Source organism: Octopus sinensis, linkage group LG15, assembly GCF_006345805.1.
Source record: "Octopus sinensis linkage group LG15, ASM634580v1, whole genome shotgun sequence".
NCBI lineage: Eukaryota > Metazoa > Mollusca > Cephalopoda > Octopoda > Octopodidae > Octopus > Octopus sinensis.
Genome location: NC_043011.1, coordinates 42,220,461 through 42,364,639, shown reverse-complemented (window position 1 = coordinate 42,364,639; position 144,179 = coordinate 42,220,461). Strand labels below are relative to the sequence as shown.

Genomic DNA, 144,179 nt, shown 5'->3' with positions numbered 1-144,179 from the left:
CACTTTTTGTGAAAAAGATGGTCAAAAGTAAAATGTAAAGCTTTGTATAAGCTTTGTTGTGTTAAGTACTTGTTGTCACAAAACTATTAAAATACAAATATACTTTCTCTGATAATAATAATAAATTGTTAAAAACAGTTTACAAGGAAATATCTGAGAAAATATTCAACAAAAAGTATTAGGAGTTCAATGAAAGTCATGTTTGTTTGGTAGTATGTATGTATATATATATATATATATATATATACAGGTGATATATTTAAGAGTTTACAAAGAATTTGAGATCAACCAACTTGTTTTCCTAGCATTTTGACAAAACAAAAAATGCTAGGAAAACAGGTTGGTTCCTCTCAAATTCTTTGTAAACTCTTAAATATATCTCCTTCTGTATGTGTGTATATATATATATAAATTTACAGTAAAATGTAACACAAGATAATTGTGAAACAAAGCAGGGCATTGAACAGGATAAAATATGAATAAATGGAACACCAACTTGGGACTAAAATCTTAATAGCTTAAAAATTAATTAGAAATCTTCTGTGATTTAATTGTAAGAGGTCTGTAATATATTAACACCTGTGTGTGTGAAATGGTATACACCTCTCGGTATATAGAACTATGTGCACCTGTATGTGTAGAATAATTTACATCTCTCTGTAGGGGGACAATTTACTGATTTGTGTGTGTATGGCCGTTTATGCCTGTGTGCACACAGGTGGACGTAGGACAATTCTCTGCGTAGAATGGTAAACACTTCTCTAATACGACAGTTTGTACCTGTGGATGTAGAACTTATTCCTTCTCTCCCCGCTCTCTGACATTATACAAATGCTATGAGCATTCAATCATTTTCTTCTGACTAACAATGGTTATTCTGTCTCATCCAATTGTAACAATGTTGGTGGTTGATTGTTAATTAAACAGCATCCTGTTTCCCTTTTTTAGCTCTCAGTCAGCTCCAGTGGAGGGACTTGATTAAATGCTTTCTAGCTGGGACCATCCTGTCATTATTTCTGTTTTATTTAGACACAGCGTATCTTGGACATATGCAATGTAACACTTCCTTTAAGTCAGTAAGTAATGATAAAAAAGTGATTCGGCTACTGTTTTTAGAAACTCAAGTAACCACATAGAACAGGATTTCTTCACCAGGAATGCCCGTACACCTAGGAGTACTGACCACAATCTCTGGTATTGCTTTCTTTAAATATCAAAATCTTTGAGGTTTTCTCTCCTCTTCTATTATTACTGGTTATCCATTTATAAAGTAAAACAAAACCACTCAAAAAGATTGATAATGATTTTAATGCTATGGAAAACCAGATACGAGGACACATTAGGCAATGTTTTAAGGGCCTGGAATTGTAAAAGGAACAAGAACCCCTCATATAATAGCTCTCCTTGGTTTGTCCATTTCACTTTTGTTTTTGTTGTTTTTTTTCTTGCAGGTGTAGTATGTAAGTGCATTTCTAATGTGCATGTATTTAAACAGCCAAGTTGTTATTCTGTCATCTCATTGCAGGACAGTTCTTCAGGTTTTGCTGTCAACCAGCCGGAAATCCATAAAGTCTCCGACATAATCTTGTGGTTATTAAAAAACTTTGGCTACTCCAAAAAGGATTTCCCAGCATCCCGACTGACTCGCATTCATTTCCACTCCTTGACTTACCACATTGTAGGGGTCGTGCCTGACGCCTGGGAAAACAGCGAGTCAGCAGCAGCTGCTGGCACTCAAATAGCAGGGCGGCAAGCTTGTAATACAGAGCGGTTGGTATCTGAGGATGTGAAACTAAAGATTCCCAAAGCATTCCGCCTACATTCCAATGCCGAACCACGCTCTCTTGATGAGAAACGGCCAGTGATATCATGGGATTTGGAAGGGTATCACTTTGTCTTCAGCCCTGTTCTGGTCTGTCAACATCCCAAGAGGACTGTCGGTTTAGGTGATGCAATCTCGTCTACAGGACTGATGTACTCAACTTTCAAAACTAAATATCGATTTCAGTAGACTACAGGTTGCTGGAACTTCTTTAAAAAAAAAAAGCAAAAAAAAAAAAAAAAAAAAAGCAACTGTGATTATTTAAAGAAGAAATTTAATATTCTTGAAAAAAAAAACCCCTACCGTTTTGTAAATATGAATGTATATATTGTTGGACTAATGTTTGGGCTGAAGGAATATTTGTGGTATGACTTGGTGTGGTGTACAAATAACTTTTCTATGTTGGTTAAAAATTTTATAACAAATAGTATCATTGAGAAATATGTAAATTCAATGTTTAAAGAAGATTTATTCTCATTTAATTGTTAGGGATGGAAACAGGAATAGATTAGGAATAGAAGCAGTATTAATAGCAAATGGTAATCTTTGTATCCAGATTACCGGGGAAATCTTGTTGGAACATGGAACACTTATTAACCATGAGAGATCCTCTCACATAGGCAATTTTTATTGAATAGTGACACTTAGGAGTTTGTGTTTGTTGCTTTGCCATAAACATGTAGCTTTTGAGAGAACTAAGCTACATGAAACACTTAACCCTTTCGTTACCAATCCGGCTGAAACCGGCTCTAGCTCTGTAGTACGAATGTCTTCACCAAACCTTAGTCAAAATTTACGTTCCTAACACTAGCTGAATGATAACTAAGTTATTTTACTAATTTCAAGTTATATTTAAAGTAATTGAAAGAAACAGAGCATCTCAACAGAAATACAGTAACGAAAGGGTTGAACAGATCTCCAAAGAACCTTTGTCCCGTCCACTCTGTATACAAAGAAGTTCCATCTTAGCCTCCATGTGTTGATATATATTGTCTTGTCATATATTGAGCAGATTTAGTTGTGTCCCCAGAAAGTTGGGTGGAGTAACAGAAATGTCCAAGCACCACTTTACAATATTCAGTTTCAAACCTCTAGCTTCTAGTTTCAACTCTTCCTGTTATCCTTCCTAAGTTAATAAAAAACATACTTTGATCTTGTACCAGTTATATCCTAAGATCAACTAGATTCTACTCTACATATGAAATATGTACCAGTTATGTGCCAGGACCAACTAAAGTGTTCTCATTAAAATAATTAATGTGAGGGAATAATTATTAAATGCAGGAAGGTCATGGTTGAGGTTCCCAATTACAGATCTTTCATAGAATTTTAATTTTTCATTGATCTCAGTTTCAAAACCTTGACAGATATCTGCCTTGTGTTATTGCAGATCTAAGGTGGGGTGAGGTAGGTTAATAAGAGTACCAGTAACATGCGTGGGTAAATTGTGTTCATAAAGTTTCTTGATACAACTGCATCTGGTCATTTGACTTGGTTAAATTCTGTTCTCATTTTTTACCACTTCCTCCCTGTTTGTCTGGGTAAAATCTTCATTTTTTTTTTCTTTTTATGTATTCTTCTTGCAAGGGTAAATTGATTTCTAACACCTGGCTACTCTTCCTTTCACCTGTAGCTTGCAACCATACAGAAAGGGAATCTGTTTATAAGTCTGACAAACTAAGGTGAGGAGAGTGTAGTTACCTGTTTACAAACCAATACCTATAGTAGTAGTATCAGCAGCAGCAGTTGTCAGTGACTTGGGATCATAGGGTGAGTAGGTTCCCAGATGGTAGATCTAGGAATTATCTAAATGAGGTGAATATTCCACATTTACCTCTCTCAATAATAATTCTCTCTGACTTGGTGATCCATTGTTAGAAATCTTTAGACTTTTATCTGCAGTAGTTTACATGACTTGAGTTTATTGTTTTTGTGACTAGACCACATGACATGTGGGCAGCTTGCTTGACGTGTGGGCGGCTTGCTTGACGTGTGGGCGGCTTGCTTGACGTGTGGGCGGCGTGCTTGACGCGTGGGCGGCTTGCTTGATATGAAGCTGGATTTTTTTTTGTTTGTTTTTTTTTCTGCACTTAACATTTAACTGAGTTACTTTCCCCAGAAATGGTCAGTTGTCCAAGAACTTTACTCCAACTTTGCAGGCAGTGTGTGTTCATTATTCAAAATCAAAATAAATCCTTGTTTTGGAATGATCTCCAAAAAGACTAACATTCCATTATAATAATTCTACATTATATTTCCTCACTTATGTGGTTCTGTTATGTCTGGACAAATAATATTTTGTTGTAATTAGTTTAATTAGTAAAAGGTGGCAGTGCGAGGGGAATTGACTCGGTTGCCTTATTTGGTTTACTTTGTTTTGAAGTTTAAAACCTGCCAAGGTTGACTTTTCCTATCATCCTTCGGATGGTGATAAAATATCAGTCAAATGCCGTCTTTTTTTTTTTTTTTTTTTTGCGCACGTGTGCCTAGAAAGTGGAAGAAGGGTGGTGTCTGTGTGGCTGTCTTCAAGGCTCCAAGACAAGTAGGATGGGGTTATCTCCAGGCTGAAGGTTCAATCCTAGCACTTGCAAGAGAGTGTTCTCTGCTGAAGGGCCAGCTCATGGTGATGTTAACTTAAATCAACACCACCACCACTAGAACAGGATCAATCTCCTTGGTAGGCTTCCACACAGTTTCCTTCTACCAAATTGCACTCACACAGTTTTGGCTTAACCTGGGACTCTGGTAGAAGACACTTTTGTCTAATGGCCTTGCAGTGGGATTGAATCCACAACCATACGGTTAGGAAGTACCTACAGTCCTCAGTGTGTGGAAGTTGGACTCTTTTGCTCGTTGAAAGTTAATTAGCTCTAATTAATGTGAACTGTGTTTGTTTTTAGCAATGAAGTAATCTTTGGGTGGATACAGCTTATGACTATGAATTTGTAAGCCACAGACTGTAGAGCACGGGAATGGTCAGGTTATAATGACCACAAAGCGTGAATGACAATGCCTCAGATGGTAAATGGTAATGCTTCACAACCTAGTGGCTTCAGGTTCAGTCCTACTGTGCAGCACTTTAGGTGAGTGGTTTTTCTATTAAAACTTTCATGTTTCTTGTGGATGGAATCAGGATGTTAGAATCTGTTGAGAAGCTAGTCATGAGGTGTGTGTAGGGGGTGTTTATTTGCTGTGTCCCTTCAAGCCTCATACTCTTGAAGTGAAATAGGTTCTGGTGTTGATGAAGACTGTGCCCCAGCATGGCCACAGTCCATTGACTAAAACCAGTAAAAAAGTAAGGATGTAAATTATTACATTCCTCTTAAAATTAGTGAATTTCTGAGAAATCATGTAGGACAGTGAGGTGGGGGAAAGTGATAGTGTCTTGTGGTATTTGGTTTTGTTATATTTTCCAAAGTTCAAATCCTGCCAAAATTAGATGTTTTTTAATCCTTCAGGGAACAATAAAATTCATACTAGTTATGTATTGAGGGATAGGGAAGTGTTTTGATTTGTTTATTTACAGCCTATCTTTGCAACTTGATGGCCTTGTACACAAGGTAGACGCTGCCATTTCCATTGTTGATATTGGAAATTCACTTATTTAGGTTGGTGAGCTCCTGGTGAATTGTTTGACATGATTTCTTATCCCTGTTTTCTGTTGTTCTGCTTCACAAATTCGATCACCTACTGCACAGATGTTGTTAATTAACCATTTTTTTAAACATATCAATCATTAAAATTCTAATATAGTGTTGACATTTTTCTTTACACTCCATAAATCTTTGGTTATCTTCTGCTGTCAACCTCTCCCCTTTTTCTTTTTGTTTTTTTGTCTTTAAGAGAAAAAAATTGATTCTTGAAGTTAAGATTGAACTCATAAACTTGTTTGTTGAAATAATATTCAAATAACGCATTCAAATATAGGACAATTTTGTTAGCAATCTGAATATCTTTACAGTATTTATAATTCATTTGGTTTGCAAAATTTTTGATGTGAACTTGTGTGCTAAAGCATATTTTGTTGCCTCTTGTGGGGATCATGCCAATAGCAAACACACACTGGTTACATTTCAGTTCATTATTATTTGTCAATTGGGTTAACTATTTAACCAATTAACTGATAAAATAGTTAGTTGGTCAAATGATTAACCAATTGACTAATAAATATTAAAGAAGTGAAATAGAACCAGTGTGTTTATTATTAGCATAATGACCTTCCTAAGATACAACAAAATATGTAATTAAATTTCTTTAAATATATTTAACACTCTTGGTAAGGGCATGAATATCACTAAATCTCAATCTTCCCCATATTTTGTATTTGTTTACTAACAGATGATATTTGTTCCTGAAAATTAACAAACTACTTCAATAAAGAGGTATTCCAATCCAAAACAAGGCAGATTTGTGTATTTTTGTGTGTACATAGCCCTACAACCATTTTTTAGCCAGGGGAGTTAAAAGAAAGAAAGACTTGTAATAATTTCATGAAAAATTATCCAAAACAGATGAAATTTTGGAGTAAAGATTGTTAGCCAACATAACATGGCAGTCCTGGTTGAGGATGAATGTTGCTGTAATTTAGCCCCAGGAGACATCTTCTCCAGTTGGCTATACAACATGATCTGTGTCCTTACATTTTTCGAACAAGGGAATCTAGCACTCCCACTCAGCTCAAAACAATATCTGTGTATCACAATTTCTGGGTTATTTCCCTTCATCCAGAAATTGCAATACACAGATATTGCTTTGAGCTGAATGTGGGTGCTAGATTCTCTTGTTCGAAATTATAAGGACACAGATCGTGTCGTATAGCCAGCTGGAGACAATGTCTCTTGGAGCTAAATTACAGCAACATTCGTCCTAAACCAGGACTGCCATGTTGTGTTGGCAAACAATCTTTACTCCAAAGTAGCATTGCTGAATATCTCTCATAAGTATCCATAAGCTACATCTCTCTCTCTCTTTCAGAGATGAAGGAAACACTCTTGATGAGCTAGTAATGACCAAGTAAAACTAGCCAAGTTGTTCTTTAATCTGTTCTGAGGTGAAAGTCATGTGGTTTAAACACAAGTTCTATTATAGCTCAAGGTTAAATTTATATATTTGTATGTGTAAAGTAACAGTTTTAGAAAAAAACCATCGGTTTCATATCTAGCGTGAACTAGGCATATCTTCAGTTTCTGTAAACGATAACTGTTCTCTGCAAAGAATGTTTTTTAAAACCACAAGAACGCTGGTGATAGTTAAAAAAATATTCCTCTTAAAAAATTATGGCTGGGTAAGTTGTCTTCCTTCACTTGATAGCTAGGTTTTCCAATTTTGAAGTAAAAATTTCCAAAGATGTGGACAACTCCCCATGGCTTCCATCCTGAAGTTCAGGTAGCCTCCTGGCTCAAGTGAGTTCATAAGGATTATATGTCTTTCTGCCATACACAATTTACATAGTCCTGTTCCATTGCGATAGGGTCCACAAGTTTCTAGTAATTTCCATTTTATGTTAAAGGTCATATGATCATCCTTTAGGCACCATATGTATGCTGCAAGTGTTGTGTTGCATCTCTCCGGTACCCTGAAAGAAGATCTGTGGTTGTTCAGGCAAATTTTAAATTTGGATTCACAAGATCCGACATAAATTTTAATGTGTATCCCTATGTTGGCATTGATATTACTGATATTTGTGCTGCTCCTGTTTGAGGCTACTTTTGCTTGGTACACTGTAGTAGTCTTGGTGTTACATTGGCCGTCCACTGGGCATTCATTTCTAATCCTACATGAACAACCTGCCTCTGTCTGTGGTTTAGGAGTGCTAAGTAATTTTTTCTTAACATTGTGTGCACAACTGAAAGAGATATTTAAAAATTATGTCTGTTAAAGATCATTCTATATTTGTGTGATCGCGTGAAATGCTCATCAGTCAACCTATGAAAAAATCTTACCTACGCATATCCAGACGTTTAGGGAGAAACAGGGAGCAAACCATAAGGTCTTGCAGTGATGTTTCTTTTTATGGTTGCTCAATCCTGGCGTTTATACTATATGGTCCTTGAACCCTATCTGAAAGTTTTGGTTTTCTTCCTGAGTTTTGTTTCGACGAGGAGGTTTTTATCTTTTTCTCAAAGGCTGTCATTACTTCCAAGACAGTACTTCTTGATACACCAAACATTTCAGCTGTTTACGTTAACGCTAATGCCTGCCATACGAGCACCAACAATTTAACCTCTTTGAAACTCTGGTAGATCTGTCATTTTTAATGAATTTTAATTACCATTTTCTGATGATATCTGAAAAGAAACAGCAATTTTAGCAACACTAATAATAAATTTTTTAAAATGTGACCAACTCACCTTCCAGGTCCACGAAGATTGTATGTGTCTGCATGACCAGGCTTTTCCAGATCAAGACTGTGATCCTTCCTGGCTAGGAGAAATTATCTTCTCATAGTCGTTCAGGAGGTCTGAGAAGGCCTGCAGCTTGCCCAGCCTGGTTTCTGTAGCAACCATAACATCTATACTGTGTGACCTGAGGTCATTAGACCCCATCTAGATAGATATTTTTTGCTTTGTAAGCTACAGTTACTGGGTCTTTTTGTTGGGGGGGATATCTATGAGGATGGGATTGAAGGGGTTTTTCTTTTTTTTCTTTTCTACTGTTTCGGCTTTTGAAACTGTTTTGTGGGGGAATCCATTTTTTTGGAACGTTTCCGTGTGTATGTCTGGTATCCTGAATGTTGGTTTCCTCTGCACTTGTTGAGGCGGTCATCCCCTGGGTAACAGCCTCCTTGGCCGGGAGTGCTGCCCCTTTTGTAGATGCACTCCTGGGAGTGCACCTTCTTAGTTTCCTACCAAGGTTGTGCTCTGTGTAACAGCCTCCCTGGCCGCGGGTGCGGCCACTTTTTCCTGTGTGTTTTTTGACTTTTTGGTTTTAGAAGTCCCCTGCTGGGGGTCCACTTCCTTCGAGGGGATAATGACTGTTTGGTTTGCTTCTTTTTTATTATTCTTAGGACACTTCTCCTTTATGTGTTCTTTCTTCTCGCATTTGAAGCATCGAGGCCTTCTTCCCTCTATGTGTATGGGCAGACTTATATCTTCCATAACTATAACTTCTGGGAGTTCTTCTAGATCATTGGCCGTGACTTGGACCAAGATCTCAAGTGTCTGGTCCCGCCAATTTTGAGGTCCATCTTTTGCGATCTCGATTAATTGGATTTTGTCCTCACTTTTGCATAAAAGTGTGGCCAAAATCCAGCCTACCTCTTCTTCTGGGGAGACATTTTTAATCTTTATCCAGGACATCCTACATCCCAGATATAATGGTAGAAATAGAATATTGCCACTTTGCAAGGTTTGAGTCGAATAGTCCCTTGCACGTTCCATTGACTCGAACCTTGCCTCTATTGTGGCAAATTTACCGCCTCTGGTGTGGTATTTAATTTCTTGCATTGTCGCACCAAGACACTTCTCTATGGTGCTTTCTTCCAAGTGCTCGAATCTCTTTGTTTCCACATTGTATATTTTGTAGGCAATAGTCGTTTCTTTTATCTTGTTTTTTATTTCATTTGGAGGTGTTATTCTTGATTCACCATCTTTCTCAGTTATCAATCCAAAATAGGTTTGAATCTCTTCAATTTTTATCTTTGAGTTCACGGCTGCAGCGAAATTCATTTTTGAACTCTCTTCTATCAAAAACATTTTTAACGTAAACAGCGAAATATTATCAATTACCCAAAATTCTTCTTGCATGACGCTACCACATTGATGACAAAGGTCTGCTTCTTGTGATGTATCCAGAAGATTGTTGTCTTGTAAGAATGCAACTGCTGTTTCCTCTGTAAAAATTATACCATCATCATCATTTAACGTCCATTTTCCATGCTAGCATGGGTTGGACGGATCGACCGGGGTCTGGGAAGCCAGGAGGCTGCACCAGGCTCCAATCTGATCTGGTAGTGTTTCTACAGCTGGATGCCCTTCCTAATGCCAACCACTCTTTTTACATACCATTTGCACAGGGGCCAGAGGAGGCTGGCAATGGCCACAATTGGTTGGTGCTTTTTACATGTCACCAGCACGGAAGCCAGTCAAGGCAGCGCTGGCATCAACCGCGTTCAGAAGGTGCATTTTACGTGCCACGAGCACGGGTATCACAACTACAATTTTCATTTTGATGTTGATGTACTTGACTCAATAGGTCTCCTCAAGCACAGCAGGTCGAGATAATTGTAGCTGTGCTGTTCTGCTGGACTAGCCTAAGCTTAAGCATACGCTGACAACCTCTATGACTTTATCTACCCATTTCTCCACAAAGAGTATGCTTACACCCCCCACTCCATCCGTGTTACCTTGCCAGAAGATTTTGTACCTGAGAGGACCCTAGCTGAAGCTCCTCTCCATCTTACCTCTTGTATGCAGCATACATCAACATATCTCCTTTCAAGCATCTGTACAATCTCACTAGACCTATCTTTCAGTGTGCCTACATTGACTGTGCCAACTCTGAAAACTGGGAAAGGAATGTGGGGTGAGGCTTGGGGAGGAGAGATGTTATTGAGTACCTGAAAAGAAGAGGGAGATTGTCGTATTCGTTTTTTAGGCATGTTTCATCTGTTCTCACTTCCGACCTGACATCATTTCCAGCCTGTCAATAGAAATCCTTTAACAGCATTGTAATGGTTAAAATTAACTCGGGTTAAGAGGGTAAGAAAAGGTAGACAAACACTAAAAGTAATTTCACAGCATAGACAAGATACTGCAGTAGATCGCACGCTAAAGTAGCATCAATTATCATCATTGATAAATGATTAGAGACAATTTTAAATACTCGGTGCAGCCTTCAATTTTCAAAAATGTTTATAAAAATGACTTGCTTATCACTTTTTTTTTTTTTTCTTTGAATATCAGTGTTGTAATATTTAGCTGTGAAAACAAGTTGCTTGCAGGTAGAAATATCTTGTTTCATCTAAAATAGCAAAGAACTATGTTGGGTTTAGTTTTGATGGCAAATTATTCAAAACATGTGAACCAATCACATTAGAAACAGTGCTTATTTCTTTAGTTCTTGTGCATTTAATGTCTTTGGTAGTTTTTGAATCAGGACATACCTTATATAATGAAACTAGGCTGAAACACTAATGGCATGATTGTACCCAGCCATGAATCTACTCAATTTTAGCTCAGCTGATGCTATTTTTGTTGCGTCAAACAATGACCAGCTTTAACAAACTCAGTTGTTTTAGCCGATTGGTTTGTTTCTTAGACATTCCTTTGATGTTTTCTTTTTATTCATATCTTTCTTCAGCTACCACTTGCCTCTCAAATATACAGTTTAGCAATAGCTTCTTTTTTTTTTTTTTGTATTCTTTTTTTGTCATTTCCGACTATGACAAAAATTTTCCTTTCATAGGAAGTAGATTTCAATTTATTTTTCTGAGAATTGTCATTTTGTCCCTGTTTGAGTAATGTTCTGGTATAGAACAATGGCACAACTGAGATACACTGTGACACAGCTCCTTTCATTGAACAATGGCACTACTGAGATACACTGTGACTCACTGTGACACAGCTCCTTTCATTGAACAATGGCACTACTGAGATACACTGTGACACAGCTCCTTTCATTGAACAATGGCACAACTGAGATACACTGTGACTCACTGTGACACAGCTCCTTTCATTGAACAATGGCACTACTGAGATACACTGTGACACAGCTCCTTTCATTAAACAATGGCACTACTGAGATACACTGTGACTCACTGTGACACAGCTCCTTTCATTGAACAATGGCACAACTGAGATACACTGTGACTCACTGTGACACAGCTCCTTTCATTGAACAAAAGCAGTAATGAAATGACAATTCTTAAATGCAGTATTGAAGATGACTTGCATGCATCATGGCAGGACTGCTTCATTTTCTCTTTCATTGTATGATAAGAATCATGCCTGTAGTCTGCTGACATTATTCGTAGCTTAGCTTGATGTGTTTTTTACATACAAGCTGTATGGGACGAAATTTTCTCAAAGACAAAATCTGGCAGCAAATGCCTTTCACATTCTTGTGTTCAAGAACATATTAAAAAGCAATGTACCCGTCATTATTTTAATCCTCATTGTTTCGTGTGCTCCTACTAAATTAAATTCATATAGGCAAGTCTCTGCACTCATTAAGAAATATGGTATTTGCTATTTTCTATACAGGATCATAAATTCCAGCCTGGTTTCATCCAGCAAAGAAGCTCAAAACATACCCAAATAGTCTGTTTTGTAGTCATCTGATGTTTTCTGGAACTCAGTTTGATGTGTTTATTATACACAGTCTACAGGGAGAAATATTTGTCCATCACAAAATCCATCAGCAAATGCGTTTCCATGTTCCAGTGTACAAGAACATGTTGGAAATAACTGTAGACAGCTCTATTTGCTTCTGTTTTCATGGAAACATTTTTATCATTGTAAGTGGTAATGAACTGAGATTTTATAATTAAATGCATAACCTCCTTCTGTTCACATTCCACTATGATATTCTTGGTCATAATCCAATGTGATTTGGTAACAGAAGTAATACCCACCACTCGCCTCCTTTTTTTTATTATAATGGTGTAAAGGAGCTGCACGAATGGCATTTTGCTCTGATGTGTGGTTGTATACTCCAAATGGTAGCACAACCCTGACCACTGGTATTACTGGTACTTGCAATAAAATGGGTCCTGTTCTTACTCTTTTGGTCTTTTCTTCCTCTTGTTTCCTCCAGTTTGGTCTCCCAATATTTATTCTATCTTCTTGTATCACTCATGTTTTGTAAATAATAGTCTTTTTCCTTCATCTTATTTCAATTGGGGGTGTTATTTTACTTTTACCATTTTCTTCGGTGATCATACCATGGTATGCTTGAATATCTTCCATCTTCAAAGTAATTGTTTCAAGTCTGCAACAGCGGCAGCAAAATTCATTTTTCTTTGTGGTTCTTCTACAGAAGACATTCTTTTAATATTTCATTTATGCTCGTGTATCTTTTTTCAAGGTGATGGTTTCAAGTCCACTGACAGTGGCGGCAAAATTCATTTTTATTTTTGGTTCTTCGAATATACATTTTGCTTCCTCAATGCTGTTCGTGTTGAACCACATCTCTTCTGTATATAAATAATAATAATGAAATTATTGTATACAGTGCTCAGGTGCACTACAACTTGTCAAGTGTGTATAAAGCATATGCAGTAATGCATAAATGTCTGGAAAGTGAACAGTGTATGAGTCAGATACATGCTTGTGTGTGTGTATGGAGGGGAGAAAATCAGGTGTAGTGTTGGTGAATCTCAGGAAGCATGGAAGTTTTGAAGGATGCAGTGCTCCGACAACTAACAACTGATGCCGGCAGTTTGTTCCATACTTCAGCAACTCTCAGCGTGAAAAAATATTTCCAAAAGTCATGGGAGCTGTGCTGTTTTCTGACTTTTGTAAACAAGTCCACGGGTGTTAGACAGATGGAGTTTGAAAAGATGCTCAGAGTTATTGTTTGTAAGATGGTTAATAATTTTATGGGTGTCTGCCAAGTCAGTTGCCAGACGGAGTTTCAATGTATCCATGCCCAGAGAAGTAAGGCGTTCAGAATATGGCAAATGCCTGATTGAGGGTATTCTCTTGGTTGCACATCGTTGAACAGTTTCCAGATAATTAATATCCTGGGCAAGATAGGGGTTCCAGACTGGTGATGCAAATTCCAAGTGAGACCGCACCATAGCTGTATAAAGCCTCAGATAGATAGCTGGAGAGCAGCTCATAAAGGACTTTGTAAACATGTCCATGGGTGTCAGACAGATGGAGTTTGAAAAGGTGCTCAAAGTTATTGTTTGTAAGATAGTTAATAATTTTATGGGTGTCTGCCAAGTCAGTTGCCAGACGTCGGAGTTTCAATGTATCCATGTCCAGGGAAGTAAGGCATTCAGAATATGGCAAATGCCTGATGGAGGGTATACTCTTGGTTGCACATAGCTGAACGGCTTCCAGACTGGTGATGCAAATTCCAGGTGAGGTCGCACCATAGCTATAGATAGCCGGAGAGCGGCTCACAAAGGACTTGGTGAGTGATGCCAAGACACCCTCAGCCTTCTTGGCAATTTTAGCAATGTGTTTTGTCCAACGCAAATCGCTGTCGACAATAATGCCCAGGTCACGTTCACAAGAAGACTTTTTCAGATTAGTGTTGTGGAGGGAGTAAGTAGACACTGGGATTTTTCCTCTCAAAATGCATGGTGGTACATTTGTCCACAGACAGCTTGAGTTGCCAGTCCATGATCCACTGCTGCATTGTGTCCAGGTCTGATTGCAATAAAGATCTATAGTGTACAAGATCTGTCCTCTTTATTTCGAGGTACAGCTTGATGTCATCTGCATGTTTCAGCACTGTGGCATTCTTTAAGTTAGCATCTATGTCATTAATATATGCAACAAATAAAAGGGGGCCAAGAACAGATCCCTGTGGTACACCAGATGTCATCTCATAGGGTGAAGAGTGCTGTCCTAGAACTGTGACAACCTCTTTTCGGCCGATAATGAAGGACTTTAACCAGTTATAGAGATCATCTCTTACACCCATTGCAGAGAGTTTCACCATAAGTCTTTTGTGTGGCACAGAATTAAAAGCCTTAGCAAAGTCCAGGGAAACAACATCCACCCAAGAGTCACCATCAGTGATTCGAGTAATGTCCTCAAGAAACTCAATGAGTTGATTATAGCAGCTGGAGTTAGGAATAAATCCAAATTGTGACGGCTGGATGAGGCTGTGAGACTTCCAGAAGTTCCAGAGGGTTTCTGTGACACAGGATCCCTAGTTTGGCGATGCAGCTAGTAAGACTAACGGGGTGATAGTTGACAGGCGATGTGCGGTCACCTTTTTTGAACAGAGGGATAACACTGGCAGTTTTCCACTGCCCTGGAGTAACACCATTGTCAAGACAGAATTGAAAGAATAGTGAAAGTTGGTTTAGAAGAAAGTACCAACTGCATTTGAGAAGTAGGTATGTAACACTAGGAGAGGCAGAGTTATGTTTATTCTTAAGGTGGTGTTGTAGCATTGCTGGTGTAAATTTCATAGTAGTTATAGAGTCCGGTGTCAGAGGTGATAGAGATGGAACATTTTGATCTTCAACAGTAAAGATGCTTGCATAGCATCCAGCAATGATTTTTGCACATTCTTTGGGATTGTCAGTAATCTGGCCTGTGTGGGGATTGCGAAGGGGACCAACTGGAGAGTGAGGTCTCTGCTTTGAATGTACATACTTCCAGAACACTTTGCTGTCAGGGTTGGTTGCTATGCGCTGTTCGAATTCAAGCACTGCCTTTTTTGTCACCTGCTTGAGATGGTTGGCTGATCTATTGCACTTTTACCTGTTGATTTCTGATTTGTGCATTTTGTGTTCCTGTTCAGCATTACGGCGTTCTTTCCTGGCAAGTCGGACTGCTGCGGTCAGAATGTTCTGAAGCATAGTGTTCACATCTCCATAGACATAAAATTCAAGCCAGTTTGAGCGTCGCAACTCCAAGTGGAAGTGTTGACATGGTCATGTGTATATTGCAGAAAAATACTCCCTGTTGAGATTGGTTCAAATCATCACAAGGAATTGCCGATAGGTTTGAACGAATGTAGACCATCACACACCCACCACAGAGATTAATGTGGTCTTTGCGGAACAGGTTGTAGCCGGCTACGCTGAAAACTCCATCACAAAGTGCAGAATGTGCCCATGTTTCTGTGACTGATGAAATCTGGGTCAATATTTTTGACGTATATATATTAGTCTTATTAATGCAGCTGCCAAATGTGAAAGTAAAGGAACTGCTTGAATAGCATTTTGCTCTGATGTGGGGTTGTATACACAAAATTGATTGGCAAATGCGTTTCCATGTTCCAGCCTACAAGAACATGTTGGAAATACCTGTAGACAGCTCCATTTACTTCTATTTTCATGGAAACATTTTATCATTGTAGGTGGTAATGAACAGAGATTGTATTATTATGTGCATGGCCTCTCTCTCTCTCTGTATACATACATAAAATGCATTTGAATGTAATCATTTTGTTCATAATCCCATGTGACTTGGTAGCAAAAGAAGTAATCCTCCTTCTCCCTCACTGCTCACCTCCTTGTTTGTTATAACGGAGTAAAGGAACTGCATGAATGGTATCCCCCCTCATTCAGTCAATGCCTTCTCCCATTTTATCATTATTGACTCTTGGTTATACAAGAACAGATTAAAAAGAAAGGTAAACTGTTCTGTTTACTTCTATTTTCATGCAAACGTTTTATGAAATGCAGTAGGGTATTAAAATGCCATTTGCTATCACCTTAAAACCACAAATTATTCACTATTAAAACACACATGGAGAACGCAACAAGCATAACAGAAATAGGCTTCACCTTGTATGAACTACAGAAGCTCTTCAGCCAGATTTAACGCCAAGCATCTATTTCTGAAATATTCATCACATTATTCTGTGTATGTTCTTTCCTTTGAATGCCCCCCTTGACATTCAAAAGCAAACATAAAAATGAGCCAGTATCTATAGAATTAATTATGTATCATTACCATTATTAATAATAATAATGATGATGAGAATAAAGTGGCATGCAAATATATACCTTTAAAGGTATAAAATTGCTAGCCACTTTATTATTCTTTTCTACCATAGGCACAAGGCCCTGAATTTGTGGGGAGGGGGGGCCAGTCGATTAGATTGACCTAGTACACAAATGGTACTTAATTTCTTGACCCTGAAAGGATGAAAGTTATGGAAACATGCACACGCCAAAAAATACCGAGACATTATGACAATTAAATTGTTTTATTTAAGCCTCGCCACATGCAAAACTGGAATAGTACAGAGTTTAGAGCATCAAATTTATGAATTGATGCAGATTTAAATTTGCCAAGTTATTAAAGTAGGGGTCGTGAAATTTAAAAAGGGTTGGGGTATGTTGGCAGTTCTGTATAATCCAGAAAGGGTTTCTTAGTCATAAATCAGGAGTTACTGGGTACCTGGGTAGTTGACTCCATTTGGCGTCATTGCTGGTGCTTGCTAAATTGTTCCATGTTGCATTCATCAAAGTTGTTACCATGTGCGATACAGGCTTGTGCTAGTTGTGATAAGTCGTATCTACACGGGATGACGATTCTAATCTCCTGATGTGTTCAGTTCTGGCGTTGACAAGTTTTCTTTCCTTGGTAGGTAATAGTGTCTGCTTCAGTGACTGTATATCTGTAACTTCATTTGAGTTTATTGGGATGTTATATTTGGAAATATTCATTGCTTACAAATTTCTCTATATATGGTTTCCAAACCGTGAGCCACACGAGTTGTCTGAGATCCACTTTTCCCCATTTTAAATGTGTCGTTTTCATGTAGAACCTGTTCTACCTGGTCCACTCCATCTTGTCTCTCCACCTGCTCTGCTTGTTGCTTCTTCTGAGTGCACCATGTCTTCATGTGGCCCTTTTCTCCACATGAAAAACATATCGGCAGCCTGCCTTCCACTATAACTCTCAGTCTCACATCTTCTGGGAGCACAATCTCATCCACCACACTGTTCAAGTCCCCCTTGTTGCCTGAATTGTCAATTCTATGCTGTATCCCCAGTAGTTAACCTTCTGGGTCATTGTAACCTTCAAAATCTTCCCATCCTTCATGTTATTCGTTATGGCTGTCATTAGCCATGCTTCTTTCAGTTTGGATGGCACCTTACCCACTCGCACTTTGGCTACACATTTGCCACAGTATGAAAGCAAAAGCACCCATTTCTCTGACGTTATTGCCTCTGTGGATTGCTTTACTGCTTCCTCCTCTGTTGCGAAGCGCACCTCCACAGTGGCATATCTTCTCCCTCTTGTTGTGAATGTTGTAAATCTTTTGATGTCCTTGATGCATTCTTGTATTGCCTCTATAGAGGCAATCTCTATTTTTCTTGTAGCTGCCTTCATGGTTTTATACACCACTGTTCTCTTTGTCATATTGACCGATAACTCCTCCGGTAGCGTTAGCTTCAGTGTGTTTCCTTCCTTTGTTATCAATTTTTCACACTCTTTCATCTTTCAAAGTTCTATTTTTATCTCGCAGACCTCCAACTCTTGCACATCTACTCCCTTTCCAGTTGCGGCCGCATAACTTAGGCCTCCTTCTGGCGCCTTCTCCATCTTCCCACAATGGGAAGCAAAACAACAGTTAAATTATCAACAATGGTAACAATTTGAACAACAGTGGCAACAAGTCAATTAGCAATTCAATAAAAATTGCAGCATTAACTCACGTAAACAAAGTCTGGAACCGAAAGACATCGACTCGATGTTGAAGCTACCATCTTATACCATACTATCAGCTCACCAGAATATTCGGAAGAGACTGTCTCACGTGACCTTATCAGAAGGCTACAATTGGTTCGGTTGCACATTGGCGTGTAACAGCAACAGAAAAATGTGTGCCAATACCAACCAATCAGAGTAGTAGACGCAAAAGGGTAGCCGAAGGCTAGGTGTTATCTACTGCGTCCGTACTCATGTATATATGAGAGAGAGAGTTCGCTACAGAAGTAATATTCACTCTGAATGTGAATAGGGCCTCCAAACACCCATCCTATTTTGTAGCATTCTTCTGTCTTATGGTGGCTGGCTTGCACTGTTCACTTTCTCTGCAAAACTTCTTCTTATACACCTCTTCTTGTGGCCTTTTGCCATTGTTCAGTCACTTTATGCTCTCTGCCACTGCATCAATCTGTACTCTGAGTGATTGGTTATGACACCCTGTATCACTGCCCTCCACACCTAGTGGCCACTTGGAGAGTATGTGTCTCATTGTTCCAGCTTTTCCACATTTGCACAGACTGCTCTCCTTAACAAGGGAAAAGTTTGGGGTAGGGGCAGGAATGAAACCAAGTTTTTGTTGTTTTTTGAGGGTTTTTTTTCTTTCTAAGCAGTCATCTTCAGTGATGAGTTTCATAGATGGGAAGGAGAAAAGGGAAGTTTTTCTTTTTTTTTTTTTTAGTGAGAAAGAGAAAGAAAACATTTACGATAAGAATTCATGTTTTCTTTAGTAAATCTGCTTGCAGCTGCTGATACTGGTCGATACATTCATATTGTATTATCTACTACAAAAAATATGGAAGATTATCTTAAAACTGAATAAAGCCAATGATCAAGGGTGGGTAAAATTCAACACTTGACAATTTGTCCTCTGAATGGCATAAAATGTGTAAATACTGGTGTGTTTGCAAGGGTGATTGGAACAACTGAATGTTGAAATGAATTTTGTAAATCTTTCGCAACAACTAAACTCTGTAAAAACTTTGTGGAATAAAGCAGGAATTTTTAAGAAAATACTTTTTAAAAATTTTCCTGTTATATTCTTTAAAGAACTCTTGTGCAGATACATTTTATTTTGTGGACAATGTCAGTAGGATGGTCACAACAAACTGACATTGACAGTATGATACTTTGAGGTCCTGTTATGTGTTGTTAAATGGTTTTAAAATAAACTACAATAAAAAACTAAAAGTTTTGTTCTTGTTTTTTTTTTTTCTTTGATTTTCTTCATAGAAAGATGATTCAAAAGTCCATCAGAATTCGTCTTTTACTGTGCAGAACACTCCTTGTGAAACATTGTGGCCTCAAATTCATTTTTGACTCATGGAAAAGACCTCTCTCCCAAACAGTGACAATTAAACTAAGAATTAGTCACATGAATGCTTCCACATTATGGAGAGCCATCTGATATTTTTTTTTTTGTTGTTGCTCTACCTTGTATGTAATTTGATAAAGATATGTTTGAGGCAGAGATTGCTGTGCTGTCAGTGTTTGGCTTTGCCTTTTGTACAAAGGACCGCACAAACATTCAGGAGTAATTTTCAGGTCAACATCTGGATTCTATCAAAACTTCAACAACTTGCTGAATCTCTTTCTGATGTCAGATTAGCAAGAAAGAAAACCATTTGTGCAACATCACTGTAAATTTGGTAAACCATTTTCAGATATTTCCTAATAGTTGAAGACAACTTATCAATATGTGAAATATCAAGTATGGAATCTATTGATCAGCTGAAATGTCCAGCGTTCTTCATGTCTGCAAAAGTTGCATTGTTAACATTTTTGGTCAAGGGTTGATCAGTGTGATCATGCTGCCAACAAAGCACGCGGAATTCTGTTCTTGATTTGACAGTCATTCGGAATGCTCACAGCAGCCTATTCCTACCGCTCTATGTCACGCTGGTGAGATCCATATTGGAGTACGGGATTCAAGCCTCTTCTCCTTATCTCCTCAAAGACATACAGCATCTCGATGAAGTCCAGAAGCTGGCTACCCGCATGGTTCTTGGTCTCAAGAATTTGTCTTATGAAGAAAGGCTGAAGACGCTCGACCTTTATTCTCTAGAAAAACGACAACGCTGTGGAGGTCTCATTCTTGCTCACAACATCATAAGCGGAAAGTGTAACCTCTCGAAAGAGCTGTTCTTCACTCCTGCTCCAGAGCGTCAGCTGTGGGGTCATTCCGAAAAGCTCTATCTGCAACCATTTCATCTCAATCGAAGGAGAGGGGCTTTCTCTGTCTGGGTTGCGGATCTGTGGAATAAGCTGCCAGACGAGATGGTGAAGATGCCGATGACCGCTCAGTTCAAAGTCTCCCTTGACCTCAAGTGGCCTGAACTCTTTACATGAACACCACCCTGTACATAACTCCATGTCCCCCTACATGGCCTTGCTTTTTGCTTTTTGAGCCAAAAAATTAACTAACTAACAAACTATAATTTCCATATTGATTCTTATGAGCCAGAAAAAAAAAATCAATCAAATTTTGCTGCTAGTTTTAAAAGATTAAGCCATGTTCTTCAAGACTGCATATTCTAACAATAAGTCTCTTTATGAATGCCATCGCTGCCCCTGTTTTGTTTTTATAGGTTTCTCTAGCTTTGAAGTCAACATTTGCCCTCCCTCCTTTGTTAGCTTGCTCAACATGACATTCCTGTGTTTTCCTGAGTTTCCATGAATTTAGATAGGGCATAAATTTCAACTGTCATCAAAACCCTTCAGAATCTATAACTGAAGCAGAAGATGCAAAGTTAGGAAAGAATTTACAAACAAAACAATAAACCTACGCGATGAAGGGCAAATATGGAAATTCATCAAGTCTGGTGAGTCATGGATAAGGGATATCAGTTGGTCTGAGCAAACTGCACCCACAATAACTGGCAATGCAAAAATCATGGGTAACTAAACAAGAACAATCAACCATCTCCTGTATATCATTGCCATCTGAAATCCAGATACAAACTGTTGTCCTTGAATGCCCGTAGTTTATGAAAGAGAAATAAACAAACCATTTGTCTGTGTGGTTCCCCATTGAATTTTGTTGACTAATAGAGCTTTTATGCAAAACCTGGCATACTTTTCATGCATTCACTTGGAATTTAAAGATAAACCACAACAATGACAAACACAAGAGGGGGTTCTTCTCTATTCAATAAGGTACTTTATGATGTAATAATCCCATTGGCAAACTAACATCTGTTAAGGTAAGTCTGTATTTAGCATCGGCTGAGCTGTACAAGGAATACTTTGGACTTGGCCTATCATACCTATTGTGAAATGGAAATTCTGATGACCTATGATATCTTCTCATGGTTCTTTAAATCTCTCCACATCTGGTAAGTGACTTTTCAATTCTATATTTTCAGTTTGAGCCATCATGGTTGCCACTTCATAATCAGTTCATTGCTCTATCCGAATCGTGGCCGATGCCAGCGCCGCCTCGACTGGCTTCCGTGTTGGTGGCACGTAAAAAGCACCATCCGAATCGTGGCCGAAGCCAGTGCCGCCTCGACTGGCTTCCGTGCAGGTGGCACGTAAAATGCACCAATCCGACCGTGGCCGATGCCAGCCTCGCCTGGCACCAGTGCAGGTGGCACGTAAAAAGCACCCACTACACTCACGGAGTGGTTGGCGTTAGGAAGGGCATCCAGCTGTAGAAACATTGCCAGATAAGACCGGAGCCTGGTGCAGCCTTCTGGCTTCCCAGATCCCCGGTCGAACCGTCCAACCTATGCTAGCATGGAGAACGGACGTTAAACGATGATGATGATGATGATGATGTTCCACATCCTGTAATTCTGTTTCCGTTTCTGAGAGGTTGTTCTTCTGGTTGGAAACTAGTGGATGGCACTGGGTATCTCCACCAGACTGGCTTCCCTGTATTAGTATCAATGTCTCTGCTTCACTGCTGGCACTTGTTTCCGTCCATGGCTGATACAAGAAAACACAGATTCGTCTTGACTTTTCACCATTCTACAAGCACCATCTTAAAATCTTTTAATCTGACGATAATCAGAAAATAGATACAGTAATCTCCTGCTACTTGCACGGCTGTTTTTTCAAAATATTGATCTTACTGTTTTCCTAGAAGTGTAAGATCAATACAAAAATCAATGCTAGTGCCATTTTATTGGCTTAAATCAATATTATTCTGAAATGGAGGGCAGGGAAAATGTTTGGAGACTACAGTGTATTACGAGAGAATATGTAGGTGGGGACAGTGACATTGTGGACATTGATATACACCTTCGTTAGAGGCTTCTTAGATATTGTGACCTTCAGTTTCAGCCTGCCAAGTCTATCGAGAAACCAATCACTGTATGTACACGTATGTTTGTGTATGTATGTATCATCATCATTTAACATCCACTTTCCATGCTAGCATGGGTTGGACAGTTCTACTGGGGTCTGGGGAGCCATTAGGCTGCACCAGGCTCTAGTCAGATTTGGCAGTGTTTCTACAGCTTGATGCCCTTCCTAATGCCAACCACTCCGTGAGTGTAGTGGGTGTTTTTTTACGTGCCACCGGCACAGGGGCCAGAGCAGGCTGGCAAACGGCCACGATCGGTTGGTGCTTTTACGTGTCATCGACACAGACGCCAGTCAGGTGGCGCTTTCATTTGCCACGTTCGGACGGTGCTTTTTACATTGTCACCGACACAGGTGTCTTAACTACAATTTCCATTTGAATTTTTATTTTGATGTTGATGTACTTGACTCAATAGGTCTCCTCAAGAACAGCGGGTATATATATATAGTGTTCAGTCAAAAGTTTTGGTAACTTATTTGCTTTATTCATAAAGGCACAACAAAGGCAGCCAAGTGTTCAAAGTAGAGGCCATCTTGTTGCACTGTCTGAAGCCACTTTTCTGTCAGTTCTTTGATCCCATGGTGATGTATATGTACTTCATTTTCTATGTTTGCATGGGCCAAATGGAGTTTGTTGAGGCAAATTTTCTATGGTTGGGTGCCTTTCCTGTCACTCACCCTCACCTGCTGGAGATCTTTTTCATGGAAGACTAGAAACAAACAATATTTTGCATGTATGACTCATTAACAGGCATTATCTGATGCCAAAACAAAAAGAAAGCACACACACACATACACATGTGGGATGCTGAAAAGTTTCTGACTTTAAAGGTATCGTGAAAGGCCTAGCCGGAGGTCCAACCTTCTTTTACAGAGCTTAGAAAAACTGAAGACCTGCTGCAATAAGTGTGTGAATCTGAGAGGGGAATATGTTGAATAAAATCATAATTTACTGATCCTCCTGTATTTTCCTTTACTCAAACACCTCCCTTATATATATATATATATATATATATATATATATATATAGGCGCAGGAGTGGCTGTGTGGTAAGAATCTTGCTTCCCAACCACATGGTTCTAGGTTCAGTCCCACTGTGTGGCATCCTGGGTAAGTGCCTTCTACTGTAGCTTCGAGCCAACCAGAGCCTTGTGAGTGGATTTGGTAGACGGAAACTGAAAGAAGCCCGTCGTATATATGTATATATATTATGCGTGTGTCTCTGTTTGTCTCCTCCCACATCACTTGACAACCGATGTTGGCGTGTCTATGTCCCCGTAACTTAGCGGTTCGGCAAAAGACTCTGATAGAATAAGTACTAGGCTTACAAAGAATAAGTCCTGGGGTCGGCTTGTTCAAATAAAGGTGGTGCTACAGCATGGCCACAGTCAAATGACTGAAACAAGTTCAATGGACTTCTTTCAGTGCAATAATTATAATTATCTCTGTTGAATATTATCAAATAATATTCCACATACAATGAGGAAAGCGGAAACAGTTAACAACAATAACAACAAAAAATAAAACATATTATTTATCTCCCTAACAAGTGTGCTATATCTTCACATCCATTTTTTTTCTTCTTTTGCTTTGTTTACCTTTGTACTACGGTATGGATGGGTAGACAGAACAAAACTGCCACGGTATCATCCGTGGCTGAGCTGTGCAACAAAACTGGTCGCTGTCCGAAAATAGAGCGTTGCCCGGCAAATCACATCTGTCATCTATGCACAAAACTAGAAAATTCTTTCCGAAATAGATGGGTTGAATGCAGGAAATGTTGTGTTTCGATCTGCTTTCAATGTGCCACAAACTTTTAAAAGATCCCAGGCCCTATACAGAGAGGCATTTAGTAAGGTTAGGATTGGAAATGAGTATACTGAAGAATTCCGGGTAGAAGTAGGGGTCCACAGTTCCCTTTTATTCATCATAATCCTCCTGGCAATAACAGAGGAATTCAAGATGGGTTGCTCCTCTATGCTGATGACCTGGCCCTCATAGCAAAATCACTACCAGAACTAAAGAAATTTCAGGTGTGGAAGTAAGGTTTAGAATCGAGGGGCCTTAGGATCATGCTGCAAAGACCAAAATTCTAGTAAGTAGGAAGGTGAACACATCACACACCCACACAGGTAGGTGACCCTGCTCGATCAGTAGAAAAGGTGTAGGTAGAAACTCCATAATATGTACCCAGTGTACATTAACTGGGAAGATAGCTTTCGTGTGTAGCAGATGAACCAGGGCAATAAACACCACAGATGCTCAGAAAACATTCCATTACATTCCTGGGGAAGAAACTAGAAGTAGTTGATAGCTTCTGCTACCAAGGTGACCAAGTTAGTAGTGGAGGTGGATGCTCCAAGAGTGTTGCCACTAGAATAAGAATAGCCTGGGCAAAGTTTAGAAAGCTTCTACCCCTACTGGTGACAAAGGGCCTCTTGCTCAGAGTGAAAGGTAGATTGTACGATATGTGTGTGCGAACTGCTATGCTTCATGGCAGTGAAACATGGGCCGTGACTGCAGAGGACATGCATAGGCTCGAAAGAAATGAAGCTAGCATGATCTGCTGGATGTGTAATGTTAGTGTGCACACATGACAGAGTGTAAGCGCCCTGAGAGAAATGCTGGACATAAGAAGCATCAGATGTGTCATGGAAGAGAGACGTTTGTGCTGGTATTGCCATGTACAACAGATGGATGCCATTCCCAAACAGTTGCAGGAATCCAGGGTATAGGTAGACCCAGGAAGACATGGGATGGCCTTCGAACATTGGGCCTCACAGAGGCAATGACAAAAGACTGAGACCTCTGGAGATATGCTGTGACTGCAAAGACCCGGCAAATAAAGTGAGTTCACGGCTGTATCCTACACCAGTTTCGCATAACCAGCCCCAACCCATTCAAAAGGACCTTCGATTGCAAGGCAACCTGCTGTGCTTGAGGAGACCTATTGAATCAAGTACATCAACATCAAAGTGAAAATCAAATGGAAATTGTAGTTGTGATACCTGTGTCGGTGGTACGTAAAAAGCACCATCCGAAGGTGGCCGATGCCAGCACTGCCTTGACTGGCTTCCATGCTGATGGCTCGTAAAAAGCACCAACCGATAGTGGCCATTGCCAGCCCCCTCGGAGTGGTTGGCATTAGGAATTGCATCCAGCTGTAGAAATACTGCCAGATCAGATTTGAGCTAGTGCAGCCTCCTGGCTTCCCAGACCCCACTTGAACCGTCCATGGAAAACGGACGTTAAACGATGATAATGATATGTATGTATGTATATGTAGCAGCACCATAGTCAACTGCTACAAAGGTAAAGGTGACGCTTTAAATACAAATAATTACAGAGGTATCAAGTTGTTTGATCGGGTAATGAAGGTTGCGGAGAGGGTCATAGCCCAACTACTTAGGGAGAGAGTCAGTTTAGATGTGATGCAATTTGGGTTTGTGCCAGGGAAAAGCACCACTGATGCTATATTTCTGGTAAGACAGATGCAGGAAAAATATCGAGCCAAAGATAAACCTGTGTACCTGGCTTTTGTTGATATGGAGAAAGCCTTTGACAGGGTCCCCTGATCTCTTATCTGGTGGTCAATGAGGAAACTAAGGAAAGATAAATGGTTAGTGAGAACTGCGCAAGCCATGTACAGGTACGCTGTCAGTAAGGTGAGGGTTGGCAACGAGTACAGTGAAGAATTCCAGGTAGAGGTAGGGGTCCACCAAGGCTCAGTCCTCAGCCCCCTCCTATTTATCATAGTCCTCCAGGCAATAACAGAGGAATTCAAGACAGGATGCCCCTGGGAGCTCCTCTATGCTGACGACCTTACTCTAATTGCTAATTCACTCTCAAAACTAGAGAAGTTTCAAGTGTGGAAACAATGATTAGAATCAAAGGGCCTTAGAGTCAACCTAGCTAAAACCAAAGTCCTAATAAGTAGGAAGGCAGACAAACCACAAATGCATTCAGGTAGATGGCCCTGCTTGACCTGTAGAAAAGGCACAAGTAGAAACTCTATAAGATGTACCCAGTGGAAGCTATGGATACATAAGAGGTGTAGCAATATCTGGGAGGATAGTTTTTGTATGTGGCAGATGCTCAGGCGCAATAAGTACTGAAAATGTGCAGAGAACAACTTTTGCTACATTCCAGCTATCAACTAGAAGTAGTTGATAGCTTCTGTTACCTCGGTGACCAAGACAGTAGCGGGAGAGGGTGCACTGAAAGTGTAGCTGCTAGAATAAGAATAGCCTGGGCAAAGTTCAGAGAGCTCTTACCTCTGCTGGTAACAAAGGGCCTCTTGCTCAGAGTAAAAGGTAGACTGTATGATGCATGTGTACGAACAGCCATGCTACATGGCAGTGAAACATGGGCTGTGACTGCAGAAGACATGCGTAAGCTTGCAAGGAATGAAGCCAGTATGCTCCAATGGATGTGTAATGTCAGTGTGCATACTTGACAGATTGTAAGTACCTTGAGAGAAAAGTTGGACCTAAGAAGTATGAGATGTGGTGTGGAAGAGAGACAACTGCACTGGTATGGTCATGTGGTAAGAATAGATGAGGATAGCTGTGTGAAAAAGTGCCACACCCTAGTGGTTGAGGGAACCTGTGGGAAAGGTAGACCCAAGAAGACCTGGGATGATTGTTGAAGCACGACCTTTGAATATTAGGCCTTACCAAGGCAGTGACTAGTGACCAAGACCTTTGGAAATATGCTGTGCTTGATAAGACCCTGCAAGCCAAGTGAGACCATAACCCGTGGTTTATACCAGCAGTGTAACTAGCCCACTTATGCATACCTTTCCTTCATTGGACACTAAACTCTGCTTACGAAGACCTGTTGAGGCAAGTGAAATCAAAATCAAATTTTATGACTGACATCCGTGCTAGTGGAGATCTAAGAGCACCATCCGAGCGTGATCATTGCCAGAGCGGCAAACTGGCTTCTGTGCCAGTGACATGTAAAAAGCATGATTCAAGTGTGATCGTTACCTGCATCGCCTTACTGGCACTTGTGCTGGAGGTACGTGAAAAAAAGCATTCAAGCGAGGTCGTTACCAGTGCCGCTGGACTGGCTCCTGTGCAGGAGGCACATAAAAATCACCATTTGAGCACGACCGTTGCCAGTACCGCCTGGCTGGCCCTTGTACCGGTGGCATGTAAAAGCACCTACCACACTCTCAGAGTGTTTGGCATTAGGAAAGGCATCCAGCTGTAGAAACTCTGCCAGATCAGATTGGAGTCTGATGCAGCCATCTGGTTCGCCAGACCTCAGTCAAATCGTCCAACCCATGCTAGCATGGAAAGCAGACGTTAAATGAAGATGATGTGTGTGTGTGCATATATATATATATGTGTCTATATATATGTATATGTGTGTGTATATATATATGTGTGTATGTATGTATGTATATATATATGTGTGTGTGTGTGTGTGTATACATATATGTATGTGTATGTATATTTATGTATGCGTATATGTATATATGTGTGTGTATATATATGTATATATGTGCGTGTGTGTATACATGTGTATATGTATATATGTGTGTATGTATATATGTATGTATATTTATGAGTGTGTATATGTATATATGTGTGTGTGTATATATATGTGTATATATGTATGTTTATGTGCATACCTTCCTTCTTGTGACACTTGTGAAGACCTGTTGAGGCAAGTGAAAATCAAATCAAAACAAATCAAAATAGATGAACATCAATGGAATCTGTATCTTTGTGGTACCAGTGCCGGTGGCACACATGAGAACCATCCGAACGTGGCCGTAGCCAGTTCCGCATCGACCGGCCTCCGTGCTGTGGGCACGTAACAAACACCATCCGATCATGGCCGTTCGCCAGCCTCATCTGGCACCTGTGTCGGTGGCACATAAAAACACCTTCCGAAGACCCGGCAAGACTAGTCAGCCCACCTGTGCATACCTTCCTTCCTTCTTGTGACACTTGTGAAGACCGGTTGAGGCAAGTGAAAATCAAATCAAATCAAATCAAAATAGACAAAATAGATGAACATCAATGGAATTTGTATCTTGTGGTACCAGTGCCTGTGGCACACAAGAAATCCATCAGTGCCGTAGTCAGTGCGGTGGGCACATGACAAACACCATCCGATCGTGGCCGTTCACCAGCCTCATCTAGCACCTGTGTCGGTGACACATAAAAACACCATCCGAAGACCCGGCAAGACTAGTCAGGCCATAACCCATGGCCCCTACCTGGGACGTAGTCAGTCCACCTGTGCATACCTCCTTCTTGTGACACTTGTGAAGACCTGTTGAGGCAAGTGAAAATCAAATCAAAACAAATCAAAATAGATGAACATCAATGGAATTTGTATCTTTGTGGTACCAGTGCCGGTGGCACGTGGCACATAAGAAAACCATCCGAACGTGGCCGTAGCCAGTACCGCATTGACTGGCCTCCGTGCTGTGGGCACGTAACAAGCACCATCCGATCGTGGCCGTTTGCCAGCCTCATCTGGCACCTGTGTCGGTGGCACATAAAAACACCATCCGAGCGTGGCCGTCTGCCAGCCTCGTCTGGCACCTGTGTCGGTGGCACATAAAAACACCATCCGAGCGTGGCCGTCTGCCAGCCTCGTCTGGCACCTGTGTCGGTGGCACATAAAAAACACCATCCGAGCGTGGCCGTTTGTCAGCCTCGTCTGGCACCTGTGTCGGTGGCACATAAAATCACCCACTACACTCTCGGAGTGGTTGGCGTTAGGAAGGGCATCCAGCTGTAGAAACACTGCCAGATCTGACTGGACTGGTGCAGCTTTCGGGCTCCCCAGACCCCAGTTGAACCGTCCAACCCATGCTAGCATGGAAAGCGGACGTTAAATGATGATGATGATGATGATGATATGTGTGTGTATGTATATATGCATGTATATGTATATACGTGTGTGTGTGTATGTGTATATATGTATGTTTATATATATATATGTATATATATGCACATATATATGTGCATTTATATATATATGTGTATGTGTGTTTATATATATATGTGTGTGTGTGTGTGTTTATATATGTGTGTGTGTATATATATATATATATATATATATATATATATATATATGTATGTATGTATATGTTTGTATATGATGGCCGTCCACTCATGACCGAGAAAGGCTTTGAAGGACATTGTGCGCTCTAGGACTAACTTATATTTTGCATTTGCGGCTCCGTTGTTGGCTAATGAGCCTTGCTCTTGACAAGCATACACAACCACAAACATTGCAAACCAAGCTTTCTCCATTCACCATCCTAGTAGTGTGCTTTTGAGCAGCATGTTTAAGTTCTTCATGAAGAATACGTGCTCTTTCAAAGGTGGAGATCCCATCCTGAGCATGCTTCCTCCATCTGTGGCAGTGACAGGCATTGCTTTCCCAGTCAGTCTCCTGCATAAATATATATATAGATATATAGTTAATTCAAACATGAAAGCACAAAAAAACACAACAACGCGAGGACGTGGAACAAATATAGTATTATTGGATGCTCAGGAAAGAAGGAGGGTTTAACGTTTCGAGCAGAGCTCTTCGGCGGAAACATAGGAGAAGGAAAGATCCAGAGAAGGGAAGACAGAGGAAAAAAAAAATTGCCAATGGTACACACACAATGCATACATACAGTTGAGCACATAGGTACAAAACAAAGTGGAAAAAATAGTACTCAAATACCAAAAGTAGAGTAATATACTTTTTATTAAAGCTACAAAATTAGCACAGAATTATTACTTAGTTTCACATTCTTATTCGTCAGTTGTGATGAAAACTGAATTATATATATGCATGCATCTTTTATATTAGTGTGTTTGTATGTATGTTTATATGGTTTGCCTCATCTTCATTTTATTTTTCTTCCTTTCTAATGTTCGAAACTCCTCTGGTGGGGTGCCTCCCTAATGTATTTTAACCACATAATATTAATCACCTCAGTGGCAAGCTGGCAGAATCATTAGCACACCGGGCAAAATACTAAGCGGTATTTCATCTGCCCTTTACGTTCTGAGTTCAAATTCCGCCAAGGTTGACTTTGTCTTTCATCCTTTTCAGGTCAATTAAATAAGTACCAGTTTCTCACTGGAGTCCATGTAATTGACTTAATCCCTTTGTGTGTCTGTTTGTCCGTTCTATGTTTAGCCCATGGTGGGCAATAAAGAAATTAATATTAATCACCTCAGTCAAATCGTCCAACCCATGCTAGCATGGAAAGCGGGTGTTAAATGATGATGATGATGATGATGAGTGATCAAAACCAAGAGTTAAGTAAATCAATGAATTCAAAATGAATGAAATTAATTGTCAAATCAATGGCTGTTTAGTTTTGTTTTTGTAACGATGCAATAACATATCTGTGAAAATATCGACGAGTTATTACACATCACAGACTAAGGTAAAAAGAAATGCCATCAATATTTCCCTCCCCCACCCCTCCACTTCTCACAACATCTCTAATGTTGTTGACAAAGCCAGGAAAAGGAGGAGGAGGAGGAGGAGGAGTCTCATCAGTTAAAAAAACTGTGTGGTTTTGAATTCATTCTCACCTGAGGGTTTTGAACGTCCCAGTTCATTAAGGATTTGTCTCCTTCTCCTTGTCCTAAAAGGAGGCTGTGGGTGTGTCTGCAAACTCCACGCCCTCTGCTGGTTAATTAATGGCAAAATATAGCTTTTATAAACAAATGTCAACAGCTAGAGGAGAGTTTATCGGAAAATGATTAAAAATGCAAAAGTGTGTCAAGCGTTACACTAACATGTTTGTGTACATTAGGTGCAAATAAATTTATTTAGGTATGTTAAATAGACGCACATTTAGTCAGGAAATGTAACAGGATCTAGTGTGACTAAAATATGTTTACTCAATGTATGTAAATATATTTACAAGATCAACATGCACACACATGCATGTGTGCTTGAGTGTGTGTGTCATCATCGTCATCATTTTAACGTACATTTTCCATGCTGGCATGGGTTGGATGGCTCAACTGGGGTCTGGGAAGCAAGGAGGCTGCACCAGGCTCCACTCGGATCTGACAGTGTTTCTACAGCTGGATGCCCTTTCTAACGCCAACCACTCCGCGAGTGTAGTGGGTGCTTTTTACGTGCCACCGGCACAGGGATCACAACTGCAATTTCCATTTGATTTTGATGTACTTGACTCAATAGGTCTCCTCAAGTACAGTATATATATATATATATATATAAAATATTATTAGAGACAAAACCACTATTTTGCAAAACAAACAAGGAAAGACTTAATCAATACATAAAATTTTAATAAATAGTCAAAAAAACCGCCACTACAATCGTTATAACTACTATAGTTATATATATATATATATATATATATATATATATATATATATTCATTTTGTTTGTCATTTGAATGCGGCCATGCTGGAGCATCGCCTTTAGTCAAACAAGTTGACCCCAGGACTTATTCTTTGTAAACCTAGTACTTATCCTATTGGTCTCTTTTGCCAAACCGCTAAGTTATGCGGATGTAAACACACCAACATCGGTTGTTAAGCAATGGTGGGGGGACAAACACAGACGCACACATATATATGACAGGCTTCTTTCAGTTTCCGTCTATCAAATCCACTCACAAGGCTTTGGTCGGCCAGAGGCTATAGTAGAAAACACTTACCCAAGGTGACCTGTAGTGGGACTGAACCTGGAACCATGTGGTTGGGAAGCAAGCTACTTATCACACAGCCACGCCCACACACACACACACACTCACTCACTCTTAAGTATACGCACATACAGAGGAGTAGGTACAGCTAGTTAAGAAGTTTACATCCCAGTGAATTTGGTAGATGGAAACAGAATGATTAAAATTGTGAGTGAGTGTGCTTATATATATATATATTGTGTACATTTTATTGGCACCTGTGCCAGTGGAGTGCTAACAGCTCCATCCGAGCGGGATCACTGCCAGAGCAGCTGTTTGACTTGTGTGCCGGTGGCACGTAAAAAGCACCATTTGAGTATGATCGTTACCAGCATCGCCTTACTGGCACGTGAACAAAACATTCGAGCGAGGTCGTTGCCAGTGCTGCTGGACTGAATCCTGTGCAGGTGGCACGTAAAAAACACCATTTTGAGCATAGCCATTGCCAGTACCGCCAGACTGGCCCTCGTGCCAGTTGCATGTAAAAGCACCCACTACACTGTCGGAATGGTTGGGGTTAGGAAGCGCATCCAGTTGTAGAAACTCTGCCAGATCAGATTGCAGCCATCTGGTTCGCCAGTCCTCAGTCAAATTGTCCAACCCATGCTAGAATGGAAAGCGGATGTTAAATGATGATGATAATGATACATACATATATATATATATATACTAGCAGTATCGCCCGGCGTTGCTCGGGTTTGTAAGGGAAATAACTATAAAGCATTTTTAGAGAGTTATAGCCAAAAATAGCAAAAAAATGCATTAAAAATGGAAAAACAATTATAGTAATTTTTTTTTAAATCGTTGACTCATCGGAGACATTTTCAGAGAGTTACTTCCCTTATATAATAGCAAAAAATGCATTAAAATGGAAAAAAATGATGGTAAATTATTTTGAAAATCGTATACTCATCGTAGACGTGCGCTAATACCCAGAAGGGCTCGATATGAATCACGACTATAAGATACCCGGTTTTGGTTAAACTGCACCACAAAATGTGGGAGTAGTTAGGAATCTAAATTGTAGGAGACAGACACACAACTTCACTTTTATATATAAAGATTTGTGGAAAGTGTGACTGCGCATGCGCGAACGTGTCACTGCGCATGCGCGAAGGTACGACTGCGCATGCGCGAAGGTACGACTGCGCATGCGCGAACGAGTTCATGCGTGAACGTGTGACTGCGCATGCGCGAAAGTGTGACTGCGCATGCATGAATGTGTGATTGCGCATGCGCGAACGTGTGACTCCGCTTACGCGAAAGTTTAAATGCGCATGCTCGAACGTGTGACTGCGCATGCGCGAACGTTACTGCGCGTGCGCGAAAGTGTGACCTCACAAGCGCGAACGTGTGGCTACACGAAAGTGTAACTGCGCATGCACGAAAGTGTGAATGCGCATGCGCGGATATGTGACTGCGCATGCGCGAACGTTCGACTGCGGATGCGTGAAAGTGTGAATGCGCGAAAGTGATTGCGCATGCGCGAACGTTCGACTGCGCATGCGCGAAAATTTGACTGCGCATGCGCGAACAAGCGCATGCGCAGATATGTGACTGCGCATGCGCGAAAGTGTGACTACGCATGCGCGAATGTGTGACTGCGCATGCGCGAACGTGTAACTGCGCATGCGCAAAAGTGTGAATGTGCATGCGCGAAAGTATGAGTGCGCATGCGCGGATATGTGACTATGCATGCCCCAGTGTGACTACGTATATGCGAACGTGTGAATACGCATGCGCGAACGTGTGACTGCGCATGCGCGAATGTGTAACTGCGCATGCGCGAAGTGTGACTACGCATGCGCGAATGTGTGACTGCGCATGCGCGAAAGTGTGACTGCGTAGTCACACTTTACGAGGGAGGGAAGAAGGGGGAGAAGCAACACAGGTGCAGGTGTGAGCGTGGACGCCAACTCCGCCACCATCGACACACGAAAAATTTGGAAGAAATGGAAAAAAATGATGTTAAATTATTTTTTAAAATCGTAGAGTCATCGTAGACGCGCGCTAATACCCAGACGGTCTCGATATGAATCACGACTATAAGATACCCGAATTTGGTTAAACTGCACCGCAAAATGTGGGAGTAGTTAGGAATCTAAATCCTAGGAGACAGACACTCACACAACTTTACTTTTATATATATACTAGCAGTATCGCCCGGCGTTGCTCGGGTTTGTAACTATATAAGCATTTTTAGAGAGTTACTTCCCTTATAAATTCGGGCTTTCTTAGCCATTTTTGTTTTGGTGTCTTCAAGCCATGAAGTTGTTGTTCTAAAAGAACGCTGGTTTCCTTCACAACGCATTACGACGTTGATTTCTTTACACTCCCTTCCCCACAGCTTCACGAGGGAGGGAAGGGGGAGAAGCAAACAGGTGCAGCTGTGAGCGTGGACGCCAACTCCGCCGCCATCGACATACGATGCATTTTATGCATTAAAATGGAATAAAAAATGATGTTAAATTATTTTTAAAATCGTAGACTCATCGTTGACGCGCGCTAATAGTCAGACGGGCTCGATATGAATCACGACTATAAGATACCCGAATTTGGTTAAACTGCACTGCAAAATGTGGGAGGAGTTAGGAATCTAAATCGAAGGGGACAGACACTCACACAACTAGAGTTTTATATATATAGATATATATAGATATATATATATATATATATAAAGTCTGTTTTAAAGTTGAAAGGATTAAGGTTTAGAAAATATGCATTAAACACAATATCCAAACCTTGTTTCAGAGTAAGTTGTGTGTCCACCAGGTGTCATCAGTAATATTTTGCATTCATCGTTGGATCAACTTCCAGGAATTCCAGGGTGCACATAGAGTATATGTATTGAAGATTAATCCTTAATATATATATTATATAATAAAACAGAGTTTGTGTGTGTGTACGTTCCCTATGGAATGTACGCACACACACATTTTGGATGCATGTCTTTGAAGTTTCATATTGTTGTTGGATGCTCGAAATGAGTAGTAGACAGACAGCAGAAAGCTGATGAAGGGTCTTTACTCTCTGTTTATTTGCCCTGTTTTCCATTTTTTTGTTGTTTACATATCTAACTCGTTTCATTATCATCATCGTTTAACGTCCGTTTTCCGTGCTAGCATGGGTTGGATGGTTCAACTGGGGTCTGGGAAGCCAAGGGGCTGCACCAGGCTCCAGGCTGATCTGGCAGTGTTTCTACAGCTGGATGCCCCTCCTAATGCCAACCACTCCGTGAGTACAGTGGGTGCTTTTTATGTGCCACTGGCACAGGTATCACAACAACAATTTCTATTTGATATTTATTTTGATGTTGATGTACTTGACTCAATAGGTCTCCTCAAGCACAGCAGGTCATGTGCCACCGGCACAGAAGCCAGTCAAGGCGGCGCTGGCATCGGCCACGTTCGGATGGTGCTTTTTATGTGCCGCCAGCACAGGTATCGTAACTACAATTTCCATTTGATATTTATTTTGATATTGATGTACTTGACTCTGTAGGTCTCCTCAAGCACAGCAGGTCACCCTATGATCCAAGGTAAGCAAGGCAGGTCATTCTGCAATCCAAGGCACTTTGAATGGGCTGGGGCTATGCAAGACTGGTGCAGGAAGCAGCCCGGGTCTTTGCAGTCACAGCATATATCCTGAGATCTTGGTCTTTCGTCATTGCCTCTGTGAGGCCCAACGTTCGAAGGTCATGCTTGACTACCTCATCCCATGTCTTCCTGGGTCTACCTCTCCTCCTGATACCTTCAACTGTTTGGGAGTGGCACTTCTTCACACATCTCTCCTCATCCATCCACAGTACATGACCATACCAGCGCAAATGTCTCTCTTGCACACCACATCTGATGCTTCTTATGTCCAGCATTTCTCTCAGAGTGCTTACACTCTGTCGTGCGTGCACACTGACATTACACATCCAGCAGATCATGCTAGCTTCATTTCTTTCAAGTCTACGCATGTCCTCTGCTGTCACAGCCCATGTTTCACTACCGTGAAGCATGGCAGTTCGCACGCATGCATCGTACAATCTACCTTTCACTCTGAGCGAGAGACCCTTTGTCACCAGTAGGGGTAGGAACTTTCTAAACTTTTCCCAGGCTATTCGTATTCTAGTGGTGACACTCTCTGAGCATCCACCTCCACTACTAACTTGGTCACCTTGGTAGCGGAAACTATCAACTACTTCTGGCTTCTTCCCCTGGAGTGTGATGGAATCTGTTTTCTGAGAATCTGTGGTGTTTATTGCCCCTGTGCATCTGCTGCACATGAAAGCTATCTTCTCAGTTAATTTTCCTTTGATGTTGCTGCACCTCTTATGCATCCATATCTTACACTGGATACATCTTATAGAGTTTCTACCTACATCTTTTCTACAGATCGAGCAGGGCCACCTGCCCAAGTGTGATGAGTTCGCCTTTCTGCTTACTATAACTTTGGTCTTTGCTACATTTACTCTAAGGCCCTTCGATTCTAAACCTAGCTTCCACACCCGAAATTTCTTTTCTAGTTCCGGTAGTGATTCTGCTATGAGGGCCAGGTCATCAGCATAGAGGAGCTACCAGGAGCAACCCGTCTTGAATTCCTCTGTTATTGCTTGGAGGACTATGATGAATAGAAGGGGACTAAGGGCTGAACCTTGGTGGACCCCTACTTCTACCTGGAATTCTTCACTATACACGTTCTTCACTATACTCGTTGTTTACATATTTCATGTTATTTGTACTGTTGGTGACGTCCTATACCCGTATATGCATATATATATATATATGGGTATAGGACGTCACCAACAGTACAAATAATATGAAATACGTAAACAAACAAGTTAAATATATATATATATATATATAATCACATCATCATCCATCATTTTGAATTTGGGTTTTGTCCCTGTTAACGGGGGTGGCTGGATCTACTTCAATGCCATAGCAATCACCCTCCCACCATCTCCCCATCTTGCCTGGTTTTGGGCATCCTACCTTCTCAAGCCAACCCTCCCAACCTCCTCCTCCTCCACCTGTCCTCTCCAGATTTTCCACAGTTTACCTCACTTTCACTGTCCATTTACCTCAAACTCTAGCACACACACACACACACATGAGGTGTTGCTGAAAGGTTTCTGGCTTTGGATAAAACAAAATTCCAGAGAATCAGTTAATTATGATTTTATTCAACATTCTCCTCTCAGATTCACACAATTATTGCAGCGGTCCTTCAGTTTTTCTAAGCCCTGTAAAAGAACACAGAAGGTTGGGCCTCCAACCAGATCTTTCGTGATACCCCTAAAGCCAAGAATTTTTCAACACCTTGTATGTAAGTGTGTGTATATATATATACACACATCTGTTTGTTTTGTACACAACCTGTTTTCGTCTTTTGTTTTTTTTGTAAACTCTCCCTATATATATATATACATATATATATATATATATATGTATATATATAAATATATATATATATATATATAATCACATCATCATCCATCATTTTGAATTTGGGTTTTGTCCCTGTTAACGGGGGTGGCTGGATCTACTTCAATGCCATAGCAATCACCCTCCCACCATCTCCCCATCTTGCCTGGTTTTGGGCATCCTACCTTCTCAAGCCAACCCTCCCAACCTCCTCCTCCTCCACCTGTCCTCTCCAGATTTTCCACAGTTTACCTCACTTTCACTGTCCATTTACCTCAAACTCTAGCACACACACACACACACATGAGGTGTTGCTGAAAGGTTTCTGGCTTTGGATAAAACAAAATTCCAGAGAATCAGTTAATTATGATTTTATTCAACATTCTCCTCTCAGATTCACACAATTATTGCAGCGGTCCTTCAGTTTTTCTAAGCCCTGTAAAAGAACACAGAAGGTTGGGCCTCCAACCAGATCTTTCGTGATACCCCTAAAGCCAAGAATTTTTCAACACCTTGTATGTAAGTGTGTGTATATATATATACACACATCTGTTTGTTTTGTACACAACCTGTTTTCGTCTTTTGTTTTTTTTGTAAACTCTCCCTATATATATATATACATATATATATATATATATATGTATATATATATATATATATATATATATATATAATCACATCATCATCCATCATTTTGAATTTGGGTTTTGTCCCTGTTAACGGGGGTGGCTGGATCTACTTCAATGCCATAGCAATCACCCTCCCACCATCTCCCCATCTTGCCTGGTTTTGGGCATCCTACCTTCTCAAGCCAACCCTCCCAACCTCCTCCTCCTCCACCTGTCCTCTCCAGATTTTCCACAGTTTACCTCACTTTCACTGTCCATTTACCTCAAACTCTAGCACACACACACACACACATGAGGTGTTGCTGAAAGGTTTCTGGCTTTGGATAAAACAAAATTCCAGAGAATCAGTTAATTATGATTTTATTCAACATTCTCCTCTCAGATTCACACAATTATTGCAGCGGTCCTTCAGTTTTTCTAAGCCCTGTAAAAGAACACAGAAGGTTGGGCCTCCAACCAGATCTTTCGTGATACCCCTAAAGCCAAGAATTTTTCAACACCTTGTATGTAAGTGTGTGTATATATATATACACACATCTGTTTGTTTTGTACACAACCTGTTTTCGTCTTTTGTTTTTTTTGTAAACTCTCCCTATATATATATACATATATATATATATATGTATATATATATATATATATATATATATATATATATATATATATATGTGTATATATATATATATACATATATATATATATATATATATATATATGTATATATATATGTATATAGATGTACATGTATGTATATGTATATAGATGTACATGTATGTATATGTATATAGATGTACATGTATGTATATGTAATATATATACATGAGAGAGAGAGCTATACCAGCATAGAAGATTAGTATGTATGTGTGTGTGTGCATCCTCACACAGTGTAACACAATCCTCACAGGAAATAGTTTTGCTTGTTTTTCTGTGGTAACGGCACCATCATCATCATCATTACAACCACTGAAAACATCCCTGTCACCACCACCATCTCCATTCCCATCACTGCAAACACCACACGTGTGATCACTCTCGTTATCTCACCACCACAACCAACTCCATCATCGTCAATATTTTTGTATCAATAATGATTATCAATATCAATAATGATTATTGTAAATTCAATTGTTTCGACAGGTATCTTAAATAACTGGATTGTGCAAAGTTAGTTCCTTGTAAACATAACAAACCTGTCTTTTGATTACAAAATATCATTGTTTTTCTTGCTCTTTTTTTTTTCCTTTTACTTACTAACACTACTAATTATACTCCCACCATCACCACAAGGGCTTTGAGCCATCTGCACCTGTATTCAGGTGCATTCAACCAGAAAATAGATTCACTGTTAAATCTCTCTATTTTAGCTTTGTCTTAATTGGAAACTGGTATAAAGGTTAGTTAAATTACTCTCTCTGTCTGTCTGTCTGTCTCTCTCTCTATATACACACACACATATAAACATTTCATTTCAGCCTTGCAGTAATTTCTTTCCAGTCATCCAGTCAACTTGTTTAAAATCTCTTGGATGCTTTTCAGTCAAATTTCTGGTCAACTTCACATATTTCTTCTACAACCAAATGACGTCTCTGTTTTTTTTCCAGTTATTTCCACTCAACTTTTCACTAAGAATTAAGTCAGTTTTGATGCCAAGACTCTTCTCCACCATTCCCAGTGAAACTGCCAATTTATGTTCTTCTCACAGACAGACGTACTCCAAGAATGAAATGTCAACCCAACCTTCTCTCATGATGCCAACTTTCTTGTGAATATTTTCTGACCAGTTTATTTCTTCCTGATTTTATTAAAAATCTTTTAATCCAGTTTCCAAAACATTTCCAACAATTTGAAGTGGTCACATTCTAATTATTTTACCAATTTAAAGTGACAGGACCGGACAATATGATTTAATCACAAAAATATTTGGATACAATTAATATTAGTTACCATTATTTTGTTATCAGTATTGTTATTCATATTTTAAACCAAAAGGTATGGAAATATAATATTTAATATTATTTAATATGATTTAACTTTTTTTACTGCAGAAATCAGATAAAATCCACTTAAAATTTCATTACCTTTAACTACAGAAGCAGTTTTATATGTGAATCTATCTTTTCTTGAGGAATATTATGTTTGATAGTAATTTTTGTTGTGATATGTCCAGTTTATTGAGGGGTCATGACTTGCAGAAAATACCAATTCTATTTTTTGATGGATATTTAAGATCATTTCTGGAATAACATTGGAATTCAGTTTCACAGTTAAAGGGTTAACATTATGGTTTTTCTTGTTCTTCTTTCTCTTTTCTTTTTTTCCAATATTTAGTTCCATCCACTATGTTCAAGAAAAGTCCTGTGGCCTAGTGGTTAAGGTGTTGTACTCATGGCTCCCAGATCACAGTTTCAATTCCTGGACCAGGGTGTGTGTTGTGTTTTTGAGTAAAACATTTCGTGTTGGTCCAGTCCAATCAGTCATAAATGACTGACCCCACTACAAACCTGTGCCCCATTTACTTCTGCTCCATGGGAACTGGGTAACTGGCCCTATGGGTCCTCGGACTTGAGACAGAAATGTCCAGGAGTCGATAATGATGATTCTGTTCAGAGTTCAAATCCCTTGAAATTCATAGGTACCTGACATACACTGGGGCCAAACCAGTCAACTTTGTTACAGTCCACTAAAGACTGAAATCACCATCATCATCAGGGTTCGGGGGAAAATACTTTTATAGTATGTGTTCTGAGTTCAAATTCTGCCGAGGTTGACTTCACTTTTCATCCCTTTCTAAAATAAATACAAGTTGACCACTGGGGTCAATGTAATTGACTTTTTGTTTCCCTTGAAATTACTGGCCTTGTGCTTATCATAGTAATGGTTATTATTATTATTATGTTTCCTTTGCTCAGCTTCTAACAAAGGAGGAGGATGGGGTCACTGTCAGTGTTCATTATCAATGGACTGCGGTAACACCCCCTATTTTTCAAGTGCCCTCTGGTCAATGTACTTCTCAGATTCTACTTGCTCTGGTTCAATTCCATAAGAGGGGACAACAACCTGTTGTCAAGGATTTCACAGAGTCTCTTTTCAGGATACTTAACATCCAAGCACCAGTTCCAAAATCCTTGCTGTCCCCCAATAAAGCATTTTTCTGAGCATCTTCTACCTTCATCTCAATCCCAATTTCTCCAACAAATTTCTGAAACTTGGTTGTTTTTCATCATCATCATCTCTATCATTTAGCGTCTGTTTTCCATGCTAGCATGGGTTGGACGGTTCAACTGGGGTCTGTGAAGCTGGAAGGCTTCATCAGGCCCAGTCAGATCTGGCAGTGTTTCTACGGCTGGATGCCCTTCCTAACGCCAACCACTCCGTGAGTGTAGTGGGTGCTTTTTACGTGCCACCCGCACAGGTGCCAGACAGAGATCATCGTAATTCATCATCATCATCATCATCATCATCCTGAATTATTTATAAAATATGTTATTTACATCTTTTTCATGTTGACAGTTGTAAACTGAAAGCAGTGATGGATGTTTGCCTTTATCTTTCAGTAATGAAACTTCTAGAGAAACTCATACAAAGGGCTGACCATCTGTTGCGACTGTTGTTGTTTCTGCACGTTTTTTGCACCATTTGTCAACAGGCTGCAATTTCACAATCCAACATGGTTCGAAATGTAACTTACAGAAAGATTCCCACCAAGAATTTCAGACGTTCCTTTGGCATCAATGGAAGCCGTCATCGTCAAGAGAGGAGGGTGCGCAGTGTTATTGAGTGCAGCGTATTTTGCATGGAATCACCGAGTTGCACCTTTTTCACCTTTTGGAGGAAGAGGAAATGTGAGAGGTTCTCCGATTGGCAAATGATTACCACCTCGTCTTCATGGAAAGATGTTTCCTACATACAGACTTACGGTAAGGAAACTGATAAAATATTAGGGAGTAAATCCAAACTTACAGGGAAAAATTAGATTTAGGATTAAATCTAATTTTATAGTATAAATATATATTATATTAAATTAGAGATAAAACCACAATTAGGCAAATCAAATCAAATCAAACAGCCAATACATAGAAATAAAATTAAATAAAAAATATAAAAAATATAAAATATAAAAATCCAATTAAAATATTTAAATTAAAGTTAAAATTTTAAAAAATTATTTAAATTAATAAATTAAACTTATAAATTTTAAATATATATATATATATGTATTTTTATTATTTTATTTATTTATTTATTTATTTATATAAATAAATAAATAAAATAATAACAAATATATATATATATATATATGTAGGTCCCGGGTTGATTCGGGGTTAACCACAGTAAATAAGGTACTCAATACATAGTAGAGTAAAATTAATTTATTATATAGAAGGAGCTATATATATATATATATATATATATATATATATATATATATATATATGAGAGAGAGAGATGGGAATAGTGTGTCTCCTTGACTTGACATTGTGCATAATCATCATCATTTAACATCCGTTGTCCATGCTGGCATGAGCTGGACAGTTTGACCAGGGATGGCAAGCTGGAAGGCTGCACCAGACTCCAATCTGATCTCTGCAATGCTTGTAAAATGAGCATTACCAATGTAGAAGCAGTGTCCTTTATTTCCAATCTCCCTTAAAAAAAATATAACCACAATAGGAAAATATTACCTTGCTTGGTGACAGGTGAGCATTAGCAACAGGAAAGGTATCCAGCTGTAGGTAATCAGTATCAATGAATTCTGTCTGACCCATGCAAGCATGGAGAATAGAATGTTAAAACAATAATTACAATAATGTGTACACTAAGTAATCTCATCAATTGTATGCTTTTTGTTTTTTCTTTTATTTGTCTCCTTAGAATTTTTTTCTTTTCTCTTCAAGACTCTTCGTGGTATAAAGCCTTCTCATTCAACACCAATTCCATGTCTAGCCCTGCTGATGTATTCTTTGGCAAACATAATCGAAGTCGCCCTCATTCTGAATTCTACAGAAGTTCTATCCTTGATGTCTGGGATTCTCTTAATATTAATGAGGTAAACCTTTATGAAGTCCTCTTTCAAAAGGATTTTTTTTTTATTTCCCTCATCCTTCATCTGTTGTCTTTTTAGATTTTCCCTATTTTTTTTTTTTGTTTTTAGATATTTTGGTTGTGTGGATTAAGAAGCTTGCATTCAAATGCAACCCTGTGGTTTTGGGTTCGTTCCTCGTGTGTGGCACCTTGGGCATCTTCTACTATTACCCTGAGCCACCAAATGCCTTGTGATGAACTTGATAGACATAAACGATGTGGAAACCTATCGTATATTTGTATTTGTTTTTCCCATCACCACTTGACAGCTGGTGTTGGTTTGTTGTCATCCTTGTCATTTAGTGGTTCAGCAAAAGAGAATGATAGAATAAATACTACACTTGATAAAAAGCTTGTGAAGGCATGTGGCTTAGTGGTTAGGGCATTCGGCTCACAACTGTAGGGTTGTGAGTTCCATTCCAGGCGACACGTTGTGTCCTTGAGCAAGACACTTCATTTCACGTTGCTCCAGTCCACTCAGCTGGCAAAAATGAGTAGTACCTGGATTCAAAGGGCCGGCCTTGTCACACTGTGTCACACTGAATCTCCCTGAGAACTATGTTAGGGGTACACGTGTCTGTGGATTGCTCAGTCACTTGCATGTTAATTTCACGAGCAAACTGTTCCTTTGATCGTATCAGCTGGGACCCTCGTCGTCGTAACCGACGGAGTGCTCCATGATAAAAAGTAAATGTTGAAGTTGATTTGTTTCACTCAACTCTTAAAGGCAGTGCCCCAGCATGGCCACAGACCAATGATTTAACAAGTAAAAGCTGAAAGCTATATTTTGTGTTTGTTTTACATGAATTCAGAATTAATAACTATGGTTTCCAACTGTAAGGTTATTCAGTAAATTATTTGGGTGGAGGGTCTGTGTGTGCATGCATGTGTGTGTTAGGGAGTCAGGAGGAAACACATGGGATGGAGAGTCATTGAAGAGGTCACAGGGTGTGTGATGAAGGATTTCAGACGGACATTAAAATAATAATAATAATAATAATAATAAAAGTAAAGTGAATTCCAAGAATATAGTGTGTGTGTGTGGTTAACTGACAAAACAAATGTGACCATCCCCAACTATAACTAAACATTAATATTTTATTATTTTTTTGCCACCTTTAACCTGGGGGTTCTTAACTCACCTTATTCTCTTATAATCCATCCAGGCCATTTCAAAGCAACCCAAGTTAAAATGCATGTCACACATATTGTTCAGTCCTAGGGCAGCTTTTATTGAACAGACTTGTGATCAAAAGTGTTCCAGCCATGATCATCCCAACGTAACTGGTCTATATCGAGGCTACTAAGAAATAATTGATGCCTTACAATAAGTCCTTCCAATTTTAATACTGTAAGGAGGGATCTTACGGAGATTTGTATGCTATTTCTATCAAATTGAGTGATCCCCCCAAGGAAGGACACTATAGCGCCTATCGTGTTGAGTAACTCTGTGGAGGGATGCTACAGTACAGTTTCTAATATTGAAGGCCCTGTATGCATTTCAAAGCAACCCAAGTTAAAATGCATGTCACACATATTGTTCAGTCCTAGGGCAGCTTTTATTGAACAGACTTGTGATCAAAAGTGTTCCAGCCATGATCATCCCAACGTAACTGGTCTATATCGAGGCTACTAAGAAATAATTGATGCCTTACAATAAGTCCTTCCAATTTTAATACTGTAAGGAGGGATCTTACGGAGATTTGTATGCTATTTCTATCAAATTGAGTGATCCCCCCAAGGAAGGACACTATAGCGCCTATCGTGTTGAGTAACTCTGTGGAGGGATGCTGCAGTACAGTTTCTAATATTGAAGGCCCTGTATGCATTTCAAAGCAACCCAAGTTAAAATGCATGTCACACATATTGTTCAGTCCTAGGGCAGCTTTTATTGAACAGACTTGTGATCAAAAGTGTTCCAGCCATGATCATCCCAACGTAACTGGTCTATATCGAGGCTACTAAGAAATAATTGATGCCTTACAATAAGTCCTTCCAATTTTAATACTGTAAGGAGGGATCTTACGGAGATTTGTATGCTATTTCTATCAAATTGAGTGATCCCCCCAAGGAAGGACACTATAGCGCCTATCGTGTGAGTAACTCTGTGGAGGGATGCTACAGTACAGTTCTAATATTGAAGGCCCTGTATGCATTTCAAAGCAACCAAGTTAAAATGCATGTCACACATATTGTTCAGTCCTAGGGCAGCTTTTATTGAACAGACTTGTGATCAAAAGTGTTCCAGCCATGATCATCCCAACGTAACTGGTCTATATCGAGGCTACTAAGAAATAATTGATGCCTTACAATAAGTCCTTCCAATTTTAATACTGTAAGGAGGGATCTTACGGAGATTGTATGCTATTTCTATCAAATTGAGTGATCCCCCCAAGGAAGGACACTATAGCGCCTATCGTGTTGAGTAACTCTGTGGAGGGATGCTACAGTACAGTTTCTAATATTGAAGGCCCTGTATGCATTTCAAAGCAACCCAAGTTAAAATGCATGTCACACATATTGTTCAGTCCTAGGGCAGCTTTTATTGAACAGACTTGTGATCAAAAGTGTTCCAGCCATGATCATCCCAACGTAACTGGTCTATATCGAGGCTACTAAGAAATAATTGATGCCTTACAATAAGTCCTTCCAATTTTAATACTGTAAGGAGGGATCTTACGGAGATTTGTATGCTATTTCTATCAAATTGAGTGATCCCCCCAAGGAAGGACACTATAGCGCCTATCGTGTTGAGTAACTCTGTGGAGGGATGCTACAGTACAGTTTCTAATATTGAAGGCCCTGTATGCATTTCAAAGCAACCCAAGTTAAAATGCATGTCACACATATTGTTCAGTCCTAGGGCAGCTTTTATTGAACAGACTTGTGATCAAAAGTGTTCCAGCCATGATCATCCCAACGTAACTGGTCTATATTGAGGCTACTAAGAAATAATTGATGCCTTACAATAAGTCCTTCCAATTTTAATACTGTAAGGAGGGATCTTACGGAGATTTGTATGCTATTTCTATCAAATGAGTGATCCCCCCAAGGAAGGACACTATAGCGCCTATCGTGTTGAGTAACTCTGTGGAGGGATGCTACAGTACAGTTTCTAATATGAAGGCCCTGTATGCATTTCAAAGCAACCCAAGTTAAAATGCATGTCACACATATTGTTCAGTCCTAGGGCAGCTTTTATTGAACAGACTTGTGATCAAAAGTGTTCCAGCCATGATCATCCCAACGTAACTGGTCTATATCGAGGCTACTAAGAAATAATTGATGCCTTACAATAAGTCCTTCCAATTTTAATACTGTAAGGAGGGATCTTACGGAGATTTGTATGCTATTTCTATCAAATTGAGTGATCCCCCCAAGGAAGGACACTATAGCGCCTATCGTGTTGAGTAACTCTGTGGAGGGATGCTGCAGTACAGTTTCTAATATTGAAGGCCCTGTATGAGTTAATTTAATATCCAGGTTTTTGAGCCACTCATACCTCACTGTGGACTGAGCAGCATCAAGTGTCTGTAACGAGGTGGAAACGAACTAATGGGAAAGAATCTCTAAACTTGCCAGAAATAGTAGTCAAATCTCCCTCAACTCACTCACTACAATCAGATAAAAGGAGACTCTGGTTAAGGTCAACCATGTTTAGCACCTAAAAAGGGGCAGCTGAGCCACTTCTTATAATCAGTTTCTGGCAGAACCTTTTCGATAACAATAAGTGGCTGATAACATTAAGTTGGTGTTATAAGGATAACTTGAGCTTGTTTGAGACTAAATATGATAATAATAACTATTTGATAACTTAAGTGATTATAATAATAGAGTTCCCAGTGTGTATGTATAATATGGTTAAGCACTTTGCTTCCCAATCACATGGTTCTGAGTTCACTTCCACTCTGCAACACCATTTATTTTTATTAATTCTTCTTTCAAGGGTTTCGTTTTTCTTATTTCATTTCCTTCATCTTTCATTAGTTATCTTCACATCCTCACGTTGTTGTTTTTCTCTTGTCTTTTTTTTCTATTTTTTAAATGAATTAATTATATATCATCATCATCGTTTAATGTTCGTTTTCCATGCTGGCATGGGTTCGATGGTTTGACTGGGGACTGGCAAGCCAGGAAGGCGCACCAGGCTCCAATCTGATCTGGCAATGTTTCTACAGCTGGTTGCCCTTCCTAATACCAACCACTCCAAAAGTGTAGTGGGTGCTTTTACATGCCACCAGCATGGTAGCCAGTCAGGCGGTGCTGGCAACGACCCACGCATGCATATATATATGTATGTATGTATGTATGTATGTATACATACATACATTTAGCAAAGGTGCATGGTTCAGTGGTTCAGGTGTCAGGCTCACAATCACGAAACAGTGAGTTTGATTCCCAGACAGGGCTGTGTATTGTGTTCTTGAGCAAGACACTTTATTTCACGTTGCTCCAGTTCACTCCACTGCAGAAATGAGTTGCCTTTTGCCTTTCTCTTGGATGACATCATTTGTAGGGAGAGGGTAGGCTTGTATGCATGGGTGACTGCTAGTCTTCCATAAAAACAACTTTGCCCAGGCTTGTGCTTTGAAGAGTAACTTTCTAGGTGCAATCCCATGGTCATTCATGACCGAAGGGGGTCACTCTCTCATGTATACATTTGCATATATATAAATATGTATGTTTGTGTGTGTGTGTGTGTACACACACACACACACCACACACACACACACACACACACATATACAGATGTATAAAATATGTATCTATGTGTGTGAGTATGTATATATACATACATACATACATGTGTGTATATGTATGTGTGTGTATTTGTATTACACCCCACACCACTTGACAACCAGTGTTAGTTTGTTTACATCCTCATGGCTTAGAAGTTAGGAAACAAAGACTAATAAAATAAGGACCAGACTTTGAAAAAAAAAGCAGTCCTGGTATCAATTAGTTCGATTAAACCCTTGAATGCTGTGCCCCAGCATGGCCACAGTCCATTGACTGAAACAAATAAAAGAAGTGAATGATGTGTGTATAGGAATAAAGTATTGAGTAAGTAAATGACAGGTCTTGAGTTCAAATCTCTTAAAAGTGTGGCTGTGTGGGTAGGCACAGGCGTGACTGTGTGGTAAGTAGCTTGCTTACCAACCACATGGTTCTGGGTTCAGTCCCCCTATGTGACACATTGAGCAAGTGTCTTCTACTGTAGCCTAGGGCCAGCCAAAGCCTTGTGAGTGGATTTGGTAGACGGAAACTGAAAGAAGCCCGTTGTGTATATATATATATATATATATATATATATATATATATTGGGTTGACAACTAAATTCCCACCGTTTTATGGGGGAGGGTTGCAAGAAGGAAGAAAGAAATATAGACACAAGAAGGGATCAAGAAAAAATAGTATATATGGGGGGGGCATGGAGAGACTTAGGTGGAAAACCAGTCTGGTCCTTCTTCACCAGAATGTCCTCCCACTGGAATTCTCCCCTTGCCTTTGTTTCTTGCAGAGGTTAATATACAATGGCTCAAGAGGAACACTAATGGTGTCACTAATATGGGGAACCTGTGAAGGACCATGGGGTACTGACCCTTCCTTGTGAACCAGGGAGTAAAAGAAATAAATAAATAAAAACAAGAATAAGAGAGAAACACAAACAAACAAGGATAAGAAAAGAGAGTGGGGAGTGAAGAGATAGAGATACAGTAAAGAAAGAAAGCAAGCAAGAAGGAAATCTATTTTCGAATACTCTCCACCCTACCCCCTGCATCATGGGTCTCACCATAACTTTATCATCTCAATTTCTCTCTTTCTTCTCCAAGGTGAAAATAGTTCTGAGAAAAGCTGATAAAGATGTCCTCACCTTGAAGTTTGCAGCCACCAACACCAACATCAGCAACTGGTTTTCTGGTCCCAAACTAAAATTTGCTCCTTGGTCTGATCTACCACCAGACAATACAACATACAAGATGGATATTGTCTATAAGTGAGTTACAACTGGTTTTGAATCATAGCTTTATGCACGCACGCACACATGTACACACACATGGGCACAGGCATGGCTCCCCAACAACATACAGGAGGGTGCTGAAGAGATCTTGTTTTTTGGATAAAAGAAAATTCTAGAGGATCAGTTAATTATGATTTTATTCAACATGTTCCCCTCTCAGATTCACACACTCATTGCAATGGTCTGTCAATTCTTCTAAGCCCTGTAAAAGATCTTGGAAGTTTGAGCCTCCAACCAGGTCTTTTGTAATACTCTTAAAGTCAGGAATCTCCCTCGTAGTTTCAGGTTCAATCCCGCAGTGTGGCAAGTGTCTTCTATCATAGTTCCAGGCTAACCAAAACTCTGTGAATTTGGGAGATGCAAAATGGAAGAAGCTTGTCACATATATGTATATGTGTTTCTTTATTGCCTACAAGGGGCTAAACATAGAGGGGACAAACAAGGACAGACAAACGGATTAAGTCGATTACATCGACCCAGTGCGTAACTGGTACTTAATTTATCGACTCCGAAAGGATGAAAGGCAAAGTTGACCTCGGCGGAATTTGAACTCAGAACCTAACGGCAGATGAAATATGACTACGCATTTCGCCCGGCATGCTAACGATTCTGCCAGCTCGCTGCCTGTCACATATATGTATATGTGTGTGTGTGTTACTCTGCCTTGAATTTGCAAAACTGTAAACAAGTGCTACTATTATGAAAGCAGTGTCCTTCAATTCCAAGTTCCATAAAAATGTCTGGGAAAATATTACCTTATTTGGAAACAGATGGGGGTTGACAGTGGGAAAGGTATTCAACCACAGAAAATCTACCTCAACAAATTTTATCCCATCCATGCAAATGATGATTGTATATATGATGGCTCTCCTGTATGAGGCTCTGACAACCTACTCTTTCTTTGTCAGTCACAATGCTTATGTCGAACGTGACATTTAAATCCCACCAACTATTTGCAAAAACGGCCACAGATCCTGCAAGTATTAGGATTACAGGTCTGTGCAGGTGATATATTTGCAGCCACTTTTCTCCTTTGCTTTGCCCCCCAAAGTCTGTTAATGCTAGTTCCGGCAAAGTTTCTTATATCATTTTGACACAGTGGTCTCCATTCTATTCACTCAAAGGCATTGTGTGCTACTTTCACTGCTAAGAGGTTACTCTTCAGCTTGTCCTTATATCTGAGCCATGGTCGACCAGCGTTCCTGTGCCCACTCTTAAGCTGGTTGTACACAAGGATTTTAGGTATTCTTTCACCACTCATTCAGACAACATGGCCCACCCTTTCCATGGGTATGAGTAAGTATTTCATTTATGTCTTATGTATTTATCGCTGACGAGGAGAAAATTCTTATGAATTAACTCTGAAATTGGGACCAATACGGTAATAACGGAATTTTTTAGAAATTTCTGTCGGCTAGTTTCGAGACACATGTTAATAGTGATAAATTATAATGGTTATTGACAATTTGTCTATTTTCGGCATATTTGGCATTAGAATTTTTTTCTTTTGCCCTTGTTTTGTAAGTTATTTATAAATTTAACCTTTAAAGGTATTTTTTAATATGCTGGCCATTGATAAAATTTTTTTCGAAAAATTTTATCCTATCTTAGATGTATGTATATATATATATATATATATATATATATATAATACAAATACAGATTTTAAAAGTCATAGTATAAATTAATGAAATCCTAAGGATTACTTCTTACAGCTGTTTCAGCCTATGGTCAAAAGTAAATTTAATTTTCATTGCCTATAGATGTCAACATACTAAGGTTGTAGGCATTTAAAAAATATAATACTTATATATTAAAAAAAACATAGGCCTCGTCAGAGATTATAAAGAACTTTAAAAATATTAATATTAATATACTAAACATGATACACATATTACTTAATATATAAAAAATAAACAATAAACAAATTTTCAAGAATCATCCACTAAGGCATAATACATACCAGAGAAAACTGAAGGAAATTATCAGAACTCTTAAGAGTAAAGATGGTATCTTAACTCATTCGGATAAAACTAGTATTATATACAACATTGACACTCAAACTTACCATGAACTATTACTCAGAGAAATTACAAAAAAATATAAGGTTGTACCTTTTGATACACTTAGAAAATTGAATTTGGAAGCTAGAAATATTACGTATGATTATAATTTAGAAGATAAAACAGAACCTTTTACTCCAATTATACCACGGATAACGATTAAGGACCAAAAAGATAATTTCCTTAATACTACACAGTTTAGTATCTGTCCAAATAAATCGGACTTAGGCAAATTAAGTAAATTAATTCTGGATAAATATATACCTATTATTAGAAATATAATTAAGCTTAATTTATGGCAGAACACACAAGGTGCATTGGAATGGTTTTCCAGTATTAAGGTTGATAACGGTTATAACCATAAATTAATCCAATTTGATATCCAAAATTATTATTCATCAATTAACCCAATAATACTTAACAAAGCATGAAAATATACTAATATTAGCATGAAGGAAATTAAGGTAATTTTGACGGCAAGAAAAACTGTTATAGAATTTGATAATAAATTATGGGCTAGAAAGGATACGCCTGACTTATTTGACATTACAATGGGTTCGCCGGATTCAGCGGAAAACGACGTATTTGGTTGGGATTTATTTATTAGATAATTTAAGTAGAGAATTCCCTGAATTGAGACAACGCTTTATTTTTAGTTAGGAAACTATCAAATAGAAGACTAGAAATACTCAAGAAATGCTTGCATAAATTTTTAAAGAGTTTTGGCCTATCCATTACTATAGAAAATGAAAATTATTCTATTAATTATCTCGATGTTAATTGTAACCCTAATACTGGTCTCCATGAACCTTATGTGAAACAAAGTTCCAATTTAAGATATATAAATAGCTCTAGTAATCACCCTCCACAAATTAAAAAAGCACTACTACTACTAAGCATAAGTAAAAGGATTTCTAACCTTTCTTTGAATGAAGAGATATTTAATAGACATAGTGAAAAGTATAACTCCACATTACATAGGGCAGGTTATAGTGGTAAAATAAAATTTATCCCCAATAACAACCTTAATACTAGGAATAAATTAACAACTACTAATAAACACTGATTAGACATGCATAACAATAATCCAAATAAAAAGAATAATCACAAAAATGATATAAATATGAATAAAAATAATACTAGTAATAGTATAAATAGGATTAGAGATCATATATTAAATAATAATAATAATAATAATAATAGAAATAATAAAGTTAATAAGAGTTATTATAATAACAATAACTACAATAAAGCATTTAGTCAAAATTATAATAATAAAAATTCTATTGATTATAGAAATTATAGAAGAAATAATAAGAATAGGGAAATGATAGATAATATAGAAAAACCTTATAATCAAAATAATGTAATAGATACACTGTGGTTAATAATTCCTTATGCTATGCAAATAAAAAATAACATAGTAAAAAATATTTTCAATTTAATAAACAAGCAATTTGGAAAAGGAAAGAACAAATATTGGGAGATAATTAATAATAAAACTATAAGAATAGGATATAGTCTAACTCATAATCTGGCCACCATCATATCCTCAATTAACAATAAAAAAACTTAATTATTTCTATCTAAATAGAAAAAAATAATTTAGGTAACACAAATGTGTCTTACAATACCATAAGATATAATAATAATAATAATATCATCATCATCATCATCATCGTTTAACGTCCGCTTTCCATGCTAGCATGGGTTGGACGGTTCAACTGGGGTCTGGGAAGCCCGAAGGCTGCACCAGGCCAGTCAGATCTGGCAGTGTTTCTACAGCTGGATGCCCTTCCTAATGCCAACCACTCCGAGAGTGTAGTGGGTGATTTTATGTGCCACCGACACAGGTGCCAGACGAGGCTGGCGAATAAATAATATTAATCGAAATGACAATAATATTAATAGAAATACTATAACGAGTAATAATAACATGGACAATATTAATAGAATTAGTAATGATAACACTATAGGTAATAATAACATAAAATATAACAGAAATAAGAACAATAATACCAATAATAATCTGCCGGTGGATATGGGAATAGTAAGTAATAATGATAACAATATTAATCATTAAAATAATGATAATAATGCAGTAACAATTAACCATAATAAAGTAAAGCATCTACAACAAATTAATAGGTGCAATTATAGGATTAGAAAAAATTGTGTATTTAAGAATGACTGCAAGAGGAAGGAGGTAGTATATCAATGTATAGTAAATACACAATTTGATAAGAGAGTCTATATCGAGGCTACTAAGAATAATTTGAAACAGAGACTTAATTAGCACAGATATACTTTTAGAAATAGAAATAGGAGTAATTCTACAGGGTTAAGTGCATATATATGGGAACTTAAGGATAAAAAAATAAATTATAATTTACAATGGAAAATACTTATATCTGCACCAGAAAAATAGAAAACGCTCATTATGCATTAACGAGATTTTCTTTATAATTAGGAGTAATTTACCGATTATTAACAATTTTAAGGAACGTAATGCCTCATGTCTCCATAAAATTGGGTATACTTTCTCCAGATATAAATAGTACTTATAAAATACCCTTTGAAATAAATGCAACTAGTTATAATGAGCACTTTTACTTTATTATATTTAGGAGTACAGAAATTGTAATGGGTTATGGGCATATTGTTATTTGTATATGTATGTATATGTGTGTAATATATGTATATGTAAGTGCATATGTTTATATATATATAAATATATTCTATTTATATATATATATATTCTAGCAAAAACTATATATATATATATATATATAAGTGTTTATTTGTGTGTACATATTTGTATATTCTTTATGTACTTGTATTTGTTTGTAGATATATCCATATATTTATGTATATTGATATATATTTACACTTGTTATTTAGTATATAGTTATGTATAAAGTATGTGTGAATGTACTAACCCACTTGAGTACATTTATTTAACTAATAATCTGACCTCCTATTTTTTACAACAGATCAAGCGGATAAGTTCAAATGAATTAGCCAATTAGAAATAGCTTGATTTAAAATAACCGCCCCCTAACCCCTAATAATTTTGAAAATCTTTAATATACATATAATATAAGCATAAATATTGTGGATTAAATTCAGCTTTGACAAAAAGTTAGGAATTACTCTTTTGGATTTTACAATTGAATTTGTTTGCTTTATGTGGATGTATAAAATGATAACTATATTCTGATTTTGTTATATTTCGGAATGGTCATTTTGCCAGTTTAGCCAATAAAAACACACGCACTATATATTTGGTGTTACTTTGCTTCAGTGTTATTTATTTTTTACATTAATCTTAATCTTATTTCGGCCAGAGTTCTTTCATCACATTTCTGTGACCGCATCAGTGGTCCTTTGTTTTCTTCTCACTTATTTGTGTCTCTCCTTACTAACCGTCAGCCATTTTGTATTTCTATTGTATGTCTTCATTTGCGCATGCTTATATCTCTATGTGCGTTTATGTTTATTTAGTGTGTGTATGTGGGGTATGCCTGTAATATTTGTATCTTCTGTTTATATATGTTCATGTAATTTGTAATTTTATATGTTCATGTAATTTGTATTTTGTATTTTTTTTGTTTTTTTTGTTTGTTTTTTGTTTTGTTTTTGTTTATTCTTATTTTGTTCATGTGTTTACATCCACCCATTATTATCATTACATATGCTTGTATGTATGTATGTATGTATGTATAACAACAATACTAGTAATAATAATAATAAATTGAATTGAAAAAAAAAATATTCTGATTGTCTGGTTTATATGCTTATACACATGTATTTTTGTATGCATATATATATGTATGTATGCATACAAAAATACATGTGTATAAGCATATAAACCAGACAATCAGAATATTTTTTTTTTTCAATTCAATTTATTATTATTATTACTAGTATTGTTGTTATACATACATACATACATACAAGCATATGTAATGATAATAATGGGTGGATGTAAACACATGAACAAAATAAGAATAAACAAAAACAAAAACAAAAAACAAACAAAAAAAACAAAAAAAAATACAAAATACAAATTACATGAACATATAAAATTACAAATTACATGAACATATATAAACAGAAGATACAAATATTACAGGCATACCCCACATACACACACTAAATAAACATAAACGCACATAGAGATATAAGCATGCGCAAATGAAGACATACAATAGAAATACAAAATGGCTGACGGTTAGTAAGGAGAGACACAAATAAGTGAGAAGAAAACAAAGGACCACTGATGCGGTCATATGTATATATATATATATATATATATATATATATTGGCCTGCTCGCTTAGCCAGCGGGGTGGCATCATTTGAAGGCTAAAACAATGCAAAGCGCATTGTGACCAGCGATGTGTAACAAAATCTGATAGCCTGGTCGGTCACGGTGATCACGGTGATATATATATATTGAATCTTGTATCGTGAATTTTTGATTTGTTAGTAGACATTATTATAGTATGTAAGATCTGTTGAAGATTACTGTTAATACAATAATATTGTTGTTACTGATAAGCATAGACGTGTTTATATGTTCTAATGTATTTATATACGTATATGACATATGGTATATCCACTGGAATATATTGTTTAATTGTGTTCATTAATGTGTTTTGTGCATGTGAATAGTATATACGCTTTGCTTATGTATATGTGTGTATATATGTATTTGTATGTATATATATATATGTATATTTGGATATTTGTTTATTGTTTATTTTTTATATATTAAGTAATATGTGTATCATGTTCAGTATATTAATATTTTTAAAGTTCTGACGAGGCCTATGGTTTTTTTAATATATAAGTATTTTTTTTTTAAATGCCTACAACCTTAGTATGTTGACATCTATAGGCAATGAAAATTAAATTTACTTTTGACCATAGGCTGAAACAGCTGAAAGAAGTAATCTTTAGGATTTCATTAATTTATACTATGACTTTTAAAATCTGTATTTGTATTATTATCTATTTATTTATATAATATTTTTTGTATGCTTTTGATGTTCTCATTTGCAAAATGAATAAATAATCCAACATTATAATATCCGTAAGTTTATGAACAAACTAAATTTGTTTCTCCATTTTCTTATTTGTATTATATATATATATATGCTTGATGTATATAGAGCTATAACTATGAGCATTTCAATTTTGGGGGGAAAACCTTTAACAGGGGGGAAAAAGTTAACAGCCCAATAGTTAGTTACATAAGCAGCTGTTAACTAGATTAATAGTTGTGTGTGTGTGTGTGTGCATATGTATATATGCTGTCCAACTGAATCATCTCTTCCAATCATATGAAGTAAAACCTTCAACTTTTTTGTGTATTTTGACAAGATTCCAGTTAGCTTTTTCGTGAATCCGACTGTAAAATATTGTCCATGTGTGATGGGTGTTTTAGAAAATGACTTTTAAGCCAAGTATTGAGAAGAAAGATCCATCAAGCTGAGTGATGTTGTAGTCATGGCAGATACTGAGGTCATGCAAGTGGCACCCGTGCTGGTGGCACGTAAAAGCACCTATTACACTCTTGGAGCGGTTGGTGTTAGGAAGGGCATCAAGCCATAGAAGCCATGCCAAATTAGACTGGAGTTTGGTGCAGCCCTCCAGCCTGCCAGCCCTGGTTAAACCATCCAATCCATGCTAACACGGACATTAAATGATGATGATGACATTTATATATATATATAATATATATATATATATATGTCTGTGTGTGTGTGTGTGTATGTATAAATGTGTGTGTGTGTATAATATCACCATGTCTCTTTTATTCACTCTGTGAGTTACTTGGTGACTTCAGCAGTGCGTGCTGACGGCATGATGAAATGCACCTAGTGCACTCTGTTAAATGGTTGGCGAATTGAGCAGAGGATTCTTTAGTATTGCTGAAAGTAGGGCAACCTCTCCAGTGCTGGTGTCTAAAGAAACTGCCCCCACCCAGTTTTGCTCTGTAATGTGGTTGATGTTACAGAAGAGCCTTTCACCCCTGAAACTGCCAAAACTTTGTAAAGATGATCAGATGCAGCATGGACCTTCAGTTCACCTGAGAGGGCACCAAATGTCTTGGATTATAAAGAACTGCCCAACCCATTACCAGTATAGAAACTTGGTGGGAGGAGGGCAGATGATATGAGTGGATGACTAATGTATTGATTTGCTAAGACACAGGATGAGTGTCCAAGACAACTGTAGGCAAAACACTATATTCGACATGACCTTAATCACCTAAAGTGTTAACAATGATATTCTCCAGATGATTTGATGATAATGCCATTGGTAATCTGGGGATAATATTGATAATCTGTTATTCATTCTTGCTGCTTCAATACCATTGCAAAATTCACTTGAGTTTTTCCTCAAAATCATTGCTGATGTTTTGCCCCTCCCCCAAGGGAGATGTCTGAAGTCAATAGTGCCATCACAACCCCCCACAGTCTTGCTACCATCCCACTACAATCCCATCGCTGTCCCTGTCTGACCCAGCTTCAGTACAACAGTTGATCCACCAATACTTCCAGCCATCTGTCCTAGTGACACACTTTTAAATCTTCCTTTTAAACCCCAGTTTTCTCTCCACCAACCACCCCTCACTCAAAATGTTCCTTGTTTTCATATTGCAGCATAACAAGTGATGTTAATTCACATAACAACACTAACCAAGTTGACCATGGTAACCAAGGTAACAGTACTAACAACATTGACAACAGTAACCAAGGTAACAGCACTAACCAAGGTGACAACAATTATCAAGGCAACTCCAGTACCCTGTGTAAGAACATTACAGGGGCTGGCATTAATGGAGATAAACATAGTTTCCGGTTTTCCATATGGAGGAAGTTGTGCAACAAGCACCAGAATAGATATGATACGAATAAAGTCATGGAGAATGGTAAAGTTGAGGCTAAGAAGGTGCATGATGATGATAAGGATAAAGAAAAATGTAAGGGTGATGGGAAGGGTAAGGGCGATTGTAAGGATAAAGATGATAAGGACAAAGACAAGTGTAAGGGTGAAGGGAAGGGGAAGGGCGATTGTAAGGATAAAGATGATAAGGACAAAGACAAATGTAAGGGTGATCGGAAGGGTAAGGGCGATTGTAAGGATAAAGATGATAAGGACAAAGACAAGTGTAAGGGTGAAGGGAAGGGGAAGGGCGATTGTAAGGATAAAGATGATAAGGACAAAGACAAGTGTAAGGGTGAAGGGAAGGGGAAGGGCGATTGTAAGGATAAAGATGATAAGGACAAAGACAAGTGTAAGGGTGAAGGGAAGGGGAAGGGCGATTGTAAGGATAAAGATGATAAGGACAAAGACAAGTGTAAGGGTGAAGGGAAGGGTAAGGGCGACTGTAAGGGTAAAGATGATAAGGACAAAGACAAGTGTAAGGGTGAAGGAAGGGTAAGGGCGATTGTAAGGATAAGATGATAAGGACAAAGACAAGTGTAAGGGTGAAGGGAAGGGGAAGGGCGATTGTAAGGATAAAGATGATAAGGACAAAGACAAGTGTAAGGGTGAAGGGAAGGGGAAGGGCGATTGTAAGGATAAAGATGATAAGGACAAAGAGAAATGTAAGGGTGACGGGAAGGGGAAGGGCGATTGTAAGGATAAAGATGATAAGGACAAAGACAAATGTAAGGGTGATGGGAAGGGTAAGGGCGATTGTAAGGATAAAGATGATAAGGACAAAGACAAGTGTAAGGGTGAAGGGAAGGGTAAGGGCGACTGTAAGGATAAAGATGATAAGGACAAAGACAAATGTAAGGGTGAAGGGAAGGGTAAGGGCGACTGTAAGGATAAAGATGATAAGGACAAAGACAAATGTAAGGGTGAAGGGAAGAGTAAGGGCGACTGTAAGGGTAAAGATGATAAGGATAAAGAAAAATGTAAGGGTGATGGGAAGGATAAAGGTGATTGTAAGGATGAAAAGAAGGACAGTGATGATGGTAAAGATAAGTGCAAGAGCCAAGGAAAAGGCCAGAATCAGTGCAACAATACTAGTGAAGGCAACATCAGTGATGAAAGCCTCAACAGTAACCATGGCAATAACAGTAAGCAAGAAAACAACAGTAACAGCAGCAGCGACATCAATTCTGAAGTGAAACCCCTAAGTTTACATAAAAACAACCCAAGGTAATGATCAATGTTTTTGTTGTTATATTTTAGCCCTAGGTCTATAGATCTATGTGATCAATATATTGAGAGATTCACTGACAGCACGAAACTGGCTCAAATTCTAAATTTGGCCTTAACCATCAAATCTTTATACAATAGTGTTGTTAATTAAATTGCTGTTTTGTTTAGCCTCGTTGTCTTTTACATACGTAATCTTTTATCTGTTTCAGTTATTTGACTGTGGCCATGCTGGGGCAGCACTGCCTTGAAGTCCTTTTAGTTGAAGGAATTGACCCCAGGATTTTCTTTTCTTTAAAGCCTGGTTCTTATTTTATTGGATCTTTTACCAGACTGCTTAGTTACAGGGACATAAACATACCAACACTGGTTATCAAGCAGTGGTGGGGGACAAACACAGACACACACACTCATAGGTGTGTATATATATATATATATATATATATATATATATATATCATCATCATCATCATCATCGTTTAACGTCCGTTCTCCATGCTAGCATGGGTTGGACGGTTCGACCGGGGATCTGGGAAGCCAGAAGGCTGCACCAGGCTCCAGTCTTATCTGGCAATGTTTCTACAGCTGGATGCCCTTCCTAACGCCAACCACTCCGTGAGTGTAGTGGGTGCTTTTTACGTGCCACCTGCACAGGTGCCAGGCGAGGCTGGCAACGGTCACAGTCGGATTGGTGTATTTTACGTGCCACCGGCACGGAAGCCAGTCGAGGTGGCACTGGCATCGGCCACGAGTCGGATAGTGCTTTTTACGTACCACCAGACCAGGGATCCTGGCTGGTTCATTTCAATTTGATTTCGCTTGCCCCAACATGTCTTCGCAAGCAAAGGGGTATATATATATATATATGCACACACACACACACACACATGATGGGCTTCTTTCAGTTTCTGTTTAACAAATCCATTCACAAGGTGCTATGCAGTGGGACTGAACCCAGAACCATGTGGTTGGGAAGCAAACTTCTTACCACCCAGCCACACTTGCACCTAGGACATTCGAAGAGGCAACAAATGATTTTTAGAATTATAATCGTCCTCAGTAATGAACCTGTTCTGGACATTATGAGGGAGCTTTTTGTTACCAACACATATACACAATACCAGACTGCAACTGAACTAGGAACCTGCATTTCTAAGCTAAACGTAGAGACACTCTTATCAGTGAAATCACTGATGCATGTTCAATGAGTGGTGGATTATCAGAAAGGTGCCTGTGTTGGCCAAAATCCAGCGTGCTTACATTCTGGGTTCCAGTTTTGTCAATGTTGATTTTGGTTCAGAGGTGAAATCATGATTGTGTGGTTGAGAAGTTTGCTTTGCAACCATGTGGGTATTGAGTGCAAACCCTTGACCCAACACCTTGGGCAAACGTCTTCAATTAAAGCCGCATGCTGGCCAGTGCCTGGCGAGTGAATTTGGTTGAGAGAAACTGTGTGGAAGCCCATTGTATGTGTGTGTGTGTTTCAGTCTGTGTTTGTCCCCACCTCCCTGCCCCACCAGTTGACAACTGGTATTGGTCTGCCGCCATGTTCTGAGTTCAAATTCCGCCGAGGTCGACTTTGCCTTTCATCCTTTTGGGGTCGATTAAATAAGTACCAGTTACGCACTGGGGTCGATGTAATCGACTTAATCCGTTTGTCCCCTCTGTGTTTAGCCCCTTGTGGGTAGTAAAGAAATAGGTATTGGTTTGTTTACATCCCCATAACTTAGCAGTTCGACAAAAGATACCAATAGAATAAATACCAGACGTTAAAAAAATAAGCACCGGGGTCAATTTGATTAAAACCCTTTTAGGGGCCACTAGAATAAGTACCAGGTTTTAAAGTGAAAAAAGGTTCTGGGGTCAGTTCATTTGACTAAATTCTTTTGAGGCATTGCCCCAGCATGGCCACAGTCCAATGACTGAAACAAAAGATTAAACAAAGCCATACTATGTTGATGTCTGGGTCAGCTTTATTATTTAGTCTTCTACAACCCTAATATATTGATTATTCCTTCAATTTTCTACTATTATTTTCTCTTTTAATTATACAAATTACATTCCACGTTGATGTGCAATTTTTTTCTATTTTGGCACCATTTCTGTTTTGCCATTCCTGCTAGAATACCGTTTGTGCCTTCAATGTTCAGTTAGAAGTCTTTATCAATGTACGTCCTTGGATTTCAGAACAACCTGCTGTGCTTGAGGAGACCTATTGAGTCAAGTACATGAACATCGAAATAAATATCAATGGAAATAGTAGTTGTGATACCTGTGCCGGTGGCACGTAAAAAGCACCATCCGAACGTGGCCGATGCCAGCGCTGCCTTGACTGGCTTCTGTGCCGGTGGCACGTAAAAAGCACCAGCCAATCATGGCCGCTGCCAGACTCCCCTGACACCTGTGCTGGTGGCACGTAAAAAGCACCCACTACACTCACGGAGTGGTTGGCATTAGGAAGGGCATCCAGCTGTAGGAACACTGCCAAATCAGACTGGAGCCTGCTGCAGCCTCCTGGCTTCCCAGACCCTGATCGAACCGTCCAACCAGTGCTAGCACGGAAAACAGATGTTAAACGATGATGATGATGATGATGATGATGATCCATTCTCATCTTTTGCAGACTCCATGATTCTCCTTTATATAAACCCTTTTTACAAATATTTATGTTTTAACAATAACTTGTCTCCAACATATTTCGTCTAATATCCTAATGTGGTCATGATAGTGCAGCCAACAAGTTTATTTCTTAGTTTGGGGTTCAGTCCCAGTAATCGGCAACTCTTTAAGTTCTGAGCTGAAATCACACCAAGGTCACCTTTACCTTTCATCCTTTTGGAGGGTCAATAAAATAAATACCAGTCATACACTGGAGTCAATTCGATCAACTTCCCTCATTTCTTAAAATTAATGACCCTGTGCCAAAAATTAGGAAATATTATTATTATTAAGATGGTGAGCTGGCAGAACTGTTAGCACACTGGATGAAATGCTTAGCAGTATTTCGTCTGCCGCTGCATTCTGAGTTCAAATTCCGTCGGGGGTCAACTTTGCCTTTCTTCCTTTTGAGGTTGATGAAATAAGTACCTGTTATGCACCGGGGTCAAAGTAATTGACCCCTTCCCCAAATATTCAGGCCTTGTGCCTACAGTAGAAAGGATTATCATTATTATTATAATTCCTGAATTTCATTGTTGGTGTGTCATTCGATGGTATTGTCCCTTCCTCTTTAAATGGCTCTGTCAGATGTTTTGCTTGAAGATGCCCTCATCATGTTTTAAGCTAATTATTGTAATTAAGGCCAATATAATTAATGTAAGACTTTCTTTTCCTAGAGTACTGCACTTTTTATGCATATTAATGGGATTGTAGTATTTTTTCTGTTTTCACAGTGTCCTCCCAAACCACATGGTCCCAGGTTCAGTTTCACTGTACAGCACCTTAGGCAAGTGTCTTCTACTATAGCCCTGGGCTGACTAAAGTGGATTTGGATGACAAGAACTGAAATAAGCCCATTGTGTGTGTGTGTGTGTGTGTGTGTATATATATATATATATATATGTGTGTGTGTGTGCTGGTGCCACATAAACTGCACTCATGCCAATGCTGCATAAATGCACCCATGCCAGTGGCATGTAAAAAGCACCCAGCACACACACACCTTGCGAAGTGGTTGGTGTTAGAAAGGGCATCCAACTATAGAAACGATGCCAAAACAGGCAACTGGAGTCCGGACAGCTCCCTGGCTGGCCAACTGCTGTCAAACCGTCCAACACATGCCAGCATGCGAAGTGGACAGTAAATGATGATGATGGTTGGTCGGTCTACATTACTTTGTAAGGAGTACAGGACCACTTTCCCAGTTTCTCTGGCATATACCCGCCCCCAGAAGGGACACTGGTCTATCGCAGAGTTACTCCTTTTCACCAGCTGAGTGGACTGGAGCAATGTGAAGTTAAGTTAATTTTTTGGCTCAAAAAGCAAAAAAGCAAGGCCATGTAGGGGGACATGGAGTTATGTACAGGGTGGTGTTCATGCAAAGAGTTCAGGCCATTTCTGGTCAAGGGAGACTTTGAACCGAGCAGTCTTTGGCATCTTCACTATCTCGTCCGGCAGCCTATTCCACGGATCCGCAACCCGGAAGTGAAGTGTTTTGCTCAAGGAACCACCATCTTACAGTCATGAATCAAAGGCCCTAACCACTAAGCCATGTGCCTCCACACACACTCATGTGTATGTGTATCACCTTGTTTTGACATCTTGTGATAGTTGTAAATGAAGTCATTCAAATGGTGTTGTTTGTTTCCACTTTTCCATGAAAAATATGTCAGGCCACAGAATATTTGTCTCAACGAATTCTATCCAAACCATTCAAGCATAGAAAAGTGAACATTAAAGCAATTTTGATGACTTTTTGCCCCACTCACTTCTTCCTCACATCACCCATTTTGTATCTAATCCCAACTGCACCATGTCCCTCACTTATCCTTGCACTTGGTTCCGCAGGATGTCCATTTCTGGAACTGCCTCTATTCATGTCTTGATGAGAGCAACATTAATAGCATTGACATCTCACCAACCAGGAAGGGCCTGCAAAAAGCCAAGGGCTCTGCCCGTTCTTCCAGAACCAGCAAGTAAACAGAAAAAAACATTTTCGTTCTACAAATTCACTGAGGTCAATTCAGGGGTCAATGGAATAAAGCTTGTTGTGTTTGGGTTTCTCTTACAGAATGATACCCCCTCCTCTCAAAATTCAAAACCTTTTGCTCAATTCAGAAACCATTATTATTGTTGTTGTTAAAGCAGCAAGCTGGCAGAAGTATTAACATGTCAGACAAAGTGCTTGATTGATTGATTGATTCTAGTTTCAGCTTATGAGCTGTGGCCATGCTGGGGCACCGCCAATGCTTGGCAGCATTTCGTTCACCTTTACATCTTAAGTTCAAATTCCATAAAGGTTGACTTTGCCTTTCATCCTTTCAAGGTTGATAACATCAGTACCAGTTGTATACTAGAGTCAATGTAATCAATTAGTGTCTGCCCCCACCCCCAAATTACTGGCCTTGTGCTAAAATTTGGGACCATTAACATTGTTGTTATGAAAGCATTGAGCTGGCAGAACCATTAGCATGGCAGGCAAAGTGCTTATGTTTTGAGTTCAAATTTTGCTGAGGTCCGCTTTGCTTTTCATCTTCTTGGGGTCAATAAAATAAGCTCCAGTTGTGTTCTCAGAGCAATGTAATTGACTAGACCCTCCACACAAAATTTCATGCTTTGTTCCTATATAGAAAGCATTATTATGGCAGTGAGCTGACAGAATCATTAGCAGACTGGGTGAAATGCTCAGTGGTATTTCATCTGCCACTACATCCTGAGTTCAAATTCCGCCAAGGTCGACTTTGCATTTGTCCTTTTTTGGGGGGGTGGGGGTCAATAAATTAAGTACCAGTCAAATACTGGGGTCAATGTAATCAGCTATCCCCCTCCCCACAAATTCCAGGCCTTGTGCACATTGGACACAATGCTTCACAGCATTTCATTCACCTTTATGTTCTGAGTTCAAATTCCACTGAGGTCAGCTATGCCTTTCATTCTTTCAGGATCCATGAAATAAGTACCAGTCATGTACTGAGATCAACATAATCGACTAGCTCCCTCAACCAAAATTTCAGGCCTTGTGCCAACAGTAAAAGGGATTATCATGGTTGTAATTATTATTTCTCTTTACCAGGTGTGCTTTTTGTATTTTTGTGGATGATTTCCGTATTTGGTTGATGGTTTCAAACACAAAGCCAAGCAACTGGACCACACTTTCACATGACAACCATCACTCAATCTGGTATTTAGAAGAAGGCAAAAAAGCTGATGGCAATCCTGAAGGTAAGAACAAAGCTTTATGCACCTTAAAACTTTTATTTCCTACTAAATTGGCAATTAACCCCTTCAAAGTGTGTGTGTGTGTATTCATGTGTTTGTATGAGAATATATCAGTGTATTTAAATGTGTGTGTGTGTATATATATATATATAATATATATATATATATATATATATATTCAAATTTACTTATAATATAAGAATAAAATTTTTTTGAAAAATTTTTATCAGTGGGCAGCATATTAAAATACCTTTTAAGGTGAAAATTATAAACAATTATAAATAAGGGCAAAAGAAAAAAATTTTCTTTCTCATTATCCGTCCAACCCATGCTAGCATGGAAAGCGGACGCTAAACGATGATGATGATGATTATGCCATATTTATAGTGAAAAATATTGTTTGTGGTTAGACAGTCTAAAGTCTATTTTTCAGCATATTGGCACAAAAAAGTTTTCCTTTTGCCCTTATATATATATATATATATATATATATATATATATATATATATATATATATATATATATATATATATATATATATATATATATATATATATATATATATATATAAATATGTGAAGGCATGTGGCTTAGTGGTTAAGGCATTTGGCTTACAATTGTAAGGTCATGAGTTCAATCTCTGGCAACGCTTTGTGTCTTTGAGCAAGACACTTTATTTCCTGTTGCTCCAGTCGACTCAGCTGGCAAAAATGAGTGGTACCCGTATTTCAAAGGGCCAGCCTTGTCACACTCTGCGTCATGTTGAATATCCCTGAGAACTACTTTAAGGGTACATGTGTCTGTGGAGTGTTCAGCCATTTGCATGTTAATTTCACAAGCAAGTTGTTCTGTTGATCTTATCAGCTGGGACCCTTGTCGTCATAACTGACAGAGTGCTCGTATATATATATATATATATATATATATATATATATATATATATGAATAAAAAATGGAGTTAACGCAGGTGTAATCAAATATTTTTACTTTCGACACATGTTTCGAAAATTCCACTGATACTGTTCAAAAGAATAAATGGTATAAACAATGCAATCTTCTCAGGAAAGTGAAAAAAACGAAACTCGTCAATAAGACATTTTAGCAAAAAAAAAAAAAAAAAAGTCTTATTGACGAGTTTCGTTTTTTTCACTTTCCTGAGGAGAAGATTGCATTGTTTATACCATTCATTCTTTTGAATAGTATCAGTGGAATTTTCGAAACATGTGTCGAAAGTAAAAATATTTGATTACACCTGCGTTAACTCCATTTTTTATTCATATTATTCAAAATATTCAACGTAAACACGAAGTTTCTACCTTTATAAACAAGGAGTTACAACACCTTTACTTGTGAGATTTTGCTGCCCTGGTAACTATTTATTTTTTTTTTCCGTGTTAATTGTTAACAAGGTAAAAATACACTCATCTATTTATTATATATATATATATATATGTCTGTATTTGTTATATGCGATAGATGCCTTATCAGAGTAAAGCAGCCATCAATGTATCCTACGTAAATGGGTATATATCATCATCATACGTCCATTGTCCATGCTGGTTTGGGTTGGACGATTTGACCAGGGCTGGCAAGCTGGAAGGTTGCACCAGACTTCAGTCTGACTTGGCATGGCTTCTATGGCTGGATGCCCTTCCAAATGCCAACCATTCTGAAATTGTAATGAGTGTCTTTAAGTACAACTGGCACGGGTGCCATTTGCATGACATCAATATCTGCCATGACTGTGATTCTGCTCGGCTTGATGCGTTTTCTTCTCAAGCATGACATAATGCCAAAGGTCTGGGTCATTGCCTATGAGAGGCACAACACTCCAAAAGAACTCAGCCATTTTGCCTCTGTGAGGCCCAACACTAGGGAGGAATTCAGCCACTTTGCCTTCATGAGGCCCAATGCTTAAAAAGTGCTCTTTATGTGCCACTGTTATGGGTGCTAGTTACATGATACCAGCATCAGTCACAACTGTGATTTCATTTGGCTTGATGGCTCTTTTCAAGCACAGCATATCACTAAAGGTCTTGGTCACCAGTCATTGCCTCTGTGAGGTCCAAAATTTCTAAGATCATGCTTCACCACCTCATCCCATGTCTTCCTGGGTCTACCTCTTCCACAGGTTCCCTCTGCAGTTAGGGATCGGCTTCTCTTTACACAGCTGTCCTTGTCCATACGCATCACATCACCATACCAACGCAGTTGTCTCTCTTGCATACCACATCTGATGCCTCTTATGCCTAACTTTTCTTTCAAGATGCTTACACTCTGTCGTGTATACACACTGACATTGCACATCCAGCGAAGCATACTGGCTTAATTTCTTTCAAGCCTACACATGTTCTCAGCTGTCATAACCCATGTTTCACTGCCATGTAGCATAGCTGTTCGCATACAGGTATCATACAATCATGTATGCATGCATATAGACCTCTGTGTGTGGGCATGAGGTGTTTGTTTCTTTTTTACATAACATACATATAAATACAAATACGTATAACCATGTATGTACATGTATGTATAGGCATATACACGAAACACACAAAAAAACATGCCCACACACGTGCATACACATGCACAAATACAAATGCTAGATCATGCACACCAGCATACCCAAGCAAATGCATGCATGTTTGTGTGCACTGATTTGCATTTTACTGTGTGCACTTGTAATCACATCTTCCATCATATGTTTGCATGCACATGAGTTCACAGGCTTGTATGTGTTGTGCACCTTTGCATATTCTGCTGTGCACTTGAACGCATGTGCAAGTTTGCGTACACGTTCACGTGTGTGTGTGTGTGTGATATTAAAGCCAAGTGAAACTGTAATTGTGGCCAATGCTGGTGTTATGTAACTAGCACCTACACCGGTGGCATGTAAAGGACACCCACCACACTCTTGGAATGGTTGGCATTAGGAAGGTCATCCAGCTGTAGGAACCATGCCAAACCAGACTGGAGGCTGGTGCAGCTCTCTGGTCAAACCATCCGACCCATGCCAGCATGGAAAGAAGACACTAAATGATGAAAGGATATATATATAAAACACCAATTTGAGAGGAATAAAATGGCACAAGTTTTTGAATATATTTACCTGGTTTAAATAAAAAAAAAACCCAGTTTACTGCAATAATTGATAAAGGTTTTCATATAATCACTTAAGACACCTGGATTGTTTCCCCTTCAGAAGTGGGTCTGCTGCTCTTTTATGTCTAAAGATCAAATATTTGTGTTTCAGATTATTTGGTAAAAGCTGACAGCATGACTATCTATGTTCAACTTTAGTGAAATGGTACCTGCTGGAGCTGATGGAATGGCAAATGAAGAAGATATGGAGGCCTACCATTTCTGTCCCCCACCATTGAACATTCTCTTTCTCTCTCTCTCTCCATATACACACACACACACATATATATCTTTGCATACATGCATAAATGGGAAGATACAATCTCATGCATTTGTGTGTGTATGTACATTTGTATGTATGTATATGTGTGTGGCTTAGAAAGGTCTTTAGCCATTATTGACCCAAGCATCCATGTCTAAATGACAGCATATGAGTCATGTGTCAGGACTCAAACAAGGGGTCTGTTATTCACAAAGACTACCCCAAGTGTCAGTGGTTTGAGGTTGGATCTAAGAATAGATCCAGAACGATCACAATACGATATATACCATATTAGTCTGTAATAAACAAGGACATCTAACATATGTTTTGTTACAGTTTAGATTATTAAGATTCCGGAATGTATTTTATATGTCTGCAGCTGATATATGTCAATGGTAAGTTAATTCATGAAATAAAATCATTATATTCTGTGGTCAAATGCATAGAATTTTTTTTTCTGATGCAAGATAACTTCATGACTAAGAATACCTCAAGTGTCTTGTCCCCGTCTATGCATATCTTTGTGTGTACGTATGTAAATGATCAGTGGCAAGGTATATGTATGTATATATGTATGCATGTATATATATATATACATACATACATACATATATGTATATATACATATATGTATACATGTATACGTGTATATGCGTACACGTATATACGTGTATACATGTACACGTATACATGTATATGTGTACATGTATATATATCATTGTTTAAATATATTTATATGCATACATATACATATATATATACACACACATAAATACATATATATTTGTGTGTGTATATATATGTGTGTATGTGTATATATATATTTGTGTATATATATACACACATAAATATATATACATACACACACACATAATATATATATACACACACACACACACACACACACACACACACACATATACACAAGCACCACTAAACTACTTGTCCAAAGTCGCTGTTGAAATAGTGTCATGTCTAAACAAGCTGCCACCTGACTTATTGATCTCTCTATGTCAAGTGTTGAACTGCTAACAACATTATTAGCTTTCTTACGCGATACTAATTAACACACAAACATAAATCTTTTAACGTGTCTCAAACCAGCCAACCAATAAAACACGCTTTAGACCAAATCCTGTTTCACAAATGTCATTGAGTCATGTCAATATGTACTCAATATGCTTTACAGCGTGGCGAGCTAGCGGAATTGTTAGCTTGCCAGGCGAAATGCTTAGTGGTATTTCATTTTTCTATTATGTTCTGAGTTCAAATTCCTCCGAGGTCGACTTTGCCTTTCATCCTTTCGGGATTGATTAAATAAGTACCAGTTATGCACCGGGTTGATGTAATTGACTTAATCCCCTCTGTTTAGCTCACTGTCAGCAATAAAGAAATAAATATATTGTAGATGAGCTGGCAGAATTGATAGCATGCTGGGCGAAATGCTTAGCGATTTTTCATCTGCCATTATGTGCTGAGTTCAAATTCTGCCGAGGTCGATGTAGATGCGAAGCAAATTTTTTAACCTCACAGCCACCAATTTGTAAATCGTTAAACAACTACCGACACTGCATCCTAAAGGGTTTTGGCTTTTTCTTGTCTGCCAGAAAACAATTCCTGGCTTTCAACAAGGGTTCAATTCCTTCTCAGAGTATTTCTTTGTACAACTTTCCTGAAAGTGATAAAACATTTAAAATGAAAACTATAATCCTTTCTACTTATAAAGATCTCTTTTATATCCAGAATAAGCTATCTTTACACATATATATACACATACACACAAAGTGTTAGTCATCTATCAATAGGTATATACAAAATAACGCTCCAGAGAGAAAGGCATAAACGACTTCACAAGGTAAGCCTCTGGAGTGGCAACCGCTCTTGGTAGTGGTGGTCATTTCTTTACACTGCAACCAGCCCTGGGAGATGAATGAATGTCACACCCTCACATTCTTACATATAAATATGTTGCTTGTGTCAATGTTATGTACAATACGGTAAGGAAGGTAGACACTTTGTTTACAATCCATTGATGTGTTTACAGTAGAGGTCATGGGTGGAGTGGAATGAGAAGTAAAATAGTTGATGAGCAAGGTGTGAGAGAGTTCTAGAAGGTAACTTTTGTGTGAACTTTCTTAAAGGCTCGAGATATCCTCCATGCATTCGGTTCTTCATATTTGTTGTACAAGGGTTCAATCTTTTGTTGCTTCTTCTGTTTGCTTAGTTTAGTTGGGTCAGAGAACTTGAAAAACTTACAGGCAAACTCTACCAGCCACCGAGGATCAATAGTTGTCACTTCTCTCATATATTCCTTGGTAGTCAGCACCAATTCATGATAGACAACCCTGGTAACATACAAAAATACAGATTAGGTCACATATTACAATAATCATCATTGTCATTTAACATCTGATTTCCATGCTGGCATAGGTTGGATGGGTTGACTGAGGACTAGCAAGCTGCACCGGGCTCCAATCTGATGAGGCAAGGTTTCTATAGCTGGATGCCCTTTCCTAATGCCAATCACTCCAAGAGTGTAGTGGGTACTTTTTAAGTGCCAATGGCATGGGTGCCAGTCAGGTGGTACTGACATCAGTCATGCTTGAATGATGCTTTTTACATACTACCAGCATGGGAGCCAGTCAAGCGGCACTGGAAAGTGCCATGCTTGAATGGTGCTTTTTATGTACCACTGGCATGGGAGCCAGTCCAGAGGCACTAGCATTGATCACACTCATTATGTGCCAGTCAGGCAGCACTAGCACCAGTCACGCTTGAATGGAGCCTTTTACAGTCTTAAATCCCTGTGGTTCTTGAGTCCATTTTCTGTTACAAGCATGAAAAACTGGTCTCTGGATATCTCCTCCCTCCCTCCCACCAGTCTTGGAGACATTAAAAGGTGACTACCCTTCCCTTCCTGACTAAACTTTATAAAATCAAAGTAGAATAAAATATGACATTAATCAATGACTAATCAATGTTGCCATGAGTTGCTAATTAATGAATTATTCCAATTGAGGTACATTTACTTGTTGATATGAAAATTAGAATTGTTAATAAAAATTGATTCTGAATCATTGCACTCATAATTAACATTAGGTTGGTGTTAAGGACATTGAAAGGGTTTACTGAAACAAAGAAATCCAATATTTTAGCACTTGGTCCCTATGAAACATGTCAGGACCAACAACATTGTGTTGATCTCTCGTCCTTAAGATGACTTCATTACATTTCACCAACAATGATGTTTTGTCCTTGAAAACAATGGTTACATACCAAGCTGGAGCAAGATCTTGTAAAATAGAGGTTCAGTTTACAAACTGTTGCATCTGTTTTACTTTGCTTGTCTCAATATTTCCCTTCCTCTGCCTCATTATGATTAATAGAACCAATTACCCATTGAGAGATACTATTGATCATAAATAATCAATATAGTTGTAGGTCATTCATATATTACAAAGATCAATAAGGCCAAGACCCATCTCCAATTCCCATAGTTATTGTTTACCTTCAGGTCAGCTCTAACTCAGCAGGTAAACGCAAATCAAAAGCATTCCAACCATGACTATCCCACCATCTTGTACATCTAACTTCATTATACAATGTGTCCTAATAAAATGGGAGAGTGTTAGTGGAGGAAATTTGGCTGCTATTTCTAGCAGGGTGAGCAAACGTACAGAGGCTCTTTAATTGGTTCACCAATTTCTCTAGTGTTATACTAGAGGGCGCTGTAAAGTTCCTAGCTTTAAGGGTATCATGAAAGGTTTGGTCGGAGGCCCAACATGTCAAGTTCTTTTACAGAGCATAGGAAAACTAAAGGACCGCTGCAACAGGTGTGTGAATCTGAGAGGGGAATGTGTTGACTGAAATTATAATAAACTGATCCTCCTGTATTTTCTTTTAGCCAAAGCCAGGAACTTTTCAGCACCTCTTTGTATGGATGTGAGACAAACCTCTTGCAAGTAACTTTCTCAAGAAAATCAGATGTCTATTCTCGACAGTTAAACTAAGGCAAAAAAGAGTCCAGTGTCCAGTCAAGCAGACACTATGAAACTGCCTGCTGTAGATTAGAACTCATGACCCAGACAACTGCTAATCTTTTGTATTGGGTCATCCCATAAATAATGCGTTTTTTTTCAATTGCATGAACTAAAAGTCAGAAGGAGATGGGATAAACTACCGGCATCAACTTGCAGGTAGTAATTTTACCTTGTGCTTATTTCCTTATTCTTAGTGCAAATTTTGAAAAATCCAGTTCAATTTTAGCAGTTATTTTTTCAAAGCTATAATGGAAGTGACAAAGCATATTTGGCATATTTTGCTTTATGAGTTTAATAAAGGCAAAAATGCAATGGAAAGTGCGTGGAATATTAATGCAGTACATGGGGATCGGACAATAAGCGTAAGCCAGTGTCAATGGTGGTTCCAGAAATTTCAAGCTGGAAACTACAGCTTAGAAGCTGAGCCTCATCCTGGAAGATCTGTAGAGCTTGACAAGGACATCCTGCAAACCCTGGTCAAACAAAATCCCATCGTAACTGTTGAGGAACTATCAGAGAAGCTTGGATTTGGTCATTCAACCATTCATCAACACCTGTCAAAAGTCAGCAAATTGGGTCAATGGGTTCCTCACAAACTTTCTGAGTTTAATCACGTGCAGAGAGTGGCTGTGTGCTCTTCTTTGCTGCCATATACTCACAAACGAACCATTTTTTTTTTATCAAATAATGACTGGTGAAGAGAAATAGGTTCTCTATAAAAATGTCAAACACCGAAGGTAGGGAAAGGAGAGATACTAACACCCCAGGCTAAAGAAGGTCTTCACCCACGTAAGGTGTTGTTATGTTTGGTGGAATATGAAAGGTTTAGTCCACTTTGAACTTTTAAACCCAAACCAAACGCTAAAGATCTGCTGCGAGCAGCTTGAGCGGCTTAAGTCAAGGCTTGAAGAAAAACTATTGTGTTTGGTTTCAAGATGAAAGGTGTTCTTCCATCAGGATAATGCTTGGCCACATACAGTGAGGATGATATTCCAAAGGCTGGAGCAGTTTGAATGGGAAACAATGCCCCACCCACAATATTCACCGGAGATTGCCCCATCTGATTATCATTTATTCCACAGTCTTCAAAATCATTTGAAAAGGAAAAAATATGAATTCTGTAGACGGAGTCAGAACAGTACTAGAAGAGTGTTTGTCGTGGACAAGTGAATTTTGGAAGAGGAGCCTTGCAAGTCTACCAGATAGATGGAAGAGCATTGTAGAGAATGAAGGAAAGAATATTCTAGATCAAAAAAGAACTTTATCTTAATTTTGAAAAAATAAAAGAAGTATAAAAAAAGTACATTATTTATGGGATGACCCAATACATCATGAAGGAGTATTAATCTCCTCTAGTATGAAATAGCAGTCTCGTTTTAGATTATCACGCCCAGATCATCTGACAACCAACTTAAGCATTGTAGGATTAGAAGCTGTCTGAGCCAGGACGGGTGGCTACCATGTAGTTAAATTCAGTCTCAGAGATTCTATTACTGGCACCCTGTTGTCAAATATAGTGTTAGGGTTTAGGAAATGAAATATAAAGAAATTAGAAAACAAGTGTTAATGACATCAGAAGAGAATTGGTTAAGATTAGGATAAGAACGACTGTAGAATGCTACTTACCAGTCAGGTTGTCGGTTGAAAAGAGCACTGGACGGATGTATATAAACCATCTGACTGTCAACGAGTGTTCGATAGCCTTCTTGTGGGTCTTTTTTAGCTGCGTTGCGAAAGAAACCACTGCATATTGCTTTCTGTACATGCGCTGTGTGCTTACCACAACTGACGACATCCAATTTGTGTCTGAGGAAATGAGAGAGACAAACACAGACTCCCTTATTATAAGTTTTAATAAGAAATATCAGATATGAACTGAGGCACAGAACCCTACCCCCAAAAAATAGTTCAAATGACGAACCAATGACAAGCACAAAGGTCAACCCTGAACATGGGCAGAACATTAGATCTTTCAGCAAGGCCCGCCAGATTTATTTGATTAAATCTACCAAACTGGAAAATAGATGCAACTACAAGTAGGAAAATTATAGTATTTAAAAGAGTGAATGTTTGGGGAAGCCAGGCACTGCTATGGCTAAGTGGTTAAGAAATCCACTTGGAAAGCATGTAGTTTGGGGTTCAATCCCATTGCTCAACAATTTGGGTGACTTCTGCATCCCTGTATGTTAGCAATTCAGCAAAAAGAGACCAATAGAATAAGTCCTGGGGTTAATATGTTCAATTAAACCCTTCAAGGCAATGCCCCAGCATGGCCAGTCCAATACCCCAAACCAGTTAACAAATAAAAGAACAATTTCAAAATATTATGGAGATGTACTTGCATAGCAAGTGATTTGATCTGAGATCGTGTGCTGAAACGAAAACAATTGCAGCGTGGAAGGTGTTTGTAAGCCATTTAAGAAACACACAAAAGCCGTTCGATTCACTTCAACATTTAAATTTAAATTTGTCAAAATATTTTCGTTGCTTTAAGACCACGACCTGTTCACTGACAAAAATATTTTGACAAATTAAACTTAAATGTTGAAGTGAATCGAACGGCTTTTGTGTGTTTCTTAAATGGCTTATAAACACCTTCCATGCTGCAATTAATTTCAAAATAATCATTAATTTATTTACATATGTAAAATCATTAAACGTATTGAAAAAAAGACAATGAAAACATGGTAAAATTTTAAAAGGAAAAGTTTTAAAAGAGCAAACTGCCGGTACCTGTCCATTATGCCCAACATCTGTTTTCTGACATCTTGAGCTCTTTTTAATGTACGAATTTGGACAAAGTTTTCATAGCACCAAGGACTGGAAAATTTATTATTTCTCCAAGAATTGTAAACAGCCAACAGAGTTAAATGGTCACCTTCAGGCTGGTGGAATTTGGCCTTGCGTTGGTCTGCGAGTGCTTGTTTGTCCTGGAAAATAAGGTCAGTTTTAATGAACAATGGAATTACAACACTTTTAAAGTAGAAAGGTGTGTGTGTGTGTCTGTGTGTGAGGGTTTCCTTGTCTTGACATTTTATGATAGCTGTAAACGAGCATCACCATCATACAAGAGGTGTCTATTTCCAATCTTCCGTGAAAACATGTCTGGCCATGGAGGAATATTACTTTATTTGAAAATAAGTGAGGGTTGGTGACAGGAAGAGCCTCCAGCCAAAGAAAATCCACCTCAACAAATTCTGTCCAAGCCATGCGAGCATGGAATTGTGGAAACGTGGACGTCAGAACAATGATGACAATCCAATACATATTTCTATTTAAAAACCAATTGAGTGACAGAAGCATTCTTAATCCCCACTTAAAAGAGTATGTTGTGTTAGAACACATAATACTGCGTTATTTATCTAGAGAGAACCTCCCACATGGTCTTTTGGTGCATATAAGCACTCATGTTTTACCACTAATGTACCACAGTCTATGTTGAACATTAACAATAGTAACCTCACTGCAGTTGATTACAATAGTAACCATTCTGAAGACAAACAAGAATCACTCAAATATAATTGTAGAAATTCTTAACCCTTTTCCAGAGACTAGGAAAAGTAAATAGGTTTCATTTTTCCCTTTCTAAAATCTTTATTAGTTGAAGTAATATTTTACAGAGTATAAAGTCTGTGGTCGGTTAGTAATTCATATCTCACTGAACGATATTAACTTCTGTGTGTGTGTGGTGTGTGTGTACATGTTGAACTACACTTTCAGAGTGGTTGGCGTTAAGAAGGGCATACAGCTGTAGAAACTTTGCCAGATCAGATTGGAGCTTGGTGCAGCCTTCTGGTTTGCCGGCCCTCAGTCAATCCATCCGACCCATGCCAGCATGGAAAGTGGATGTTAAACGATGATGATGATATATAATGTATATATGTAACGGTGATGAATCCTTGATGGTGTGGAGGTGAAATGTGATTACAGGGTTCAACTTCAGAATAAAGGCTAACTCAAATATCTGACTGAGAAATGAACATTGAAATATAACTAATATAACTACAGGCACAGGAGTGGCTATGTGGTAAGTAGCTTGCTTACCAACCACATGGTTCCGGGTTCAGTCCCATTGCATGGCACCTTGGGCAAGTGTCTTCTACTATAGCCTCGGGCCGACCAAAGCCTTGTGAGTGGATTTGGTAGACGGAAACTGAAAGAAGCCCATCGCATATATATATATATATATGTGTGTGTGTGTGTGCGCGTGTGTCTTTGTGCCCACACCATTGCTTGACAACCGATGTTGGTGTGTTTATGTTTCCGTAACTTAGCAGTTTGGCAAAAGTGACCGATAGAATAAGTGCTAGGCTTACAAGGAATAAATCCCGGGGTTGATTTGTTCAACTAAAAAGGCAGTGCTCCAGCATGGTCACAGTCAAATGACTGAAACAAGTAAAAGAATAATATTCAGTTCATAAAAGATATGTGCGCGCACACACACCACACACAGATCATCATCATGGTTTCTATGGCTAGATGCCTTTCCTAATGCCAACCACTCAACAGTGTGCTGGGTGCTTTTTACATGCCACTGGCATATATATATATATATATGACAAAATATGTATATAAAGGCGTGTGTGCACGCGTATAACTAACCTTTGGTCGATAGAACACATTCTGAACAGACAACATTGATACAATTGTTAAAATTTCATCACTGCAGGATAAATGAACTGACATTATCAACATCTTGGACAACATGGGTTCCAGAGGGAATTCAGCCATCTGTAAATAGAGAAATCACAACTGTATATATACAAAAGATGGGGGTCCTGTTTATAAATGGAGAAATCACATGAGTACACAACTGAGATGAGGTATCTTCTGTGACCAGGTTTCTAACAATCAAGGTATTGGAAGAGTTTAGTAAAAAGGGCTGACAGTATGTTCCAAACACAGACCTAACAATGATAAGGGGAAGACTGGATTCTTCTCCGTTCAGCAACTGGTTCTCTCAGAGTGAGATAAAAAGAAAACCATTTTTGTGTTTGTTAATAAAAAGAAGCATCCAGATCAAGATTAAGACGAAATATCATCTCCACTTTTACACAAATTTTTCCAAAGAAATACAAACAAGACCTTCCACTTTCTCAGTCTTAAATCATTGGCATGGCTCTGGCCTGTGTATCTATCCTCGCATCATCTTTCCAGATCTTTCTTTGTCCTACCTATTTCTTTATTACCCACAAGGGGCTAAACATAGAGGGGTCAAACAAGGACAGACATAGGTATTAAGTCAATTACATCAACCCCAGTGCGTAACTGGTACTTAATTTATTGACCCCGAAAGGATGAAAGGCAAAATCGACCTCGGCGGAATTTGAACTCACAACGTAATGACAGACAAAATACCGCTAAGCATTTCGCCCGATGTGCTAACGATTCTGCCAGTTCGCCGCCTTTGTCCTACCTCCCCTATGAATTTCTTCTCTCTATCGACTCAACAACCCACATCCAAACCAATGCATACACTTGCCACAGTCTATGGCCCTAGTGTCATCTCTCTGTTTTATTCACTCATTTGTTTAACAGTGTACAACTCTCAGAGCATGTTCACCTTATTCCTCTTCCAATCACTTCACAACTCTACCACCACAATACCTCACTTCTCAGCTATACCCATGCTTCATACAGTCTTCTCCTCATAAACGTTTTATCAGTTTAACACATTAGTCACCACATGTACTCCTGGTGGCTCATCACAAACTTCACACAACTACTAGATGCATCACGAGTGGTACGTTTTCATAATTTGAGAAAATATTTCATTTTGTATCTTTGACATGGTTTCGAGGATATCTAAATAACACGAGTGCTAAATATTAAAGTTTAATTATGAAATATTGTAAAAATGCAAAAAAAAAAAAAAATTACATTTCCTTGTAATTAAAGTGTATGCAATGTGACTGCACAAAATACGTGGCATCACTGGTGTGTCCCAGTGACATGTTGTGGTGGTTAATGTGTTAAAATAATAACATCTCTGACAGGATGAGAGATGAGAGAAGCAACTTACCCTGCGGCCAAGTCTTGTCAGTAAACCTTCGTCATCCAGTGCACTCAAGGCATGAAGTTGTTCCATGGCTGAGATCAAAGTCTGCATGGGAGGCGCGTCCATGAAATCGAAGGAAAGAAGATCATTGATCCCCATGGCCTTTAGGGACAACACAGTGCTGGCCAAATTTGTGCGCTGGATCTCAGGGACATTTGTGGGTAACATCTCATCTCGATAAGCCCGTTCAGTGTAGAGTCGATAGCACTTTCCTGGACCTGTACGACCGGCACGTCCAGCCCGCTGTTTGGCTTGAGCCTGTGAAACATATAACAGACAATGTGAAATAGTGACGGGCAACCCTAATCTAACTTCACACAATGAAACACTAGAAAGGAGATTGCACTTACCTGAGATATGGGTGTCACAATAAGTTGGTCCATTCCAGTTTTAGAGTTGTATACCTTCTGTTTTACAAATCCTGGATCCACAACATAATAGATCCCATTGATGGTCAGAGAGGTTTCAGCAATGTTTGTAGCTATGACAACCTGACAAAATTGAAAAAAAAAATTACTAATTTAGCTTTATACATACATTACATAATATATAACAGGCAAATCATTTCTGTGTGTATCTTATTTTTTCACCGCTACAAAGTTCTAGTTAACATTCTACAAGTCAATCTATAAATAAATATATATATATATATATACACACACTATATAGCTTTGGGAGACAGAAATAGAAAGAAAGTAATTGTGTGTGTGTACAGAGGTTGTTTTCTTTCTACTCACAAGGCTTTGGCCAGCCTGGAGCTAAAGTAGAGGCAGTTGCTCAAGATGCCTTGTAGTGGGATTGAACTGGAAACCATGTGGTTGCAAAGTGACCTTCTTAACCACATAGCCATGCCTGGAGCATGTTTAATAATAAAAGTAACCATCATCATTGTTGTCTAACGTCTGCTTTCCATGCTGGCATGGCTTGGACGGTTTGACTGAGGACTGGCAAGCCAGAAGGCCATACCTGAGGCCATACAAGAGCCAGTCAGGCGATACTAGCACTGACTAGCAAGGCGGTGAGCTAGCAGAAACGTTAGCATGCCGGGCGAAATGCATAGCCGTATTTCGTCTGCCGCTACGTTCTGAGTTCAAATTCTGCCAAGGTCGACTTTGCCTCTCATCCTTTCGGAGGTCGATAAATTAAGTACCAGTTACGCACTGGGGTCGATGTAATCGACTTAATCCGTTTGTCTATCCTTCTTTGTCCCCTCTATGTTTAGCCCTTTGTGGGTAATAAAGAAACAGATACTAGCACTGACCACACTTGAATGGTGCCTTTTACGTGCCACCGGTATGGGAGCCAGTCAGGTGTCACTAATAAATATGAGTCTTTTCAAGCATTTTTGTTGCTTTACCAACCAATCTGTTACAACAGTAAGCAGGTAAGGAAAATACTGGATCAATCACTATTATGATAAGAGTAAATGTCTGCTGAAGAGCTTCAATAAAAATGAAACATGTCTATAGTTGTCTCCCATACTAGTTCAAGTAAAAATAATATCAGTTACTACCAACTAGCATTTTTCTTTCACTGTATATCATCGCCTATGATTTAAATTCATTCATATCCTCATCATTAAATATATTTTTATTGAACTTGACCAGTGACTTACTTTTCTTGATCCTGGTGGTGCTGGTTCAAAAATACGGGTTTGCATTTCACTGGGAAGGGCACTGTACACAGGTAAGATGATCAACTCAGGTACTTCAGGTCCCAAAGCCTTCATACGTTCGTATAAGATTTCACAGGCTGTGTCAATTTCTTCTTGACCAGTAAGGAAAAGTAATATGTCTCCTACAAGAAAGACAAACAAACATTTATTTAATCACACAGAAATTACTAGAATACCAGTTACCATAGAAACTACTACAACACTTAATGAATTTAGTAAACAGATACACATTCAGTTTTATCATATCAGCAGATTTTAGTCACCACTTCCACCAAGTCCTGATGTCTCTTAATACCACCCCTGGTTCTATGATATAAATTTTGTTTTTAAGTGATTTAATCCTTTAACATTTAAAGCGACCTAATCTGGCCAAAATATTCTACTTGTTTAATGCTCAAATTGACCATATCTGGTCTCTTGCACCTACCCAACAGTGTCATTCTAAAAATAAACAACCGCATCATTGAAATCTCAAAGCTCTCTCCTGAAGACTCACTATTAAGCATCTTCCACAGACAGACATTAAACACACACACACACACACAACTACTGACCTGGTGGCTCCATCAAGTGGATCTGCATCACAGTTATCATTGCAGCATCTAAATAATCAGTTTCAGCTTCTTTGGTGTAAAGGATCTCAACAGGATAGGCCCTGCCAGGGATTGTGAAAATGGGCTGAAAATTAATGGAAATACAAGTTTCATTTACTATTGTCGTTCATAGCAGATGAGGAGTGTAGGGCTATCTAGGAATCAAGGACTGTGTTTTGTGGCATCGCACATACAGTACAGAATCGACGGTGGTGTCAGATATGACCAGCAATTCTATGAAGATATTCCAACCATGACCATCCTGTCTTTTCCGTTTTGTTGGGAACCCAAGACTACATTATTCAATGTGGATTGTTCTAAAACAGTGAGGTGTGATTTGAGAGAGATATGGCTGCTATCTCTAGCAAGTCAAGTGACTATGTTACTTTAACATACCATGATGTGTTGTACATGTGGCAGTTTACAGATATACATGTAACATTATACCAATATGTATAATGATGTACCATACATGTGGCACTTTACAGATACATGGAATGGTTTGTTGTACATGTAGGATTGTAATGATAGGGACCTAAATTATACAAGTGGCATTCTACAGATATTTATATATATAATAGTGTTATCATACATGTGACACCTGGTAGATATACATGAAACATAGGGTTGTGTTGTACATGTAGCACTGAACAGATATACATGTGCACTTGACAGATATACATAATGGTATGTTGTACATGTGGCACCAAATAAATATATATGGTGGTGAGTTGTACATGTAAGAGTGAACAGACACAAACAGCAATGTGTGATATTTGTAAAGACCCATACATGTGGAAACTGTAGAGGAATATACAGTTCTAAGCCATACAATGCTGTCGTATGACATCAAACAACCAAATACCTAACAAAATAACTGATAATTCTAAACCATGAAATTTTATCAAAGAATAAAGCAGAAAATAAATTTTAAGATATTAAAATATAACCAACCCACCTGGTTTACAAATGCCCATGAACTATAAGTTATTATGTAATGGTTTCAAAAACCTTGTAGAAGGTATATATATAGGGAGAGTTTATGAAAAAAACAACAAAAGACGAAGACAGGTGGTGTACAAAACAAACAGATATATTAGTATAATGCTCAGGAATAGAAAAAGTCTTTTACGTTTCGAGCCTACGCTCTTCTACAGAAAGGGACACAGAAAAAACAAGGAGAGAAAAATAATGTATGTAGTGGCTAACTATCTATCATGGCGACTGCCATGATATTACAAGGTGTATAATGACCACAACAAATATAAGTGGTCAACTAAATACATGAAAAATATATGCTTGACGAAATATGTGAAATACGTAACTGAGAAATCAATGAGAATACTTACAGCTTCAAAGAAGTATTGAGAAAATTTCACTGAGTCCAGAGTAGCTGAGGTGACAATTAATTTCAATTCTTTCCGTTTCTTGACCGCCTGAGAAGATAGGACAACAAATCAGAGAATATTTACTATTTTAGATCCACTACTACTACTACTGCTGCTGTTGCTGCTACTACTACTACTATACTCACATGCCTGTAAGCTCAATACAGAGTGGGCATGGTTCACACATTTCACATCCACCATATAAACGCAAACATACATGTGTGTACTTGTGTATACACGCACACATTGTATATGTACATCTTTGATGATTAATTAGTATCAAATCTTGATGTTACACAATTATACACGAGTGGACAAAAGAAAGTGACACTCAGCACATTTGGTAAGAGTTACATATGTTATTTAACAACCGTTATTAATTAATATAAAGTGAAACTAACTCTAGAAAATTACTATTTATAAATCTCATAACGAGAAATATTCAGCAACAGTACATTGGAGTAAAGATTATTTGCGAACATAACCAGGACTGCCATGTTATGTTGGCAAATAATCTTTACTCCAAAGTACTGTCGCTGAATATCTCTCATTGTGAGATTTACAAATAGTAATTTTCTAATCTATAAATGAGCGACTAGTTGTCACTTTGAAAACTATTTATTTCAAATGGGAATTTGGCAGCACCAACACTAGCCAAACAATTATTCTGTGCTGATGAAGGGAAATAACTTGGTAATCACGATACACACATTGCTTTGAGCTGAGTGGGGGTGCTAGATTCCCTTGTTTGAAAAATGTTAGGACACAGATCATGTCATATAGCCAGCTGGAGAAGGAGACGATGTCTCCTGGGACCTAAATTACAGCAACATTCGTCCTAAACCAGGACTACCATGTTTATGTTGGCAAATAATCTTTACTCCAAAGCTAACTCTGTCCTTATATATAGCACCGGTTTCTTCACAACAGTATCAATCTATAGTATAATCTTTTCTACTCTAGGCACAAGGCCCGAAATCTTTGGGGAGTGGGGCCAGTCGATTAGATCGACACTTGTACGCAAATGGTACTTAATTTATAGACCCCGCGAAAAGATGAAAGGCAAAATCGACCTCGGAGGAATTTGAACTCAGAACATAAAGACAGATGAAATACTACTAAGCATTTCGCCCGGAGTGCTAACGTTTCTGCCAGCTTGCCACCAGTGCATTGGCGTATATTAATTCATCGAATATCACAGTGGTGTATATTAATTTATGAAATTAATGCAGGAGTGTATATAAATTTATCAAGCACAAACTGGTATATATCTGATCTCTTCAGCCATGACTTTTGTGGTATGACTGCAGCTTTAACCTTTCTTACACACAAACACACACAGAGTAATACTATAGGTGTTTCACACAATTACACCACTACCACAATAGTTCACAATATTTGAACTACAAAAAGGCAGCGAGCTGGCAGAACCGTTAGCATGCCGGGCAAAATGCTTAGCGGTATTTCATCTGTCTGTATGTTCTGAGTTCAAATTCCACTGAGGTCGACTTTGCTTTTAATCCTTTCATGGTCGATAAATTAAGTATCCAGTTGCATACTAGGGTTGATTTAATCGACTGCCCCTTCCCCCTTCCCCAAAAATTTCGGGCCTTTTGCCTAGAGTAGAAAAGAATATTTGAACTACAAAAAAAAATTTTTTAAATAAAAAAACAAAACATGAGATGAGATGTTAAATGTGAAATGAAAGTTATAGAATTATCAATTAACTGAATGAATACCAATTAATTAAGTTTACTACATACCGCTTTCAGTAAGCCAAACAATACATCTGTGTGGATTGTTCGTTCGTGAGCCTCATCCAACATGATTACAGCATATTGTAGCAAATCTGGATCAATCAGACATTCTCTCAGCAACATACCATCTGTCATGTATTTGATCTTTGTCTCAGGACTGGTGCAGTCTTCAAAACGGATGGTGTAACCAACCTGTCGAACAAAAAATATAACAGAATAAATGTGACACAACCAAGCATCATTTCCACCCAGTCAACCACCCAAATATAAGCTATCAGCTCTTTTATTCTTTCCTTTGTTTCGGACATATGACTGTGGCCAGGCTAGAGCACCATCTTTAGTCGAACAAATCAACCCCAGAATTTATTCTTTCTAAGCCTAGTACTTATTGTATCTTTTAGTGAACAGCTAAGTTACAGGGATGTAAACACCCCAACATTGGTTGTCAAGCAATGGGGGGGGGGGGCAAACACAGACACACAAATATATACATACAATATACATATATATATATATATATATATATAGACAGGCTTCTTTCAGTTTTCGTCTACCAAATCTACTCACAAGGCTTTGGTCGACCCATGACAATAATAGAAGACACTCGCCCAAGGTGCCATACAGTGGAATGAGAACCCGGAACCATGTGGTTGGTAAGCAAACTACTTACCACACAGCTACTCCTGCATCTGTGTTGTTTATTTTCTAGTTTGTCTGCTGGTTTCTTCATTCTAAATCCATTCTGTTAACTCTAAAACTATTGAACCAATAAAATCTAAATCTTTAATCAAGTTTGTTGTTTTTTTTTATATTTGAAATTTTTTTTTAAGATTATCCTATTTTAAATTTACATATTTGTTTTTTCCACCATGTCATTTGAATATTTAATTTCACATTCTACTTCAACTTAATGAGTCCTATCAACAGCTGTAATGACAGTCACTCACTCACTCATGTCAATGGCGCTGGGGGTCATCCCAAGTTAGTGGCCCTACAAACATCATCATGCATAGAGCTGACCAGGTCCACCAGTACCTCCCATCACTGGCAATCCCATGCCAAGCCCCTGGGGATCTTCTTTAATCATGTCCAGCCATCCTGGTATAGTGCCTGCTGCCATGGGGCCTCTTTCAACCCAGATTTTCTGTGCCAAACAAGAGTAAGGCCCATAGGATGATCTGGCAAGAGGCACACACAGAGCTCTCCACTGGAAATGTGATGGTACCATCTGATGTTTCCGGTGGTCCTTAGGGATCTGCTACCAAAGTCACTGATCCTCTTTGCCAGAGTCTTCAGGTGAGTCAAGTGAAGACCAAGCTGTTGCATGTCGACAACGGCCCAGACCCTCCATTGCTCCATATTGGCCCTGATGTTATGAGGCTTGTCAGCTCCTTCATCTACCTGGGCTCTAACAGTCAGCAACAATGGAAACCTGATCCCAGAGATCAACCACAAAAGTGGTCTGGTAGCTGGGGTCATGCACTCCCTATGGAAACTCCTTTGGCACCACTGCTTCATCTCCCAGAAGACAAAGCTCTGCATCTAAAACAAGTCAGTTCTCTCCATAATAATAGTCAAAAGTATGAACTATATTGAAATACTGCCCACATCTTTACAGTTACCAACCCCTCATCTGCTCGGTCATCTCCTTTTTACGACTAACACAGCTTGTATTATTACTTCTTGTCTGTGCCTCTCTCTCACCAGATTTTTAGGGAAGAAACAATGAAAATGTGTTTATTAAAGAAGGGGAACGGCAATGAAATGGTGTTGTGAGGTTAAAAACAGAAACTTAAGGAATTACTTACCTCTTGTCCTAAACGGCAACCAAATTCTTCAGCAACTCTTTTAGCCACTGACATGGCTGCCACACGTCTGGGTTGGGTGCAGCCAATTTTACCTCGAATTGTGTAACCTGCTTCAGCTAAATACTGCGTGATCTGGGTTGTTTTGCCAGAACCAGTTTCACCGATAACAATAAGAATCTGGTTATCGTTGACAGCCTTTTGAGTGAAAGAAAAACAAAAATGTAAATGCATAAAGTAAATATATCTATAGCACACACACACACACACAAATATATATTTATACATATCATATCTGCAGGCTTGGATCCTCATTATTTAGTGTAGTTTAAGTTCAGTTAGAAGAAATGAGAGAAAAATTAGATTTATAAATCTTTGTCCTCATTTAAAGTCCAGCTTCCATGCTGGAATGGGTTAGACAGTCCAACAGGGTCTGACGAGTGATAGGACTACATCATAAACCAATGACTACTTTGCCTCGATGTCCATGGTCGGATGCCCTTCCTAACCAAACAGTGAACTTCATAACTTGCTAAGCCATAACATTTCATTGTGTCGCAGAACAGCAAGTGAAACCATCAGTCTCCGAACTTCACCAATGGAAGAATTTGAACTCAGTACCAGAATTCAACAAAGCATTCACCAATTACACAATATTGTGGCAGATTACAGAGGCGGAATTCACCTCCCCATAGAACCAGTTTACAGTGGTGAAGTGTACCTCTCCACTTATTTACAACTCACTGTAGAGAACTGTGCCTCTCCACAGGTATTTAAAGCCTGATATCGGACAAGAATAGTTTCTGCTACTGAGCATAGTGCTGTACCATTTACAAGAAATGAACCTCTTCTGATTCAAATCCTCATCAACTACATTTACAAATTTCTCAATTAAAGACAACTATCTTCTTACAGCAAATACATTGTTGAAGACGATGCTAGTGATACTTAAAACATGCATGGTGGTGGTGATGATGACGATGATGATAGTGCTAATAATGGTGGTGGTGTTGGTAGTGATAATGATGATGATGATGGTAGAGGTGATGATGATGGTGGTGATATTAAACACATCTTTATTATAGTAAAATCAATCATGACAATGAAACAAAGTGTGTGGATGTTGTTGGGGGAGTTGCCATCCACAAGGTTATTAATGTCAGCAATTATCTCACCTTCGTTAATTCATCTTTCAGTTTATAAATGGGCAAACTCTGACGTTGTTCCAATATGGATTTCTTTTCCTTTTTCCCATACGAGGCTTTGGATCCTCCAGTAATGTGTTTTTTCCACTCAGGGATATCGTTTGGCATCATCCCCACTCCCCGCATATTAGCAGCCAATTTACGTCCTTCCACTGAATACAAAGAAACACCAATAGAATTACAATTAATTCAAAATCAATAATTAACACACAAATATTTTACAACTTCACTGCAACATTAGTTAAACTGATATTAATTTATTATTCAAAATAAGTGCAATACAAATACTGGGAGTGATTTAATTGATAGAACCCATTCCTAAAATCTGTGACATATCTGCAAATGTCTTAAGTGAATGTATAAATTTTAATCTATATAGATCCAGTAAAATTTTGGAAACCAGTTTATTACTTGTCCAAAGACTGTGTCCACTCTTTATCATATCTAGAGGGCAACTGGGAATTCCTGTAAGACAGCTTGCCGAGTGACACAGATCAAGTCTGTGACTGGTGCAAAGTTCCTTTGAGACCCAGGGAAACGTGGTGGTGGAACAATACTGTAGACAGGGCCATTAGAGCAAAGAAACAGGCCTGAAAAAGTTGGGGTAGCAGGGAACTGTATCAGATAGCCAGAATGGAAGCTAGAAGACAAGTATATCTAGCCAAGGGAGAAGCAGAAATGAAGAAGTTTGCCTTTGTTCAGCGCCATGAGGACCAACGAACTGAAATATTCTGGATTGCAAAACAGTGTGTGTGAGAGAAAATTGTGATGTCATAGGAGAAAAATGTGCTTGCATGGATGATGGTGCAAAGAAAGAGGCTTAGAGATGCCATTATGAAAGACTGCTGAACGTGGAGAATGAATGGGAGGAGAGTCTGCTAAATGTTGACCCAACTGAAGGACCAGCTATCCAAATTGACAGTACCCTGGTAGATAAAGCAATTAAAAATATGAAGACAAGGAAAGCTCCCAGCCCAACAGGAATCACCATTGAGATGCTTAAAATATCTGACGGTGTGGGTTATGGTTTAATCACCCATATTGTAATTCAGGTGGTTCATGAAGGAGTCATACCCAATGATTTGTGTAGCAGCACCATAGTCAACTGTTACAAAGGTAAAGGTGATACCTTAGATAGAAATAATTACAGAGGTATCAAATTGTTGGATCAGGTGATGAAAGTTGTGGAGAGAGTCAAAGCCCAACTAATCAAAGAGAGAGTTAGTCTAGATGAGATGCAGTTTGGCTTTGTACCAGGGAGAAGCACCACTGATGCTATATTTCTGATAAGGCAAGTGCAGGAGAAATACCTAGCCAAAGATAAACCTCTGTACTTGGCTTTTGCTGACTTGGAGAAGCTTTTCACAGAGTTGTGTGATACATTATCTGGTGGTCAATGGGGAAGCTGGGATTAGACGAGTGATTCGTGAAAGCCGTACAAGCCTTGTACAGGGATGTTACCAGTAAGATGAGGGTGGGCAACAAGTACAGTGAAGAATTCAGGGTACAAATAGGGGTTTACCAAGAACTGATGCTCAGCCCCCTCTTGTTCATCATTGTCCTCCAGGAAATAACGGAGGAATTCAAGACAGGCTGCCCCTGAGAGCTCCTCTATGCTGATGACTTTGCTCTTATAGCTGAGCCACTACCTAAGCTAGAGAAGAAGTTCTAGGTATGGAAACAAGGTCTAGAATCAAAGGCCCTTAGAGTTAACCTAGCAAAAACCAAAGTCATAATAAGTAGGAAGGCAGACAAATCACAAATCACTTCAGGTAGATGGCCCTGCTCAATCTGTAGAAAAGATGCAGGTAGAAACTCCATAAGATGCACTCAGTGTAAACTTTGGACACACAAAAGGTGCAGCAGCATCAAAGGAAAGTTAGCAGAGAAACTAATTTTTTACGTGGAAGGTGCACAGGCATCATAAATGCTGAACATGTGAAAAAAATAGACTCCATTAACTACCAGTGGGGTGCAAGCTAGAGGTAGTAGATAGCTTCTGGTATTTAGGCGACCAGGTAGTAGTGGAGGTGGTTGTTCTGAGAGCATAGCTGTGAGAATACGATTAGGCTAGGAAAAGTTCAGAGAGCTCATACCCCCGTTGGCAACAAAGTGCCTCTCTTTCAGAGTGAAAGGCAGATTGTTCTAAGTTCAAATACTGCTGCAGCAATTAGCCTGTGACCTTATACATGGGGGATAACTTGGAGAGTCAAGTTGAGTGGGAAATATGTCTCTCTTTATGGTTGAGTGATTCCGTGTGTGGGACAGCACTCAACTGAACATACTCTTAATGCACTGGTCCATTGACAAAACATTTGTGGAGCAAAACATATTAGCAACAATCTGAAGAAATAAGGAGAGTGAGAGAGGAAGAGGATAGAGAAAAAGAAAAGGGGTAGAGAGAAGGAGAGAGGTGCAGAGTGAGGATACAGAATGGTAAAGAGAAAATGCTATAATTTAAATTGAGTGGAAAATTTAGTAACCTTCAGGCATTGGATCTATCCAGTGGTTATTTAACCCCGAAGGAATGTTGTCCATCTCAGCCTCCCTCTGAGCTTGCTTTAACTCCCTGCGTTCTTTCTGAAGAGCAGTCTGCATCATTGCTGATTGAGATAATGAGCCATCAGGATTCTGGAATAATAATAATAATAATAATAATAATAATAATAATAATAATAAAATAATAATAATAACAACAATAATAATAATAATAATTATATAATAATAATAATAATAATAATAAAGAGTTGAACTGCAATTAAATGTTTATTGTTTCTTTACTTTCTGGAAGTGTAACATTAATCTTATAACAACAGCAACAACGGTTTCAAATTTTGGCACAAGGCCAGCAAAACTAGATTACATTGATCCCAGTGCTCAGCTGGTATTTATTTATATTGACCGTGAAAAGATCAGGGGCAAAATCAACCTTGGTGGAATTTGAACTACGTTAACCGGACAGGCAAAAAGCTGCAAAGCATTTCACCCAACATGCTACCAATTCTGCCATTTTGCTGCTTTAATGATTATCATAATAATAACAATTAAATATTCAAACTTTGAATTCCATCGTAGGGACAAGATTACAGATTATGGGGAAACCTCAACACTAATAAGGTATTTGCCTTACTGACTCTGGAAAGACAAAAAAACAAATCTAACCTCAATGCGGTTTGAGCTCAGAATGTGAAACTATGACTCTAACACCGTCTAAACAATGATAATTATAATGTTATCCTCTGCAGAGTGGTTGGTGTTAGGAAGGGCATCCAGCCATAAAATCCCTTCCAAAACAGAGTAGCCTAGGGTAGTTTTTCTACCTTGCCAGCTCCTGTCATCCATCCTACCCATGCATGCATGGGAGATGGATGTTAAACAACAATGATGATGATGATATAGACACAATGTCCGAATTACTGAGTGTGGAGAGTACAGTTGATCACAACAATGCCCAGTATTTGATTGGTACTCTATTTTATTGACCCTGGGAAAGTGAAAGGAGTAGCCAACCTCTGCAGGATTTGAACTGTGAACATAGAGGATAGTAACTAAACACCAAACAGTTCGTCCAGTCAACTAAATATGGTTTGATATAATCAATCATAACTTTGAAGGTGGCCTTGCTCCAGCATGACCACAGTCCAATGAGTGAATGTCATAAAAGAATATGTGTATTGAGGCATGGCCCTTTATTTTAATGACTCCTGGAAGGATGAAAGACAAAGTGGACCTTAAGTTGATTGCAAATTCAGAACTAAAAGGGATGTAAATACCACAAGGCATGTTGTCACTCAACCAATTCCATCATCCACAGCCCTGATAATAATTGTTGCAACAAAAAAAAAAAAAAAGGGCACAATACCTGGAATTTGAGGAGAAAGAGGTGAAGCAATGCCAACAGCACCAGTACAATAAAGTAAAACCAGTGCTTTATTTTATTGAGGCCAGGGGGATGAAAAGTAAAGTTGACCCTAGGGGGATTTGAACTCAACACATAAAGCACCAGAAGGATACTACAAGACATTTTGTTCAACACAACATGAATGAATAAAAAAACAAACAAACAGCTAAAATCAGCAGAAAGCGTGGTAGGAAAAGAGGAAAAGTATACAGATCTATGGACATTTATTTCACTATTTAAGAGTTACATCAAGAAAGCAACTGGCTTGAAACCTCCTTCCCTGTCAAATATGAGTGTATAAGGAGTTAAATCTTGCACCCGTGTGTGTATGTGTGTGTGCTGAGGGGAGGGGTTATTTAACAAAACAGTGTAAACCATTACCTTGACAATCTTCACAGGACTCAAGTCAAGACCCCCTTGACGGCCGTGGCCCTGTAGAAATGGTGGTTCCTCTTCTACAAGTTCTATTTCTATATCTTCATCTGCAGGAGGAAAGCAAAAAAAAAAAATACAAAAACAGATATAAAGGAAATAATGAACAGAAGAGTAAAAATCACAGACAAACGTTCCATACATACATACATACATACATACATATATAAAGTATAAAGAAAGGAAAAAAATATGTAGGTGTAGATGATCTTTAATTCAAATCCAAGTTGGTACAAATCCAATATAAAGTTATACAAATTGTTTCAGAGTCTAATTATTTCCAAAGACAAAAACGAAAAAGTATCTTGAAATAAAAATTAGATTTCCTTATACTTTATTTATTGATTTTGCAAATACTAAATATCTATTTTATATATATTCTTTGCTTGGATTGTACTGGTGGGTGTTTGACATCCCTTTGAAGGATTTTGATCCTCACCTCTTTTATATATATATATATATCTATCCGACAAATGAAGTGAGTTCATGGCTCGCAGGACTGCCAGCAGTGCTAACCTTGGATTGTAGAGTGACCCACTGATCTTGAGGAGACCTACTGAGTCAAGTATATTAAGACCAAAATCAAATGGAAATTGTCGTTAAGATACCCGTGCCGGTGGCATGTAGAAGCACCATCCGAATGTGGCTGATGCCAGCGCCGCCTGACTGGCGTTCATGCCAGTGGAATGTAAAAAGCACTAACCGATCGTGGCTGTTTGCCAGCCTCCTCTGGCCCCTGTGCTGGTGGCACGTAAAAAGCACTTACTACACTCACAGAGTGGTTGGCATTAGGAAGGGCATCCAGCTGTAAATACTCTGCCAGATCAGACTGGAGCCTGGCGCAGCCTCCTGGCTTCCCAGACCCCGGTCAAACCGTCCAATCCATGCCAGCATGGAAAACGGACATTAAATGATGATGATGATGATATATATATATACTAGAATACGAATAGTCTGGGCAAAGTTTAGAAAGCTCCTACCCCTACTGGTGACAAAGGGTCTCTCGCACAGAGTGAAAGGTAGATTGTACGATGCATGTGTGTGAATTGCCATGTTTCAAGGTAGTGAAACATGGGCTATGACTGCAGAGGACATGCGTAGACTTGAAAGAAATGAAGCTAGCATGATCCGCTGGATGTGTAATGCCAGTGTGCACACATGACAGAGTGTAAGCGCCCTGAGAGAAATGCTGGACATAAGAAGCATCAGATGTGGTGTGCAGGGCGGTGAGCTGGCAGAAACATTAGCACGCCGGGCGAAATGCATAGCGGTATTTCGTCTGCCGGTTCGTTCTGAGTTCAAATTCCACCGAGGTCGACTTTGCCTTTCATCCTTTCGGGGTCGATTAAATAAGTACCAGATATAATCGACTTAATCCGTTTGTCTGTCCTAGTTTGCCCTCTCTGTGTTTAGCCCCTTGTGGGTAGTAAAGAAATAGATGTGGTGTGCAAGAGAGATGTTTGCGCTGGTATGGTCAGGTACTGCGGATGGATGAGGGGAGATGTGTGAAGAAGTGCCACTCCCAAACAGCTGAAGGTATCTGGGGAAGAGGTAGACCCAGGAAGACATGGGATGAGGTAGTCAAGCATGACCTTCAAACGTTGGGCCTCACAGAGGCAATGACGAAAGACCGAGATCTCCGGAGATATGCTGTGACTGCAAAGACCTGACAAATAATGTGAGTTCATGGCTGCTTCCTGCACCAGTTTCGCATAGCCTCAGCCCATCCAAAGTACCTTGGATTGCAGAACGACCTGCTGTGCTTATCTTGGATTGTAGGGTGAACTGCTGTGCTTGAGGAGACCTATTGAGTCAAGTACAGCAACATCAAAATAAATATGAAGTGGAAATTGTAGTTATGATACCTGTGCCGACGGCACATAAAAAGCACCATCCGAACGTGGCTGATGCCAGCGCCGCCTTGACTGGCTTCTGTGCTGGTGGCACATGACCTGCTGTGCTTGAGGAGACCTATTGAGTCATGTACATCAACATCAAATGGAAATTGTAGTTGTGATACCTGTGCCGGTGGCACGTAAAAAGCACCATCCGAATGTTGCTAATGCCAGCGCCGCCTTGACTGGCTTCTGTGCCGGTGACACGTAAAAAGCACCAACCGATTGTGGCCGCTGCCAGCCTCTGCTGGCACGTAAAAAGCACCCACTACACTCACGGAGTGGTTGGTGTTAGGAAGGGCATCCAGCTGTAGAAACACTGCCAGATCAGACTGGAGCCTGGTGCAGCCTCCTGGCTTCCCAGACCCCGGTCGAACCGTCCAACCCGTGCTAGCATGGAAAACAGACGTTAAACGATGATGATGATGATATATAATTATATATACACATACCATCATTTTAATTTTTACTTTTCAATGCTTGGAATCATAATTAGCATGGTCATGTCAGAACAAGGGGACTACACACACACAACAGGCTTCTTCCAGGTCCTTTTCACTCCCAAGACATCAATCAACCCATGGAAATGGTAGACGACAAAAAAAGACCAACAAACAGTGACCGTACATCATCATCATCATTTAGCGTCCGCTTTCCATGCTAGCATGGGTTGGACGGTTCAACTGCGGTCTGTGAAGCCAGAAGGCTGCATCAGGCCCAGTCTGATCTGGCAGTGTTTCTACGGCTGGATGCCCTTCCTAACGCCAACCACTCCGTGAGTGTAGAGGGTGCTTTTTACGTGCCACCCACACAGGTGCCAGACGGAGCTGGCAAACGGCCATGGACGGATGGTGCTTTTTACATGCCACCGGCACGGGGGCCAGGCAAGGCTGGCAACGGCCACGAACGGATGGTGCTTTTACGTGCCACCGACAGGGAGCCAGGCGAGGCTGGCAACGGCCACGAACGGATGGTGCTACGTGCCACCGGCACGAACAAACCCTAAACTCCATGGTTCCAAAGCAAACTTCTTAATTATATGGCCATGCCTGGATACACATATTCTTTCATGACTTTCATTCATTGGACTGTGGTCATGCTGGAGCAAGGCCTCCTTCAAAGTTATGATTTATCATATCAAACCAGTACTTGACTGGTATTTATTTTATCAACCTTGGAAGGTGGCAAGATAATAAAGCTAGTCAGGACAGAATTAAAAATCGTCTATAAAGGGACAGACTTACCTGAATCATCGTCTTTTGGTATCAAGCCAGTCTCCTCATCAAAATCAGGAAGCTCTGACTTATCAATACAATTGGCAGCAATCATTTGTTTGATTTCCCAGCGTTCAGGTGACGAAATACGCTTCACTCTGTTCCTATCTGCAATAGCATCTTCTGGTTCTGGAATGTTTATCAATGGCATTGATGATGGTCGGTCAGGATTTCGAGATTGAATCTCTTCATCTTTCACTTCCCCACCAACAAGGCGTCGTGTACGCTCCACATCCAGATCTTCTCCAGTTTCTTGATCAACATCCTAATTCAAAATAGGAGAAAAATTTTTATAATTATCATTCACTGGCAAAGACAATAAAGAATAAAATAATATCATCATAATTATCCAGTGTTTTAAATCTGGGTTTTGTCCCCGTTAATGGGGCGGTGGCTGGATCTACCTCAATGCCATAGAAACTGAAGTAGGTAGATGCAGCCTACCCCAACCTTTGGGCTGGCTGGTGCCCATTCTCCTTTGCTATCATGAGGCTTTTTTGGAGTTGCATTTTCTACAAGGTGCATGCCCTTGCTTACCCTCAACCTCAGCTTCTAGACATGAGTGGTCCCGAAACCAAGGCTTCTATCACAATTTTTAAGAAATGCGGCAGAAAACTAGCTAGGAAGGCAGGGATGCTATTCCCTGAGACCCCTTTCGGAGCCCCACTAGGTTGAATTTTTGACACAAGGTCAGCAATTTTAAGTGGAGGGGACAAGTTGATTATATCAACTCTGATGCTTCACTGCTACTTAATTTCATCATCATTACCTTTATACGTCGGTTTTCCATGCTGGCATGGTTTGGACAGTTTGACAGGAGCTGGCAGCCAGAGATTTGCACTAGGTTCCAATAGTTTGTTCTGGCATGGTTTCTATGACTAGGTACCTTTCCTAATGCCCACCACTTTACAAAGTGTACTGGGTGCTTTTTAAATGGTGCCAACACAGGTACATTTTACTTGACTGGTAGTACTTTATTTTATCAACTCTGGAGGGATGCAATGTAAAACTGATCTTAGTTGGATTTGAGCTCAGAATGCACAGAACCAGAACTGCCATTTTGTCCAATATGCTAATAATTCTGCCAGCTTGCTGCCCTAGTAACAAAAATAATATTAAAGATGCTGATTTGTGTTCATGAGGCAAATCTAAGAACAAGAAACCTGACAGAAATATTGAAGAATTTGTACTCACCTTCATCGACAGACTGGTTTTAATGCCTGTGAATGACAACACCTTCACCTTGACTTTCAAACCTCTCTGTACAACCTCATTCACATCGGTCACACGACCCTCTCGACGTAACTGGAAAAAGAACCACAGATATTTATAAAATTATACAACATGAAATGTTGATGAATCATTTTTTTGTTTAAAGAGACTTAAAACCAAAAATTTGGGTGAACGGGTGGAATTGATTCAATTGATTTTAGTAGCATGATTACAAAATAAAATACATATTTTATCAACTCTGGAAGGAGGATTTATAAATGGACAGCAGCAGGATTAGAACTCAGATGAAACAGCATGAAAACCACAAGGCATTTAATCCCTTGCTTTATGACATCCACCATTCACTGAACTGACCTCTGCAATAAGGAATTACCATAATTTCTGTAGATTCCTTCTTTGTGGAAGTACATAGTGGTTGTAGCCAAGATAATGGTAGTTGTGATTCTCCAGTAGGCATTCTAGTTGTGTTCTTCATTATTGCAGTTCTTTAAGACGATAGTCATTAAAAGAACCTCAAAAAGAGAAGAAGAGGGTCAAACGAATTCATAAATGAAAGAGATGATGGTTACCATCAGACCTGCTGGACAACCACAAGCAGTGTTTGTCAGTTAAAAAGACAAACAGAATTATGCATGTAAACCTGAAGATTTCATGCAATACATCGATGGTTGATTACATATTTATTTACAAAAGGTAAGTGAAAAATGGGGAAATCAGTTTCTGAAGGAAAAAAAGAAAAAAGGGAAAATAAAAATTTATCCAAAAACATTAGAATACCTGAGAAATGTGAACAAGCCCTTCCCATCGTTTTCGGAGACCTTCAAGTTGAACGAAACAACCAAACTGCATAATAGTTGTAACTTTGCCATTGTAGATCTAAAGAAACAACAACAAACAAAAAAGAAACATTATTACAAGGTAACAGTAAAGAAGAAATACAAGACAGGTAGACAGAGTAGCAATAGAAATATGAGACAGGTAGACAAAGTAGCAATAGAAATATGAGACAGATGGACAGGATAGCAATAGAAATATGAGACAGGTAGACAGAGTAGCAATAAAAATATGAGACAGGTAGACAGGATAGCAATAGAAATATGAGACAGGTAGACAGGATAGCAACAGAAATATGAGACAGGTAGACAGAGTAGCAACAGAAATATGAGACAGGTAGACAGTGTAGCAACAGAAATATTAGACAGGTAGACAGTGTAGCAACAGAAATATTAGACGGGTAGACAGTGTAGCAATAGAAATATTAGATGGGTAGACAGTGTAGCAATAGAAATATTAGACAGGTAGACAGTGTAGCAACAAAATATTAGACAGGTAGACAGTGTAGCAACAGAAATATTAGACGGGTAGACAGTGTAGCAATAGAAATATAAGACAGGTAGACAAAGTAGCAATAAAAGTATGAGACAGGTGGACAGGATAGCAATAGAAATACGAGACAGGTAGACAGAGTAGCAATAAAAATATGAGACAGGTGGACAGGATAGCAAAAGAAATATTAGACAGGTAGATGGGGTAGCAATAAAAATATGAGACAGGGTAGTGACAGAGACATTGGACAGGTTAGCAAGTTAAAGGCAGTCACATGGTTCAACAGGGAAAACTGTGCTGATATAAGCATGTAAATTAATGATGAAAGATGTCAGTTGTTTGAAGAAGTGTTAAGCACACAGAATTAAAGAAAATCTATGGAAGAAGAAAACCTAGAAAGACATGGAATGAAATGGTGAAGAACGATCACAAGAAACTGAATCTTGACCAAGAACTATGACATGTGGCAACATGCAGTGCTAGAGAAGAACCACCCACTCATGCTGGCATGGCAAAACTAACATGGAAACAGGTCATGACTTTTAATATATCTTCTCTCTCCCTCAGTATGTTCCTGCTGAGTTTCAAGCTGCTGCCCCCATCAACCACTTCATTTGTCTCTCATCTGTCACACTGTCACCTTTTCATTATTTCATGTTACCTGGGCAACAAAGCATGCTACTTAATCTACCTGTTCTCCATTCCCCCATCACATCCCTTTAGCAATCAACATCTCTTCCATCACAACACCAGAGTAACGAAGGATGCTCAACAGATCTGACTATATCCAATAAACCTTACCAGTGAGCCATCACCCTCTCTCGCACACATCTTTTTTAACACCCTTATTAGCTTTATTTTTATTAATACCTATTTCTTTATTACCCACAAGGGGCCAAATATAGAGGGGACAAACAAAGACAGACATAGGTATTAAGTCGTTTTACATCGACCCCAGTGCGTAACTGGTGCTTAATTTATCGACCCTGAAAGGATGGAAGGCAAAGTCGACCTCGGCGGAATTTGAACTCACAATGTAACGGCAGACGAAATACCGCAAAGCATTTCGCCCGGCATGCTAACGCTTCTGCCAGCTCGCCGCCTTAATACCTGTCACACTAAACCATTTTCATAGCTATCCTCTGTGTTTTCACTCTCTCCCTCTCTCACACACACACCTTCCTTCCGATCTCACTATTCTCTTTCTCTCTCTTTTATTATTCTCCCCTCCCCCATTAAGCATTTCCATCATACCATTCAGGGTATTTATCTATCAAACTCCCCAACATCAACTTTCATGTAACTGCCTATCACTGTCTCTCTCTTATTACTCCCTCCTTTCACCCCTTTCTCAATCCTATCACTCTATCACCCACCTGATCATGTTTACCTTCAATGAACAGAAACAACATTGAGTAAAGAAGACTCTTTAGTTCTGCAGCAACCCCTTCAGTGCTGGTGCAATGACACAACACACCCACTTTGCAAAGTGGTTGAGAAATGAGCAGAGATGATGTAATGTTGATAGGACTGTTCTATAGCCTTGCCAAGGGCCTAACAATATCTGCAGGCCTGGTGCTACTTTAAAATGTCCCCCAATCACTTTTACTCATTTTGTACTTTGAGGTGCCAACTGAACAACTCATCGCTATTTATATCACTTCAGAGATATTACTGATTCATTCCCATTCCTCCCGCTCAATGTGAGTAGCCATGTAGCTCCTCATGCCACCAGCACAGGAGCATGAACCTGCTCCACCCCATGCCCCACTCCCACCCCTCACGTTTTGTAAACTTGCAAGCTGTATAGCAACCTTATGGTGCAAGTGGCAAGAAAAGCGCACTCGGTGCACACTGTAAGATAGTTGATATGTGGAAGGGCATCCAGCCATAGAAACCATGCCAAAAGCAGACAATGAAGCATAATGCAACCCCTGGGCCCATTGGATCCTGTCAAACTGTCCAATGCATGATGGTGATGAGGACCATGATACACTCAATAAAGTGGCTGGGGTTAGGAAGGGCATCCATTTGTAGAAAAGAAAACCAAAATCCCAAAGCAAGAGCACGATGTGGTCCCCCCACCTGTCCAACTGATGTCAGCGTAGAAAGCAGACATAAAATGATGATGGTGTGAGGTGTCAGTTCATGCTTGCTAATGTTAAACCAATGTTGTGTCAAAAAGCTGAATGATGGAAAAACAAAAACCTCTTAACCCTTTAGCATTTAAACCAACCATTCCAGGCCCAAATATTCTATTTGTTTTATGTTGATCCTAATCGGATCTGGCCTCTCACACTTACCCTACAACATTATTCTAAAAATATACATTCAAGCGTGAGTCAATGCCAGTGCTGCCTGACTAGTTCCCTGTGCCGGTGGCACGTAAAAAGCACCATCCGAACATGGTCGATGCCAGTCCCCGGTGACTGGCTCCTGTGCTAGTGGCATGTAAAAAGCACCATCTGTTTTTGGTCAATGCCAGTGCCACTTGACTGGCACCCATGTCGGTGGCACATAAAAAGCACCCATTGCACTCTCAGAGTGGTTGGTATTAGGAAGGGCATCCAGCTGCAGAAACCTTGCCAGATCAGATTGGAGCCTGGCGCTGCCTACTGGCTTGCCAGTCCCCAGTCAAACCGTCCAACCCATGCCGGCATGGAAAGCAGACATTAAACTATGATGATGATAATGATACAATTCCCATCAATGAAATCTTGAAGCTACAAGATAATTTATGATTAATTCAAAACAATGTGAATAATTAAGCAAATCATTTGATAGAGTAAATTGGTTTTGTGAAAGGGTTAAGGGATGTGCTCCAGCATGTTTGCAATAGAATGACTAAAACCAGTAAAAGAATAAAGGGACCAGGTAGAGATGTTTGTTAGGTTTTTTTTTTAATAGACAATCATTAGAGATGGAAGACAAAAGAGGCTGTGAAGTTCATGCCTTTTCCAATGATATCTAGTCAACACAGCTGCTGTGAAATAACTACAAGTGAGAATGAAAACTGCGTGTCTGCCTCACATTACAAAAATTTTAGCCCATATTTTGCAATATTATCTATTTATTTCTTTATTGCCCACAGGGGGTTAAACATACAGGGGACAAACAAGGACAGAGAAAAGGATTAAGTTGATTATATTGACCCCAGTGCACAATTGGTACTTAACTGACCCCGAAAGGATGAAAGGCAAAGTCGACCTCGGCAGAATTTGAACTCAGAATATAATAGCAGAAATACCACTGAGCATTTCACCCGGTGTGCAAATGATTCTGCCAGCTCGCCGCCTTAAATATTTTGCAATATTATATACTGGTTCAGTTAGACTCCCTTAAAGACAAGCATCCCTTGATTAAGCATTACATCAGAGCCCCCTACAGGGCTTGTAATGGTTCCAGCAGACACAGGGACAGTAGTAACATCTTCAATTGCTACACTAAACTCTTTAACAGCAAAAACATGGCATTCTTTACATTTTGGAGAGAAAAACTAATTTCAAAAGACATTTTCTGAAGCTTACATGCAATAATGACTACGAAATGAGTTCTGTTAATCACAACACACCCTTTCACAATCAAATTATCAATACTGTGTTAGTTTTTTTTATTATCGTATTCATTAGGTCATATATATCTTATATCTTTTACTTGTTTCAGTTGTTAAAATGTGGCCATGCTGGGGCACTGACTCGAAAAGCTTTCAGTCAAATGAATCAATACTAGTACTTTATTTCTTTTTTAAGCCTAGTACTTACTCTGTTGTTTGTTTTTGCTGAACTGCTAAGTTACAGGGGGCATAAACACACCAACACCGGCTGTGAAGTAGTGATGGGGGACAAACACAGACACAACAACACACACACACATATATATGTGGAGGCGCAATGGCCCAGTGGTTAGGGAAGCAGACTTGTGGTCGTAGGATTGCAGTTTCGATTCCCAAACTGGGTGTTGAGAGTGTTTATTGAGCAAAAACATCTAAAGCTCCATGAGGCTCCGACAGGGTGTGGTGGTGAACCCTGCTGTATACTTTCACTACAACTTTCTCTCTCTTTCTCCCTGTTTCTGTTGTACCTGTATTTCAAAGGGCCAGCCTGGTCACACACTGTGTCACACTGAATCTTCCTGAGAACTATGTTAAAGGTACACATGTCTGTAGAGTGCTCAGCCACTTCCACGTTAATGTCACGAGCAGGATGTTCCATTGATCAGATCAACTGCCATGATGATATATATATATATATATATATATACGCACACAATAAACTTCTTTTAATTTCTGTTTGTCAAATCCACTCAGAAGGCTTCCAGCTATAGAAAATCTGCCTCAACAGATTTTGTTTGACCCATGCAAGCATCAAACAGTGGATGTAAAAAAATGATAATGAAATATATATTCTATAGGTAGGGTAAAATCCAAGCTGTGTCCAAGCACTGTTATTTGATTCTAATATGTCAATTTATATTCCTTTGTGTAAAAAATGTAATTCTGTGATTCTATAAATATGGAAGAAATAAGTAACAGACCAGGATAAGTATTGACATCGATATAATTATGTCGAGATGCCTTGAAGATGGTAGCCAAGCATGGCCAAAGCCCAATGACTGAAACCATCATCATTTTATGTCAGCTTTCCATACTGGCAGCATGGGTTGCAGGAGTCAATGAGTCAAATGCTCATGTGACATCCCAATATCTCACTTTTGGCCATGGTTTCTATGGTGAGATGTCATTCCTAATGTCAAGCACTTTACAGATTGTACAGGGATGGGTTTTGCAAGATGCAAGATGATCCTGAAGGGTCTCACAACTGAGAGAGAGAAAGGGGAATAGTTTTAGGTTAAGATGATGAGAGAGAGTAGAGTATGAGGAGAACAATATATTGTGCCATTAGGAAGGGCATCCAGTCATAGAAACCATGCCAAATCAGACAGGAGTCTGGTGCAGCCTTCCAGCTTGCCAGCCCTGGCCAAACTGTCCAACCCATGCCAGTATGGACAATGGACACTTGAGGAGGATGAATATGATGAAGAGTGGCAATGAACAGAGTAGATGCTGTTGTGGGAGGGAAAATAGAAGGATCAGAAGAGAAAGGAATTTGTGTGAAGGGTTAATGAGAGTGGAGAGAGCGGGGACAGAGTAGTAAGGGGGGATGGGGTGGGTTGTGTTAGGGGTAACCAAATAATAAAAGTAAAAGAATAACAGATTACCTGTCCACAGCGTGGCTCCATAGGCATGTCACCGCTCCTCTCCTTCATCTGGTCTCTATCAGGTGCCATTTCTCTGCGAGTACGGTTAGGACTATGTGATTTGATTGAGTGTCTCTTGCTTCTGTCTGGTGAATATTCATAATCATTGTTGTAGCCATTCTTGGAGTCTTTTGGTGATCGACTTCGTTTCCTGCTCTTAGACTGATAGTAACCACTATCCTCTGGAGACCTGCTGCGCTGTCTATCACGGGATTTATGACCACGCCCTCGTGGAGATTTACTCCGTCGTCGGCTGTTGGGTGATCTGCTACGATGACGGCCCCTTGATCTGCTGCGATGGCGACCTTTTGGGGAGCGACTACGTCGTCGTTCTCTTGATTTGCTGCGTCGACGGTGCTTAGGGGACTTGTTGTGGTTCCTCGAGTGTTTGCGTTTGGTAGAGTCATTATCTGTTTCCCTGTAAAAATGAATGAAATTAGTTAAGTCTTTTTAGATAGCCTACTTCCAGATCCAATAGTCTCATTCTTAGGCATTTCTGGAAGTCATCATTATCATTATCATCGCTTTCCATGCTGGCATGGGTTGGACTGTTTGACTGAGGACTGGTGATCCAGAGGCTGCACCAGGCTCAATCTGATCTGGCAAAGTTTCTACAGCTTGATGCCCTTCCTAACACCAACCACTCTGAGAGTGTAATGGGTGCTTTTACGTGCCACTGGCACGAGGGCCAGTCAGGCAGTTCTGGCAATGAACACGCTCAAAAGGTGCTTTTATGTGCTACTTGCACAAGAGCCAGTCTGGTGGCACTGGCAACGACCATGCTCGAATGTTGTTTTTCACGTGCTACCAGCATGTGCCGGTAAAGCGAGGTTGGCAATATTGCACTCAAATGGTGCTTTTCATGTGTCACCGACATGGGACCTAATCCGTAGCCCTGGCAATGATCACGCTCGGATGTGCTTTTAATGTTCCACTGACATGAAATCCAATCAGTCAGTACTGTCAATGGCCACGTCAGCAATTTTGATTTTGATTTCACAAGCAAGGTTTATTGTCCAATGAATAAGGGGTATTCATAAGTGGGCTGGTTACACCCACTCGCAGAGGCCATGAGCGATGGTCTCACTTGGCTTGTCGGGTCTTCTCAAGCACAGCATATCTCCAAAGGTCCCAGGCACTAGTCATTGCCTCAGTAAGGCCCAATGTTCGAAGGTCATGCTTCACCACCTCATCCCAGGTTTTCCTGGGTCTACCTCTTCCACAGGTTCCCTCTACTGCTACGGTGCGACACTTTTTCACACAGCTGTCCTCACTCATTCACAACACATGACCATACCCGAGCAGTCATCTCTCTTGCACACCACATCTGATGCTTTTTGAATCCAGCTTTTCTCTCAAGGCACTTACACTCTGTCGAGTATGCACACTGACATCGCACATCTGGCAGAGCATACTCGCTTCATTCCTTGCAAGCTTACAGTCACGGCCCATGTTTCACTTCCATGTAGCATGGCTGCTCGCACAGATGCATCATACAGTCTACCTTTTAGTCTGAGCGAGAGGCCCTTTGTTACCAGCAGAAGTAGGAGCTCTCTGAACTTTGCCCAGGTTATTCTTATTCTAGCAGCTACACTTTCAGAGCATCCACCCCTGCTACTGAAGTAATAATTAAAAAGAAAAAACATATTATCTTCAAACATCGTGATGATCTCTCTTTCTCTCTCTATATATATATGTATTTACATATATATATATATCAATCCCATATGTTTTCGTCTATTTTCTCATAATGATGTTTTCTTGTGTTTGCAAAATCTGTTATATATTAATCCTTTCTACTATAGGCACATGGCCTGGATTTTGTGGGGAAGGGTAAGTCAATTACATTGACCGCAGTACTCAACTGGTACTTAATATATCGACCCTGAAAGGCAAAGATGACCTCAGCAGAATTTGAACTCAGAACGTAGCAGCAGATGAAATACCACTAATGATTCTGCCAGCTTGCCACCTTAAAATCTGTTATATATTAATGCCAAATCAGACTGGAACGTGGTACAGCTCTCTGATTTACCAGTTCCAGCCAAACTGTCCAACCCATGCCTGCATGGAAAGCAGACGTTAAATGATCATGATGATGATTAATAAAGGAAGTGATTTATTGTCATCATTTTACACCTGTTTTTCTCTACTGGCAAGGGTTAGATGTGTCTGTTCCATCACAGCATCTAACCCCCTTGTCACATCATCATCATCATCGTCGTCATCTCTTTGTCCCTCAGGTCTTCTACAATCTTCCCCTTTTGCTGATTGATTCCTTCTGACCATTCAACACTATATCTCCTCACCCAAACTGTCATCCTCCTCCACACACCAACACACTCTTCTCTTTTACACACTACAGCCGATTCCTCGCTCTTTCTTTCAGCTCTGTCTACTCCTCCCGAGTCTATGTTCTGGCATGACACACCCATTTTTGCACATCCTCCATCTCCAATGGCTATGCCTCACTGCCATACAATACTGCATTTCATACACACTGTTATACAATATGACCATCACTCAGAGAAAGTGAAAGGACCCTTAGTTGCCAACAGAGGTAAGAGTTGCCTAAAAGTTTTCTCCGCCACCTTTGGAACTTTATTATTTTAAACATGAGAAAAATAAAATGTGAATCCCAGATGGGACTTGAACCCGTGGCTTCCACTGTGGTCTCACACTTTCATTTCCTCTTTCTCTCTCTTATCTCTACACTTCATATCATAATTACATGCTTCATTCTGTTTAAGATGTAAACAGGAATTCACTGTTCAATCATTGCTAAATAAACAAGACATTCGATATGTTGTTTAACTCTCGGTCAGCCTTGACGTAGTACACTTATGATGAAATTCTAGTTTATGATTCCATTTTTTGTAAATGTGCTTCGGAAACATTAGGCTGTTATTTCTAGTATATCAAATGACCACGTAGAGGTTCGTTGGTTCATTTGTTTTTAGGTCCAGCAATGTATGCAAGGGAGGTAACTTTGTCGGTCCCGACTTGAAATTGGAAAAATTAATATACAGCATTTATCGATCGAGGTTGATCATACCCTCAGTCCAGGCTTAGGCAAGACTTTTTGAGAAAGACTGGCAGTTACCCAACGATGGTATGTCAAATCATTAATTTCTCATTACTATATAAACAACCATCAACATTTAGTGATTAAATAAATAAGCAAAATATTAAAAAAAAGTTTACATTATTTACATTTGACGGATATTTGTTCCCATCTTGTTTGTTGTTAACACGTTTCGGCTGATATACCCTCCAGCTTTCATCAGGTGTCTTGGGGAAATTTTGAACCCGGGTTCTCATTCGTAAGGTATTTCTCGATGTTATTATATCAGCCAAAACATTGTGTTACCAACAAACAAGATGAGGACAAATAACCGTCAAATGTAAATAATGTACATAATTCCTCATCTCTTAAATATAGAACTGTATTAAAAAAAAAGTTGATCAAACTCACTCTTTAGGTTTCATTTCTGCAGGTTTTTCAAAAAGTGCCTCTAATTCTCCCATCATTTCAGTGACGACTTTCTTATCTTGGTTCTTTTCATAGTCATCATCAAGTAGATTCTGAAAAAGAGAAAAATATTATTTAATAGAAATAAGATACTAATACAAACAGCATTGTAAACCAACAAACCATTTACCAATTTCCAATCAGCTCAATACTTTAGCACCAGAATTTTCAACTAATTAACCAAAAATAACATAATTATGCCCTGGCACATCGCCACCACTTCCCTCTTCCCGACTGGAGTAACCACAGCCCCCTTATAATTTAACCTCTCATCACCTGGCACAAAACCACCTCATTCAATGCCACTCCCTCTCTCAGTAGAGGGTTCTTTGTCTTGCAAGTTACTTGGTGACCACACTGGTGCCACAGAAAAAGTACCTAGTCCACTCTGTAAAGTGGATGGTGTTAGGGAAGGTATCCATTCCAAAACAGCCAGCAGAACTTGGTGCAGCCCTCTGGCTTGCCAGCTCCTGTCACACTTTCCAACCCAAGCCAGCATGAAAGACAGGACATCAAATGATGACAATGTGTTTAATGGTGGATTAATAGAGATTTTAGATTACCAGACAAAATACTTTGTGGTATTTAGTTATGTCTCTATATTTTGAATTGTATTCCCACAACTTTTCATTTTCAAGGGAATCAATTTAATTGACACTATCCACCCAAAATTTCGTGACCTTATGTCTGCTCTAACCCTAACTTCAATGTTACACAAGTCTAATCAAAAGCAATATGTAGATTGTTGATAGTTTTCAGTTGCTACATTTAACTTCAGATAGAATCTGCTAATTACAACACTGGACAATGACAACCACTAAAACCAATTTGAATTTTAATTTAAACCTACCCTATTACACGGGTTGTTTGGTAGAGCCAGTCCAGGGAAAAGCTTTCGCTTCAATTCTGCATCAGATGCATTTTCTGAAGGCACCGACTTAGATGAACTGGAATCAGATTTTGGTTTGGGTTTCATCTTTTGGATCAACCGCAGCAAATTGGCAATCAAGGAGTCCTGAAACAAACAAAAAATAATAACATAACAGCATGATCCAATGACTATTTCCACTGTAATGATGACTAGTATATCAAACATGCAGCCAGTCAAAACTGTTTCCCTCATGCTAGTATGGTCAATTGATGTGGCATTTCTGACTGTACCTTCCTTGTGTCATGCCACAATATGTTCGAAGATACAGACCGAAGTGATTCACACACAACAGGAGCACGCACTGCCCCACGAATAATACTTTCGGAGACTATCCTACTCGTCCACTGACTTTTGGTTGGGCTAATAACGGATCACAATGACAATTAACAGCCACATCGCAGTTGTGTCCATCTTCCTCCACCCATTCATCATTCTCAGGAACCTACTTTTAGGTCATGAGCAGTACTTCCTCTCCCTTGATTAAAACTTAAATAAAGGAGACATCCATTTTGCTCCATGTTATCAGGAGTGGAGTGATATTTGTAAATTCATACATTTCATTTGCATTGAACACAATTTCACAAACAGCAGATTTTAGAGACGGAGGCCCACCCATTATTTCTTTTAACAAGCACCCTGAGAGAAAAGTTGGACATAAGAAGCATCAGATGTGGTGTGCAAGAGAGACAACTGCGTTGGTATGGTCATGTGTTGCGTATGGATGAGGACAGCTGTGTGATAAAGTGTCACACCCTAGCAGTAGAGGGAACCTGTGGAAGAGGTAGACCCATGAAGACCTGAAATGAGGTGGTGAAGCATGAGACTTTTGGAGATATGCTGTGCTTGAGAAGACCTGGCAAGCTAAGTGAGACTCCAACTATGGCTTATGTCAGTGCAACATAACTGCATTTAAGAGTACCCTTCATTGGGCAAAAAACTGTGCTTGCAAAGACCTATTGAGACAAGTGAAGTCATTGTCGTGACCGATGCCAGTACCATCTGACTGGCACCCGTGCTGGTGGCACGTAAAGAGCACCATTCAAATATGGTCGATGCCAATGCCACCTGACTGGTCCCATGCTGGTGGCACATAAAAAGCAACATTCAAGAGTGATCGTTGCCAGTGTCGCTTGACTGGCCCTTGTACTGGTGGCATGTACAAAGCACCCACCATGCTCTCGGAGTGGTTGGCATTAGGAAGGGTATCCAGCTGTAGAAACTTTACCAGATCAGATTGGAGCCTGGTGGAGCCTTCTGGCTTGCCAGCCTTTAGTCAAACTGTCCATGATGGTATGGAAAGTGGATGATGATGCCCTTCTTACTGTAAAGAAGAAGACTGACAAATAAGAATGAAAAGTTTTCAAGCAGACTGAATCAAAAAGGGATATGGATGCATCTTCTCTACAACATACAATACAAGAGTTGTTATTAAGGTTTGAACTCACAAGCACACTGTCAGTAGTTCAACACAACCACAGGATCTCATGTAGCATAGATATTATATTTGTTATGATTTTTCCATGAAATGACTGTACTAGTTTTTATAGAGAAAGATATAAAATCAGTAGAACTGACACCAGTATCTAACTGCTACCTCTGTTACCAATCTGAGAGGATAAAAAACATGTGGCATGGCTAAAAGCCAGGTCAGTAAAAATGATTAACTTCAGATATTGTATCAAGTACTAGAGTCAAGTGGTTCTGGGTTCATTCCATTGCATGGCACAATGGGAAAATGTCTTCTACTATAGCCCTAGGCCAACCAGAGCCTTCTGGGTAGATCTGATAGAGACTGAAAGAAACACAATGTATATGTATATATGTCATCATCATTTAATGCCTGTTGTCCATGCTTGCACCAGTTGACCTTTCCAATACAATCTGACAAATCATGCTCCTGGGTCTATTTCAGGAAGGTCTCTATGGCCAGATGCTCTTCTTAATGTCAGCCACTTCACAAGGTGTGTTGGGTGCATTTTAGTGGCTCCAGTGCCAGTAAGGTCATCAAGTAAACATGCAAGACTAAGAGCTTTCTAAATATTCCCTCTCTCAGCTTGACTAGCACGTTACTTGGTATCTCCACAGGTGTTGATGCCACATAAAAAGCACCCAGTACACTCAGCGAAGTGGTTGGTGTTAGGAAGGGCATCCAGCCACAGAAATTATGCCAAAACACAAACGGAGCCTGGTGCAGCTCTCCAGCTCTGGTCAAACCGTCCAACCCAAGCCAATGTGGAAAATGAACATTAAATGATTATATATATATATGTATGTGTGTGTGTGTGTCTATATGTTTATTTACAGCTGTGTTCTACAAAACGTGTGTCCTACAAGTTGTGGTTGTGTTGTCACTCCTGTCAACAAATCAACCACTCACTTCGCACCTTTGAAGACAAGTAAAATAAGAGATCCATTACTTGAAAAAAATGTAGAGGTTAGTGACAGGAGTGGCTGTACAACAATGCCTCAATAGTATATTCATCTAACTGATGCTAGCAAGGGAAAATTGACATAAACCGAACAAATATTAACACTTACAGAAAATTCTGCACCATTTTCTTCCAAGACTTTCTTGAATTTCTCAAATGTGTCATTTTTATCAGAAAGGGATATGACAAATTCAGCTGTTAAAAAGAAAAAAAAGAAATCAGTTAAAATATTTTGACGCAAATCAAAGAACAATTAAATAATTATGTATATTTAAGAATATTTGTGTACATCAGGCATGGGTAACTCTTTCCTATCTTGCCTGCTGAGATATTGCTTATCATAAAGTGGCCCACACCACTGTAATAAAACATTTAACATATGTACCACAATACACCACACTAGATTATGGGTAAACCCTTTCGTTACCAAACCGGCCCTGGCTCTGAGTACAAATGTCTTGTTTCCATAAGTCTTGAATTAAAATCTTCCACCAAACCTTAGTCACAATCTATGTTCCTAACACTAGCTGAATGGTAACTAAGTTATTTTAGTAAATTCTTTGTAATATTTAAAGTAATTGAAAGAAACACAGAGCATCTCAAAATAAATACAGTAACGAAAGGGTTAATCCAACTAGACCTAGTTGGAAAGAAAAGGTGAGAGTGATAGGGAGGAGATTTTTCAAATTAAAGAGTCAGACATAAAGATTAAGTCGTGAAAATCTTAGTAAAAAAAAAATTACGTTTATATAATTGTATCGTTCAAACTATACCAAGGCTATACTAAGTCAGTTTCACACACAAGCTTTGTCTTGTTTCTTGAACGTTACATACCATCGTTTCACTACTCTGGGTACATATTTTTAGGTGTTTAATTTAGTTATGTCAATAATACACATGAGGAAAGACCCGAACGTCACTATCGCGGCGACTAATGTCGTCATACATAGTAGACAGCTTCGTTACAGTCACCAGGTATCTTAATCTTACCCAGCCAAACAATAACAGTAATACATACAACCTGTGTATGTTTTGAACAATCTATTGGTGTGTAGGTATACACAGATATGTTCATTTTATCGGTCAGATACAAAACAATACACACATCAATAAAATAAAATATCAAATCAATAAATTACGTTAATTAAGTAAAAGAAAAAAACACTAAAATTTATTTTTGTTTTCATTTTATTTCTAAAGAATAACTTACCGAGATCTTTGTCATTTAGTCCCAAGTGGTTATCCAATTCTGTACAAACTTTAGAGACTAAAGACAAATATTCAAGTTTCTGCAGTTCATTCATCTTAAATCAATAAAATGGTCAATATTATAAATCAGTAGTAGAAGTAATTATATAAAATTATTCAGTGGGAATAAATGAATTTATTTTAACATTTGTTTCCAAAATTCATATCAAAACAGGAAATACGTAGTTCCCAGAATGCAATAGCGGTGTAATAGGAAAAAAATCTCTGACTTAAAATATTACTGCTTTCACAAGGAATAATTCTTCCGGATATTTTTTTCACAACGGGATATGGTTTTCTCTATAGACAAATATAGAATTGGTTAATGTACAGTTTAACAGGCGGTCATCAAAACAAAAGGAAAAACCAGTCTAATTGGTGTAAAAACAAAGTGTAGAAAACGAATATGAAAGCAAAAATTTGCGCAAACGAACGGGAGTGAGGTGGGGGTGAGAAGAGAACTTTCCGAAAATTCACACGATCCGATTTTTCCCACATAACTTTCAGGAAAATGGATATATAGTAATGAAATTTTACAGAAATACCTTTCAAACGGAATAGATTACGGTTATAAAGAAATTTGTGAGGAAAATGTTTTCAGAAGGGGTGGGGAGAGGACTTTCGGAAAATTCACACGATCCGATTTTTCCCTCATAACTTTCAGGAAAATGGATATATAGTAATGAAATTTTACAGAAATACCTTTCAAACGGAATAGATTACGGTTATAAAGAAATTTGTGAGGAAAATGTTTTCAGAAGGGAGAGGACTTTCGGAAAATTCACAGGATCCGCTTTTTCCCCCTCATAACTTTCAGGATCTAGTTTAGCACTCGGTCACACACACACAAAAAAAAAATTGTATAGAAACGAATATGAAAACAAAAATTTGCGTAATTGTTTTTCACCACAGCCTTCGAAATGATGGGGAGCATCTTTTTATGAAAAAAACGGTTTGGAAAATTTATGATTTTTTTTTTACTCTCCTCCGCAATTAATGATGATACCACACGCGTATTCCATCGACAAAAAAAATGGTAATATAAATTTCAAGCGAGGACGTGTGTTTGTGTAAGAAAAACACATTTTCTAACAGAAAAGTATGCAATTAAAACTAAATATCTTCTAAATACCTATTTTTAAAAAATCACTGTGGATAAATGCCAGAAATGACCTCAAGCTCTCCAGTGTTTTAAATTATAACCAGAAACAATCAGGGGCGGGGAGTGGGGTTAAAAAAAATTAATTTTTCAAATTTTTTTAAACGCATAAATGTGTTTATGGGGAGAAAAATATTGAAGAACATCAATACATAGTACAGTGAGAACGAAACGAGGAGGGTTGCCTTGGGATGTGCTAGAAACGACAGCCAGATCTCCCTTAAATCACACTTTTTCCTCTGAAAATATATACATTTTTTTTTTTTACTGAAAAGGTGCCTGCGGAATAGATCCTTTAAGTGCAAAACACTGGCCAAAATCGGTCCGGAGGAAGGTTGGAGGGGAGTAAAACAACAATGAACTTAAGTGGTCTTCCCGATCCGAAACACTGATTTTCGAAACTCCTCTCCCCCGCCCACACTCTGGAAAAAAATTTCCCTCACAAATTTCTTTATAATCGTAATCTATGCCGTTTGGAAGATATTTCTATAAAATTTCACTAAAAGATATCCATTTTCCTGAAAGTTGTGAGGGAAAAAATCGGATCGTGTGAATTTTCCGAAACTCCTTTCCCTACCTCTCCGGAAAACATTTTCTCCACAAATTTCTTTATAATTGTAATCTATGCTATTTGAAAGGTATTTCTATAAAATTTAATTAAAAGATATCCATTTTCCTGAAAGTTGTGAGGGAAAAAATCGGATCGTGTGAATTTTCCGAAAGTCCTCTTCCCACCCCACCCCCGTTCGTTTGCGCAAATTACTGCTTTCATATTCGTTTTCTACACATTGCTTTTACACCTATTGGACTCTCTCTTTACTCTTTTACTCTTTTACTTGTTTCAGTCATTTGACTGCGCCCATGCTGGAGCACCGCCTTTAATCGAGCAACTCGACCCCGGGACTTATTCTTTTTGTAAGCCCAGTACTTATTCTATCGGTCTCTTTTGCCGAACCGCTAAGTAACGGGGACGTAAACACACCAGCATCGATTGTCAAGCAATGCTAGGGGGACAAACACAGACACACAAACACACACACGCATATATATATATATATATATATATATATATATATATATATATATATATATATATATATATATATATACGACGGGCTTCTTTCAGTTTCCGTCTACCAAATCCACTCACAAGACTTTGGTCGGCCCGAGGCTATAGTAGAAGACGACACTTGCCCAAGGTGCCACGCAGTGGGACTGAACCCGGAACCATGTGGTTGGTACACAAGCTACTTACCACACAGCCACTCCTCCGACTGTTTATTTTACTTTTTTCTTTTTCTTTTTTTTTTTTTGGTGACCAGGTTTTAAACTATTAACCGAATTTATTTTACCCTTAAACCTGAAACAAACAGGAAGTGCTATGTTAGTTATATAGCACTGAGAAAATAATTGATGTGGTTTAACTTTTTCTTTCGTTGCTACAACTTCGCATCTTTTGAACGTATTCTAAATATTCTCTTCACCCAGTGGTCCACTGAACCCTGCTGTCTCCCTTACTGTCTCAGTTTCAGAAATCTCATGCTAAATACTTTTCCCACCCATTTCTTCTAAAGTACTGTACTTCACTGAAACTTCCTCTCTGTCCATGTTTATTTCCATTAAAACAAACTTTTTGGATTTGGTTTGCAAGATTCTTTATGCGAGTTCGTGTGTTGAAGCATATTCTGTTGTGTCTGGAGAGAGTAATTTTCTTTTTGTGCCTTATAATATAACAATACTCACCGGTAAAATTTCCACTTTTTTCTTATTTTTATTTTCCTAAAATTTTAGTTTTGAGTCAAAACTATTGAAAAGGTTGCAAGATGCAACGAAAATTTTAGGACAATAAAAATAAGAAAAAAGTGGAAATTTTACCGGTGAGTATTGTTATAATATAAGGCACAAAAAGAAAATGACTCTTCCCAGACACAACAAAACTTTTTGTAAATGTTGAAACAAAACCTCAGAATAACTAGTTTGCTGCCCCACCCACTTGCTTTCTTCATAACTTTCTGAAGAATGCATGTTTTTTAGTGAAATCTTACGGAGATGTTTTCTCGAGGGTGTAGATTGCCGTTATCATTTATCTTTTACTTGTTTCAGCCATTAGACTGCGGCCATGCTGGGGCACCGCCTTGAAGAGTTTTAGTCGAACGAATCGAAACCAGTCACCAGCGTAGCTAGAGTATGTGCCGCCACAAAAAACCACATATTACCTACAGCAGATCCAAAAGTAGTGCCCCTTTAAAAGTACCGCCCAGGGGCGGACTACCTCTGCTGTGAAACCAGTACTTATTTTTCTTTAAAGCTTGGTACTTATTTTATCAATTCCTATTGCCGAACCGCTAAGTTACGGAGACGTAAACACGCCAACACCAGTTGTGAAGCAGTGGTGGGGTAACTAACACACACACACACGACTGGCTTCTTTCAGTTCTGTCTCTACTAAATCCACTTACAGGTTTTGGTTGGCCCGAGGTTGTAGTAGAACACACTTGCCCAAGGTGCCATTTAGTGGGACTGAACCCGGAACCATGTGGTTGGGAAGCAAATTTCTTACCACACAGCCACACAACATTTAAAGCATTTTTTTTTTGCGTCCCTCTCGACTTTGTTTCCTCATAACTCTCTTTCTAAATCATATTTTTAAATGACAAGTTTTCAAGAGTGTAGATTATGTATTGTTGATGCTTCGAACTCAGAAAACCTGTGGGGCCTGGGGAGAAGGAAAATGTTTAAGTTAAGGAAATTGTTAACAAATAGGCGCAGGAGTGGCTGTGTGGTAAGTAGCTTGCTTACCAACCACATGATTCCGGGTTCAGTCCCACTGCGTGGCACCTTGGGCAAGTGTCTTCTGCTATAGCCTCGGGCCGACCAATGCCTTGTGAGTAGATTTGGTAGACGGAAACTGAAAGAAGCCTGTCGTATATATGTATGTATGTATGTGTGTGTATATGCTTGTTTGTCTGTGTTTGTCCCCCTAGCATTGCTTGACAACCGATGCTGGTGAGTTTACGTCCCCGTCACTTAGCGGTTCGGCAAAAGAAACCGATAGAATAAGTACTGGGCTTATAAAGAATAAGTCCCGGGGTCGATTTGCTCGACAAAAGGCGGTGCCCCAGCATGGCCGCAGTCAAATGAGTGAAACAAGTTAAAAAAAGAGTAAACTCGAAATTTTATCAACATGCTCCCAATTCACACCCCACGAAAACACATCACTGAAAAATTACGCATGAAAAAATGCATTTTTCAGAAAGTCGAGCTGGGGCACCAAACTGTAGTTGAGACCTGAATATCACGTCCTCTCCCCCCCCCTCGCCCGCTCACTCGCTGTAATCATTTTCGTTAGGTCGGGATGACCTTCAATAGAACGAGGTATAAATAATCCACACCAATGAGTTCATTTTTATCTCAGAGCAAAAATATTTATGAACCGACGAAAGTATTTTGAAGACCCAGGACGAACGAGAAGCAAACCGGATTTGAATTCAGAACATTAAAGCATCTAACCCGACATTAAGGAACAGTTATAAGACACGCACGCACGCACGCACGCACGCTCACACACCACACACACACACACACACACACCACACACACACACACACAGAGGGCGTTCCTAAAGAATAGAGTCGGAAATTATCTTGTGCTCCCAAAAAGTTTGATTTCTTTGGGCGTATATGTTTTAAGCACTGCAGATTAAGATTTAAGATTCAAAAAAAAAAAAAAGAAAAGGAAAAAGTGTGTGTGTGTTGGGGGGGGGGAGGGGGAGTATCAACCACTCACAATTTTTTAAATCTGAGTTTTAAAAAGTTAATATTTTTGAAAAATCAATCTCAGATGTTTACAAAATTTCAAAAGATCGTCGAATCTGTGAAATTACGAGTAAAAGATAGGTGGTGGGTAGCAAAACGTCCACCCCGTTTCATTTATTTATTCATTTTTCATTCTTCTTTCCAGAATCGAAATCTGAGATATCCAAAACGTACTCTTCCATAGAAATTACGGTTCTGGACGCGCAAGTTAATTTCCGACGCTATTCTATAACAATGCCCAACTAGCACTATACTCACATTTGTAATAATGGTTTCTAATTTAGACACAAAGCTAGTAATTTTGCCGGGACCAGTAGTCCAGCAACAAAATTTGTTTATGGGATGTAAACCCAGGTCCAAATTTTTAATAAAAAGCGTGGATTTTTTTTTCAATGTTAACATTAAAGCAAATGCGGGTAAATTTTGATTTTGTACCCACTAAATTTTTTAGGGGGTGCAAGCGCTCCCCGCTGTTCCTGAGTGAAAAGCAAAAAATTGGTCCCGGCGGGAGAAGAACAAAGAAAGTAAAAAAGCAGGACAAACACTGCAAAAGGGTTTTCTTCCGAAGCTAACGTTTCTGCCAATCTGTGACTCTTATTGCTTTGTAGTATTATCTTTTGGGCTTGGCTTCGCTGATGCGGTATGGATGTCCAGGGTCTGATGATGCTGTTTCATTATTTTTTTCGCATCCGACGTTTGTCTTCAAGAGAGGAACTGCGAGAGATCAAAGGAGGAAACAACAACGCTGATGGTATGGCGCCAAGCAACGCGGTCTGCTGTTAGAGTGGACCACTCACGATAATCGATGTCACAAACGCCAAGGGACTGCTCCAGGCAGTCCTTGTAACGCTTCTTTGGCGCCTCCTTGTTGTGGTGGCCAGTGGTGAGGTGACCGTACATGATGATCTTGGGTAGGCGGTGGTCTTTCATCCTGTCAACGTGTCCTGCTCAACGTAGTCGTGTCTCAAGTAAAGTGGTTTCCAAGCTGGTGATCTTTGCTCGCTTGAGGACTTCAAGTATTATAAAGTAAAACAAACAAAAACATACACTGTACATCTACGTGTGTAAGTGTGCGCAAGTGTGCACACGTAAGTGTGCGTGCGTGTATGCGTGCGCGTGCGCTAGTAGAATTGATAGCGTGATGCTAGCCAAAAGTCCTCGTCAAGTACAAGAGTCAATGCCATCAACAATCCCTCCTGACTAGCCTTGTGTCAGCATTTGAAACTAATATTTTTAAACAGTAATCTAAAGCAGTAACCTTCTAACGCGTGGTTTTGTGATATGTATATTTATATAAATATCACAGGCATACACATAAGAAAGGAAGAAAGGAGATCCTTCCGTTATTTTGTGGAGTTTTGTATTTCAGTTTTTCCCCGTAAGAAGATTACACCCAGCTTCGGATTTTATATAGCACACGAAGGAGCCTCAAGAATTCAACAATTCCGGGAATATCAATCCTCACTCTGCTCCAATTACATTTTTATTCGCCGCCAGGCCCTACTGTGAATAAAACGATTTATAATCAGTTAATTCAGCTCTGTGATCCTTAAGCTATGTTATTTCATCCTAACATCTTTCCACCATTTCTGGTGAGAGATGAACACGCAACACATCCAGTCCCAAATCCGACTGTCTCGGTCATTTTCACTTAATCTTTAAATATTGGTTTCATTCAGGATAAAACACGAAATTTCGAGTTTGTAGCTGTAGAGGGATTGGGTTGTTGTAGCGCAAATTTATTTCCAAGAACAACAATGTTGTAAGCGGTGTGCAATGGTTCTAATCGGAGATTTGAAACACCACTGGCTCACCAATTCCATTCGCCTGGGACTTATTATTACTATTAATGGCACACAGATCATCACCCAACACTGACAGTAAAAGGCTGTCATCTACTATCTTAACTGTGATCTCTGCCGGATATCTTAGTTGTGGTCTGTTCTATGTTATCTTGCTTGTGGTTTAAATGCCATCTTTATCTTTGTCGCGATTTATCCAAGTGCTGACTGTCATCTTCCCGTAGTAGTTTATCTCGATATCATCTGTTAGCTTTGATGTGGTTTATCTGGCTGTCGTCAGCTACGTTTGTTGTGGTCTATCAAAATTTTATCTACAACTGCAATCTTAGCTGTTGTCTTAACTGAAGTCTATCCAGGAGCCGTCAACAATATTTATTGTTACCCATCTCGATGTCATCTACTATTTTAATTATATTCTGTTTAGTACTGTCCGCAACCTTAGATGACGTCTGCTACCATAGTTGCCTGTCTACTTTGGTGTCGTCTGCTATCATGGTCTGCTCTGGGAGTCGTTTGCTGTCTTAGTCATTTTCTACTTGGGTGTCATCTGCTACCTTAGATGAGTTTATCCAGTAGCCCATTACTTTTATTCCCGTCCATAATGGTACCATCTGCTACCTTAGTTGCTATATATATATATTCTTTTATTCATTTACTTGGTTCAGTCATTTGACTGCGGCCATGCAGGAGTACAGCCTTTCGTTGAGCAAATTAACCCCAGGACTTAATCTTTGTACGCCTAGTACTTTTTCTATCGATTACTTTTGCCGAACCGCTAAGTTATGGGGGCGTAAACACACTAGTATCGGTTGTCAAGCGATGTTGGGGAGACAAACACAGGCACAAACACATGCACACACACAGACACACACGCACACACACAGACACACACACACACGTGTATACGACGGTCTTCTTTCAGTTTCTGTCTACCAAATCTACTCACAAGGCTTTGGTCGGCTCGAGGCTATAGTAGAAGACACTTGCCCAAGGTGTCACGCAGCGGGACTGAACCCGGAACCAGGTGGTTAATAAGCAAGCTACTTACCACACAGACACTCCTGCTCCAGCATGGCCGCAGTCAAATAAATGACTGAAACATGTGAAAGAATATATATATATATACCTATGTCGTCTGCTACTTTGGTTGCCATATATTTTGGTATCGTCTGCTATCTTAGTTATGGGCTACCTATGGCTTTTACGTGGTATTTCTTCAGCCTTTACTTTATTCTTTAGTTTCTTTTCTATAAGATGGTAGGAAGTTGCTTCAATGTTTTCTCAATGAATATTTATTTATTTACAAAGTTAGTTTGATATCTTGTATCTCGCGAAACAAAAATCTTTTGTAGCTTATTTGCTTACCCACTCACGAACCGAATGCATGGTTTATGCTATATTACTAAAAGAAAAAGAAAAAAAAGAATTGGTTGTGGAGATCGTCTTTCATGCATGAGAGGTATAAATATTTTCTCTCCTTTGAAAGTTATTGCGTAGGTGGAGCTGCCTTACATCTAACATTCGGCATTGAGTTCCGGAGAGAGGATAACATTTATTTTTCTTGTTTTACGATATAAAGTTTACCGATAAGTCTCTTTTGTTTTGTATTATTTCCTCCTTTTCTTCGTGAGCTTTTGATTCACACCGAAATATCATGGTGAGCAGTTGTATTCCAGGTGGAATTAGGTTATGGTGTGTGTGTGGTATTTTCCGTGTAGTCTGCTTCTCATCTCAAATGCCAATTTGTCTAATATCTTCTTTTATTTGTCTTTTGTTCGGCTTCTTTTGTCTTCTCTCTTAGAATCCCAATTTTTCTTTGTTTTGTTTTGTTTTTTTTTTTTTGTTTTCTTTGACTTTGGGAACTTGAAAGATTTTGCTTTTATTTGTTTATTAATTCATTTTTTTCTTCCTGCGTGAAGCACACCGAATAAACAAACCATAAAGATCTAAATTGTTTGATGCCCCAGTATGAGCGCAGCTGCATCGGGGAAACCAGCTTGAGAAATCATGGAAGTGTGTGTGTGTGTGTGTGTGTGCGTGTGTGTGTGTAAGAAAAATTAGGAAGAAATGAATATCAGAAGAAAGAAAAGGATGGAGCGTATGGATAACAAAGAGAGAGAGAGAGAGAGAGAGAGGAAGAAGAGAAAGAGAGACAAAACAGAAGATAAGCTGCAATAAAGAGTGGATGAGAGAGTTAAGATGCTGCAGTCTAGAAGGAGAGAGAGAGAGAGAGAGAGGAGAAAGAAGAAATAAATGGAAAGGATGCAGCTTTAGAGATGGCGATGGGTGGGTGGGGGTATGTGCATTGAGTTTTAAGATATGTGTTTGAACAGCTGCAAATTGGGCGGTTGCAGGAGAGCATTGACAGAGAGAATTCCAAAAAAAGACGATATTTGAACTGGGTAAAGGTGTCTGTGCGGAGCCTTAATGGGAGTAGACAGTATGAGTGATGAGGAGAAGTGGAACGACGGAATCGGGATAACCTGGGTGGAGATGGCACCGGAGTCAGCCATAGAAAAGACAGAAGATGCAGTATGTCATGTGGGGGTCAAAGGTTGGAATTTGTTAATGAGTGACTTCATGCCAGTCGGTCTATTGACCTGTTTTGGATGCGACCTAAGATGTCTGCATCGATAGTAGCAACGTCATCACAGATATAGGCGCAGGAGTGGCTGTGTGGTAAGTAGCTTGCTAACCAACCACATGGTTCTGGGATCAATCCAACTGCGTGGCATCTTGGGCAAGTGTCTTCTGCTATAGCCCCGGGCCGACCAATGCCTTGTGAGTGGATTTGGTAGACGGAAACTGAAAGAAGCCTGTCGTATATATATATATATATATATATAAATGTATGTGTGTGTGTGTTTGTGTGTCTGTGTTTGTCCCCTAGCATTGCTTGACAACCGATGCTGGTGTGTGTTTACGTCCCCGTCACTTAGCGGTTCGGCAAAAGAGACCGATATAATAAGTACTGGGCTTACAAAAAAAATAAGTCTCGGGGTCGATTTGCTCGACTAAAGGCGGTGCTCCAGCATGGCCGCAGTCAAATGACTGAAACAAGTAAAAGAGAAAGAGAAATATTTCCATCACGGGTCACAGTTGAGGTTTGTATGAAGTTTGCTGCAGTGGGATAAGCTGAAAATATTTTCGTATCCCGAAGAGGAATGCCAGTCTGTGGGATGCAATTTTTGTAACATTCAGAATGTCAAATCGCCGGGAGAGATCCTGAGTAAAGGTGAGGTCTAGCATTTATTGGGGTTTTGGGGGGTTCTGGTTGTGTGATTCTATATTTAGTGGAGGGGGTTATTTCTGGATGTGGTGTGTGTGTGTGTGTAATAATTGCATCATTGTGTTGAAGGAAACCAGATCAACATGACTTCCATTAGAGAACGTTTTCGGGATCTCGTATGTTCATGGAGTTAGTGCAAGTTTGGTGTGAAGTGTATAGATACCATGTGGAAGACAAGTATATAGATACCATGTGGGAATTCACGGACCAGAAATAGTGGGAATCCTAACGGATGTCAATCAAGTGCGACAACAATGTGTTCCAAATTTCTCAGAGGTGAGGGCCAACTAGCAAGAAACAGTCCCGGTTAGATCTGTTTTAAGAAATACTATATCGGCAATCATTATGAAGGAAGGGGCATTCAGGGTATTGGCGATGTGGTCATTGATAGCTATGTCCACTACGTCTGAGATATTGCAAGTGGGAGCAAGAGGTTGGTGATTGTTGGCAAGGTAAGTCAGAACAGTTACCTTTCTTAAGAATGGGATGGTGAAGCATATTTCCAAAGGAAGAGAGAGAAAGAGAGAGAGAGAGAGAGAGAGAGAGAGAGAGAGAGAGAGAGAGAGAGAGCATGAAGAGTTCCCTGTGGGTATGAGGTTGTTTGAGTGTAATAAGCAGGAAGTGTCGGGGTCGGTCACTTTGTGGATTGGAAGCGAACGGAAGTGTTGTAACATTTGGTATATAATATATATATATATATATATACGAGGTCTGATCAATAAGTAACCGGATTGTTGCCATAGTAATGAAGCTAAAGCACTCAGAGAGAAGCCACTAGGCAAATAGGTAATTTCGACCAATAAATGACGTGTATTCAGCTGAATAAAATGACGTTGTTTGTCAACAAGAACTTCCGGTGGTGTATTTTTCGTTTGTCACTGTTATTTATGATAACCCTAACCCTAAAACCCTAACCCTAACCCTGAAACCCTAACCCTAAAACCTAAAGTACAAACGAACGAACGATGTCATAAATAACAGTGACAAACGAAAAATACACCTCCGATAGTTGTTGTTGACAAAACAACGGCAGTAATTTTATTCAGCTAGATACACGTCATTGATTGGTTGAAATTACCGAAATACGAGAACTTTAACGTGAAATTACTTCGTAAATATAAGTTTTTCACAAAAATGCTAAGAGTAAAATATGTTTGATATGACACATTCTACCAGTGTCCGAAGTTTGAAAGTGTTTAGTTACAAAAAAATTATTTTTTAAATCTGTTGGTCGAAAGGTAAAGGATCCAAATTTCATTAAAAAATACCCATTTTCCTGAAAGTTATGAGGAGGAAACTGTTGGATCGTGTGAATATTCTGAAATTCCTCTCTCCAAGCCCTCGGGGAAATGTTTTTCAACAAATCTTTACATACACTCAATCTACAGGATCTAAGCGATTATTTGTTGCGAGTTTCTTTAAAAAGTATCCATTTTTCTAGAAGCTATGCGGCAACAAAGTCAGGTGGGTATATATCTGTGGTTATGCCTAAAATGTAAATATTCATCAACGGCGTATTGTATACATAACGGCGTAATGTATACATAACGGCGTATTGTATATATATAACGGTGCAATGTATACATAACGGCGTAATGTATACATAAAAGTGAGTGTGTAGTTATCCACAGTTGCTACCTCAGTACCGGGATTGGATTTGATATTGGAAAATCTTTTTAAAGAAGTTTATTTTATATAAAGCAATATTATTTATTTTTAATAAAAAAAAATTAAGGATCATGTTATTGTATCCTAGGTCAAATTATTCATGCACTCCAAGCATGGAACCAATTCGTGCAGCCGTTTTCGCGTGAAAAGGAAACACGCACAGAAGTCTATTTTATATATATATATATTATATATATATATAATATATATATATATATATGTATAATAATAAATATTAGGGAATAAATCCAAATTTACAGGGAAAAATCAGATTTAGGATTGAATCTAATTTTATAGTAAAATATTATATTATATTATATTAGAGACAAAACCACTATTATGCAAATCAAACAAAGAAAGACTTAAGCCAATACATAAAATAATTTATATAAATTAAAATTTAACAACTATAAATAACCACTACGATCGTTTCGTGTCAGCACATCTTTGAGACATACTTCAGGTGGTTTCAAAACCTTCTTGGCGAGTTTTAAACTATGTTTGATTTGCATAATAGTGGTTTTGTCTCTAATATAATATAATATATATGCTGGACTACTGGTTTTAAATTGATATTAAAATTAATATTAATTTATCTCCCTCAATTTTTAAATATTTAAATAATTACGTTCCCTAGTTGTAAGCACTACCCGCAGTGAATTATTCACTGCAGCCCTTCGCTTCAGGAGTCTCTCAGCGCGCCGGAACCAAGACATTTGAAATTTTATACCCGATGTAATCAGTAAGACTAAGCACGTGTCTGTCTTGACACAGAGAGCTGGGGTTAGTCTTGCGGTTTGCATCCCGAGGACCGAATGTACTGATGAAGTCACGGACACTTGAATTATGCAAGTAATTCTTTTGTTAAGACCGAAACCGAGGTATGCATTTAAGTCTGTTATTTATATAATTTTTCATATGTCCTGCCCGCCAAAGTGGTTCTGGTGTTCGCTGAATTCTTCCTCTAGAGAATTTCCCTTGTAGTTTGATCGTTGATGATCTTTTTCTAGCATTCTGGCCGGCTACCTAGCAGGCCAGCCCTGCCAATATACACATATATTTGAATTTTCTCTGACTCCTCAGATTTTTTGAATGCTGGACTACTGGTTTTAAATTGATATTAAAATTAATATTAATTTATCTCCCTCAATTTATATATATATATATATATATCTATATATATGTTCTTTCATTCATTTACTTGTTTCAGTCATTTGACTGCGGCCATGCTGGAGCACCGTCTTTAGTTGAGCAAATCGACCCCAGGACTTATTCTTTGTAAGCCTAGTACTTATTCGATCGGTCTTTTTTGCCGAACCGCTAAGTTACGGGGACGTAAACATACCAGCATCGGTTGTCAAGCAATGTTGGAGGGACAAACACAGAAAGAAACACACACACACACACACACACATACGGCGGGCTTCTTTCAGTTTCCGTTTACCAAATCCACTCACAAGGCTTTGGTCGGCTCGAGGCTATAGTAGAAGATACTTTCCCAAAGTGCCTCAGTGGGACTGAATCCGGAGCAATGTGGTTGGTAAGCAAACTACTTACCACACAGCCACTCCTGCGCCATACATACATACATACATATATTAGAAGGTTTGGAGGTGATGTACAAACACTTAGACGCATACATAGAAACAATTTCCAAATTCCCTCTCAACACACATAAATGCAAACAACCTCTGCAGAGGAGAAAAACAAGCTTTACAAAAACTAAAACATGACAAGTCATCATTTTAAAAGAAGCTGACAAAGGTGGGGCAATAGTAATTTAGGATACAGATTACTACAAAGAAAAGATACTGGAGATGTTCAACAACCAGACATAGTATAAAGAGGAATCAATACGACCGGAGAAAGCAACATTAAAAAAATTGGAACATTAGTCAATGAATATCAGGACGCCTTTACAGACAAGGAGAAAGACTATTTATGCAACTCAAGAACCAAAGAAAGCAATTTTTTATGGATTACCTAAAGTTCATAAAAGCTCTGAAATACAGAGAGCCATAAAGGAACAGAGGAACCATTATATAAGAATACAAAGGCCCGCAGACCTCACAATGAGACTAATAGTTGCAGGGCCCCAAGCGCCAACACAGCAACTAAGCCACTTCAGAGATGTACTCCTCAAACCTTTATGCCCACTGATACCAAGCTACATAAGGGATGACATAGACTTCCTCACACATATTCCAAATACAGTTCCGGAAAACACCATACTTGCAAGGTTCGATGTCACAAACTTATACACGAATATACCACACACCCTGGGTCTGGAAGGGATAAAACAATGGGTAGAAAAATACAGGGAACTCATAGATAAACGTTTCAAAACAGACTTTATAACCAAAGCTACCCAATTAATACTTGAAGAAAACACATTCTCATTTAACAACAAGACATACCGACGAATAAAGGGCACAGCTATGGGTACGAAATTCGCACCTTTATATGCCAACCTGGTGATGGAGTTTCCTTGAGAACAAACTATACGATGAAATAGGGAAAGTCTTCGAACATGACTTCAGAGAAGACATCAAGAAAAAGTGGAAACGCTACCTCGATGACTGTTTCATCTTTTGGAACAGATCAGAAGAAGATCTACGAACATTCCACAACATCCTCAACACACTTCACCCATCTATCAACTTCACGATATATACCAGCTACGATGAACTTCCCTTCCTAGACATCAACATCAAGATACACGACTCCATCGTCACAACAGACATCTACTACAAAAAAACCGACACACACCAATATTTAAATTTCTACTCCTGCCACCCATCCCACATAAAAAGAAACATTCCATATAGTATGGCAAGACGCATATGCAGCATAGTGACCGACTCACAAACCCGCCAAATAAGACTAAATGAACTTAAAAACTTCCAACTAGAACAAAAATACCCACTCAAATTAATAAAAAAACGGAATCTCAAGAGCAATGAAACTGGGCATCACACAACTCAGAACTCAAAAAAAGAAAAACAAAGAAAACATCATCCCTTTCATAAACACACACAGCCCTGGAGTTACCAACATGTTTCAAATTATGCATTCAAACTTACCAACAGTCATACAAAGTCCCAAAATGGGAAACCTATTAAAAAAATATTGCATAAAAATCAGTAAACGCCAAGAGAAAAACCCGAAAAAACAACTAACAAGAGCAAAATTCTCATCAGAGAATAAAATCGAATTCTTTGTAAAAGAGTGGGAAGATAGTAGATGTAGGATCTGCAGTAACCCCACCTACAAATATATAGAGGGAAACAAACAAATAAAATTTAAGAGTGGTCACACATTCAAAGTAAATGCAGACATGAATTGCAAGATGCAGAACGTAATATACTGCATAACCTGCCCCACATGCAAGGAGAATTATATAGGCGAAACTGGAAATTCTTTATGCCAACGAGCCAGAATTCACCGACAACATGTCCAACAGGAGGAACTGCGAAAGATTCCACTGAGTAAACACTTAGAAACATGTGGAGAAGGAAAATTTAAGATCTTTCCTTTCTATAAATGCCCAAGGAATGACACCTTCTTCAGCAAAAATATGGAACAATACTTCATAACAAAGTTCTCCCCCAAACTGAATGGCTGAAAATATGAAAATCACAGCAACTTCCCTATAAACCCATCTAGAACTTTTAGCTTAGTCTGTATAATAATGTCCTCACAATGTACAAGAAATTGTATGCATATCTGTTTCATTGAGCTCCTTCACAAGACACTTTCCCTTGTACATTATTGCCCATCCTAATATCTTCATTTTTGCAAAGAATTGTTCCTTATCTTCATTCCTCTTGATATATATATATATAGCTGTGACTGGTGAAATATCACAATTTTGTAATGATTTGTAGTACTGGATAAAGGACCAATTTTGTAAAGTAAACTGTAATTTTGTATTAAACACACACACACAGTACTATACATATGTGCATATACATAAATAGAAACAATCTTACATCCCTTAGAGTAGCCACCTGGCTTTGCCATTTTTAAAGGCCAAGAATCAACTCATCACCTTCTATTGAAAGAACTGACCAGCTGTAAAGATGTAAGCACATTTTTTCTTCTTTCCTTCTCTTTTCCATTAACACCCCTTTCAGATATACAGGCGCGCGCACACACACACACACTCTCTCTCTCACTTCCTCCCCATTCCTCACCCTCTTTTACTATCCTATATCTCTCTCCACCCCTACACACTCAATAATACTATAAAAAGAGACGACTCCACACAAAAAATTCAAATCTGAAGAATCTACTAGAGTAGATGCAAGCGCTAATATATGATTTATAAAATATGTGACATATTGATAAAAATCTGTAAATGTACAACCATCCAGATTTCTGAGTAGTGTATTTTTTCTAATATATATATATATATATATATATATATATATATATATATATATATATATATATATATGTGTATATATATATATAATATATATATATATATATTATGTATATATATATATATATACATGATGGTGAGTCTGCTGAAGAAGAAAGGGATATTCAATGTGTGCAACAAATGTAAAGACTTTCTTCGCTGGAGTACAGATCACCGAACGATCACGGCTGAGCAGTGGAGGCAAGGCACACACACACACACGACAGTCTTCTTTCGGTTTCTGCTACCAAGTCCATTCACAGGGCTCTGATCGGCCCTAAGCTATAGTGGAAGACGCTTGCTGAAGGTGTCACGCAGTGGAACTGAACTCGGAACCATGTGGTTGGGAAGCAAATTTCTTACCACACAGCCACTTCTGTAGACCTACATACATCACATGGTAAGTAAAAGGGGGTTGTATGTATATAAAGAGAGAAGGAATTATAGCAGAATTCCTCAACACAATGTCGTACTATTGAAAGCCGAATCAGAAACAATTTCCCAAGATATTTCGTCACGTTGCTTTCAGATTCCGTATATACTTACATTATTTGTGTCCCACCCAAACTCAGCTGCAAAATAGACCAGACTTAAGTAGTTCACTTGCTTAACACTTTACGTGAAACGCACACACAGACACGCACACACACATACAGTTACATATGTATGTATGTATTTATGTATGTATTTATTATATTATAAATACGGATGTATGTATCATTGGGTGGTGGCGGCGACGGTGGTTTGTTGATATATCTTTGTATATATTCCTGTTTCTTTATTGCCTACAAGGGGCTAAACATAGAGGAGACAAACAAGGACAGACAAGCGGATTAAGTCGATTACATCGACCCCAGTCTGTAATTTATCGACCCCGAAATTATGAAAGGCAATTTGAACTCAGAACGTAATGGCAGACGAAATACCTATTTCTTTACTACCCACAAGGGGCTAAACAAAGAGTGGACAAACAAGGACAGACAAACGGATTAAGTCGATTATATCGACCCCAGTGCGTAACTGGTACTTAATTTATCGACCCCGAAAGGATGAAAGGCAAAGTTGACCGCGGCGGAATTTGAACTCAGAACGTAGCGGCAGACGAAATATCTATTTCTTTATTACCCACAAGGGGCTAAACACAGAGTGGACAAACAAACGGATTAAGTCGATTATATCGACCCCGGTGCGTAACTGGTACTTATTTAATCGACCCCCAAAGGATGAAAGGCAAAGTTGACCGCGGCGGAATTTGAACTCAGAACGTAGCGGCAGACGAAATACCTAATTCTTTACTACCCACAAGGGACTAAACACAGAGAGGCCAAACAAGGACAGACAAACGGATTAAGTCAATTATATCGACCCCAGTGCGTAACTGGTACTTAATTTATCGAACCCGAAAGGATGAAAGGCAAAGTTGACCTCGGCGGAATTTGAACTCAGTACGTAACGGCGGACGAAATACGGCTACGCATTTCGCCCGGCGTGCTAACGTTTCTGCCAGCTCCCCACGCCTTGCATCTTCGCATATATTACAAAACAAAGAAGAAAAGAACAAGCTGACATGTCACGTGACCAGCTACTCTGGCTATGATGGATCCGTCACGTTCAAACAATACTGTATTATCCGGCTGTTGAATTTTCTCATGTACAGTGTCGGAAAGAAAACATCCACTGGGAACTCAGAGACGGCGATACAGGGATCAACTAAACCGAACACCCCTCCGAAAAGCGAGCGATCAGGTACATCGGCTGGCGCATTTGAGCGCTTGCTCGGTAGGAGAAAATGCCACGTTGGATGTGATTTCTTTCAAAGTAACCTGAAAGAGGAGGGGGGCTGACAGAAGTTGATATCGACGGTGAGAAGCAAGACCCTCAAAGGGAACTCTTGGACCCTGCTGGGAATCAATTCTTATGCTCTCGTTGTCACGGTTCTTTTGGATCAAAGACACACTTATACAGCCATCTTAGAACACAGATCAATTCAATGGAAACAAATCTTTAATACTAAGAGACGCCACTGTTGTTAATGATGATGATGATGATGATGATGAATTATAAAAGTGAAAACAAAAAGAGGGGGGTTTGTGAAGAATATCAGCAAAGGATTTTTATAAACATCGCTTGTATATTAACGGATACTTTAATGGGAAATTGGCAAAAACTATTTATTCTATTAAATTCCAGAGATGAAATAAATCATTTTAACGGTGGAACTCGAAGTATTTAGAGCTAGAAATAAAAACAGATAAGATATTCAGTTCAAAAATACTTTGGATGAAAAACAAGTCGAAGGCTGCCCGTGGGACTCGAACCCAGTACTCAACACCTTATTATTTAAAGCTTTATCTACTTCGAGTCCCACTGTTAAAAACGAGTTATTTTAGTTATATTTTATGGTTGGTGGTTCTGTAACGAGACCAATTTCTATTATGGCATATTGAAAAGAATCAGGTTTTTATAGGCTCAGAACGTTAATCAGTAATCGGTAATGGCCGATTTACCTATCACTTGAGTTTTAAATATTGGCTGAGTCCTGTGTTGTGATTGGTTGAGTATTGGATCGAAGGTCAATCACGTTGTGCATAATACATTCTCAGACAACTAATCGCTATGTGCTCTGGAGCCTATCTTTTCCCATAAATTGGTGCGACGATTTATTTATGAGGAGAGGGTGAGAGTTTTTCATCAAGGTGAGTTATGTTGATTTCCTGCTGGTTTCACCAGGGGAAAGTTAATATAACGAAACCTATGTAACCAAGAACGACCTATCGTAGATGTTCCATACCATCGGACTATTTACCTTAATGGTGCCCTCACTATATTTCTGTTTTATTTTGGATTTTTCTAGTATACAATTTACATATTTTTCCAGTTGACATTGTTTGTAGGAACATATTGGCACTCCGTCGGTTGCGACGACGAGGGTTCCAGTTGATCCGATCAACGGAAGAGCCTGCTCGTGAAATTAACGTGCAGGTGGCTGAGCACTCCACAAACGTAGTTCTTGGGTAGATTCAGCGTGACATAGAGTGGGACAAGGTTGGTCCTTTTAAATACAGGTACAACAGAAACAAGAAGAAAGAGTGAGAGAAAGCAGGGTTCGCCACCACCCCGTGCCGGAGCCTCGTGGAGCTTTAGGTGTTTTCGCTCAATAAACACTCACAACACCCGGTGGACAGCACTCTCTCCCCACTCCACCCCCAAGAACTTAACCAGTTTCATGTAAATTACCATTTTCAGTTATTGTTGTGTGGTGCAGTGCACTACTACTAATAAGACAAATAAAGAAGAAGAAGAGAAGAAGAAGAAGAAGAAGAAGAAGAAGAAGATGATGATGATGATGATGATCGTCGTCATGTTGGAGTCGTTGACTCTAGAGTACAAAGCTTATCTCTCCGGCATTCTCAATGCCCCATGGAAATCTGAAGGTAAAAGAGATACCACCTCACATGCACAGATGGTTTTCTACAAGCGACAGAACAAACCCGATGCTTTTATGTTCTCGTATAGCTGATATCTAATACCCCTGATCATTACAACCTTCCCTGTACACCGTCTTAAAAACCCAACAGACAGAACCTTATCGTTTCCCTTACATTTAACAGTGTAAAAACAAGATCTCTGTAATATATAGCTTTTATTTCTTCTTGCTTTCTTCGGTCTTCAAACATCTTGAATGAATGAAGGCAGCACCACGCAGTGAGAGGCAAAGTGTCAGTAATGGTTGATAGAAAATTCTGACATCTTACTCCGTTCTTGTCGTGGCCCAGGGTGATGATAAAATGATTGATGGGAACACAACATGAACGCTCCTTGTTGCAGCTTTCACCTGACTGATCCAGAAAGAAGGAGGGAAAAAGGAATCCAGCCTATATTTGGCTGATATTTATCGACCCCTGAAGGAATAGGAAGTAGGGCTCAGTAGGATTTGAACTTGGTGTTTAGACAGCCGAGATAAATATCACAGCTACAAAACTATCCTAATTAACGCCCTACCGACTGCCAATTCGTTCGTTTTACACCCTGCAAAATGCCTAAATACCAGATGTTTGACCCTTTGCATGTCCCGTGTATCATTTGTGATACTCAGGACATATTTCCCTGGCGTCCATGCATCATATATGACGAACATTCACAATTTTTTCCAACCACCAGAGTAACTTTACATAACTCGGAACGCACGAAGCAAGGCCTAACTAAAAGTCTGAAAACAAGCGTGGGCGTTTAGGACAAACTTCAGAAACTGCTTCGGACAATTAAAAGGTTAATCTGTTGTTGGGGACATAAATTATATTAATTAACATGAAATTTTGATGGACGGCTTTAATTAAGATGACTTCCAGGGGAGCCTGAGGGGCACGCTCCCTACTCAGGAAAAGTGCACCCTTTTAAATAATGTTATTACGCCCTTTTCTCCGGGAATTGTATTTCCTTCTGACCTTGTGCCCTCCTTTCGAAAAATTCCTGGTACCGCGCCCGACTTCAACCCTTTTGTTACCATATTTTTGTTGAAATACACCATCTTTGTTTCATTTAATTTTGTTGTTATCAATCCTTTGCCTGTCCTGTGTGTCGCCTATGATTCACTGGAAATATTTTCCTGGCGCCCATACAACCACTTGAGAGTAATACGAGACTTATAAAAGAAAAGCTTTAAATTACAACTTACGAAACCGAAGCAAACGAAAAGCCTGTAAACAAGCATGAATGTTAAGGGATAAACTTGTAAAAATGCTTTGGACAAGGTAAAGATTTTTATCCGGTGAGAGAAATGTAAGTTGACATGAAAGTTTGAATGGCTGGTTTTGACTTAGATCACTGTAAAGCGAAAAGTTTGTATCGTAGAACCAAAAGCAGTTTCGTGCCGAAATGTTTAAATCTAATATTTATATTATTATGAATGGTTGTATACTGTCAATCTAACACGAACGTACACCACCGCTGTATAGCCCTAGGAAGCATCGACGCCTCCTGATGGCTTTGACACATTTTCCCCTGTGTCCTTATATACATTTGTTTGTCTCCCCTTCGTAAATGTATATAAGGACACAGGGAAAATGTGTCAAAGCCATCAGGAGGCGTCGATGCTTCCTAGGGCTATACAGCGGTGGTGTACCCCGCCTACTGTCACGTTCGTGTTAGATTGACAGTATACAACCATTCTATCGCCCCACCACCGTACATGTCTCTACGAGAGATTTAGAAATTTAGTATTTCTTATATTATTATATTTGGCTGGAATGCCTCAGACCATACGCCTGTTCAATCAGCGTTGACCCCTGAATAAACAATTTTCACAACAGAAACCACAAATCAATGAGAGTGCATTTTCATATTCGCAAGACTTGCAAGAGCTAGCAGCCAACTCTCCCTCAAACTACACTTTAGTTTTACAAAAAAGGACACTATTGTAGCCTTAAATACACAACATTAAAAATAAAAGAAAGACTGGAAGGTTGTAGTTGTAAACCATTGATCAAAGATCTGTCTGGTAGACAGATGCTGACCTGGCGATAAACAACAACTGAGTCCACCCGCTATGTTAAATGGGATTAAAAAAAAAAAAGTAGTACAAAAGAAGTGAAAAAAAGATAAAAAAACCCCAAATCAGTGAGTGGGGGAGGGGAAGACATATAATGAACAACAGCTTCCCTACATAGAAGTTGGTCTCCCGTGATAATAGGTTGTGGCTGTAAATCATGTTTTATTGGGTGTTTCAGCAATAATCTTAAGAGCAGCAGATTTTCAGGCATCGAGGAGAAAGAAACCCTCTTCAAAATATTTCCCATATGTTGTGTAAATTTAATGTGAAACGAAAACGAGGAGAATGAAGCGAAAATAAAATATACAAAATATTGTCAAGTTCGACATATAAAACCCTTACCTGACACATTAAAACACTTAGTGTCTGTGCAATAGCGACTGTGACATCTCTATTTACATGTGTTGGCTTTTTAAATGTCTGTGTTTTCGCAATGCAAACCACATATATGAAAATTATAGCTTACGTATACGTGTATGTAGTTGTGTGTATAAACACATTAGCTCTCTCTCTCTCTCTCTCTCACACACACACATACACGCACACGAGGGAGAGAGAGAGAAGGAGAGAGAGGAGGTGAGGAGAGCGCATTCTGAAAGTTTTACTACATTATAACTCCGTTTGAAAAGTTAAAACAAAGATAAAAACGACTACAAAATATGTAATAGACAATAAAAACAAGATTTAAAAGTGACACTGATATTTGAACCGCCTAAGGCGGCGAGCTGGCAGAAACGTTAGCACACTGGGCGAAATGCTTAGTGGTCTTTCGTCTGCCGCTACGTTCTGAGTTCAAATTCCGCCGAGGTCGACTTTGCCTTTCATCCTTTCAGGGTGGATTAAATAAGTACCAGTTACGCACTGGAGTCGATATAATCGACTTAATCCGTTTGTCCTCTTTGTATTTAGTCCCTTGTGGGTAGTAAAGAAATAGGTATTTCATTTGTCTTTACGTTCTGAGTTCAAATTCCGCCGAGGTCGACTTTGCCTTTCATCCTTTCGGGGTCGATAAATTAAATACCAGTTACGCACTAGGGTCGATGTAATCGACTTAATCCGTTTGTCTGTCCTTGTTTGTCCCCTCTGTTTAGCCCCTTGTGAGCAATAAAGAAATAAGAAACGTTAGCACTCCGGACGAAATGTTTAGCGGTATTTCGTCTGTCTTTACGTTCTGAGTTCAAATACGGCCGAGGTCGACTTTGCCTTTCATCCTTTTGGGGTCGATAAATTAAGTACCAGTTGCGTATTGGAGTCGATTTAATCGACTGCACCCTACCCACCCACCCCCACATACACACCCAAAAAATTCGGGCCTTGTGCCTAGAGTAGGAAAGGATATTTGAACCGCCTCTGTACGCATATGGACACACACAGAGACACGCGCGCGCATTAGATGTGTGTGTGAAAAAGAGTAATTTTAACTATTTAAAAACACAAATTGTTATATTCCCTCTTCGTTTATTTATTTTATAGTTTCAAGTTTCGTCTTTTGGCAGTTTGCTCTCTCTTCTTTTCTATTAAAGACAATATATTTCATTATCGTTCATACACACACACACACACACACAATCTGCTTATAATAAGATGCTATGTAGATTAGATTCTTGCAATGCAGATGTATTTAAACGTTATGATAAATAAACAAAATAATTGAGAAAGATATTACAACATATCAAACTCCTCTCTCTCTCTCTCTCTCTTACGATATAAGAGTTTTTGTGTGCTCTTCAATGGGCTCAATATTCCTTTCACGCGTTCGTTTCCAAATCACATGGTTCTGGGTTCAATCCAGTTGACAAATGGTGGTGGGGAACAAACATGTAAATACAATCTTACTTCACAGTGTAGAAAAGGCAGGAGTTTCTTGACGGACCGTTTCACAGTCCGCCACTCCCCAGCGAAGACGTATACGGGTTCCTTCCTTACTTTCACTCATTCAAGGACACAGACGTAGCAGTAAGGTTGACTCATAACAATCAGCACCGCCTCCTAGTTGCCAGCGACTGCCGGAAATTATCTTAAAATTGTCAGCTTATTTCTTGCACAAAATGTCGATTCAAAGTGGATGTTTATTTTTAATCAAAAAGAAACACAATGCCAACAACTCTTCACCAGAGACTCTGAGATGAGTTGGAAGGTGCGAGAGGACTGCTTGCAGCAGGGTAATCTCTGTTAAAGGTATCCAAAGTACCCAGGACCTATCCAAGGTACCATGAAGTTAAACTGTGGTGACGGATTAAATCTAATATGGTGGGATTTGAACACAAAACGCTAAGAGCCGGAACAAGTACTATAAGGCATCCGGTCCGACGTCCTTACAGTTCTGCCAATCCGCTGCAATGAACTGGTACAGTGTTTTTCTATTTTATTTTATCAACTCGGAAATGCGAAGCTGACCTTGATAGGAGGTTGGACTTAGAGTATCTAGTGTAATAACAAACACTATTTGTCATTCTATCCCAAGCACAAACAATTCAGTCTTTACATTTCTGTATTAATAACAGAATTACCAAATAAAGACATCTTGCCAGAACAACTGAGAAACTATCAAAGTTGCATAATAGTCATGCTTTCGTCGATGACCGGAAAAGAATCACACATCACATAAACAATATGTCATTTGACTGAAATAGAATAATTATTTGATTTACAGAGAAATTGAGGCAAACAGAAAAATAGTTCAGTTCTAGCTTAATTTTGGGATGCTGATTTCAGATACAAAACTAGTTTTCACTCGTCACCTCTAGTTTTTGAGATGTACATTATTATGATTTTGCGACCATTCACGTAGCCATATATATGATCAGTTTTTATTTTGTTTTCCAGATTTTTGTAATACATATGTTAAATATCTCTACAATGGCTTCAGGCACGTCAAAACACCGAGGATGCATCAACAAGACAAATTCATTCTGCTACGTGTGTGGGGATTTCACGACAGTTGCACAGCGCCGAACATTTATTTCTCTCCTGAGAATTGCTTACTTTCATTATTTTGACTATAAAATTGGAGATGAGTAAAAATCCTGGGCCCCACACATCTGTTGTAAGCCTTGCTACAATGGACTAACTGCATGGTTTAACGGCAAGAAAGCAGCCTTCCACTTTGCTGTCCCGATGGTCTGGAGAGAGCCACGAAGCCATGCAGATGATTGTTATTTTTGTCTAACAAATATAAAAGGTTTCAATGCTTCTTCTAGAAAAAAATATCAAATATCCCAACCTTCCCTCAGCTATCCCAACCTGCCCCCCACTCAGATGATCTCCCTGTCCCTTCACTCCCAACAAATAAGGATCTCCTTCTTTCATCATCAGGAGCAAGTGGCAATGAACCCCACTGAATAACGCAAGAAGACTTGAATGACCTAGTCCGTGATTTGCATCTATCTAAGCAGTAGTCAGAGCTCCTGGCATCCCAGCTTAAGCAGTAGAACCTGGTCAAAGCAGACGTGAGGGTCACCAGTTTCAGGACACAGAACCATGACTTTGCTTCATTCTTTGACATAGAAAACAAGTTGTGCTACTGCACAAATGTCTCTGGCTTGTTTAGCTTTCTTGGTTTCCCACACAATCCCTCAGACTGGCGTCTTTTCATAGACTCTTCCAAGTGAAGGCTGTGCTTCTGTACAATGGGAATAAACACCTCAGCATTCCCGTTGCCTACTCAGTCCATCTGAAGGAGTCGTATGGCAATATCGAGTTCCTTTAGGAAGTTGTCAGGTACAACCAGTACCAGTGGTGTTTCTGTGGGGACCTCAAGGTCACTGAGCTTCTTATGGGTATGCAAGCGGGTTTCACAAAATACTGTTGCTTCCTCTCTCTCTCTGGGACAGTCGGGCTGTGTCCAAGCACTACAAGACAGGGGATCTAGGAACACTTTCGTGCATGGTGAACACAGTGTCCAAGAAAATCCTCTGGTGGACATGAACAAGGTGCTTCTTTCTATTCATATCAAGCTTGGTTTAATGAAGAATTTCGTGAAGACCATGAACAAAAAAGGCGCTGCCTTCCAAAAATTTTTGGGTAAAGTTTTCGGTGAAAATTTTCGAAAACTTTTTGGTTAAAATTTTCGGTGAAAATTTTCGCAAAATTTTTGGGTAAAATTTTCGGTGAAAATATTCGAAAATTTTTTGGTGAAATTTTCGGAAAAATTTTGCGTAAAATAGTCGAAAACTTTTTGGGTAAAATTTTCGGTGAAAATTTCCGAAAAATTTTTGGGTAAAATTTTCGGTGAACATCGAAAAATTTTTGGAGAAAATTTTCGGTGAAAATTTTCGAAAAATTTTTTGGGTAAAATATTCGGAAAATTGTCGGAAAACATTTGCGGTGCCAAAATCACAAAGTATGAAAAGCCAGCGGTGCCCAAATCACTAAGTATGGAAAGCCAGCGGTGCCAATTTTCGAAAAATTTTTGAAAAATTTCGGTGAAAATTTTTGGGTGAAATTTTAGGGGAAAATTTTCGGAAAATTTTTGGGTAAAATTTTCGATGAAAATTCTCGAAAAATTTTTGGAGAAAATTTTCAGTGAAAATTTTCGAACACTTTTTAGGTGAAATTTTACCAAAAAATTTTTCCCATAAATTTTTCGAAAATTTCACCCAGAAAGTTTTCGAAAATTTTCCCCAAAAATTTGTCGAAAATTTTTTAGGGAAAATTTCGGTGAAAATTTTCGAAAAATTTTTGAAAAATTTCGGTGAAAATTTTTGGGTGAAATTTTAGGGGAAAATTTTCTGAAAATTTTTGGGTAAAGTTTTCGGTGAAAATTTCGAAAACTTTTTGGTTAAAATTTTCGGTGAAAATTTTCGCAAAATTTTTGGGTAAAATTTTCGGTGAAAATATTCGGAAAATTTTTGGGGAAAATTCTCAGTGAAGATTTTCGGAAAATTTTGAAGTAAAATTTTCAGTGAAAATTTTCGAAAAATTTTTGAAAAATTTCGGTAAAAATGTTTGGAAAATTTTGGGATAAAATTTTCGACAAATTTTTGGGTAAAATTTTCGGAAAATTTTTGGGTAAAATTTTCAAAAAACTTTTAGGTTAAAATTTTCGGTAAATTTTCTGGTGTAGTTTTCGACAAATTTTTGGGGAAAATTTTCGTAATATTTTTGGGGTAATATTCTGTGAAAATTTTCGAAAACTTTTTATGTGAAATTTTTGGTAAATTTTTGGGTAAAGTTTTCGGTGAAAATTTTCGAAAACTTTCTGGTTAAAATTTTGGGTAATTTTCGCAAGATTTTTTGGTAAAATTTTCGGTGAAAATATTCGAAAACTTTTTGGGTAAAATTTTCGAAAAATTTTTGAAAAATTTCGGTGAAAATTTTTGGGTAAAATTTTCAGTGAAAATTTTCGAACACTTTTTAGGTGAAATTTTACCAAAAAATTTTTCCCATAAATTTTTCGAAAATTTCACCCAAAAAGTTTAGGGAAAATTCTCGGTGAAAATTTTCGAAAAATTTTTGAAAAATTTCGGTGAAAATTTTTGGGTAAAATTTTCGACAAATTTTCTGAAAAGTTTTGGGTAAAATTTTCGGTGAAAATTTTCGAAAACTTTTTGGGTTAAAATTTTCGGTAAATTTTTGGGTAAAGATTTCGGTGAAAATTTTCGACAAATTTTGGGGGAAAATTTTCTTAAAAATTTTTGGGTAAAATTTTGGCTAAAACTTTTTAGGTGAAATTCTTGGTAAATTTTTGGGTACCCTCTTTGATCTCTGTCGGCACCCTCTTTGATCTCTGTCGGCCGCTCTTTGATCTCTTTCGGCACCCTCTTTGATCTTTTTCGGTACTCCTCTTTGATCTCTGTCGGTACCCTCTTTGATCTGTGCCGGCCCCTCTTTGATCTCTTTCGACAACCTCTTTGATATCTTTCGGTACCTTTTTCATCTCTTTCGGCACTCCTATTTGATCTCTTTCGGCACCTATTTGATCTCTGTCGGCACCCTCTTTGATCTCTGTCGGTACCCTCTTTGATCTTTTTCGGCACTCCTCTTTGATCTCTGTCGGCAACCTCTTTGATCTCTGTCGGCACCCACTTTGATCTCTTTCGACAACCTCTTTGATCTCGTTCGATACTCCTTTTTCATCTCTTTCAGCACTCCTCTTTGATCTCTTTCGGCACCCTCATAGATCTTTTTCGGTACTCCTCTTTGATCTTTTTCGGTACTCCTCTTTGGTCTCTGTCGGCAACCTCTTTGATCTCTGTCGGCACCCTCTTTGATCTCTTTCGACAACCTCTTTGATCTCTTTCGGTACTCCTCTTTGATCTTTTTCGGTACTCCCTTTTGATCTCTGTCGGTACCCTCTTTGATCTCTGTCGGCACCTTCTTTGATCTTTTTCGGTACTCCTCTTTCATCTCTTCCGGTACCCTCTTTGATCTGTGCCGGCCCCTCTTTGATATCTTTCGGTACCTTTTTCATCTCTTTCGGCACTCCTATTTGATCTCTTTCGGCACCTATTTGATCTCTGTCGGCACCCTCTTTGATCTCTGTCGGTACCCTCTTTGATCTTTTTCGGCACTCCTCGTTGATCTCTGTCGGCAACCTCTTTGATCTCTGTCGGCACCCACTTTGATCTCTTTCGACAACCTCTTTGATCTCGTTCGATACTCCTTTTTCATCTCTTTCAGCACTCCTCTTTGATCTCTTTCGGCACCCTCATAGATCTTTTTCGGTACTCCTCTTTGATCTTTTTCGGTACTCCTCTTTGGTCTCTGTCGGCAACCTCTTTGATCTCTGTCGGCACCCTCTTTGATCTCTATCGACAACATCTTTGATCTCTTATGGTACTCCTTTCTCATCTCATTCGGCACCCCTCTTTGATCTCTGTCGGTACCCTCTTTGATCTCTGTCGGCACCTTCTTTGATCTTTTTCGGTACTCCTCTTTCATCTCTTTCGGCACCCTCTTTGATCTCTGTCGGAACCCTCTTTGATCTCTGCCGGCACCCTCTTTGATCTTTTTCGGTACTCCTCTTTGGTATATGTCGGCAACCTCTTTGATCTCTTTCGGCACCCTCTTTGATCTTTTTCGGTACTCCTCTTTGATCTCTGTCGGTACCCTCTTTGATCTCTGTCGGACCCTCTTTGATCTCTTTCGACAACCTCTTTGATCTCTTTCGGTACTCCTTTTTCATCTCTTTCGGCACACTAGTTGATCTCTGTCGGCACCCTCTTTGATCTCTGTCGGCACCCTCTTTGATCTCTGTCGGCACCCTCTTTGATCTCTGTCGGTACCCTTTGATCTTTTTCGGTACATCTCTTTGATCTCTTTCGACAACCTCTTTGATCTCTTTCGGTACTCCTTTTTCATCTTTCGGCACCCATCTTTGATGTCTGTCTGTACCTTCTTTGATCTCTGTCTGTACCCTCTTTGATCTCTGTCGGTACCCTCTTTGATCTCTTTCGGTACACCTCGTTGATCTTTTTCGGTACTCTTTGATCTCTGTCGGCCCTTCTTTGATCTATTTCAGCACCCTCTTTGATCTCTGTCGGCACCCTCTTTGATCTTTTTCGGTACTCCCTTTTGATCTCTGTCGGCCCTCCTTTGATCTCTTTCGGCATCCTCTTTGATATCTGTCGGCATCTTTGATCTTTTCGGTACTCTTCTTTCATCTCTTTCGGTACACCTCTTTGGTCTATGTCGGTACCCTCTTTGATCTCTTTCGACAACCTCTTTGATCTCTTTCGGTACTGCTTATTCATCTCTTTCGGTACTCCTTTTTCATCTCTTTCGGCACTCCTCTTTGATGTCTTTCGGCACCCTATTTGATCTCTGTCGGCACCCTCTTTGATCTTTTACGGTACTCCTCTTTGATCTATGTCGGCACCCTCTTTGTTCACATTCGGCACCCTCTTTGATCTCTTTCGGTACTCCTTTTTCATCTCTTTCGGCACTCCTCTTTGATGTCTTTCGGCACCCTATTTGATCTCTGTCGGCACCCTCTTTGATCTTTTACGGTACTCCTCTTTGATCTATGTCGGCACCCTCTTTGTTCACATTCGGCACCCTCTTTGATCTCTTTCGGTACTCCTTTTTCATCTCTTTCGGCACCCCCCTTTGATCTCTGTCTGTACCCTCTTTGATCTCTGTCGGTACCCTCTTTGATCGCTTTCGGTACTCCTCGTTTATCTTTTTCGGTACTCCTCTTTGATCTCTGTCGGCCCTTCTTTGATCTATTTCGGCACCCTCTTTGATCTCTGTCGGCACCATCTTTGATCTTTTTCGGTATTCCTCTTTGGTCTATGTCGGCACCTTCTTTGATCTTTTTCGGTACTCCTTTTTGGTCTATGTCGGCAACCTCTTTGATCTCTGTCGGTACCCTCTTTGATCTCTTTCGGTACTCCCCTTTGATCTCTTTCGGCATCCTCTTTGATATCTGTCGGCATCTTCTTTGATCTCTTTCGGTACTGCTTTTTCATCTCTTTCGGCACTCCTCTTTGATGTCTTTCGGCACCCTATTTTATCTCTGTCGGCACCCTCTTTGATCTTTTACGGTACTCCTCTTTGATGTCTTTCGGCACCCTATTTGATATTTTCGGTACTCCTCTTTGATCTCTGTCGGCACCCTCTTTGATCTTTTTCGGTACTCCTCTTTGATCTATGCCGACACACTCTTTGATGTCTTTCGGCACCCTCTTTGATCTATCGGCATCCTCTTTGATCTTTTTGGTACTCCATTTTGATTTTTTCGGTACTCCTCTTTGATCTCTTTTGGCACTCTCTTTGATCTCTGTCGGCACCTTTTTTTATCTTTGTCGGTACTCCTCTTTGATCTCTGTCGGCACCCTCTTTGATCTTTTTCGGTACTCCTCTTTGGTCTCTGTCGGCACCTTCTTTGATCTCTGTCGGCAAACTCTTTGATCTTTTTCGGTACTCCTTTTTCATCTCATTCGGCACTCCTCTTTGATCTCTTTCGGCACCCTCTTTCATCTCTGTCGGCACCCTCTTTGATCTTTTTCGGTACTCCTCTTTGGCCTATGTCTGCAACCTCTTTGATCTCTGTCGGCACCCTCTTTGGTCTCTGTCGGCAACCTCTTTGATCTTTTTCGGTACTCCTCTTTGGCCTATATCGGCAACCTCTTTGATCTCTGTAGGCACTCTCTTTGATCTCTTTCGACACCCTCTTTGATCTCTTTTGGTAGTCCTCTTTCATCTCTTTCGGTACTCCTCTTTGATCTCTGTCGGCACCCTCTTTGTCTCTGTCGGCAACCTCTTTGATCTTTTTCGGTACTCCTCTTTGATCTATGTCGGCAACCTCTTTGATCTCTTTCGACACCCTCTTTGATCTCTTTCGGTAGTCCTCTTTCATCTCTTTCGACACCCCTCTTTGATCTCTGTCTGTACCCTCTTTGATCTGTCGGTACCCTCTTTGATCTCTTTCGGTACTCCTCTTTGATCTCTGTCGGCCCTTCTTTGATCTATTTCGGCACCCTCTTTGATCTCTGTCGGCACCATCTTTGATCTTTTTCGGTACTCCTCTTTGGTCTATGTCGGCACCCTCTTTGATCTTTTTCGGTACTCCTTTTTGGTCTGTCGGCAACCTCTTTGATCTCTGTCGGTACCCTCTTTGATCTCTTTCGGTACTCCCCTTTGATCTCTGTCGGCCCTCCTTTGATCTCTTTCGGCATCCTCTTTGATATCTGTTGGCATCTTCTTTGATCTTTCCGGTACTGCTTTTTCATCTCTTTCGGTACTCCTCTTTGATCTATGTCGGCCCCTCTTTTATCTCTTTCGGTACTCCTTTTTCATCTCTTTCGGCACTCCTCTTTGATGTCTTTCGGCACCCTATTTGATCTCTGTCGGCACCCTCTTTGATCTTTTACGGTACTCCTCTTTGTTCACATTCGGCATCCTCTTTGATCTTTTTCGGTACTCCTCTTTGATGTCTTTCGGCACCCTATTTGATATTTTCGGTACTCCTCTTTGATCTCTGTCGGCACCCTCTTTGATCTTTTTCGGTACTCCTCTTTGATCTATGCCGGCACACTCTTTGATCACATTCGGTACCCTCTTTGATCTCTGTCGGCATCCTCTTAGATCGTTTTTGGTACTCCTCTTTGATTTTTTCGGTACTCTTTGATCTCTTTTGGCAACTTTGATCTCTGTCGGCACCTTTTTTTCATCTCTTTCGGTACTCCTCTTTGATCTCTGTCGGCCCCCCTTTTATCTCTTTCGGTATTCCTTTTTCATCTCTTTCGGCACTCCTCTTTGATCTTTTTCGGTACTCCTCTTTGGTCTCTGTCGGCAACCTCTTTGATCTTTTTCGGTACTCCTTTTTCCTCTCTTTCGGCACTCCTCTTTGATCTCTTTCGGCACTCTCTTTGATCTCTGTCGACACCCTCTTTCATCTCTGTCGGTACCCTCTTTGATCTCTTTCGGTATTTGTCTTTGATCTTTTCGGTATTCTCTTTGATCTCTGTCGGCACCCTCTTTGGTCTCTGTCGGCACCCTCTTTGATCTTTTTCGGTACTCCTCTTTGGCCTATATCGGCAACCTCTTTGATCTCTGTCGGCACCCTCTTTGATCTCTTTCGACACCCTCTTTGATCTCTTTTGGTAGTCCTCTTTCATCTCTTTCGGCACCCTCTTTGATCTCTGTCGACACCTTCTTTGATCTTTTTCGGTACTCCTCTTTGATCTCTGTCGGCACCCTCTTTGATTTGTCGGTAACCTCTTTGATCTTTTTCGGTACTCCTCTTTGATCTATGTCGGCACCCTCTTTGATCTCTGTCGGCACCATCTTTGATCTTTTTCGGTAATCCTCTTTGATCTATGTCGGCAACCTCTTTGATCTCTTTCGACACCCTCTTTGATCTCTTTCGGTAGTCCTCTTTCATCTCTTTCGGTAACCTCTTTGATCTCTGTCGGTACCCTCTTTGATCTCTTTCGGCACCCTCTTTTGGAGAAAATTTTCAGTGAAATTTTCGAAAAATTTTTGGGGAAGATTTTCGAAAACTTTTTAGGTGAAATTTTCGGAAAATTTTTGGGTAAAATTTTCGGTGAAAATTTTCAGAAAATATTCGGTGAAAATTTTCGCAAAATTTTTGGGTAAAATTTTCGGTGAAAATATTCGAAAACTTTTTAGGTTAAAATTTTCGGTAAATTTTTGGGTAAAGTTTTCGGTGAAAATTTTCGAAAACTTTTTGGTTAAAATTTTCGGTGAAATTTTTCGGAAAATTTTTGGATAAAATTTTCTGTGAAAATTTTCGAAAACTTTTTAGGTGAAATTTTCGGTAAATTTTTGGGTAAAGTCTTCGGTGAAAATTTTCGAAAACTTTCTGCTTAAAATTCTCGGTAATTTTCGCAATATTTTTGGGGAAAATTTTCGGTGAAAATATTTGGAAAATTTTTGGGTAAAATTTTCGAAAACTTTTTGGATAAAATTTTCGGAAAATTGTCGGATAACATTTGCGGTGCCAAAATCACAAAGTATGGAAGGCCAGCGGTTCCCAAATCACAAAGTATGGAAGGCCAGTGGTGCCCAAATCACAAAGCATGAAAAGCCAGCGGTGCCCAAATCACAAAGTATGGAAAGCCAGCGGTGCCAATTTTCCAAAAATTTTCGCAAAATTTTTTAGGGAAAATTAAAATTTTCGGTAAATTTTTGTGTAAAATTTTCTGTGAAAATTTTCGCAAAATTTTTTAGGG

General features: G+C 39.1%; 4 protein-coding genes across 5 annotated transcripts in view; 3 read left to right on the top strand and 1 right to left on the bottom strand.

Moving 5' to 3' along the window:
* The window catches only part of LOC115219805 (ADP-dependent glucokinase), a 31,132-nt gene extending 28,930 nt beyond the window's left edge, over window positions 1-2,202 (top strand). For both annotated transcript variants that reach the window (XM_029790076.2, XM_029790077.2), the window contains exon 6: window positions 1,526-2,202. In XM_029790076.2, the coding sequence (XP_029645936.1) occupies window positions 1,526-2,011 (486 nt within the window). In that variant the 3' untranslated portion in view covers window positions 2,012-2,202. The remainder of the gene's footprint in view (window positions 1-1,525) is intronic.
* Window positions 2,203-40,269: 38,067 nt separating this feature from the next.
* On the top strand, window positions 40,270-69,201 carry LOC118766194 (protein starmaker-like). The gene is made up of 10 exons (XM_036509466.1): window positions 40,270-40,650; window positions 41,783-42,145; window positions 43,124-43,275; window positions 49,145-49,308; window positions 58,069-58,189; window positions 58,304-58,784; window positions 58,870-59,274; window positions 59,356-59,578; window positions 65,310-65,458; window positions 68,706-69,201. The coding sequence occupies exons 1-10, from the start codon at window positions 40,614-40,616 to the stop codon at window positions 68,750-68,752; spliced, it is 2,142 nt and encodes a 713-aa protein (XP_036365359.1). The 5' UTR covers window positions 40,270-40,613; the 3' UTR covers window positions 68,753-69,201.
* A 1,369-nt stretch (window positions 69,202-70,570) lies between these two features.
* On the bottom strand, window positions 70,571-111,029 carry LOC115219735 (ATP-dependent RNA helicase DHX8). The gene is made up of 22 exons (XM_029789956.2): window positions 110,796-111,029; window positions 109,695-109,780; window positions 107,076-107,240; window positions 106,169-106,278; window positions 102,655-103,111; window positions 96,889-96,987; window positions 96,073-96,183; window positions 94,849-95,143; window positions 91,659-91,759; window positions 89,860-90,007; window positions 87,347-87,528; window positions 86,175-86,369; window positions 84,373-84,558; window positions 82,571-82,657; window positions 81,183-81,306; window positions 80,569-80,750; window positions 79,304-79,444; window positions 78,918-79,211; window positions 77,498-77,626; window positions 75,629-75,825; window positions 74,522-74,701; window positions 70,571-71,200 (listed from the first exon to the last, which is right to left on the bottom strand). Exons 1-22 carry the CDS (start codon window positions 110,887-110,889, stop codon window positions 70,963-70,965), a joined length of 3,801 nt encoding a protein of 1,266 aa, XP_029645816.2. The 5' UTR covers window positions 110,890-111,029; the 3' UTR covers window positions 70,571-70,962.
* A 13,435-nt stretch (window positions 111,030-124,464) lies between these two features.
* On the top strand, window positions 124,465-125,058 carry LOC118766193. Its single transcript, XM_036509465.1, has one exon. It carries the CDS (start codon window positions 124,465-124,467, stop codon window positions 125,056-125,058), a length of 594 nt encoding a protein of 197 aa, XP_036365358.1.
* The last annotated feature ends 19,121 nt before the right edge of the window (window positions 125,059-144,179 follow it).

What these genes read in the sequence shown, in the direction of transcription:
- LOC118766193 (XM_036509465.1), top strand. Translation starts at nt 124,465, where the DNA reads ATGAATATCAGGACGCCTTTACAGACAAGGAGAAAGACTATTTATGCA.
- LOC115219735 (XM_029789956.2), bottom strand. Translation starts at nt 110,889, where the DNA reads ATGAATGAACTGCAGAAACTTGAATATTTGTCTTTAGTCTCTAAAGTT. An exon ending in GGCTTGTTCACATTTCTCAG is followed by an intron (nt 96,184 to 96,888) that starts GTATTCTAATGT and finishes TTCTTTTTCCAG; the next exon opens with TTACGTCGAGAGGGTCGTGT. An exon ending in CACCACCAGGATCAAGAAAA is followed by an intron (nt 79,445 to 80,568) that starts GTAAGTCACTGG and finishes CAATTTTGTCAG; the next exon opens with GTTGTCATAGCTACAAACAT.
- LOC118766194 (XM_036509466.1), top strand. Translation starts at nt 40,614, where the DNA reads ATGGCTCCCAGATCACAGTTTCAATTCCTGGACCAGG. An exon ending in GCACTAACCAAGGTGACAAC is followed by an intron (nt 58,190 to 58,303) that starts AATTATCAAGGC and finishes AACAAGCACCAG; the next exon opens with AATAGATATGATACGAATAA. An exon ending in TTACATAAAAACAACCCAAG is followed by an intron (nt 59,579 to 65,309) that starts GTAATGATCAAT and finishes TCTCTTTACCAG; the next exon opens with GTGTGCTTTTTGTATTTTTG.